This window comes from Prionailurus viverrinus, chromosome F2 (genome assembly GCF_022837055.1).
Source record: "Prionailurus viverrinus isolate Anna chromosome F2, UM_Priviv_1.0, whole genome shotgun sequence".
In the NCBI taxonomy this organism is placed as follows: Eukaryota; Metazoa; Chordata; class Mammalia; order Carnivora; family Felidae; genus Prionailurus; species Prionailurus viverrinus.
In genome coordinates, this window is record NC_062578.1 from 82,699,379 (window position 1) to 82,825,273 (window position 125,895).

Sequence of the window (125,895 nt, forward strand, 5' to 3'; positions counted from 1 at the left end):
ACAGTGGACTATGATTTAGCCTCGGAAAGGAATGTACTACTTCTCGATCCCCGTTGTGACAACGGTGGACCTCAGAATCGCTTTGCTAAGTAAAATAAACGGGTCACAAAAGGACGTATGTCGTATGACTCCGCTTCTGTGAAATATCTAGACTAGGCAAATTTCTAGAGACAGTAGATTAGAGGTTACCAAGGGCTGTGGGAAGGAGGAACGGAGAGTTAAAACGTTGTGGGTACAGGGTTCTGTTTGGAACGATGAAAAAGTTTTGGAAAGAAATGACTGCACAATACTGTGTACTTAATGCCACTGAATTGGACACTTAGAAATAGCTGTGTGACAGCTTGTATGTTGTAATTTTTTTTTTTTTTTTTTTTTTTTTTTTTTACCACATGAAATGGACAATGTGTTTGCCACAGGCCTGTGCAATAGCAAATGTTACAGGAAATTCTTCAGGCTGAAGGGAAATGATAGGATGTGGAAACATCTGTGTGAAGAAAGAGAACAGGAAATGGAAATTTTGTTAGTAAATTGTAATTCTCACTTCTTACTTGCTTTAAAAGAAGTAGTTAGAGGGGCGCCTGGGTGGCTCAGTCGGTTGAGCGTCCAGCTTCGGCTCAGGTCACGATCTCACAGTTGATGGGTTCGAGCCCCGCGTCTGGCTCTGTGCTGACAGCTCGGAGCCTGGAGCCTGCTTCGGATTCTGTGTCTCCCTCTTTCTCTGCCCCGCCCCTGCTCACGCTCCCTCGAAAATAAACCTTAAAAAAAAGTATGAAAACAAGCAGTTGCGATAAAAATATAAATAATGATGCTAATAACGTTCTAGGCGTGCTTGCTGCGGCAGCACGTAGCCTAAAATTGCAGTGATTCCGGAGAAGAGTGCCTTAACCCCGCACACGGATGGCAGGCAGCTCGTGGAGCTTTTCATTAAAACAACAGATGGTGGGTTTACAACGTGTATGGAAATAAAACGCATGCCAACGATCACGCAAGGGGTTCAAGTGCATCCGCTGGAGGTGAGAGCCATGCCCTGCCTCCCAGGTTAGCGGCTGAAGCGCCCCCGGGGGGTGGGTGCTACGCCACCTTGTGCACTGTGACGGACGCTGGGCTCCTTCTGTGGCGGCGGCATGCCTGGCCGAGGAGACCAGCCTGCGTTGGCTGCCTCTGCACTCAGGCTGCAGAACCCCGCTGGGAATCCCTCCCGACCCAGATGTCTTTGAGAAGTAGAGTCTACCTGGAACCATCTTTGCTTCCTGGGCCTTTTCTGGCCCCTTTCCAAGCGCCGCCCGGCCCTGTCCGTGCTCTGTCTTACCCTCCTCCGCTCCCACCGCCGCTGTCCTTGCCGAACTCTAACTGGAGCTCACCTCTCCCTCTCCCACGAGGCAGCCAGAGGCACCCCAGGGGAGGGGCCATGGAGACAGGCTCGGGGTGACTTATGAACTGGGACTGGTGTAAGATCCTGAGGCCTTGACAAAATGAGGGGAGGGGAGGGGAGTGCTTGAAGATTGAGATGGAATCCCCCTTCGGGAGCTTGCCCTGTGCTGCCACTCTCGGACTTGCCCTGTGTTGTTTCTCTTGAGGATCCTACAACTGTCACCTCGTGAATGAGTCAGGCCTGGCCTGATGCAGGATGGACAGCACAAAATGTCAAATCTGACCTGCCTGAGCCGCTCCCTCCTTCCACCGACCCAGCCAGCACCCCCACCCCTCTGGGGGTCTCCCTTCCCTGCCTCCTCCTTCCCTCCAGATCTGCAGGCAGGTGGGAGTCAGGTGACCCAACTCAGGTGGGAACAGGTGGTTGGCAGGCTGGGACTGCTGCCCCATGGATGCCCCCAAGCCTTTCGTCCCAGAGGGAAGAGAGCAGGAAGTTAGTGTGGAAGACAGCTGCCCTCGAGGACCCTGTGGACCCCTGCTGCACACCAGCATCACTAGCCCTCACTAAACGGCACGACCCGCATACTCTCTGGGCCAGATCCTTCTGGGAGGAGAGTGTTTGGTCTACTGTTCCCTAAATGGCAGCATTTCCACTAGGCTCTCCGGGACCAGGATGGATGAACCTCACCAGACAAACCTCCCAGTGCCGGGCACTGAGCAAACAGCCCATAATCCCCCCTCCTGCCCCAGCAATGCCCAGATTCCAGCTGTGCGGAAAGGCTAGTCCTGGCCAGGGCAGAGGGGAGTGAGGCTCAAAAAACAAAAAGCGAGAGCAAGGGGGCTGCTTCCTCCTGCAGAGGCCCAGTTGGGGTGGGAGACGGTTCTGTGCCCCCGCCGCCAGCAGGCAGAAAGCTCAGGGGGCCAGACAGGTCGCAGCAGGGGACTCCAAAAGGAAGCAGCCATTGTGCAGTGCCTTCCTGCCGCCCACGCCCCCGGAGCCGCCCTTGAACCCAGTCGCCCTGCTCTGGGGCTGCCCAGGCGGCCCGGGGACCCTCCGAGCGCTGCCTGAGCGCCTGCCGGGTGGGGCCTGCCGACCAGGCCACTGCGGGCACGCCCCAGCGTCCAGAGCTAGTGACCGGGTGGCCCAGGCGGCCAGCGGGAGGGATGCCCCGCGGGTCACCCAGTCCCTCCAAAGCTGGGACTGTCGGGACTTGCCGTCAGCGTTCGCGCTCTCTGGGCCGGGCGGGTCCCGAATGCTGACCACTGCCGCTCTTCCGGGCCAGGGCTCCCAGGGGCCCCGAGGACGAGACACAGACACGGCAAGGGGTGACGCCCGAGGAGGGGGAGCGGGGCCGCTGGGGGGCGGGGTGCCGCGGAGGGCGTGGGCGCCCGGAGTGTCCCCGGAGGGTCGGGTGGGACCGGCCTGAGCGGCTCCCGCTGGGGGCGCTGCACCGGCCCGCCGCCGCCCCCCTCCCCGGAACCTGGCACCCTCGAGCCACCCTGTGGGGCCTGCCGGCCACCCCCGTGCCAGGAATGCAGCTGCCTCCGGACTCCCCGTCCCTAAGCCCCGGCTCCCGCTCCCTCCACCTCCATCCAGCCCTCGGGGTTGTCTCTGGAACCTTAGCAACCTGCCTCGTCTTGGCCAGGGGCCGGACACCCCCAGGGCAGGGCACCCCCAGGGCAGGGTCTGCGCTGGATTGCCCACTGCCACCCCTGCACCGGCCCCTTCCCCTGGATGGGGTCAGGCAGAGTTCCGGGTGGCAGCGAGCGCCCTCCACCTTCCCGCACCTTAGCGGCCCCCCGCAGGCCCAGCCTCCCCGACCCGTCCAGGCACGAAGCGACCTCCGCAGGCTCCCAGTCTCTGGTCACCGCACGCTGTCAGGGACACAGTGTCTGCCCTAGCTGCGGACCCCAGGGCTCGCCCACCCCTAGGCCACGGCAGCTTTATCTCCCTCAGTGTGACCTGGGGGGGCTGGAGGAGGACAGAATGGCACCCCAGACTTCCTTGGCCCTCAGAATGTCCTGGGGGCCACCCCTTTCCTCTGGAATGGGACCCGGGGAGGGGATAGGCTGCAGGCCATCCCCTCCCACCCTTTCCACCTTTCTTCCCCGCAGGCTCAGCCCTGCCCTCTCAGGCTGACTTCTGTCCTCTATAGAGTCAGGAGCCCAGGTCATGGCACTAGGCTTGGCATCGGCCTCCTGTTTTGGTTATTGCTGAAGAGCTGAAAATGTGGACCCGCAATTGTGGTGACCTCACCCCACCTCGCCCCGCCCCGCCTCACCTCACCTCACCTCGCCCCACCTGAGGCGGTGGCCCCCAGAAGCCTCAGGGCAGCCAGGCTCACAGTGGGCCGCCCTTGGTGGTGGCCCTGGGCAGTGTGGCACTGCTCCTCTCGCCCGCCCGTGGATGGCCCCTGCCTGGGTCCTCTGCCCCAGACCCCGTGCCCTGGGGTGGGGGTGGGGGGCTGACTGCAGGAATAGGGAGAGACACAGGCAGGGCTGCAGGAGAGAGAGCCCCCACGTAGGATCCGTGGGCCTCGCAGCCCCCAACACACCAACGCACACAACACATGCAAACATGTACAGACACAAATACAAATGTACAAGTGATGAGGTTTGGGGGTGACGGTGGGGGGTCCGGAGCCCCCCACCAAGAAAGAATTCTCGAAGACGTCTTTGGTGCAAAAAGGTGATTTTATTAAAGCACGGGGCCGGGACCCGTGGGCAGGGAGAGCTGCCCTGGGGTCGTGAGGAGTGGCTCCTCATATGCTACGCAGTTGGGGGAGCAAGGTCAAATGCGAGGCGTCCAGAGGGCCTTTGATTTGCTAAAGAGGACTCCTAAGATACCTGAGGCCTGGCTCTTGTCAAGCTGAGGTGGTTTTCCACCTAGTAAGACATTAACTTTACGATAGAAGGGTTGTTCCTGGAGAAGCTGTACTCTGTACCTGCCTCGGCTTGCCTGTCGATGGGCTGCGGGTCACAAGGACATTTCGTTTTACCTCCTATTTCCTTCTGCCTTTGTTCCCCACGTCACTACGGAGGGGTGATGTTGGGGCTCCAGGAAACCGAGTCTGTGGGTTTCTGGAGATGAGGTTACTGAGAAGACTGCCTTTTTCTTGCAATTTGCTAAGACATTTGTAAACTGATGGAGACTCAGGTCCTGCAGGGCTGGATCTCTGTCAGTTGGCCACCTGTTCTCTGTCCTCTCCTTTGTCCTGGGGCAGCCGGGAGGGCCTGAGGAATGTCCCACGTGGGGGGGGCGGGGTGCTAGCTTGCGCCGGCCCCAGCCTGCCCCCTGCTCCCTCATCGCAAGCGCACACACGCGCACGCACAGGCACACGTGGTGGACGTGTGGACGTGTGAACACACGTGCGCACACTACGTGCACACGTGTGGAGACGCATACGCACACGCATGAACACACACGCGCACTCAGCCTTACCCAGGCTCCCGGAATCTCCTACTACTACCAGCAAGAACGCCCTGTCTATACCGGCAAATGGGCCCCAGGGGCTGGACTGGAGCTGGGAGCCCCACACCGAGCTGAAGATGTGCCCACGGCCCCAGGGGCCCTCAGCGAGCACAGTGCTCGGGCCTGCACTGCAGCAGACTCCTGGCCCGGGGACAGACCCAGACAGAGACCCTGCCCCTCCCCCCACGCCCCCGGACGGAAGGCTCGTGGGTCAGTGAAAGAACGTGGCAGAGCCTTCAGGGTGAGTCTCAGGCCGACGGAGGAGCCCTGGTGTGGGCTCCAGGGTGTCACACGGCAAGAGCCCAGAGGCAGGATGTGATGGTGGAGGAAGGGTGTGGGGCTCCCGGCTGCCTTGCGCGGGCTGTGATTCACATGTGACCCAGGACCGGAAGGGCACCGAGGAGTGCCCTTGTGACCGGTTGGATGTCCTTACTGGACTCCACATTTTCTCTGTAACGGCGTATTGAGACATAATTCACATACCACACAATTCACCCATTTAAAGTATAAAACTCCAGGGGCGTTAGCATATTCGGAGCTGTGAAACCATCACCACGATTGATTTTGGAACCTCCCATCACCTCCAAAGAAACCATGTGCCTATCAGCTGTCCCTCCCCCTTGTCCACCCCCAGCCCCGGGCAGCCGGTCACCTGCTTTCCGTGTATGGCCTGGCTCGTCGTGGGCGTGTCACGTCCGCACATCAGGGCATGTGTCTTCTCTGTCTCTTTCTGCGTGTCAGTACTTCCTTCCTTCTCACGGTCTGTGAGCACTCTGTCACCTGTCGTCCTTTGTGTGGGTTTCCCCACGCGTGTACTCGTGTATCAGTTGCTGGACAACTGGGTCGTCTCCACGTGCTGGTGCTTGCGCACGGTCCTGTGTGAACGTTCGCGTGCAGGGTTTTGTACGCACATGCGTTCTTATTCCCTCGGGGCGTCCACCTACGAGTGGAGTGGATGAGGGTTAGGCGAGTCCTCCGTGGAACCCGTCCAAGCCCCGCCAGACTGTTCCCCACGGGGGCTGCTCCAGCTCACAGCCCCCAGCAGCGTGTGAGGCTCCGATTTCAGAAGCTCCAGCCGTCCCCAGCTCGTGGATTCTGTCCCAGGGGTCCCGCTGGCCGTGAAGTGGCATCTCAGGTGTGTGTGGGAGGCCGGGCCCCGGCGCCAGGCTGAGACCGGGTCGAGCAATGGTTCCCTGTTGACTTAGCCAACCCGGTGGTTCCCGCTCCCATTCCCCCACTTTCAAGGGCATACGAAAGCCTTGTCAAGGCTGAGAAAGTTAATTCCTGAAGCCCGTGGTCTGCAGGTGTTGGCAGTAATGCTACCTCCCTTTTTCTGCCCCGAGTCAGATAGAAACAAACACGGGAACTGTGTTTTGCTAGCAATCTTATCAACACGGTCTTGTTGTGACCCGTCTAGAAAATGCACAAGAAACACAGAACTAAATGTTTTGGTTGGCAGCGATCATGCGAAACCTGTTTATTCTTAGAATGGCCTGACCCATAAGAGTCTGGGTATAAAAGATTGCGTACAGCAACAATAAAGCCGTCACTTGGGCCATCAGCCCAGGGGACCCTCCTGTTCCCAAACGTCCTTCTCTCTCTTTTTTTCTTGCATCCCCCTACCCTCAGGACCCTGACCTCGGTGTTTGTCGCGCCGGTCGCGACAAGTGGCGCCCGAACAGGGACCTGAGACAACAAGGAAGAAAGCGAAAGCGGACCGCGCGGCGTCTAATTCAGGTAGGGGAACTGTGCCAGCAGCACAGACGACGGGAGTAAGACTATGGGACAGAAACAGTCTGCGGAACAGGGATATTTTGTAACTGCCTTGCAGGCTCTTATGAAGGAGAAGGGAATTAAGGTTTCTCAGTCAGCCCTTAGGGAATTTTTTGACATGGTGCCTGATTATTGCCCATGGTTTCCAGACGGGGGTACAGTTGATTTAAAGGATTGGCAGCGAGTCGGTCAGGAACTTAAGAGGCAAATGAAGGTTCGCGGGGCTGCAGTTCCAGGGGCTTTGTGGTCTACTTGGACCTGTATTAAGGAGGTCCTTGATCCGCAGGATTCTATTGAAATAGCTTCTCTTAGCTCGGAAGCAGCCCAACCCTTAGTGACTTCAGATGCTCCTCTCCCTCCAGAAACTACTTTCAATGCCCTTTCGGGACAGTCACGGGTGCCTTCACCTTTACCTCCTCTCCCCCTCCTAGAACAGTTGTCTGTGCAAGATCCAGAAAATAATGATGACTCTCCTTTGGGGGATCGGGGGGATGATGGGCCGTATTTGGAAGACCAGAGGAAGCCTGCCTTCTTGGCCCCTCTGGTCCAGAAGGTACCTTTAAAACGACCTTCTTTTCAGGCACCAGATAGAGGCTTAGCTCGGCTGGCTCTGCCTATTACTCCGAATCAACAGTCCACTGAACCTTACCCCGTTATGGGAGCTACTCCTCTGCAGCGGACTCTGTATTAAGCAACACAGTATGGGGAAGACACCTCTGCTTTTCACGCCGACCCTGTTATTCAGCAGGGGGGGACCGAGAGTGTACTCCGCCCTAAGGTTTAAATTGCTGAAAGATTTGAAATCCTCTGCAGCCCAGTATGGTCCGACAGCTCCCTTTATCCTGTCTATGCTTGATGATTTGAGCAGGGAGGCGTTGTGCCCAGGAGATTGGAAGGGCATTGCTCAGGCTTCTTTGAGTGTGGGAGACAGCCTCTTGTGGAAAGCAGAATTTGCAGAGAATGCTGAAAACCAGGCTATGTATAATAAAAGAACTAACATACCAGTAGATTTCAACATGCTCACAGGTACAGGACAATATTATGATGTGGGCCTCCAGCTGAATTATCCTGAAACTGCGTATAATCAAATTAATACCTGTGCCATTGCAGCTTGGAAAAAACTCCCCTCCACAGGGGGCAGAACTGAGGAATTGTCTAAAATTAGGCAAGGGCCAGATGAGAAGTACCAGGATTTCGTTGGGCGCCTCTTGACTGCAGTCAGTCGTATCGTTACTGATGGGGAGGCAGGTACCATTATTGCAAAACAACCGGCTTATGAAAATGCTAATTCTGCATGTCAGGCAGCCGTTCGTCCTTGGAAAAATCAGGGTACCTTGGAGGATTACATCAGACTATGTGCTGAGATTGGACCCTCTTATATTCAGGGCATTACCTTGGCAGCCGCCTTAAAGGGAAGGGACCCCTTACAGGTGCATGCCCAGCTTCGGGGTAAGAACGTAAGAACTAATCCAAGGAAGTCGGGTGGAATGGTGTGTTTCAAATGTGGCCAAAAGGGCCATATGAAGGCCCAATGTCGTAGTAAAGAAATAATTCCAACCACCCCCGGTTTGCCAAGTGGCCCTCACATTAATAATAAGCCGGCAACGATTTGTCCCAGATGTAGACGGGGGTATCACTGGGTCAATGAAGGCCGCTCCAAAACCGACCGTAATGGCAAACCTCTTCAGGGAAACTGGAAGCGGGGCCAGCCGCAGGCCCCTCAAACAATTGCGGCAATGTCCCCACAGGCACCTTCCCACCCATTGTGTCCAACACTGGAGACCTCCCAGGTATTAGCCAACTACACCGCGGTACCCCCGCCAGTGCGGGACTAGATCTTACCCCAGCTCAGTCCGTTTACCTAGAAGGAGGTCAGCCCCCTAAAGCCATCCCCACAGGGATATGGGGGCCTCTACCCAGGAATACTTGGGGGTTACTATTGGGAAGATCCAGCTGGACTCTTAAGGGATTGGTGATCTATCCTGGAGTCATTGATGAAGATTACACTGGAGAAATAAAAATTTTGGCCAGCTTAACTATGGGAACTTTGGTGCTTGAGCCCAAGACTCCCATAGCACAATTGATCCTGATACCCCGGATATCCTCCAATAATAAGGCTGTTAAACCTTACCGGGGAAATCAAGGGTTCGGCTCCACGGATCTTTATTGGGCTAAAGTGATCTCTGTAGAAAAGCCCATGCTTACATTGCATATCCAAGGAGTCCCTTTTGAGGGACTAGTGGATACAGGTGCAGATGTCTCAGTTATCGCTCAAAAAAAATGGCCTGTCGCACGGCCTACTCAAGTGACTAATATTCCAATTAAAGGTGTTGGTTATGCCTCTGCTCCGTTGCAAAGCTCTGATTATTTACATTGGAGACTGCGTGATGGTATGACTGGAACTTTTCAGCCTTTTGTTTTGAATATAGATCTTAATCTCTGGGGCAGGGACATATTAACTGCATTGAATTTGACTCTGGAGACTAAGGCAGCCCCGATTCAAAAACAGACTAATCTTGCTATGCACCTTATGAAGGAAATGGGCTATTTTGAGGGGAAAGGCTTAGGGAAGGAGCTGCAGGGGAATCCTGAGCCATATGTCCCCGAGCCCAAAAGAGACCATTTCGGATTGGGTTTTTCCTAGGGCCATTGGAAACTCCCCACGCTATGCCTCTCCAGTGGATGACTTCCACTCCAGTGTGGGTTGACCAGTGGCCCTTACCTACTGTTAAGAGGGAGGCTGCTGCTCACCTCCTAGGGGAACAACTGCAATTAGGTCATTTAGTTCCCTCCGCCAGTCCCTGGAACACCCCAATCTTTGTGATTAGAAAAAAGTCAAATAAATGGAGGCTGCTTCAAGATTTGAGAGCAATTCATGCTGTCATGAAGCCCATGGGGGCTTTGCAACCCGGCCTCCCTTCCCCATCGGCCATTCCTTTACAATATCAATTACTAGTTTGGGACTGAAAAGATTGTTTTTTTACCATTCCGTTGGCCCCTGGCGACGGAGAACATTTTGCATTCTCCCTGCCTTCCACTAACTTACAGGAACCTGCTAAGCGGTATCAGTGGCAGGTCTTACCGCAAGGCATGGCCAACAGTCCGACTTTATGTCAAGAGTTTGTGGCCAGAGCAATTGCTCCTTTTAGACAGAGTTTTCCCCACGTATATTGTATCCATTATACGGATGACTTACTTTTGGCTGCTGAAACTGAGGAATTATCACAGGAGGCTTTTGTTTCTCTTCAAAGATGCCTTAAAGCATATAATTTGATTGTTGCCCCCGAGAAAGTGCAAAGGGAAGCACCTTTTGAATACCTAGGGTATCTCATCTCCAAATCAACTGTCCGACCTCAGAAAGTATCAGTTAGAACCGGACATTTGACTGCTCTAAATGATTTTCAGAAATTCTTAGGAGATATAAATTGGATTAGAAACACACCAGGGGTCACCACAGAACAATCACTGCCTTCGTTTAATATTCTAAAAGGAGATGGTTCTCCAGCATCCCCGCAAAGTCTCACTCAAGAAGCGAAAGAAGCTATAAGACTTATAGAACAGGCCATTCAGCAGGCCCAAGTCACTAGAGTTGACCCTTCTCAGCCTTTGTATCTAATCATATTGAAACCTCAGGTCATCCCCTTTGCAATTCTGTGGCAATCTCACGGCCCACTTGAACGGCTACATTTAGCCTTACACTCTCGGCATGTCATTAATCCTTTGCTATCTATGGTTTGTCTTCTCATCATTAGAGGAAGATCCCGAGCTGTTCAGCTCTTTGGACACGATCCAGAATTTATTGCCTGTGCCTTTCTGACACAGAAGCTGGTGGACGCTGCTTTTGCCCAGTCCATCGAATGGCAACTTGCCTTGGCTAATTTTACAGGTCCAACTAAATTTCATCTACCTTCTGATTCTTTAATACAAGGTGTCAGTCTTATAGATATTTTGCCCTATAATCCTATTGTCTGTCAGCCGATTGAAGATGCTGCTTCCATTTTTGTGGATGCTAGTAAAGAGGGTGAAATTGCAGTGTATTATGTCACTTCCCAACATAAAAATCTGATCACTTTAAATGATACGACTAAATCTGTCCAAAGGGCCGAGCTTTATGCCGTTCAGGTAGCCCTAAGAACTTACCCAGAATCTACAAATGTCTATTCCGACAGTCAATACCTTGTCAAAGCCGTGTTGCAGCTTCCCACTGCCTTTATACCGACAGCAGATGAGGAAGTTTATCATCTATTTCATGCTATACAAAAACTTCTTAATTCACGGCACAGTCCAATTTATATTTCCCACATTCGAGCTCACACCGATCTGCCCGGTCCCCTAGTTGCTGGGAATCGGATAGCCGATGCCGCAGCCCATTTATTGCAAGCTCTGCCCATTACCACTCCTTTGGAAACAGCCAAAAGGAGTCGTGATAATTTTCATCAGAATGCGGCAGCCCTTCGACGAGAATTCAAAATATCTCGTGAAGCGGCCGAACTGTCAGACAGTGTGGCATCTGTCCACAATTCTTCCCACAGCCGGTCTATGCCATTAATCCCCGAGGTCTTCGGCCCAATGACTCGTGGCAAATGGACGTCACCCAATATTTACCTTTTGGGAAATTGCAATGTATACATGTGTCTGTAGATACTTGCTCAGGCTATATACGTGCTTCAGCCCACTCAGGAGAAGCATTTGTTGATGTTCAAAATCACCTATTTTCTGCCTTTGCAGCAATGGGCAAACCTCGTAAAATAAAAACTGACGATGGTAATGATTATACTTCTAAATCTTTTACAGAATTTTGCCGCCGACTCCGAATTGAGCACACAACTGGCATTGCTTATAATTCCACAGGACAGGCTATTGTTGAGCGAGCTCATCTGACTCTAAAACAGTATCTGCAAAAACTTAAAGAGGGGGAGATATTAAAGGGAAAGATCAAGCATTCCCCACATGGACATCTCACTCTCGTGTTGTATGTTTTAGATTTTTTTAATGTCAATGAAGCAGGGAGGACTGCCGCAGGGCGTCGCTGGGGAAGGAGTCAAGAACCTCTCTTGATGGCAAGGTGGAAAGATATGCCGGGAGGCATTTGGCGAGGCCCAGACCCAGTCCTTCGAAAAGGGCGAGGGTATGCTTGTGTTTTTCCACAGGATGAGGAAGCGCCACGCTGGGTCCCGCTTCGGCTCCCCAGAGACATTACGGTTGCGCCGAAAAATGGCCAAATTGACAGCGACGGAGCCCCCCCAGAAGCGACAACGGCGGAGTCATGAGGCGGGTACACCCACCTGGGGACAGATAAAGAACCTGCTGACCCAGGCCACTGATGTAGTGATGGCCTCAGGTAGAGAGGTAGCGGCCACACATGTCTTCTTGGCATGCCTGTGCCTTCTCACTACAGCCGGGGAGTCTGCCCTCTGCTGGGCATACGTGGTAGGTCCTCCTACAGCACAACCTGTACCGTGGAGAGACCCCACACCCAAAGCATACACCAGTCTCACCTTTATGGGAGGGAAGAGGCAGGGTTTTTGCCCACTGTGTCGGCCTCTATAAATTGGACGGCACTCTCGGCAGGAACACCCATCTGCCTGCAAAGGGAGTCTACGCCGTACAAACTTGCTTATGGGTGTTTGGGTGCGAAACCAGCAGGGCGGTCTGTTACTTATACTATGTGGCAAAATGATAAGCGTCCTTCTGAACGGGCACCCCGCTCCGTTGCCGCTTATTGGCAAAAGAGAGAATTATTAGGAGAATGGATGTTTTTTGGGCCGCGTGATCCCCCTCGGAATCTTCCTATGTGTCCCTCAGCTGGTCAAGGCCTTACCGGGGACTCACGGTGGGGTAAATGTGCCCAATCCTCTTCATTGAGGATGACTCCTGAAGACATATACTATACCATTACAGATTATTCCCGAAAGGCCCGGCTAGCTCAGTCGGTAGAGCATGGGACTCTTGATCCCAGGGTCGTGGGTCCACCTCCTAGCGAGGTACAGGTACAGCACAAGATTATCCCACAAACCATTTTGCAATCCCCTGAAGGGAGAACTCATTCTGATCTTTGGAAGTTATATGCTACCTTTGATAAAATATACACTGACGACAGCTTTAGTTGTCCAGAATAGTATGTTTCTCCAGTTCTGCAATTGCGTGCCTGTGTTCCTCCACCCTACTATCTGATTGTTGCAGACGGGACCATTACTCCGGTGAAAGAAGATGGTCATCAGTTATACCGGCTGACGTGTCCTGCTTGTGTCTTGACCAATTGTCTGCCAGTAGATGGGCCCTCTAGAAGTGGAACGAAGGTTTATCTGGTCTTACCACCTCCCTATCGGGTGTTGCCAGTGGACGTTACAGGGCCTTGGTATCCTAATTATGGGACGCAATTGGCCTTAGAAATCAGCAAACGGCTGCGCAGGACCAGACGGTTTCTTGGACTCTTGATTGCTGGACTCATAGCGACAGTGACTGTAATGGCCTCTGCAACTGTATCCGTCATATCCTTACATGAAAGTGCCCAAACGGCATCCCACGTACATGAGTTCGCTCATAACGTATCCAAGGTGTTTGCCACTCGAGAACGAACAGACCGTAAATTGGAAGCCCAGTTAGGGGCACTACAAGAAGCATTAATGTATCTTGGTGACCAGTTTGCTGTTTTGCGTCCCAGACTTTCTTTAATTTGTCATGATGCCTATAAGCACATCTGTGTTACCCCTTTAGAGTATACCAATGTGACATGGGGACAAGTGCGTCGTCGTTTACGAGGGGTTTGGCATGATGCTAACACGAGCTTAGACCTCTTACAGCTACAAGAAGAGATAAATGCTGTTGCCAGTAGCTCACTCAGTTTCCCTGGCCCTGGAGATCTCGCTGAAACCACACTGCACCAACTTAATGGGTTTAATCCGTTTAATATTCTTCCGCATTCCTTTCGGATCTTTATTGGAATTGTTTCCGTAATATCTGTTATACTCGTCTTGCTGTGTTATTTCTGGAGATGGGGTCTTACTGCCTTTACCACAAACCAGGCCAGGATGCACATGTTGCAATTACAAACAATAGGGGGACGTGTGGGAGGCCGGGCCCCGGCGCCAGGCTGAGACCGGGTCGAGCAATGGTTCCCTGTTGACTTAGCCAACCCGGTGGTTCCCGCTCCCATTCCCCCACTTTCAAGGGCATACGAAAGCCTTGTCAAGGCTGAGAAAGTTAATTCCTGAAGCCCGTGGTCTGCAGGTGTTGGCAGTAATGCTACCTCCCTTTTTCTGCCCCGAGTCAGATAGAAACAAACACGGGAACTGTGTTTTGCTAGCAATCTTATCAACACGGTCTTGTTGTGACCCGTCTAGAAAATGCACAAGAAACAGAACTAAATGTTTTGGTTGGCAGCGATCATGCGAAACCTGTTTACTCTTAGAATGGCCTGACCCATAAGAGTCTGGATATAAAAGATTGTGTACAGCAACAATAAAGCCGTCACTTGGGCCATCAGCCCAGGGGACCCTCCTGTTCCCAAACTTTCTTCTCTCTCTTTTTTCTTGCATTCCCCTACCCTCAGGACCCTGACCTCGGTGTTTGTCGCGCCGGTCGCGACAGGTGTGGTCTGATGCGCGGGCCTCTGGTGGCCGATGGCGTGAGCAGCTTTTCAGTGGTTGCTGCCCGTTTGTACATTTTCCTTAGAGAAATGTCTAATGGAGCCTTTGCCATCGCCCGAGTCGTAAGAAAGAAACCACGAGAGGTGTTGCCGGCTGGAGGCGGAGGCCGTGGGCTGCCACATGGCCCCTGGCTTGCTCCACTCTGGGCGGGGAGAGGGGCCCCACGGGGTGTGTGCCGCCTGGGGCGTTTCCGGGAGCATCGGCCAGCCTCCCTAGGCCACAGTTTCACTTTTGGGTCTGTGCACTTGCTCAGAAGCTTCCCGGCACAGCCCTGGTCTGCAGGGAGGCCTTGCTTCACGTCGTGGGCCCGGAGCCTGGGGTGACGGTCACGGTGAGCTGCGCCCCACACCCAGTGCCGTTCCTTGCTGGCTGGGCGGGGGCGTGGGGGTGGCTCACACCAGGGGCGGAGGACGTCGGCCCTTTCGGGAGGCCACCTGGTCCCAGCACCCTCCAGGACTCCCCATGATCACAGACCAGTTTGGGGAAGCCCGAGGCCTCTGGGAAGGCAGCCCCCTCACCAGCCCATCTGGGTCTCCGGTCACCTTTGGTCCGCTCCCGATTCAGACGGGCACTGAGGCTCGGAGGTTCCTACCGACGGGAGGTCTGCTGTCTGGGACCCAGGGCTCCTGGGTGCCGGGTCAGGCCTGCTTTGGCCTCTGACCCCTGAAGCCTCAGCCTTAGACTCTGGGCACAGAAGAAGCCCTAGAGGTTTCACCTGGAAGCTGGGGACGCTCTGACCGGGCCTCGCTGTGGCCCCTGTGCCAAGTGCCCAGGAACCTGGTGGCTCCTGTTTCTTCCTCTGCCCCCTGAACACCTCAGCCAGGGAGACAGCTGCTGCAGCAGAGAGAGCACCGGCCTGGGGTTCACCCTGAGGCCCCTGCCCTGCCCTCCCCCGGTGGCTGCTTTTCAAGAGTGGCTCTAAGCGCTGTTGGGCTGACAACACGACGGAGGCCTCTGTGGGTAGCCAAGGGCGGCCCTGCCCCACCCTTCCCCAAGCACTGAGAGTCCCTGGGCTTTCTTGGGCGTCCTGCGGGCACTCTGGCCGTGGTACAGATGGCGTGAATGGCCTGAGTCCCACTGAGGGCTGCGAATGCCGTCCCAGCCTAGGGGCACTCACCCACCCCATGGAGAGATGGTTCGAGTGGATGCCAGGGTAGACAGTGCTGAGTAATGATCAGCGGCGGGAGCTTTCTGCCTGTTGGAGCATCCCAGGACTGGCCTGTGGAGGAAGAGAGCTCCCTGTCGTAGGAGGCATCCAAGTACCCACTTGGCCCCGGGCCCCCTCCCATTCTTCCAGCCCTGATCGCAGAAAGCCTGAGCCATCTGTACCCCCCGAGAGCATGACGTCCGCCTTCGAAAGGGTGGTCAAGAGCGTGGTCCGGGAGCTGGACCCCACACGAGACCTCATCCCCGTGGACAGCCTGCGGAGCTCCATCAGCTTCCGGCCCTACTGCCTGCTGGGCAGGAAGCTGTCCAGCTCATGGTTCTGGAAACCCCGCTACAAGTGTCTCAACCTGTCCATCCGGGACATTCTGGAGCCTGATGCCCCAGAACCAGGTATCCTGCTGGGCACTGAGTCGGGGCCTCGGGTGGGAGGGGAGCGAACAGGCCGGCCTGCTGCCTGCTCTGGGCGTCCGGGCTGTGTGCTTTCAAAAGACAAAGCACCACCTCTGCCCGGTGGGGGTGGGGAACGGGGGGCAGCTGGCAGGATGGAGCCTCAGCTCTGGTCTGGCTCTAGCTGTGGAGCACGTCGCCTCTTTCCACATCGAAGACCTCGTGGACGGGATGGTGGAGGGCAACGTGGAGGTGAAAGCGCTGGGACAGGGCAAGTTTGTGAGCGGGGCAGCGGTGTCGGCCACAGCCAGCACCTCCGTGAACGTGTGCATGCTGAAAGTGCCCCTCAACACCTGGGGGGCCATGAAAAAAGAAAGGTGAGCCGGTGGGGGGGGGGGCGGGGAGGCTCCAACCTTAAGCAACCGCTGGGTCACAGCCTTGGGGCATCAGGAGTCACAGGGTGTCGGTGCCAGGCCAAGGGGTCAGCACAGTCCGGGTGGGGGAGTCCCCAGGGGGCTGCCGAGCCTGCAGAGGTGGGGGGGGGGCGCCTCCTGAGGGCCAGGGTGGTCAGGCAGAGCCCAGGCCACTGGGGTGGAGCCGACAAGGGGGGGGGCACCTCCAGGCGTCTGTGGGTGTCCACTTATCACCCCTGGATCTGGCCCCGCCCCCAAACCCTGTTGGGAGCCCCCGGGGAAGGAGCGACGGGGGTCCTGTGCTCGGGCCCCGCAGAGCCCCCGCACTCCTGGGGCCGGGGCCGTGTCAGCCCCCCACCGGCACGAAGGCTGAGGTCCCTGGAGGGAGGCTCGACCCATGGCCCGGGGCCGGGGCCGGAGAGGGCAGGACGCGCCCCCGGAGCTTCCAGACCTGCCCCCCGCCGTAGGCGCCTGCGGCAGCCGGAGCACAAGATCCTGCAGCAGCTGCGGAGCTGCGGGAACGACGTGTTCGTGGTGACGGAGGTGCTGCAGACGCAGGAGGAGGTGGAGGTCACCCGGGCCCAGAAGCAGGAGGGCTGTGGCCAACTCGCCCTGCCCGGAGCCCTACGCCTGCAGGTGCGTGGCGTGGGCCGTGGGCGGGCAGGGGTCGGGGAGGCAGGAGGGAGCGGCCGAGCCTGGCCGGCTGGGATCTAAGAAGGGAACGTTGGCGGCCCGGTTGAGAAGCAGCAAAGCGGACCAGGAAGAGCCGGTCTCCTTTGAAACGTCCGCACCTTGCCCGAGGATCGTGTTCCCCGCTCTGTAAACGCTTAATCTGAGGTAGAAGAACCACCCCCTTCCTGTGACGTATACACTGCCCCCGTCACGTCGCCCCCCACCCCCCGCCGCCCGCACGTCACTACCCTGATCCGACCGATCCCCCGACAGTTAATGAGCGTGCCTTCTTCCTGCTTTCGAAAGCACACGTTCCTTGCCCCTGCACCCTTGAGTTGTACTGATAAGACTCTCAATAAAAACTGGAGAAGAGGGGCGCCTGGGTGGCTCAACCGGTTCAGCGTCCGACTTCCGCTCAGGTCACGATCTCGCAGTTTGTGAGTTCGAGCCCCGCGTCGGGCTCTGGGCTGACAGCTCGGAGCCTGGAGCCTGCTTCGGATGCTGTGTCTCCCTCACTCTCTGCCCCTCCCCCACTTGGGCCCTGTCTCTCTCTGCCTCTCAAAAATAAATAAATGTAAAACAAAACAAATTAAAAAAAAAAAAAACTGGAGAAGAGCTTTGGTTGGGGCCATCGCCGCCAGAGCCCTTGGCCCCCTGCCCTCTCCTTTCTCTGACTCAGGAGTCTGGAGTGATGTGTCCTCGGCCACCCCAGAGTTTGCTGGTCAAACCCAGCACCCTCAGGCAGACCCCCAGCACCCGCACCCAGCCCACCCAACCCCACAACCCAGAGCTCACTCCTGAGCCCGTGCCCATCCCTCAGGGCAAGGGCCAGGGCCACCTGAACCGGAAGAAGACAGTCACCATCCCCTCAGGCAGCGTCCTTGCATTCCAGATGGACCTGCTGGTTATTGGCCCTGACTGGGGTGAGTGGGGACTGGGGTGACTTGGGGGGCCTGGGCTCCGTGGCAGAGAGGCAGGGAGGCACAGGAAGAGCCGCCGGCTGGCTGGGGTCTGGCTGCACAGCTTCCTGGCTGCGGTGGCTGCGATTCCCATGCTCTGGCATGTGAGGGGTTGGGGCACACGGGGACAACTGTGCAGGGTGGCCCCGGTGGGTGATGGAGACGCTGGGGTCACTGGCTGACCTGCCCCCCCCTCGCTCCACTCCCACTGGCGGCCAGAGATCCACCACCTCCGGCACAAGGACGAGAGGACCTTCAGGCTGCCCCAGACAGGTGAGGACCGGGGATCCCCCACCCACGCGGGCAGACGACCAGCGGCTGAGGCCTTCCGCACAGCATGGCTCAGCCGGGGGCTCCCGAGGACTGGGCGCACGGGCACACACACGCGGGCACATGCACACGTACCCGCACACACACTCACGTGCACACACCCACACGCTCACACGTGCTTGTGCACACGCATATACACACGCGCATGTGCACATACGTACATACACTCACTCACGTGTACAACGCACATTCACACGCACTCACACACACACGTGCACACGGGCTGTCACACATGCACACGCACACACACATGTACACACAGTGCACTCACGCACACACGCACGGTTGCACACGTACAGATGCACCTATACACGTGTGCACGCACATGTGCACGTTCACACAATGCTCTCGCACGTGCACATGCACGCTCATATGTGCACTCACACACGTACACGTGCACACACACTCACGGGCCGTAAAGCAACACCACACCAGCCTCGGCCTGGCACACCCTCACTCCCTGCCCTGGGCGGCCAGTGCTGGGGCGGCGGTGAGGGACGACGGGGTCTGGGGAAGGCTTCAGCCCTGTCTGGCTCGGGGACCTGTACCCTGCACTGACCCACCCTGCCCCACCCAGGCCACAAGCCTACAAGCAGCACAGGTCTCCTGTCACAGATACCTCTCAGCTACTTCAAGATGAGGTTCCCATCTACACCCGTGGACATGGTGTCGGGTCAGTACCTTCTTGACGACCCTCAGAACCCTTGGTGGGCTCCCCTTTGCCCCCTGGGAGTCTGCCCTTCCTGACCAGGGCTCTCCAGGGTGCTGCGGGCACCCGGGCAATTCCAGCCCTCTCCACACAGATGGGGACATTGAGGACCAGATGCCAGTCACTGAAGACTTTCAGGGCCTGAAGGTAGAGGTTAGTGTCCACGCCGACGGCCTGAAGGGCTTGTCCGGGGAACTGTGCGGGCAGATCCTGGCAGGCCTGATGAAGGTGTTGCGGGAAGAGCCGGCCTTGGAGAGCCTCCAGGAGGAGGTGAGCAGCCTGCTGGAGTGGGCAGGGTGGGTGGGACCTGCGCCCGGCCCGTCGGGCTCACCCGCCCCACCATATGTCCCCAGCTGGAACAGGGCCTGTGCTGTGGGTGGGTGGCGTCCCCCGATGCCCCGGGGAGTGCCATCCTGGAGTGCCTGGTGCAGTCCTCTGGAAAGGTAGAGGAAGAACTTGCCCGCCCCATCCTCTACCTCGTACAAGCACTGACTGGTGAGAGGCTCCTGGGGGGGGGGGGGGCAGGTAGGGGGCAGGGAGATGGGCTTCTCCAGCTGGCTTTCTGGAACCCCCTCTTAGCTGAAGTCTCTCCCCAGAGCTGAACGAAACCCAGCGTGAACTGCTCGCGGAGGCGCTGGAGACAGGGGACCTGTCCGGGCAGTCCAGGCTGGTGAGAGGGCGTGGGTGGCCGGGGCAGGGCTGGGCCTGTCGGGGGGGGGGGGGGCACGTGCCGGATGCTGGGAGTGGAGTGGGCAGCGACGACCTCCCACGCCGTCCTGCAGGTGCAGAGCGTCCTGGAGCAGAGCTCCCCCTGGAAGGAGCACAGGGCCGTGTCCCTGCCGCAGGAGCTCCTGGGGAGCAGCTGGGACCCAAAGGCACCTGCCTGGGTCCTGCTGGAGGAGTGCGGCCTGGAGCTGCGGGTGGACGTCCCCCAGGTGCACTGGCAGCCGGACGCGCAGGGCCGCACGAGCGCCCTCTACGCCTGCCTGGTGCTGCTGCCGCATCTGAGCCAGGACAGCGCTTAGGGCCGAGCCGGGCTCTCCCTCCGGGGCGCCTGGGCAGCCCTCCGGGCGGGGCGGGGCTCCTGCCCAGCTGGCGGCCAGCCCCCGGAAGGCGAGAGCCCGACCGGCCACGTGGCCGGTTCAGCGTGGGGCCAGGAGTTGGGGAAAGTCAATAAATGTGATGTGTAAGGGAAAGATGGGATCACTGAGGTTTTGAGGGGCCCCAGATCTGGGTAGGGAGCAGCGGCGGGGACTGAGCACAGGCGTCCGCCCCGTGGTCTCGCTGCTGGTGCGCTAGGGGGCTGAGGGGAGCCCGCCCTGTGTTTGACCCTGGGAGCGAGCGCCGCATGGCTGGGCCCTGGCCCCTCCCCGCTGTGCTGGCCCAACGAAGAACAGGGCAGAGCGGTTTTACCAAGAGGGTCTGTATCTGCCTCAGGGACCTTGAGGACGCCGCTGCCAGGAGGTAGTGGGGGCCGCCGTGGGGGGTAGGTGTGGCTGGCAAGCAGTCGGCCTGGGCTGCAGGGAGGCCCCAGGAGAAGCAATGCCCCACGTGAGAAGCCAGAGAAACGGGCCTTCGGTCGGGCCTCCTCTGAACACGTCTGCTCCAAGGGAAGAGTCTCTCCCCAGAGAGGGGCCCGCAGCCCCCGAGCTGCTCATCCAGGGCCCTGGGCAGGCCTCCGGGCCCTCGCAGGCCCTGAGCTGCGCGTGGCAGATGCGGCCCCTCGTGCAGGGAGAGAGGGTACGTGACCCGGCCGGGAAGCTCTCCCCATCTCTGGGGAAATCTGCCTCTCCTCGGTGGGAACGCAGTCAACCGCCCTCGTGGTGGAAGGCAGAGGAAGGTACACGCCTTCTGACGCCCTCTGTCCCGGCCACCGTTGACAGGCGGCTTCATGAGAAGGGACAGGAGGTCCGGCTGGGGCTGGGGCATTAACTGCAGAGAGTATCTGGCATCCAAGCCCGGCGGTAAAATGAATATCACAACAGAAGGGACACTGCACGCCACACTTCCCAGATCCGGGCGGCAACCTGAGGCTGCCCTCCCACACAGCCCAGTAAGAGGCTTCCGTCCCCAGGCCCGATGGTCTTCTCCAGGGCTTTGCTCCTCTTTAGAGAACCCTCCCTGGGGGCGCTTGAAAGGCCACCTGCAGTGCGCCAGCGGAACTGGAGCCGCCCGGGTCTCAGGAACACCTGGGCAGGGGCCGAGGCGGGCCGTGGGTGTCCCACCAAGCCCCAGTTGCGGGGTCCGATTGATGGTCCAGGCTCCAGGAGCAGCAGCGCGCCGAGAGCGTCTGAGCACCGCCACCGAGGCAGGAGGGCCTCGCACGGAAGGGAAGCGGGTCCGAGCCTAGCAACGCTGGCAAGTCGCAGCAGACGGGCCCTCTGCGCACAGACCTGGGGGACCCGGCCACCCCGCACACCCCGGGGCCGGAAGCACTCAGCCGGCATCGGGCTGTGGTGCTGCCGCGGGGCAGCCCAGCAGAGCAGTCTCTGAGAAGGGTCACACTCCCGGGGGCGGCCACGGCCCGGCCTCCGGGCCACGCGGACTGGGCACGACCTCACACCTGGCGGGCAGGTAGTGGGAGGGGGGCTTGCCGGTAGGGGGCGCGGCGGACACGCGACCACGAGAGGCGGACGCGTCCTTGCTCCTTCCGGAGACAGCCTGTGCTCCTGCTCTTGGGGCGGGGGTGGGGCCCCCAGGTGGGAGACGCCCAGGCACAGCCGAGGTGGGGTGGCCCGGGACAGGGGGCTGCCTGCCTGAGCCTTCATCTGAGTCTGGGACCTCCTTTCCGGAGGGCATCGCTGTCCGGCCGCGCTGTGCTTGGCGAAGGGAACAGGCACCGGACACCTACCCCACGTTCCGCCCTCAGGGCGACCGGCGAGGGGGGCATGAGGCTCCGTGCGGCCCCGCCCGGGGCCTGGGTCCAGCCAGGGGGTCTGAGGCCGCTCCCCGCACACACCGGCTGCACGGAGGGGAAACCGAAGTGGGAGACCGGGCCCTGCCCCACACGCCATCCTGCGAGCTGCGGTCCTTCCCCGCGGGTGGCCAGCTTGGGAGCTCCGAGGCCAGCACAGCCCGGCGGGATGCTCCCACCGACAAACTTTTCCTTCTCTCCTACCGTTCACGGTGGTGGGAGGGCCTCCTGACATGTCCAGAGCATGCGCCATACATTTCTTGTTTTGTCAAACCTTGGTTTGCGTGCAGATTTCGTTCCGGAAACACGCTTGTAAAGCAAAGCACTTGTGTATCAAAGCGAATTTCCCCCTAAGAAATCATGGAAACTCAGATGATTGGTTCCACCCAAAAATATTCCTATAAACATGATTATAATACTGTAATATAATACAAAATAATGAAGAAAATACGGAATATAAAGAAAAATAAACAAATTAACCTACCTTTCTTTTGAAAACCCTCGTGGCTGGTGTGAGGGAGACAAGACAGAGGAGTGTTATTGTGTAGGACGACTTTCACCATCGCCAACGGAATCACTGCCGTCTATTGGCTCAATGGAATCCTTTGCTCTTCATTCAACTTTATCCAATGACACCTGCTTTTGCCTCCTTTTGAGGATTTGGCGGAAATGTGACATTGAATTGTCGTTAAACAGATTCATCGCTCGGACTGCTGCAGCCTTGTTCGCGTGGTGCTTCTCTACAGAATGTTTCACTGTTTACCACATTTTACACATCTCCCTAATCTCACTTGAAGCGAGGATTCCTAGGGCTTTTTCTCCTCCTCTGCAGACGAGATCTCCCCCATAACCTCTAGCTCTTGCTCGTGATGCAGACCCATCAGTTCGTCGGTGGTCGCCTCCTGGCCATGCTCCTCCACCAGCTCCTGAATGTCGTCCTTGTTCACCTCCAGTCCCCTGGTCTTTCCCAAGGACACAGTTTCATCGACAACTGGTGGCTGCTGTTCATGAACAAGCCCCTCTAAGTCACTTCCAAGAACGCAATCGGACCACAGTTTTCTCCAAGCAGAATTGAAGGTTCTCTTGGTGACCCCATCCCAGGCTTTATCGATGATCTTGGGGCAGTTCATGGTGTGGAGATGATTTTTCCAAAACTTGGAGGGTGAGGTTCATCCTTCGGTCACCTCGAAGCATCGCTGAAGTCGGGCTTTGGTGTAAAGCCTTTTAAAGTTCTAAATGACCTCCTGTTCCACGGGCTGGAGGACTGGAGTGGTGTTGGGAGGAAGGAACCTGCCCTTAATGAACTCCAATTCCTCCAGTAAGTCGTCCTCCAAGCCTGGAGGCTCAGCAGCAACCCTAACCAGCAAGGCTTTGAGCGGCAAATTCTTCTCTAAAAGGTATTTCTTCACTGCAGGACCGGAGGCCTCGTTGAGCCACTCAACGAACAAGATACGAGTGACCCAAGCCTTGCTGATGGACCTCCACGTAACGTTTAACTGGCTCCTCTACGTCGTGCATTTCCTGAAGGCTCGTAGATTCTCAGAACGACACATGAGCAGGGGCTTGACTTTGAAACCCCTGCTTGCGTTAGCGCAAAACAAGAGGGTGCGACGGTCTTTCACGGGCCTGTGACGGGCACTGCGTTCTCTTCTTCTGTAACGTCTAACCCTAACCCTAACCCCTTCCAAAAAAAACCTCATCTCATAGCAGTTGAAAATTTGCTAAGGCAGAGAAGGGCCAAGAGGGCGGAACAGCATGGAAGTTCTCTGCTTCTCTCGTCCCTGAAACGCAGCTGGGTCAGCACCAAACCATTTTGCACACCTAGGAAACTGATCTGAGGATTAACACAACACTGTATAACTTGAGCCACAGAACTCAGCAGGGACACGGCACAGAGAGGTGAACTGGGGGACAGAGAAGCCCTGGAGGGTAGGGAGCTGTATTTGTGGAGAGAGGGCAGAAAAACGGGGGAGAGTACAGGAAAAGCACTCCCCCCAAAAGTAGCTGGAGAGGAAGAGAAAGAGTGGCAACACCCACAAGTGCCTGAAGAAGAAAGGGAGAAACGTGAGGGTTTCAATACCATTAGGACTCCATAAACAGGAGAGAGCAGAGTCAGAAATTCTGCAGCTCAATACCCGAGGGTGCTCTGGTGGGAAGGGCGAATCCCCAGCAAGGTCCTTGAGGTCCTTGGGGTCCTTGGGCCACACAGGGAGAAGAGGTTCCCCCTGCTGAGCGGGCACTTGGTAGAGGCCATACGGCCTCCCCACAGGCAAAGGTCCCAGTGGACCGGAGAACAGCCACCTTTACTGGTACTGGAACAAAGACACCAGGGTTCGGTGAAACCTGGTGCCTGCCGTGTGTTGTGGTTTACCATCACCTCTGAACCTCTGCACGAACGTTTCTGGGGCAAGCTGGCACCCGGCCACTGCTCAACGAGAGGGTTGGACCGGGTCCAAGCTGCAGGGTTCTCAGAAGTGAGGGATTGGGAAACACAGCCCCATCTGAGATAAAATTCAGGAGGGAGGTGCCGCCTAGCAGGACAATGGCTTGGATGCGGACAGCGTAGAAGCGGGGAGTGGACGGAAGCCGGAGACAAAGGAGGGGTACCTGATGGCCGGTAGGGTAGAGCACAGAGCTCTGTTGCTAGAGACTGGGAACCTTGGAGAAGCCATTTTCACCTCTCCCGCACACGTGCACACACACGCACGTGCCACACCGATCCACCCCAGTAAGCTAAGCAGTGCCACCTAGTGGAGAACCGAGTTGTTACACGAAGCCCATCCAACTGTGCCAACCAAGCTCAGGCCCCAGAGGACCAGAACAAGCCTCTTCCCCTGCTTAGTGTACAGACTATAAAGTGCTTCATAGTTTGACTTCTAGGGGAAACTGGCTGTAATTTCATTCGGATTTCATTCTATTTCTTGGTTCATCTATTTGGGGGGTATTTTTTTGTTTGTTTTTTTCTTTTCTTTCCTTAATCTTGGATACAGAAAGAGAAAAAAAATTATTTTTATTTTCCATTTTTGTAAAATTTTTAAAAACTTTTTTACTGTTTTTTTTGTAAATTTTTATTCTATTTTACCTTCTTCATTTCATTTAATTCTATTTTATTGTATACATTTTTAAAAGTTTTAAACGTTTTCTTTTTTTTTCTTTTCTTTTCTTTCCTTTTTTTCTCTATTCTATCAAGCTTCTTTCAACAAGCAGACCAAAACACACCTAGGATCTAGCTTCCTTTATTTGATTTTTTGTGTTGCTTTTAATTAATTTATTTTGTTAATTCTTTTTCTTCCTCCAAAACGACAAAAAAAATTCATCCCAAAAGAAAGAAGAGGAAGAAATTACAGTCAGGGACTTAATCAACACAGATATAAGCAAGATGTCTGAACGGGAATTTGGAATCATGATATTAAGAATATTAAATGGGGTTGAAAAAAGCATAGAATCCCTTTTTGTGGAGGCAAGAGAAGTAAAATCTAGTCAGGACAAAATTAAAAATGCTATAACTGAGATACAATCTTGAATGGCTGCCACAGCAGCAAGGATGGATAAAGCAGAGCAACAAATCAGTGATATAGAAGATAAAATTATGGAGAATAATGAAGCAGAAAAAAAGAGGGAAACTAAGGCAAACGGGCACAATATAAGAATTAGAGAACTCTGACTCGTTAAAAAGGAATAACATCCAAATCATAGGAGTCCCAGAAGATGAAGGGAGAGAAAAAGAGGCAGAAGGTTTATGTGAGCAAACTATAGCACAAAATGTCCCTAACCTGAGGAAAGACACAGACTAAAATCCAGGAAGCACAGAGAATTCCCTTTAGATTCAACAAAAACTGACCATCAACAAGGTACATCAGAGTCAAATTCACAAAATAAACAGACAAGGAAAGAATTATGAACACAGCAAGGGGAAAAAAAAGTCCCTAACCTTAATGGAAGACGGATCAGGTTCACAGCAGACCTATCCATAGGAACTTGGCATGCCAGAAAGAGGTGGCAGGATATATTCAACGTGCTGAATTGGAAAAATATTCAGCCAAGAATTCTTTACCTAGCAAGGCCATAATTTGAAATAGAAAGAGAGATAAAGAGTTTTCCAGACAGGGATGCCTGGGTGGTTCAGTCGCTTAAGCATCCATCTTCGACTCGGGTCATGATCTTGAGGTTCGTGAGTTTGAGCCCCACATCGGGCTCTGTGCTGTCAGCTCAGAGCCTGGAACCTGCTTCAGATTCTGTGTCTCCCTCTCTCTCTGCCCCTCCCCTGCTTGTGCGTGCTCTCTTTCTCAAAAATATACAAACATTAAAAAATTTAAAAAAAAAATAATTTCTCAAACAAAAACTAAAGGAGTTCATGACCACTAAACTAGCCCTGCAAGAAATTTTAAGGGGGACTCTCTGAGGGGAGAAAAAAAGCAAAACAAAACAAAAAGACCAAAAGTAACAAAGACCAGAAAGTACAAGAGAAAATCACCAGAAACTCCCACTCTATAGGCAACACGATAGCAATAGATTCATATCTTTCAGTTCGCACTCTAAATGTCAATGGACTAAACACTCTAATCAAAAGACATAGGGTAACAGAATGGATAAGAAAACAAGAGCCATCTATATGCTGTTTACAAGAGACCCACTTTAGACCTAAAGACACCTTCAGATTGAAAGTAAGGGGATAGAGAACCATCTATCATGCTAATGGTCTACAAAAGAAAGCCAGAGTAGCCATACTTATATCAGACAATCTAGACTTTAAAATAAAGACTGTAACAAGAGATGAAGAAGAACATTATATCATAATTAAGGGGTCTATCCACCAAGAAAAAAAATCTAAAAATTGTGAACATTTATGCCTCCAACAAGAAGCACCCAAACATATAAATCAATTAATCACAAACATAAAGCAACTCATTGATAATAATACCATAATAGTAGGGGACTTGAACACCCCACTTACAACAATGGACAGATCACCTAAACAGAAAATCAACAAGGAAACAATGGCTTTGAATGACACCCTGAACTGGATGGGCTTAACAGATATATTCAGAACATTTCATCCTAAAACAGAGGAATATACATTCTTCTTGAGTGCACATGGAGCATTCTCCAGAATAGACCACATACCGGGACACAAATTAGCCCTCAACAATTACAAAAAGACTGAGATCATACCATGCGTATTTTCAGACCACAACGCTATGAAACTCGAAATCAACCACAAGGAAAAATTTGGAAAGACAACAAATACTTGGAGATTAAAGAACATCCTACTAGCCAGGAAGTTAAAGAGGAAATTTAAAAGTACATGGAAGCCAATGAACATGATAACACCACAGCCCAAAACCTCTGGGATCCAGCAAAGGCGTTCATAAGAGGAAAGTACATAGCAGTCTAGGCCTTCCTAAAGAAGAAAGAAAGGTCTCAGATACACAAGCTAACCTTACATCTTAAAGAGCTGGAAAAAGAACAGCAAATAAAACCAAAAACCAGCAGAAGACAGGAAATAATAAAGATTAGAGCAGAAATCAATGCTATCGAAAACAAACACAGAGTAGAACAGATCAATGAAAACCAGGAGCTGGTTCTTTGAAAGAATTAACAAAATTGATAACCCCCCTAGCCAGTTTGATCAAAAAGAAAAAGGACCCAAAGAAATAAAATCAAGAATGGAAGAGGAGAGATCACAACCAACACAGCAGAAATAAAAACAATAATAAGAGAATATTATGAGCAATTATATGCCAATAAAATGGGCAATCTGGAAGAAATGGACAAATTCCTAGAAACATATACACTACCAAAACTGAAACAGGAAGAAATAGAGAATTTGAACAGACCCATAACCAGTAAAGAAGTTGAGTCAGTAATCAAAAATCTCCCAACAAACAAGAGTCCAGGGCCAGATGGCTTTCCAGGGGAATTCTACCAAACATTTAAGAAGAGTTAGCACCTATTCCCTTGAAGCTGTTCCAAAAAATAGAAGTGGAAGGACTACTTCCAAACTCTTTCTATGAGGCCGGCATTACCTCGATTCCAAAACCAGACAAAGACCCCACCAGAAAGGAGAAGGACAGGCCAATTACAATACATTAAAAGAATTATCCACCACGATCAAGTAGGATTTATACCTGGGATGCAGGGCTGGTTCAATATCCGCAAATCAATGTGATTCATCACATCAATAAAAGAAAGGACAAGAACCACGTGGTCCTCTCAACAGATGCAGACAAAGGATTTGACAAAATAAAGCATCCTTTCTTGACAAAAACCCTCAAGAAAGTATGGATAGAAGGATCATACCTCAAGATGGCAAAAGCCATATGTGAAAGACCCACCGCTAATACCACCCCAAACTTGGAGCTTTCCCCCTAAGGTCAGGAACAAGACAGGGATGCCCACTCTCGCCACTGTTATTCAACATAGTATTGGAAGTCTTAGCCTCAGCAATCAGACAACACAAAGGAATAAAAGGCATCCAAATCGGCCAGGAGAAAGTCAAACTTTCACTTTCCGCCCACGACATGATACCCTATATGGAAAACCCAAAAGACTCCACCAAAAAACTGCTGTAACTGATCCATAAATTCAGTACAGTTGCAGGATATAAAATTAATGCACAGAAATCGGTTGAATTTCTATACACCAATAATGAAGCAGCAGAAAGAGAAATCAAGGAATTGATCCCATTTACAATTGCACCAGAAAGCATAAAATACTTAGGAATAAACCTAACCAAAGAGGTGAAAAATCTATACACTGAAAACTATAGAAAGCTTGTGAGAGAAATTGCAAAAGACATAAAAAATGGAAAAACATTCCATGCTCATAGATTGGAAGAAGAAATATTATTAAAATGTCGACACTACCCAAAGCAATCTACATATTCATGCAATCCCTATCAAAATAACAGCAGCATTCTTCACGGAGCTAGAACAAACAATCCTAAGATTTGTATGGAACCACAAAAGACCCCGAATAACCAAAGCAATCTTGAAAAAGAAAACCAAAGCTGGAGGCATCACAATCCCGGACTTCAAGCTGTACTACAAAGCTGTCATCATCAAGACAGTATGGTACCGGCACAAGAACAGACACTCAGATCAATGGAACAGAATAGAGAACCCCGAGATGGACCCACAAACGTACGGCCAACTAATCTTTGACAAAGCAGGAAAGAATATCGGATGGAATAAAGACAGTCTCTTCGGCAAGTGGTGCTGGGGAAACTGGACAGCGACATGCGGAAGAATGAACCTGGACCACTTTCTTACACCAGACACAAAAATAACCTCAAAATGGATGAAAGGCCTAAACGTAAGACAGGAAGCCGTCAAAATCCTCGAGGAGAAAGGAGGCAAAAACCTCTTTGACCTCGGCCGCAGCAACTTCTTACTCAACAGCAGCAGAGGAAAGGGTCTCTATCTAAGGCAGCCTGACCTAGAATGAGGCAGAGCATTCCTAAGCTCACTCTTGTCTGGAAAAGCAAAGGACTGCGCACAGGTGCTTTGAAGTGACGAAAAATACACTAGTTCCAGTGACGGGCACCTTCCGGCATTCTGAAAAATCACTGATTTCTGTCAAACACTGCACCCTGAGACCGAGCATCCAAGCATGGGCCACAATTGCACAGAGAAGGAGAGAGAGAGAGAGAGAGAGAGAGAGAGAGAGAGAGAACCATTGGCTCAGTTATGATCATGTGACATTCAGCGTCACATACTACTTGTATTGCAAGACATTGTTCGTTTGTCAAGTTCAAATTTATTAGAGATGTTTGCTTGTCTTGCGGAACACTTGCAGAACAAGTTCCTTGCAACCCAAGGTTTTACGTACTTTAACCTTGTTCTGGCATCTGCTTTGGAGGCTCTGAACAAATACACCAAACCACACACGGCCTTGGCCTGACCCTGCCTGGCCCTAGAAATGCTCTAAAGAGAGACCCCACCTCCTTCCTGCCTGAGCTCCCAAACTCGCTTTTTTTTCCTTTTAATTTTTTTACTTTAATGTTTATTCATTTTGAGAAAGAGACAGAGCGTAAGACAGGGAGGGGCAGAGAGAGAGGGAGACGTAGAATCCGAAGCAGGCTCCAGGCTCTGAGCTGTCAGCACAGAGCCCGATGTGGGGCTCGAACCCACAAACAGCGAGACCATGACCTGAGCCGAAGTCAGATGCTCAACCAACTGAGCCACCCAGGCACCCCTCAAACTTGCTCTTTGACTCAAGGTAAGCCCTGAGTCACAAGCCTGGACCCTGAACCTGGCTGACCCTCATTCCTGGCTACACGCTGCCTTATCTATAACCCCAGCCTGAGCGCAATGTTGGACCAGGCCACGGTCATCAGAACTTCATCCTTGGCTCAGACCCAGCCTCCAGAAAGACGCCAGGCTCTTTAAATCCACCTGTATTTATTTTAAACACTTTCCGTAGTGGGTGGACAGGACCCCAAGGGGTCTCCAGTCTGGGAGGACTGCTCCCAGCCCCTCCAAAAGGCTGTGCGAGCCAAGGCCTCTCTGAAGTGGCTAGGTGGAGGGCCTTGAACGGCCCAGAGAGGCTCAGTCACAACAGAAGGGCTGTTTCTCTGCATGTTCGGTCACGCTCTCCTCATTCGAGCCCACACAGGGCACGGGGGAGCGTCTTGAGGGCTCAGTCTAGTGGGGTGCAGATGTCGGCACCCCACACCTGAGCCCACAGGTATCATCCCAAGCCTGTGGTGTCCCTGGGGCGGTCAGGAGAACCTCCTGGAGAAGGTTCAGGTGAGGTCTGGCAGGCTAGCAGGGGTGAGGGTGTGAGGATGTGGGGACAGGCCGGTGATGAGTGGACACATGATGGAGGATGATGGGCTGCCGGGCAGGGGTGCCAAGGAAGGCAGGGGAGCCCGAGCCAGGCTGTGCGCAGACACAGAGACCCAGAGAGCAGGCAGCCTGCCAGGGCACCAGCTCCCCGGGCTGGGCTAGTTTCACAGTGTCCCCAACCAGACCCCAGCTCGGGAGCCCAGGCTGAGGTTGGCAGAGGTGGGGGCACACTCCTGGGCGCTTGGAGAGCAACAGGTCTGGCCTGAGTGGGGACGGATTCACCCAAGCTGAAACAGTACTCAGGACAGGAGGCGTCTCCATCCCAGCTCACGTGGCCGTCGTGGCCCTGGGCCTGGAGGATTTGCGTGCAGGAGAGGGGGAGGGGGCTTGCTCACAGCATCTGGTACCGGGCCCAGGGGCCCCTGGAGCGGAGCCTCTTCCCCGGATCGCTCCCCCCACCCCCCACCCAGGATGAACCACAGAGCAGTGCGGTGCCTGCCTCAGACCCAGGTACCCTGCGGGCTGGCTTGGGGTCAGGCACAGCCGGATCCCAAGCAGCCCCAGCGGCCCACGACGCTCCGGGGCTGGAATGGACTGCTCGCGTAGACTGGTGGGGGTCGGTGGGGACCCGCGCGGCGCCAGAGGCCCAGGCGGAGGAGACGCGGGAGGCGCGGCCCCGGCTGTGCGCGGGCCAGCAGCGCCACCTGTTGGGCGGACACTTGAGCCGCGGCGACGACGGCTGGCTCTGGATCATTCTGCAGCTGCCCCAGGTCTGCAGGGACAGGGCGGCTCGGGCAGGGTTGCAAGACTCTCAGAACCGCTAAGTACCCCAGACTCCTGGCCCTCCACCCATCCATTCCCACCCACTCCGTCCTAGCACCCACAGCCTCTCTAGGACCCCAACCCTGGCCAGCGAGCTGGCTCCTTACCCTGGAACAGGGAGTCCAGCAGGTCCTGGTTGACCCGGCTGGGGCTTGTGTGATGGACGAGGAAGCCTGGACCAAGGCAAACCAGTGAGTGCCGGCCCCAGGCCCCACCAGGGAGGGGCCGGTCCAGCTCCCAGAACTCGGAGTTCAAGAGACTGTGTGACTCCAGTCCTGCCTCACCTAGGAGCACAGCAGCTGCCCAGCGCAAGGGGTCCTGCGGGCTCCGCAGGTAGCCCTGGGTCTGGCTCAGGAAGCTGGGGATGTGACTCGGGTACTGCTGAACCTGGGGACAGACAGGCTTATGGCTGTATGGAAGGGCCAATCCCATATGGAGAGAAGGTGGCAAAGGTGAGCCCAGGAGACGGGGCCCCCTGGCGAACCCCCAAGGCACGGCATCAGGGCCTGAGGTCTTAGACCTGCCACCACCTTGGCTGGGAGAGTGGCCCTGGGGTACACGGGACCGAGTGGGTGCTCCCCCTACTGACCAGGCAGTGGCAGATGCGGCTTAGGGCCTCAGGGCTGTCGTAGTGGGCCACGGTGACCATCTCCTCCAGCAGGCCCCAACGGAGGGCGTGATCACAGCGGGCCAGGGTCCACTCTGAACTCTAGGACGGGCGAAGGGAGCAGGGGTAGGGGTCAGGGAGAGGCAAGAGGTGGCTGGGGTGTAGCCAGGACGAGGGGTGGAGGAGCCCAGGGCAGGTGGTCCAGGAAAGACCAGGAAGCTAGGAGCCCTTGACACCTGCACCTGACGTCCTTGTAGAACTCTTTGGAGTTGCGCAGGGTGGGGATGCAGAAGGCTGGATGGGGACAGCAGCGGGACAGTCTTGGGTTGGGGGGCAGCTGACCTCAGCGGCGTCCCTGCTGGGATCTTGCAGGCGCAAGAGCAGCGGCACGAGGCTCTGCAGCACCAGCTTCCGCAGGGGGCCGCGGAGCCCCAGCTGGAGCCCGCCCCGGCCCCGCCGCACCAGCGTCCCGAGAAGTCCAACAGCCGAGGCGCGGACCGAGTCCCGGGCCTGCGTGGGAGGAAGGGGTCAGGGCACACCGGGAACCCAGGTCCAGGGAGAAGGGCGGTCTGGCGGGGGGTCTGGAGAGGCCTGAGGCCGGGCGGGCTGGAGGGGCGGGGAGGCAGCCTGGCGGGGCGGGGCTTACGTCGTCCAGCAGCGGCGGGAGGCGCGGCCCCAGCTCGGCGCTCAGCAGCCGCACCGGCGCCCGAGGCCGCAGCAGGAGCCGCCGCAGCGCGCCCAGCGCGGCGTCCACGAGCCGCGCGTCGCCCTCGCCCAGCGCGCCCAGTAGCGCGGGCAGCAGCTTGCTCACGTGCCGCACCTGCGGGGGAGGGGGGGGGGTTCGTGGGCGGCCCCTCGCAGGCCCCGCCCAGGCCCCGCCCAGGCCCCGCCCAGGGCCCCGGCCTTCACCTTCCCGCGGCTCAGCGCCAGGTGGCCTAGGCCGAGCAGGCCCAGCCAGCGCACGGTGGGCTCGGGGTCGCCCTGCCAGGCGCGGAGCCGCTCCAGGATGACCTCTTCCCGCAGAAGCCCTGCCGTGGGCCGACTCTGCAGCAGCTGAGCGGGGACGCGGAGTCAGTATGCTCGAGGTCCCCAGGCACCGCCCGGAGGCCGGGTCTACGGTCACCCCTCACCGCCCGTGTGGACGCAGGCTCACCCCGGTGAAGAAGGCCATAGCCGTGAGGCGCCGCGTGTCGTCGGCGCTGCGCAGCCGGGGCAACAAGTTCCCGAACAGGCCTCGCAGGTGGTGGTCCGCGTGGGCCACCATGGCACTGGGAATGGGGCGGAAACGGGCGTTCTCCCTCCTCTGGGCGCCTCACCCCGGGAGACGTCTCCGCCCGACCCCCCTCCTGCCCCTGCCTCTTCCCCCCCCCCCACCCCCTCCCCAGCACCTGGCCAGCAGCAGGACGCCTTCGAGGTGGGTGTGGGCCCCCACCAGCCTCCTCCAGCCTCCAGCCTGTTCCATGCACGTGACCACCATGCGGCCGCCGTCCCCGGTGAGCAAGGCCTTCAGGGCCTCCACAGCGCAGCTGGAGGTGGGGGCAAGCAGCGAGGGGGGCGGGGGGTGAGGGCCGGGAGGGCACCCGGCCCAGGCCTCACTCCGCTCTGGTGTGTGCCCTCACCTGGCGTGGCTGTGTGGCGGCCCTCGGTGCGATGGGGTCCAAGCTTTGGGGGTGTCGGGGGAGGACGCGCGCCGCGCCAGCTGGTGCAGCTGTGTGACCAGCACGAGCAGGAGGTGTGGGTAGAAGCCCCGAGTGGCGCCTACGCAGCCGGACACAGCCAGCATCTCCCCAAGGGCACGAGTGGCCTGTGCAACAAGCAGCCCATCTCAGGCTCTGGTGCAGGGAGCAGGGACCAGGCCAAGCGGCTGATGCTTGAGGCACATCATGCATGCGCTGGGCGCCCCCCGGGGCCCCAAGGGAGTCACCTACCGCCAGTGCCTCCGGCTCGGGCCCGGCTCCGCCCTTCAGTGCCCACAGCAGCTGTACCAGCACCTGCCCATTCACGCGCTGGTTTCGGCTCAGGCTGCGCCACAGCTCAGCAGCCACCCTGCGGGTGCGGAGCGCCCGAGACTCGGTCTGATGTGGGGGGTCCCCGGGGCCGGGCGGGAGGTGGCCACTGGGACTCCCGCGTGGGAGAGTAGGTAAACCCCCGCCCCCCCGACACTCCACCCCCAAATCCCAGAGAAGCAAGATAACCAGCATCAGTGCAGAAATAACCTGCAACCTTAACTGCCTGGCAGGGACCGTTCAGAACCTGGTCGGGCCAGCAACCCCGAAACAGACCCGATAGTGGAGACGATCACTGTGGAGAGTAAAACCAGAGAGAACTTCTCCTGGGGCAGGGTAACCACACAGCCAGGGGCTCCAGGCTTGCTGACCCCACCTTGGAGCTTACACCCAGGCTGGGCTCCCAGTGTGACCTGGAGGGAGAAGGCAGGCCCCCGAGGTTTGGCGGGGGGGGGGGGGGGGGGGGGGGCGCAGGTGGAGGGTGGGAGTCACACAGAGGGAATTGAGGCCCTCTCCACAGCCTGCCCCTCCAGGACGAGACTGCTGCCAATTTGGAAGAGGGAAGGAAGCTGCGTGGTGCCTCGGGACGCGGGGCTGGCCTGGGCCAGGCGGCTTACCGGTCCGGGGGCAGCGAGCTGGGCAACAGCGCACACACCACCTCCTGAGCATGCTCCAGGGCCAGCGCACTCAGTACCCGGAGGGCCGCCTGCCGGGGCCTCCCCTCGGCCAGGCTGGGCACCTGTGCCAGCAGCCCGCGCACCAGGGCATACACCTGGCGTGAGGGAGCCCGCGTCAGTGGGAGACTTTCTGGACCCCCCTGGGCAGGTGCCACCCGAAGGGAGCGAGCTTGGCAGGCTGCTCACTGGGATCCCCCAACCTGGGGACTCCACGGCAGGAGCTGGGGGCAGGGAGGGGGTGCTGGCTCACCTGCTCCTCCAGACGCTCCCCCCGGGCCTCCAGGGCTGAGGACAGTGTGAGGGCTGTTGCCTGGGTCCCCGCAAAGCCAGCCTCTTCCAAGCAGGCAGCCGCATACAATGCCAGGTCAGCCAGGGCCCCCTCCTCCCAGGAATTTGGGGGGTCCTAGGGCAGGGTGGGTGGGATGTACGAAGTCCCCTTGCCTCTCCCAATTCTCTTCCCCAGCACCTCCCCAGCCTCCTCCCTGTGGTCCCCTCGGCCCCCCTTCCCTTACCACTCACCTGATAGAGCCCCTTGGGGGCTGGCTCTTGCACCCTGGGCAGAGAGCAGGGCACAGGGCGGGCTGTGGGGATGGCAGTGACACCCGTAGGCTCCGCCTCAGGTTCAAGCTCAGATTCAGGCTGAGGGTCAATGGCAGAGGGTCCTGGGGGCTGCCCCTGGTTGGCCCGGATCTCTTCAGCCAGAGCTGTCAGGGTTAGGGCCCCCACAGGGCCCCCCCGAGCCCTGCCCCATACCCCCCAAGCCATGGCTGCCGCACACCCCAAGCTACTCAGCTGGACCCAGCCTACGGCACCTGCCACTGGTTCTCCCCGGAAGTCATGCGCGGGCCTGACCTAGAAGCTGGCCCTGGGCGGACAGGACCCGGGACAGGCGTGGTGGCGCATGCGTGTGAGCTCATGCTCTGTGCGTGTGGGGGGTTGGGGAGCCGCGCCGAGGCGTCCCCGGGTGTGGCACACAGCAGGGGCTTGTGAAGGGCCCTCCTGCCCTTGCTGCTGGCAGCGAGTAGCCAGCCTGATACCTGAGCGTCTGGGATCTGGCTCAGCCCACCAGGGCCTTGGGGAAAGGATAAAGAGCCCTGGCATGTGGATCTACAAGGAGAGGGGGAGAAGGGCCCTTTACCCCTGACCTCCAGCCCCTCTGGGCGGGGAGACCTCGTGGAAGTGTGCCCAGCCCTGAAGAAGCCCCAGCAGGGACCAGAAGTCTGGGCCCAATCCTAAGTTAAAGCCTTGCCTGATTCAGCCCTAAAGAAGCAGATGTGTCCAGGCAGGGCCTGGGGTCAGGGACTGGGCTGTCCCCATTGCATTCCCACGGAGCCAGACATCTGGGGGATGAGGATGGTTGGGAGAGCCGTCACCACCTCCCAGCTCAGGCAACCTCGGGGTGGAGCAGAGGCCGCCTCCCAGGTGCCCTTGCTGGTGACTGCCATGGTTGAGGTGGGTCCCCCGGGTCCTGGCGCCTGGGAAGTGCACATCTGAGAAGTGTTGACCTGTGGGAACCTGGGGCGGGTGTGTTCTGCCATGTGGGTGTTCGTGAGTCTGTCTCTCTCGAAGCCTCATGCTCCCCAGGGCCTCTGCCCTAAATTCTGTCATCCTCACCCAGTGACATGGGCACTGCCCTAAGCTTAGGGATCCAGAAAAGCCAGTCTGGTCAGATACCTGGAGAGGCGGAAGTGTTCTAGGAAGCACCCCCGGGAAGCCTGCTCCCCTCCACACGCCCTCACCTGCCTTTGCCACCTTGTGCCGGACCAATCAGAGGCGCCCGGCGCCCCTGCCCTACTTCCCCCAGAGCCTAGAACGTCTCTCGTGAGTGGTTTCTCCGGAACGCAAGTTGCCAAAGCTTCCAGAAGCCTGACCAGCTTTGTGTGCGTGAGGCAAGGCCAGCCCAGCGCCCTGAATCTCTTCACGGGCTCTCACGTGCACCCCTGAGCCTTTCTCTCTGCAAGGCTGCTGCATCAGCAGCCGGCTCCCCTGGGGCCCAGGCCCTGCTGACCCTGTGACAGATGCCAGGGCCTGGAGAGAGCCGGCTGGGTGCAGCCCATGAGCCCAGCGTCCCCAGTGGCAGAGTCCTGCAGGCCTGGCCACAGCGGTGGCCTGGGACACCTGCACTTCTTTGGCTTTGGAAGCTGGGGTGCCCTGCTGACCTCTCCGGGGCGGGGACCTTGGTTGGCAGGGGAGTCTGGGGCCGTGCCTGGATACAAGACCCTCTTTCTGGCACCCGTCCCTGCCCTGTGGCTCCCCCTCCCTAGTTGCCTGCAGCAACTCCAACAACTCTTGGGTGGGCACCAAAGCCTCCCTTTCCCCATAGCCTTGTTCCCCGCCCCCTCCCCCCCCCCCCCCCCCCCAGTCCAGCTTCCCAAGCCCTGGACACTCCCCAGCCTTGGCCTAACTCCTTGCGACCTTCAGACCTCAGCACAGGACAGCCTCCCCACCCTGGCAGAGCCTGGGCCTCCCCTGGGAGCATGACCCCATGCTCTGACCCCAGACTCCAACCCACCCTTGGAGGCCCTGGGGGTCAAGTGAGTGGCAGGCTGAGTGAAGAAATGACACGGGACAAGTTGTGCAGGACAGTGAGTGACTCATGTTGATTCCAGGCAGTCTCCACCACAGTTCTCATGAGGACCCTCCTGTACTCAGTCGGTCCACCAGGGCCTGTAGCTCATCAGACAGCGCCACCTACAGGGAAAAGAGAGAATGGACGGGTGGCTGTAGGGACAGAGGGCACACAAGGCAAAGTGACAATGATGTGGGGGGGCGGGCATCTATCTACCTGGTATGGTGCGGGCTGTTCCAGCCGCTTGTGCTCAGGGTTCAGGCGACCCAGGGACAGCTGGGCAAAGGCTCTAGATTCAGCCAGAGATGGGAGAGGCCCACACAGCTGCGGGGAGAGGGAAGGGGAGAGGTGAGAGAGGCCCATGAAGCTGGGGCAGCGGGAAGGGAGAGGCTGGGGCAGGGGGCAGGAGCAGGTGCCAGGGCTCAGTTCAGGCTCATCGTGCAGACTGAGGGAGCAGGTAGAGGCAGTTACCTGTCCCTGCTGAATGCAGAGTCTCAGCAGGGGCTCCACGTGGGCAGGCCTCACAACACAGGCTTCCCGGGCCCCTCGAGGCCAGACCCTCAGCTCCCGGCCAGGCTGGGGTGGTGGTTCCTCTGCCAGCTGCAGCACATCCATCAGCAGAGACCCTGTGTGTGCAGCAGGAATAAAGTGGGGGGCCTGGGGACTCGAGGAGGAGGGCCGTGGGGAGTGGGAGGGGCCTCACCATCGGAGCCCAGGAGCCGGAAAGCGGCCTTGCTCCCAGGCAGTGTCTGTTTCTCGTGGTCCTCAGTCAGCTTCATTCGGGGCTGACCTCCCACAGACACCAGCTGCAGAGACAAGTGCATGGGACCATGGGAGTCTCCCCCCAAACCCATGACCCCTCTGGCCCACTCCACTGGACCCCAGACCCTGTCTTGACCTTATAGACGCAGCCCAGGGAAGGCTGGCGGGGGCAGGTGACCACGGTCGTGCCGATGCCAATGACGTTCACCTCACTGCCCTGGAGGAGGAGGGACAAGGTGGCACTGAGCTTGGTTGACATCTGCAGGCCCAGAGCCCTCCTATCCACCCCTGCCCCTGCTCCCCACTGCCCGCCACCTCCTGGGCCAGCCGGGCCAGCTCTTCCTCGTCAATGTTGTTGCTGACGGCGATGGGGACTGATTCCAACCAAGGCATCTGGAACCTGTGACAGGTGGACAGCCCTCAGGTCTCCTGCCTCACCTGGTCATTCTCTATTCTCAGTTACGCACCTCCCCCCACCCTCCCCACCTGAGAATTTGGCCTCAGCCACATGGGCTCTGTCTTCTGCTTACAAGCCCCTGGGTGAACCACTCCCCCGACCTCTCCCCCCAGAGCCCCGATGTCTCCACTGTGGTAGCCACCAGATCAGAGCTCCTCAATTTGGGAGGAGCAAATCCCTCCCTCCCTCTGCCCCATCCCAACACTCCTGCCCCCAACAGGGTCTCTCAGCAGGCACAACCCCTCTCAGGGGACTCACTGGGCCGCAACGGTCCTGAAGACCCTACGAATCTCCTGGGCCTGCTGCAGAAGGTCACCGCTGTCCAATCTTATGCCCACGGCTTGGTAGCCCAGCTCCCCCAAGGCTAAGGCTACTGCCAGAAAGTTAGGAAGACCACTCCTGCCAGCAAGATGAGAAGGGTTGGTGGAGGGGCCATAGGTGTTCAGGCAGAGCCCACCCAGGGGGGTGCCTGGGCCTCACCTCTGCACACTGTAGGTGTCCAGCAGGCCCTGGAAGGCCCGGGGGAAAGCCAGGGCATAGGCCACAAAGGCTGCCCGCTCCCCCCGGTGGGGCTCCTGCACCCCTAGCCCCAGATGGGCACACACGCGTTCCAGCCATGCCTCCACACATGCAGACAGGTCTACCCTGGGGCCCTGACTGGCAGCTGGAGCCAACATCTATGGAAACGGGTGAGTGAAGGATGGACAACCCTTAGTGGATGAGCAGGGTGAGGACTGGCTCCCCCAGGCTGAGGTCTAAGCAGGGGTAATGCCTGCCACCATCTGCCCGCTTCTGAGCGCAGGACTGCAGCTACCTGCTAGGGTGGCTCAGATGGGCGGGGCATGGCAGTCCCTCCTTCCCCTGGGCAAGGACTGGCTTCCGGGACTGCCCTCTGGAGGGCAGCGGAGGAGAGAGGGAAGCTAACCGGGTCAGGGGGCACCTCAGCGCCCGAAAACGAAGTGACGAAAGAGTGAGCCAAGGTTCCAGCCAGGGGCACGCCCCGCAGCTGTCCCGCGAGCACGTTGCTGCTGCCATCGAAGCCTGCATCAGGGGCCAGGAGGGCGGGGGCGTCAGTCGGGCGTCAGACTTGGCTAGAGGGCTTCTGGCAGGCCTCCTCCTTCCCTGACCCCTGTCTCCCTCCTTGGGCTCTTACCGCCCAGGTAACTGTAGGTGGAGGCCGTAAGACCTCCATCGGGGCCCTGAGCTCGCCGCAGCCCCATCTCCAACAACCGCTTCGTCGGACCCGCGATCAGGCGAAGCCGCGCAGCGTTGGTGGCAATGAGGCTGTGGGGGGCAAAGGAGCAGAGGACCTGCGGTGAGGGTCCGGAAATCACCGCGGCGCCGCCGGCCCTCTTTGAGGCCCTCTACAGTGGGAGCCGGAAGCCGCTCTCCAGGGCCCTGCGCTCCACCCACAGAGCCTAGGGGCCCCACCCCACCCACGGAGCCACGCCCCTCCCAAAGGCCCGCCCCCCCGGAAGTCGCCGCTCTTTCTCCCGGGGCCCTGCCTTCCCCGGGCTCCTCCAGCCGGCGGGCCCCCCCCCCCCCCCACCTGGCGTAGCTGACGAGGCAGAGAAGCGGCGTCTCCAGCAGTTGCACCACCAGGAGTGGCCCTGACACCTGTAGCAACGGCACCTGCGGGGAGGGTGGTCAGCTGGGCGCCGCCCGGCCCGCTCGGTCCCGCGCCCCTCTGCCCCCGCTCACCCTGCACTCACGCTGGGGAAGGCGAGGGAGCCCTCGGGCAGGGCCCGCACCGTCACACCGGAGCAGTCGAGGGTACGAAGGTGCTCGAAGAATGCGGGATCCGTGTCGGAGGGCAGCACCGAGGCCAGAAACTGCACGTCTGGGGGTGACAGAGGCCCTCGTGGGCTGGAGCCAGCGCAGGCCGTTGGGGACTCGTCGGGGCTGGGACCGCGGTAAAGAAAGGGGCCTGTAGGGGGCCTCGGGGGGCCTTTGTTGGGCCATGGAAGACTCTCGTCAGGCGAGAGTCTTGTCCGGGACTCATCAGGCCTGGGGCGGGGCGGGGCGGGGGGGGGGGGGGGAGCTGGCTTAGGTGGCAGGTGGCCTGGAGGGGTCGGGGACTCGCCAGGTCGGGAGTTGGGGGTGGGGTGGGAAACTGTCCTGGCGGGGGCAGTCTATCTAGGTGGCAGGTGTCCTGGGGGTCGTGGGGGCTCGCCTGGCCGGGGTGGGGTGTCCTGGCAAGGGCGGGTCATCTAGGTAGCAGGTGGCCCTGCGGGTCGTGGGGGGCTCGCTGGGGCCCGAGGAGGTGGGTTGTCCCGGCGGGGACAGCTCATCTAGTGGGGGTCGTCCTGGCGGGGTCGTGGGGGGCCGGCCGGGAACGGCGGGGCTGCTACCTGCGTCCCGCAGGCGGAAGGTTCGCAGGAAGCGCACGCAGTCGCGCAGCCCCGCGGCCAGGGCGAAGGCGCCGCCGAAGGGGCAGCGGCGGAAGTAGAGCTCGAACTCGGCCTGGTCCCGCGCCCGGCCCGCGCGCCAGTAGCCCAGCGCCATGGTGGCTTGGTAGAGGTCGGTGAGCAGCGGCCGGGCCGCCGCGCTCGCCTCGGGGTCCCGCTCCGCCGCCATTCCGCCCCCGCGCCCGGACTCTGGCCGCGCCCCGCCTGGCCCACGTGACGCCGCTCCCCACGCCCGGAGCCTCCCCTCCCCCCAAGGAAACGGGTGGAGCGGGTCAGCGGAGGGGCCCCTCCTCCCCTTGGGGCCTGGTCTGATCTGGGGTTCCCCCCACCCCACCCCACCAGCCGGCAGAGGGGTAAGTGGCCGTGTTAACTGCACACCAGCCCAGGCCCAGAGCAGGGCAGCAGGTAGAGGGGATTCTAGAACTTGCTCCAATTGGGCACGTACGTGGTGCCACACCATACGGCTTAGGGAACCAGTTGGGTGCTGACAAAGAGCAAGGGGGTGAACGGGCAGCCTGCCGGGTCCCCACCATCAAGGGGGCCAGTCCATTCCCCTTGTGGCTCGGCACCCTGGAGGACAGCAGCTGTGACATGCCACAGCCCACACCATTCATTTCTCCCCAACTGTGAGGACGGTGGTCTCACCAGCCACACTGGCCAGCAGTCTTGGAGAGAAGCCACTAGTGGCCCAAATACTGCCCGCGCAGTGGCACGGTGGGCACGAATTAACCATGGGCCTGTCCAGGGTCCAGGTCTCCAGTGAGGGAGGGACCGGCCGCATCTAAGGAAAGCAGCCCAGCTTGTCCCTGGATGTGGTGACAGGTTTCACACAGGTCAGACCTGGGGGGCCCATGTAGTCACAGCAGCAGGGCCTGGTCAGCCACTGGGACCTTTGTTCCTGGACAGTTTCAGGCGGACACTTTAGCCCCCATGGAGACAGCTTGGCTGGGAATGGAACCCAGAGAAGGCAGAGTAGAGATGCCTCGGGGGCCTTGGAGGGCCAGCAACCCATACAAGGAAGGAGCCACGCATGCTGTTTCTGCCTCAATAGCTTGAACCGTTCGCGGCACTTGTAAGCGAGGGGAGAGGGCAGGCGGGGTTCAGTCACACACCAAAATGCGGCACAGACGGGGCACCTGGGTGACTCAGTTGGTCAAGTGTCCAACTTTTGATGTCAGCTCAGGTCATGATCTATCAGGTTCTTGGGTTTGGACTCCATGCTGACAGCACGGAACCTAATTGGGATTCTCTGCCTCCCTCTGTCCCTCCCCTACTCAGCCCCACTCACTCAAAATAAATACACTTGAAAAAAAAAAAAAGAATGCCGTGTGGAGAAACCGAGGAGGGGGGGAGGACGGCACTGGCGCCGGGGGTTCCTGGGTGTAAGGGCCCGGGTGGGACACGACCGAGGTGCGGGCCACGTCTGAGGCCTGGGGTGTAGCAGTGCTGCTCCCTGAATGTGCCCACCCACCGGGCCCAGACCAGGACAGGAGCCAGAGTGGAATCTCCGTCTTTAATGGCTGAGGGCCCCACACCCCACGGCCGGAGGCTGGGGCTCAGATCTTGTTGAAAGCAGCAATGTCCACACTCTGCACCTGAGGAGGAGGAGGAGGAGGGAGGCCCGTGGTCAAGTGGGGCCTTGGTTCCCGAAGACCCACCCACCCACTCCAGCACCCTGCCAGGCCAGGGGTTCCCTTGGGGGCCTGCCACTCACGTGCTCCTCGAACTTGGTGATCTCCTCCTCCAGCAGGTCCGTCCCCACCTTGTCGTCCTCTACCACACACTGAATCTGCAGCTTGCGGATGCCATAGCCCACGGGCACCAGCTTGGAGCCCCCCCAGGTCAGCCCGTCTAACTGGATGGAGCGCACGCAGGCCTCCAGCTGGGCCATGTCTGTCTCGTCATCCCACTGGGAGATCAAGGGGTGGAGAGGCTGGGTCAGGAGCCTGCAGACCCCAGGGAGTGCCCCTCCCTCACCGGCCCCTCCCCTCGCCCCCCAGGGCACAGAGGGCACGCAGCTCTCCTCTTGGCTGAACCCGGCCAGCTCGCTGAGCCCACCGGGAGCCCGGGGCAGGGCCAGGGGCAGAGGCCGGGGGCAGGGTCACTCACAGGCTTGACGTCCAAGAGGATGGAAGATTTGGCCACCAGCGCGGGCCGCCCCGCCTTCTTCTCCGCGTACTGCCGCAGCCTCTCCTCCCGCAGCCGGGCTGCCTCCTTGTCCTCCTCGTCATCGCTGCCAAACAGGTCGATGGCATCGTCCTCGTCATCCTCTGCGGCGGTGGCCGCCTTGCCGGCAGGGGGCTCCACTTGGCGCATAGGGGACACGTGCTGCCATGGGAGAGGGAGGCTGAGGGCCCCGCCCCCGGGGCCCCAGCTCTGCACCCTGGTTAAGAGGCTGTGGCGGGGAGGGGGACAGGAACACCCCCCACCCCCCACCCCCTCCCCAAAGGGCCTGAGAAGGGCGCGCACCTGGGTCTGTGGGGCTGCAGCCCGGTGGGTGGGTGAGCTCTTCTCCAGTGCGCTCAGCCGGGCCTCCAGCTTGGAGACAGCCTGCTGCAGACCTTGCACCACTGCAGGAGCAAAGGGGCCGCTGGTCAGACGGCGGGGACTGGGTGTGGTGCCCCACCCATTAGGCCCAGGGCCTCACCGCCTCGCAGGCTCTGATTCTCCACTTCCAGGCTGGCGATCCGGATGGCGAGCTCACTGTGATCTCCGCCCGGCCCGCTGGAGGCCCCAGGGCCTGAGCTCTGCAAGGCAGGGGGAGAGTGAGACTCTGCACCCCTGCCTGCTTCCAGGGTTCCCCCCAGTCACAGCCACTGAGAATCAGGGCCCCAAGAAAGGTGGGAAAACTGCTGGACACTAGGAAGCAGCTCCTGTCAGCCCACTGGGTCCACCTGTGACACTGCACCCGAGGGTGGGAGGAGGCCCTGTAAGCAGGAGAGCAGTGAGCGACGTCCTTGGCCAAGCGGAAGGCACGGGGCCCAGGGCAGCCCCAGCACGGAGCTACTGCGGGGCCCACAGCCACAGTCGGGCGGGAGGAAGCTCCAGGGGCGGCCTGGGCCACACAGCAGGGCCCGGCAGCGCAGCTGGGAACTGGAAGCAGGCTGGGAGGGCAGCTGAGGAGCCAGTGGGAGTCAGGAGAGTTTGCTGCAGGGGGCGCCCACTCCGTACGTAGTACCCTGCCTCCCCCAGGCCACGCACCTGCCACTTGGCTCACCAAGCCTGCCCTTGAAAGGCTTGAGTGACCCGGGGCCCCATCCTGCCTGCCAGCCTCCCTCTGGTTCCTCCCTGACTGGGAATCCCTATCACCCGACTCCAGCGGTGCCACCCAGGGAGCCCCTCAGCACAGCGCCGCAGTCCACACCTGAGTTACACACCCTGATAGAATGGTCTAGGAGGACGAAGTGTACCTGGCCCTTCCCTGAGGGCCGCTGTCCCTACCCTCCCTCCCTGTGTCCAATTATGAAGACCTTGGACCCGGAGCCCACCTGCCAGGCAGCCACAGGACGAGCCCCGTGGCTTCCTCCTCTGTTCTGTGTACCCCCGGAGCCCAGACAAGCTAAAAGCCCCCAGGAAGTACAGGCAGACAGGTGCCTGGCTTCCTTGCCCCAGGGATCGGGGAGCAGTGCTACCCGTTGTGACCCAGCAGCTCCCTTGTCAGCTGGGGTCAGAGCACTGGAACCAGGAGCGGCTGGCACCACTCCCCTCCTTTCAGCTCAACGTGAGTGTCCGCACCCAACCCCCGCCCCCCACCTCCCTGCCAAAGGAGCCCCGTGCGGGACTCGCCCGACCCTTGGCTGCGGCCACATGGCCTCCTCTCCACCTGTTTCCCCAGCACCCCAGCTTGCAATGCCGTTCTCACTAGGATTTTCCAAAAGTTTCCATCAGATAGGGATGAAATCCAGACCTTCCTGTTCCCTCGAGGCCCTGACCATCCTCCTCCTGTTCACCAGGGAGTCTAGCCCCCCCCCCCAACCCCAACCCCAACCTCAATAAGGCAAACCAAGGCTACCCTAATCCTAGCCTGTGACGGTGGGTCACAAGGAGCCAGCCACATAGTAGCCTCAGAGGACAGTGCTACATGCCAGGGTGTGGAATCCAGACCTTTCCAACCCCATCTCCGACCCTGTCCCTGGCAGCATGCATGGTTCCCAGGAACCCCTTGGTTCTAAAGGCCCAGTGTCTGCTGAGCCCTATCGAGCCCAAACCCAAGTGTTGGGGCTGAGTCAGCAAGGTCCTTCCCGGTCCATTAGCAGTTGAACGATACTCCTCTGAATTTACTCCTCTGAATTTCGTGCCGCTCTCAGAACAGGGGCTTTTGTTTGGAAACTGGGTCTTTATGGTGCTAATCCGGTTACAACAAAGTCGGGAGAGTGGCCCGAATTCTGACTGGTGTTCTTATAAAACGAAGTTTGGATACAGACACACAAAAAACAATGTAAAGGCAAAGGAAAACCAGGAGAGGCCTCAGAACCTACCCACACCTTGACTTTGGACTTCTAGCCTGCAGACTGAGAAAGGAATCCATTTAAGCTCTTGGTCTCTGATGCTTTGGCCTCCAGCGGTGCCACCCCCAGCACACAGGGGCTCCCCCAAGCCCTCCCAGCGGGCCCACATGGTTTCCCCAAGACCCGGAGCCAGAGGTCGACCCCAACACATCCAGGGCCCCCTGAGGGCCAGAGGGGGGGCTCCTGTGGCCCAGAAACCTCAGCGCCACTGGGCACCCTGGCCTTCTGGGGGTTGGCACCCCACGCACCTGGCGCCAGCTCCTCCCCACGGCTGCCTGGCCCAAGCAGGGACCCTCCCCCCCACAGCTGTCCAGCCTATGGCCCGAGAGCCAGTATAGCCAAAGCAGCTGGGCAGGCGGGGGTGCCCACGTAGTCGTCCCCGAGCCTGTAAAAAGGTGACCTAAATGGCAAAAAAGACTTTGCACGTGATGAAGCGGAGGCTCTGGAGATGGGGAAATCCTCCTGGATTATGTGGGTGGGCTCAGCGTCGTCACCAGGCTCCGTGTACCCAAGAGGCAGAGGAGAAGGAAACGTAACAGAAACAGCCATCAATCAGGATTCTCTGATGGCTAGAAGCCACAGGCCAAGGAATGTGGGCGGCTTCTCAAAATTGGAAAAGCCAAGGAAAGGATTCTCTCCTGAAGTCTCTAGGAGCAGAACTCTGCTTGATCCTCGACCCTCAAGGACAGGACACCATGTGTCCTAGAGAGAGGACAAGGTCTCGACTTCGTTAAGAAGGCAGAGCAGCGGGTCTGTCTCCTCCTGGGGACATCTGCCCAACCAGGCTGGGGACAAAGCTAAACATGGACCTGCTTTCCTCTCTTGTGACCCAATCTGGGACCCGGGGGCCAAACGCAGCTGGACGGCCCCTCTCTGGGCCTCAAATTTTATCATTTGGACTCCCATCCTGTGAACCCATCTCTCCAGGGAGGCAAGACGTAGGAAGCAAGAGAAAAAGGCCTCTCCCACTCCTTCCCACACAGAGTGCAGAGCAGGGAGGAGGCCCCCAGGCCCAGCCTGGGGATGGCGCCACAGCAACAGGCAGGGTGAGGGCAGGTGGGAGTCCTGGGTGACCACCGGGCAGCAGCACGGATGCCATCGGCTCCTGTGGCAGTCTCAGTCACCGAAGCCCGCTGGGGCGGGAACACCGTGCTGGATGCCCCGCCCCCACTGTGCTCCTAAGGCCCAAATGATCGCAGCGGTACCGGGGTACTGGGGCGGCGGGGAGGCGTGCAGCCAGGCCGGAGGGCAGCAGTGCCGATGCGGGCCTGCAGGTACTCACCCCAGCCAGGGATTTCTGGATGTTCTCTCTGGCTCTGGCAATGTCACGGAGGATCACACTGGCACCGTTCTCCTATAGACAGTGCAGAAAGAACCGCTTTTTCCTTTTCGTTAGAACAATTTTAGCGGAAAGAAAGGAACGAACCCTTACAGACAGCAAGAGCTGCACAGAACCGAAGGCTCAGTGGGATGGCAAGGAGCTATGACAACGGCCCCGAGGCCCACACCCCGTCCTGATGGGCACCGGTGTGCCTGCTGGTCTGACACGGCAGAGGTGCCCCGTCCCATCTCGAGCAGATCCAGGGACGCACCCGCAAAGACCCCACCACCAGCGCCTGGAGCAGAGCCGCTGGGGCCGAACGTGCCTCTGCCCGCCCCCACCCCGTGCTGGCACAGTCCCCCGGTGCCCCGAGGGCACCCCCCCACCTGGCGCGAGGAGCCAGCCACGGGCCCGTTCATCCGCTCATAGAACTGCCTCTCTGCATCATCGTATTTGAACTTGTCGAACCAGATCTTCTCGTGCGCTAGGAAGTTTGTAGCCATTTTCCTGTTGGGAAGGGAAGGCGAGACTGAGACAGCCTGGCTGGGAGGAGAGGGTACGTGCCCTAAGGCCCCAGGCCTGGCCTGCATGAGTGCCCCACAACGGCCCAGACACCAAGGGTGCAAGGTGACGAGGGGTCCAGGTCGGAGCACAGGTGCCTTGGCACTGCCCGAACCAAGTCTGTAATCCGCCCCCCCCACAACTCCCGGCTCCCGCCACTTTGGTTCTCAAAGTGTGGTGAGGAGCCCCTGGGGGTCCCCGGGGTCCTCCCTGTCCAACTACACGTTTGTGCAAGGCACAATTACGTCCATCAGACAATACACACCAACAGACTGAATGCAGAAGAAAGTGTGACAAACCGGGTGCCTCCTGGTTAAACAAGCCACTAAGATTTGCAAAAATGTCGAATAAGGCCGCTCTGCTCACTGAATTTTTTTGTCTTGGGAACACTGCTGCTCGTAGGAATAAGTCATTATGTTAACGCGTGATCGACTTCTTATTCAACGATTGAAGAACTACCCGCGTTTCTATTTTAATTGCTAACGTGACAAAAACCAACAGCACAAAAACCGTGTGAGGTCCAGAGACCGGGAAGTTTGAGAACTGCTGCTCTAGAGTGGGAGCCGCACGGCTGTGCCCACCGCCCTCCACCTGGCATGGCCCCTCCTGTTCCTGAGCAACGGTGACAGAAACGGACCCGATCTCACCAATCCTCTGTGCCAAGGGCCCCAGGCTATCACTGGACCACACCGAGTGCGCCCCTGGTGTCAGGAAAGGAGCCGGGCCCCGTGACTCTCCTCCACCCACCCCTACACAGCCATCAGGTGCAGCCAGGCCACCGTGAACAGTTTTGGCTCCACACTCACCCTAGGCTGCTGATGGGGATGCTCCTGCACACGGGTTCCCACACCCCGCCGCTCACACCGAGCTAACAGGCTGCTGAAGGGCATGTGGGGCCCAGGGTGGCACCGCTCCCTGGGGCCCGGCCTTCCGCACGGCCACCCACGCCCCGGACCCTCCCGCTGCCGCGCTTGCCATTTGCCCAGCCGCCTGCCTCTCCCCCTGCCCTTCTCCAGATCCTGGCGTCCAGACACCACTGCCGGTGTTGCATGGAACCATCCTGGGGCCGAAGGCGAGTGAGCCTCATGCAGTAGGTGTCCCTCAGACATAGGCCACTCGACTGACAACATGCTGGTGTGCCTGAGACACTCGCCTCACCCTGGAGGTGATTATGAAACGGGAGGTAGGGGAGGACAGACAGAAGGGGCAGGAGGGACGTGCCAGCTCCCATGTCTTCCCCAGCAGGGCTCGGGCCAGAAGCCTTTAACACTGGCCCTGCCCTGCAGTGCGACAGCCAGGGGCACTGGGAGTTGCCCAGCAGAAAGGGAAACCCTACCCAAGCAGAGTCTGCCCTGTGCTAACCCCTTTCCTCCCTCGACAGCCCCAAACCTTGTGATCCCCAAGAGGTGGCCTGGAGGCTGCACTGCCCCAGGAACAGAAAGCTACCTCTGCCCAACCCACTCCTGCATCCAACTTAGCCGGGTCCAGGAGTGCTGGGGAGAGCCGTGCCAGGGCGAGGGGGGGTGGGGAGAAGAGCAGCCAGGGCCCCAGCCCAGGGAAGCCCAGGCCGGGAACCCACGCGGCAGGTTTCTCCTACTTGGGTCTCAGGCTGGACATGGTCGGGCCAGACCGGGCACCAGGTCGGTGAGCCAGGGATGCAGCTTCGAGGCACCAGGCCACTCGCAGGGCCTCTGCGGCATGATGGCGGCACTCTGCGCTGTCATAGGTGGGCTTGCTGAGCCAGGGGGCCTCAGCATCTTTGTGCAGGAGATACCAGTAGGGCAGGGCAGAGGCGGCCTCCCCATCAACCCGCCGAGGCCCGACCCGCTTGCTTCCCACGGCGTTTCGGCCTCGCCGGTCTCTGCGGCCCCGCCTGGCCCCCTCAGCCTGGCCAGCTCGCTCCTGCAGGCGCACCTTCCCAGGAGGGTGGCCGTCGAACATGGCCTCGTAGAAACCCCTCTCTGCCGCATCGTACTGGGGCTTCTCCAGCCACACCTCCTGCACCAGCGCCTGCAGACTGCCCAGCGGGGGTTGGCCGTCGGTCAGCGGGCCGGGCTGGCGGGCGAGAGCCAGATCGGGGGCAGCTGCCTGCTGGCCCGTGTCAGAAGCCCCCTGCCTGCCACTCCCCTCTGCGGCCAACAGCGAGGCCTGCGACCGCTCCACGAACGCCCGCTCGGCCTGGTCGAAGGACGACTTATTGACCCAGATGCCCCAGGTCACATGGTGGCAGGCCACCTGGCTTCCGTGGGTGCAGGGGCCTCGGGGGACCAGGGCAACCCGCTGGGCCGCCTGGGCAGCCGCATCCGCCAGCCTCTGGCGATAGGCGCTCTCTGCCTGGTCGAACATCGGCTTGTCCAGCCACACGTGGTCGGCCGAGAGGCCCACGAGGGCCAGGTCTGCCTGGCCGAACCAGCTCTTTGGGGAGCGCTTCCTTTTCTTCTGCAGAGGCTTCTTTCCGTCGTGGCTCCTCCCGGGGTCGCTCCTGCTGCCGCTGTCAGGGGCGTCTGCCTCCTCGGCGTCCTCCCTCCCAGGCCCGTTCACGGCTGGCGCTTCAGCCAGGAGCTGCTGGGTGGCGGCGGCTCGTGTGGCCTCGTGCTCGTAGAAACGCCGCTCGGCTTCCCCATACTTCTGCTTGTCCTCCCAGACGGTCTCCAGGGCACAGGCGGCTCTCCCACTCCTCATCTTCCGCACAGCGTTAAAAAGCAAGCACAAGAAGGCAGTTGCAACACCGCGGGCCATGGGGATGGCGCCCCGCCCCCCTCCTCAGCCTGACTTTCAGGGCTGGTCGGGCCTGGGAGTGCTCCCTGGTGGGGGTGCCAGGAAGACACAAGCAAGGACCCGAAGTCAAGTCCACGGGAAGCTCAGTAAAGCGATAAGCAATGACGTGCATGCATGTGCGTACGTATGCGTTCTTTTAGCTGTAAAGCCAATCTTTCCTAATGCGCCCAGGCTCTCCAGAGGGGTCTAGAGAATGGTTTCCAAACTTCTTCAACCACAGAAGCCTTCTCCCCTAGAGCCTCCACAGGGGGTTGCCAAATGAAATACACACCACACCCAGGTAACTTGACTGATATATAAACAACAAATAACTCTTAGAATAAACACGTCCCACGAAATATTTAAGACGTTTATGCTGAAGGGTTATTCGTCGTTCATCTAGGATTTTAACAGGACATCCTTTGACTTTGCTAAATCTGGCCACCTTGCCTGAGGCACTGGTGCTTCCGCTTTCTAGAAGTATACGCGGCAGTCTCCCAGGCCAGCCCCATCACGGCCAGGCCACCACGGTGGACCTTGCCCCGTGGCGGCATACCCCTGCCGCAGCCACACCACCGCCTGCAGCAGCGCATGCTCCAAGGGGAGCTGGCAAGGGTCTCAGACAAGGGTTAGTGTCTCGGGGAGCAGCTGGGAGCACAGGGTGGAGGGCCCGGCCCTGCAGGGGCCACACTGGGGGAGACACAGGGAGGATGCTAGTGACCATCCGGAAGAGAGGGAGCCTGGTGGCTCAGGCAGCAAGTGAGAAGCAGGCTCCGGGTCAGCCACAGCCACCTCTGGGCGCACCCGCAATACAGGAGGGACCACGTGGGAAACTCTGGGCCCCAAGGTCATTAGGGCACCCGCCTCTAGTCACAGAACCATTTGATGTGAGGGGCCCCATCCCTAGAACAGAGGGAGGCAGGTGGGGAACTGTGTGTCCCATCTGCCACTGTGGACAAACCCTTGCCGAGAACCTCAGCCTCTTCAATAGAGGTGGTGTCCCCTCCAGTCTGGAGACCACAGTCATCTGAATAGAGGAGTCTGGGCCACCACTGCCACCACCTCTGCAGCCTCTGGCCAGAAACGGCTCAAGCCCAGAAAGCCCCAGTAGCCAGTCTGCTCTTAAGACGTGCCCAGTGGTCTGAGCTCACGCTCCACAGGCCTGTTCTAGAGGAATGGCTGTAGCTGGCAGAGATCCAGTCCAGACACAGGCTGGACTCTGGCCCCTGCTCCCCAAAGCAGAAGCGCCCACGCCAGATGACCAACACCCAGGACCATCCCAGCTTCTGCGGGGTCAGTCAGTAGCCTACGTGGGGGGACGCACCTGCTGGGCCCTGTCTCCAGGAGACCAGGTCTCCAGAGGTAAGGCGGCAAACCTTTCCCGTCACCTGCAGCAGCATCGACATCCCTTTCCTGACACCCCGAAACAAAACTGAAACCTGATTCTAACGACCCCGTGGGACATGCCGGCTGTGTAAGCCCCGCGTCCACTCAAGACGTGGGGGAAGATCCTCGCTTGAACTGTGAAGGGACGTGTTGGGGGCCTCTAATGGCACAAGCCACAGGACGGAAGCCCCAGGCCTGGAGAGACCCCTGGGACGCCCCCCTGTGCCTTCCTCCCCAGGCCGGCAGCAGTCCTTACCAAGGCCAGGCTGACAACAGAGGCAGTGGTGAGAGGCGGGGAGCGTGTGCTCAAGAGGCAAGGCATTGTGACATCACCACCGTCCCTGAGGGGACTGCAGGCCAATCAGGCAGGGCTTGTCCGCCCTTCAAACTTTCTGGCAACGAGCCCCCAGCAGACCCTCAGCAGAGGGGCCCAGAGCTCAGTTGGTTCAGCCCCTTGAGCTCCACTAGGCTGACGCCCCACTGGTGAAGTCCTGCTGGAACCTACTGGCCTAGAGGCTGTCCTTGTCTCCTGACATCAGATCAGGGCCTGCTCAGAGCTCTGGGGGCCACACCTGGGGGGAGGCGGGGAGAGACTGCTTCTGAAGATTTCTCAAGAACAAGGGGTGTGGCCTGTGGCAGGGGGTGTCCCCGGTGTCCTCTGCCCAGAGGGGAGGGCCAGCACGCCGGCCCCGGCCTGCTCGGGGAGTGCCCCCCACCACAGGCACAACCTGGCTCAACCCAGGGATGCACTGAGACACCCACGCGCTGCCCTGCCTGGCAGGATCAAAGCCCAACGACAGCAAAGCCAACTCCTTTGTGTTGCAGACAAGGAAAGTAAGGCCTGGCAGCCTGGCCAAGCCGGGCCCTGCACAGGCGCTGGAATGCCTCGTACGCTGTGGGCCAGGGGCTCCCTGGCTGAGGTGAAGGGAACACCGGGCACGGGACAGGTGGGTACTTACTTTCCCTCTGGTCTCCTAGGATGGCATGAAGAGAAAGCAGCAAGGTTAGAGGCAGTCAGGGCAGCACAGCGGCTGGAAGGTCTTTGCAGAAGGTGCTTGGAAAGGTGGCGCGAGCTTTGGCCGAGCAAACTGAAGATGAGCACCAAAGACCCACCACCCAAATCCCCGGAGGCGACCAAGTCCACCCACTCGGGACAGCACCCCCACCCCCACCCCCCGCACCACAAAATGAGCAGTTCCTATGGTTCGCATTAGCTGGACTGGGCAAGCCCATCTGAGCACCGCTCCCACCCGCTCCGCACTCCAGCACAAGCCCTCTGGGGGGAGAGGAGCCAGCACTCAGTGCCCCCACTGCCACGTGCAGCTGTCGAGGGGATCCCTACCTGGCCCCGCTGTCGTGCTGCCCTAAGTCCAGGGCTGCTGGACAAGGCACGAGACAACCAGGACCATCCATGGGGCCCAGCAGCCCCGGAGCCCACGCTGGGGCAGGGAGCCGCCACCACTCCACGCTTGAACAAAGACATAAAGTCCCCACGGTGTGCACAAAAGGACAGGGCTTTTAGTCCCTTCGCAGATGGGAAAACGGGCCAGAAACACTAAGTGCCCCGCCCCAAATCCGACAGAGGTAGCAGTCCAGGAGCCGAGGAAGCCACACGCAGACGAAGCCATCTCTGAGAAAGCCTGCAGGGCACGGCGGACAGCCCTGCCCGCCCTGCACCGGGAGCGCCCCCAGCTGCTCACTCACCGGAACCCAGAGATCTGCCAGCCAGGCCCCTTGGCCCCCGCGTCTGCCCCACACCGCAGCAAGGAGAGCAGCAGCACCAAGTCACTGACAGGGTCGTCCAAGGTGCCCGCGGGTGCGGCAGACACAAGGACACCGGCATGAGGACAGGGAGCTGCCCCCCAGGAGCATACGGCAGGCCCTGGGCAGTCGACCTGCACACATGGCAGTCGACCTGCTGGCAGTGAAGCCGGTGTGGTGACAGGCCAACAGCAGCACTCCGGGGACACTTGCTGCAGGACCAGGCAGCCGGGTTCTCCTGCCCCCGGCCTCTCCATCTCCCAGGACAGCCGGCAGAGTGCCCCCCACCTTTACTGCCTCAATCTCCCCGCTCTCTGAGTGCTCCACGTCCCACGAGGACCTGCTGAACTGAAAACCCCTCTCTCTGGTAGAAAAGCAAATCTGAGTTTAAATGATCCCCGTTGAGAACACGAACATCCGAGCCTCCAGCCAGAGTGGGGACCCTCCTCTCTCTCCCGTGCTCTCTCCACACACACAGCATTGGCTCCATTACAGTGAAGCATGAGGAACAAGGCCCCAGAACAGCAGAGCGAAGACCCAGGAGGAGGGGGCCCCAGGTGTCCCTGCCCACTGCCATCGTCTACTTGCTTGCTCACTGCAGGGCCCAGCTGGGCTGCCCGTGACCAAGACTTAGCCCCCGAGCCTCAGGCAGGCTGAGACCTCGCCCACGGAAGGGGGTACTCAGGGGCCATGCCCCACCTAGCCACCAGGGACCGGGGTGAGGTGAGCCATGTAGGAGAGCTGGTCCTGGCCACAGACGACCCCTCCCCTGCAACCGTCCCAGCACCCCCGTGGAGACATGCTCCAAAGCACGTGAGCTGGGAAGGCAGTTCTTACAGCGGCCCTGGCAGCGGCCCCCACAGCACACCCCTGGCTGGACGGCCTGGACGGAAGGCGAGGATGTGGCCCCCGGCACTGCGCCCACAAGGTGCCAGGGCCTGTAAGTCTCTTGGGGCCTAGCGGAATGGGGTAGGTTTCTGGGAGGAACTGGCCCCTCACCAGACTCTGCCCTCCAACAATACCTTCCCCTGGACACCACCCCATCACAGCCACACCCCCGGACCAGCCCCCCAGTTGTCCACCCAGAGGGCAAAGGGCAAAGGTCTGCGGCCCCTCCAGGGGAAGGGGGATCCCACAGAGGTGAATGGGGGGCGGGGTCTGCACGCCAGCTCCGTCTTCCTCACGACAAAGCCTGCCATACCTGCGATGTCTGAGAGCGCTGTGACACCTGGAACCGTGAGTCACGGGGGGAAGGCACACAGAGGGGTAAATTTACCCAACGGTGCGTCTCTACGTGCACGGGGGTGATGCCACTTGACTCTTGCAGGGGGCACTCCACAGCCCCACATGCTTCCCAACCTGACTCCTGATGTCAGCCCCGCTTAGAAGTACCGGCTTGTCCTGGCAGCAGAAAGGGGGCCCCCAAGCCCTCAGATTCCAGGCTCACACCACAGCTACCTTGGTCACCCCGGGGCAGGTTCAACAATGTCCGCGCCTCAGATGCCACAGCCTACCAGACCTGTCTAACCTAACCAGCCGGGCCTATGCCCCCTTCCCTCAGGGTGACCCCAAGGACTGCACGTGCTTCCTCAACCCTTCTGTGCACACGGGCCTCACACGGCTGGAGGACTGAGCGGAGAAGGGAGGCCCCCGAGTCAGGGAGGTGAAGAGCCCGGGATCCGTGTCTCCCTGCATCGCCTGCACGGAGCTTCAGTGCCATGCTACCACCTGCTTTGACCACATACATGTCACCTTAAAATACTGGTGCAGGGCGGAGGCTCAACAAATACGCTTGCCAGCATTTCCTGCCTGTGGAACCCCAAAATACGACACCAACGCACAACTTGCTGGAGGTATTTTTCTGGTCAATCTTCAAACGCGCGCACACACGTCCCTGCAAGGACACTTCTTTCACAGAAACGCTGCTCAAGCACATTTGCCCACTTGTGCTGAACCCTGGCAGTCTCACCCTGCTCCGCAGGGGCAAAGCTGAGGGGGAGGGGGTGCCCCTGCACCAGGATCCTCCAGAGGGCAGTTGTCTCTGGCCGGTAAAAGGCTCTTCCCAGGACTGGCATGAAGCCCAGAACACTGACTGCCCCCATAGAGGTGACAGAAAAAGCCTGCTCCTCAGCTCGGGTGCCAGTCACTCTGCAAGATGACACTTTCTTGGGACTCCCTGTTCACAGGGCAGGGCACAGGAACGCTCGAATCCCATGTGAGCCAGCTCACTGGCGGCTCAGCCAGGCTCAGGGTACCCAGAGAAGGCTGGGGTGTCAGAGCTGCCCATGCAGAAGCGTCCTGAGAGTGACCCGCCCCGCCCCCGGGCCAAGCCTGAGCCCTCGGAGAAGATACACGCCAGAGTCAATTTGAAGAGGTGTTCCCCTTCAGGCAGGGATCGCCCCAAAGCTTAGCCGGACAAGTATTTGTCTTGTTGAAGGGTGGCCCTTCATTCACGCAAGCCTCCACCCCACTCCACTCCTTTGGCCCCCTTCTTCTTCCAATCACGGTGCCCATTTCTCGGGAAGGCGTCACCCACCCCTACAGAGACCGGCTTCAACGTCGCCTCCTGCCGGGACCCTTATCCAAGTCAGGACTCCCGACCACTCCGAGAACCCTAAGAATTTCTTCTGAGTCACTCAACAGTCACTCAGCAGTCACTCCCTTATTCTTTCCCGCGCTCACGAACCCTCAAGGCTCCGCGAGGGCTGGGCCCGAGCCTGTCCCGCTGGCCCAGAACCGGCGTGCAGCAGGTGCTTAACGGACGCGTGCCCGACAAAAGAAGGGCTACAGGACCGGGACCAACCGAGACCGAGGGGCCCACGCGGCCCCCGGCCTCCCGGCCGCCACCTTGCCGCCGGGACCGCAGTCGGGGTCCCGCCGGCCACGTGGCCCGCGCGCCCCGCCCCCCTGCGCCCGCCCCTAGCGCCGCGCTCGTCCCACCGTCCCTACGCCGGCACCCCGGCCGCACTAACGCCACGGCCCGGGCGCCCGCCCCGGCCCCTCCGCGGCGCGTGCCGCTCCTGCGGGCGCGGGCTGCGGTACTCACGCCAGCCAAGGACGCGGCGACCAAGGAGGAGGGCTCGTGGCGTGCGACGGTGGAGGAAAGGGAGAGTCGCCCCGGCCGCGCACGGGAAATGAAGCAGAGGGATGCACCACGCGCCGCGGCAGGGGAAGCGGCTCCCGCGCACGTCCCGCCTGGCCGTCACAGCCCTCCGCGCGACGCGACGCTCCCCGCGGCTGCAAAGACAGAAGCCAGTGGGAGTCACCACGGGGCTCGCAGTTTCCCAGAGAAGCTGGAGCTAGCAGCCGCGAACAGGACGGCAGCTCGTCCGCACCCCTGCGCTACCGGTGCAGTGGGCTCGCCGGGATGGGGCGGGGCTGCTGAGCCGGCACGCGCCGGACGGCGCGCGGCGCGGCGCGGGGCGGGGCTGGGCGACGCACGGGGCGGGGCTGGGTGGCCGGGCCAGCGCGCCTGCGCCCCCGGAGCTGGCGAGACAAAGGGGAGGGCCCGGCCGGCCCCGCCCCCAGCGCCCCGCCCCGCGCGGCCGGCCGGGCCGGCGTGTGGCCCCCGCGCCCCCGCCTCCGCTGCCGCCGCAGCCGCCATGTACCCCGCGGGCCCCCCGACCGGCCCAGCCCCGCGCCGCGGCCGCCATCCCCTGCCCGGGCGCCCCGCGCAGCCGCCGCGGCTCCCCGCACCCACCCCGGCTCCCGCCGTGAGGCCGCCGCCCCCCGCGCCCGGGCCGCGGCCCCGCGTGGCCGTGAAGATGGCCTTCCGCAAGGCCTACTCCATCAAGGACAAGCTCCAGGCCATCGAGCGCGTCAAGGGCGGCGAGCGGCAGGCCAGCGTGTGCCGAGACTTCGGCGTGCCGGGCGGCACGCTGCGCGGCTGGCTCAAGGACGAGCCCAAGCTGCGCTGGTTCCTGGAGCAGCTGGGCGGAGAGGTGGGCACGCAGCGCAAGAAGATGCGGCTGGCCAACGAGGAGGAGATCGACCGCGCCGTCTACTCGTGGTTCCTGGCGCTGCGCCAGCACGGCGTGCCGCTGTCAGGGCCGCTCATCCAGGCTCAGGCCGAGGCCTTCGCGCGCCAGATCTACGGGCCCGAGTGCACCTTCAAGGCCAGCCACGGCTGGTTCTGGCGCTGGCAGAAGCGCCACGGCATCTCCAGCCAGCGCATCTATGGCGAGGCCGAGCCTCTGGCCGCGGGCCCCGCGCCCGGCCCGCCCGTCAAGCAGGAGCCCGCACAGCCCCCCGGCTCCAGCTCCGGCCCCCTGCCCGAGCGGGCTCCGGCCCCGCCGCCCCCCGCCGAGGGCGGCTACGGAGACGAACAGATCTACAACGCGAACGTCACTGGCCTCTACTGGAAGCTGCTTCCGGAGCAGGCCGCGCCCCTGGGCGCGGGAGACCCCGGCGCGGGGGGCTGCGGCCGCCGCTGGCGGGGCGACCGGGTGACAGTGCTGCTGGCCGCCAACCTGACCGGCAGCCACAAGCTGAAGCCGCTGGTCATCGGGCAGCTGCCAGACCCGCCCAGCCTGCGCCACCACAACCAGGACAAGTTCCCAGCCTCCTACCGCTACAGCCCGGATGCCTGGCTCAGTCGCCCACTGCTGCGGGGCTGGTTCTTCGAGGAGTTCGTCCCTGGCGTGAGGCGCTACCTGCGCCGCAGCTGCCTGCAGCAGAGGGCTGTGCTGCTGGTGGCCCACCCGCCCTGCCCTAGCCCGGCTGCCAGGACGCCCGCCCTGGAGGAGAATGAGGAGGCCCTCAGGCGGTGTCGGCCTGAGCCCCTCAGCTCCCCAGAAGAGCTGCAGACCCCGGATGGTGCCGTGCGGGTGCTGTTCCTGTCCAAGGGCAGCAGCCGGGCACACATCCCTGCTCCCCTGGAGCAGGGAGTGGTGGCCGCCTTCAAGCAGCTGTACAAGCGGGAGCTGTTGAGGCTAGCTGTGTCTTGTGCGGGGGGCTCCCCGTTGGACTTTATGCGCAGCTTCATGCTCAAGGACATGCTGTACCTGGCCGGCCTCTCCTGGGACCTGGTGCAGGCTGGCAGCATTGAGCGGTGCTGGCTTCTCGGCTTGCGGGCGGCCTTCGAGCCTCGGCCCAGCGAGGAGTGTGTTGGGCAGCCAGCGGGCCAGGCCGAGGAGGCCGCGGAGCACAGCCGGGTGCTCAGCGACCTCACGCACCTGGCGGCCCTGGCCTACAAGCGCCTGGCGCCCGAGGAAGTGGCCAAGTGGCTGCATCTGGACGATGACGGGGGGCTGCCGGACAGCTGCAGAGAGGAGGCAGGCCCCGGCCGGCCCCCGGTGCTGGCCCCTGCCGCCCCTCCACCCCCCGCCAGCCTACCCTCTGTCATGGGGGGTGGAGAGGAGGAGGAGGAGGCCGCGGTGCCCACTGCTGGGGAGGCGGTGCGGGGACTAGAGACAGCTCTTCGGTGGCTGGAGAACCAGGACCCCCGGGAGGTGGGGCCACCGAAGCTGGTGCAGCTGCGCTCACTGATCAGCATGGCCCGGAGGCTGGGGGGCATCGGTCCTTCTCCCGCAGTCCCCGAGGACGGGGTGTGACCAAGCCAGCCCAAGTGGCCCCCCAGTGGCTGTTCTCCTGCTGCACTTGGAGGGAGGGGACACACAGTCTTTCCATCTCCTCTCCTCCCCTCCCCAGAGGTGGCCCACCCTATGGCTCAGGGGGTTCCAGGGACCCCAGCACGGGCTGGCTTGGAGGGGCTCTGTTGGTGAAGGGTCGTTCTGCTCACTGGTCCCCCATCTCCTGAGGGAGGAGCTAGAAGGGAGGCCTCGGGCTCACACACCTCCCTGGGCAAGCACACTCGTGGGGTCTGTGGTTCTCGCCAGGGTCCTTGCCGCACACACGACACCACGCACCTGACAGGGCAGCTGTCGGCGTTCCCGCCCCGGCCTTTGAGAGCTGAGATCTTCAGCCCTGTGCCTGTCCGTCCTCTGGCCCTCCTCCCCAGGGGCCCGTCACGCGCCCTGGACGAGGGTGCAGCACTCCTGTCAGTCTGGAGCCCTGGTGCTTTGTGGCTCCTGTGCTGCAGCCATGTGATCATCTCCATGGGGAAGCACCCCAGTCAGTTTTGGTGTTTAGCACATTAAGTCCACTTTTACAGATACCCCTCATGGGAGCCAGGGTGGCGTCTCAGCCCCACCCCCAGCCTGGGGCCAGTCTTGGAGGCTGGCTCTGTCGGCTGGGAAGGGAGGATGGTGCCCGGCACTCGGGGGGCCGGACGTTCCGGGTGCAGCAGGGAGTGTAGATTTCTGTCCCACTGGGATTGTTAGTTTTCCTTGGGAAGATTCCATTCCAAAATCACACCTATTCTGTGGGGTTGGCAGCCTTCTAGCCTTTCCGGGCCCTGGTGATTTGACCAATGGCTGAATGAGCTCCCCAGACCAGCCACAGCCCGCTCGGTCCAGCCCCAGGGCCCAGAGCCACGCCGCCTCCTCGGCACTGGCCTGCGGCACTGACAGCCACACCAGGACAATCCCACAGTGCCTTAGTGGCCTCCCAGGGTTTTCCATCCCTCCGGCACTGCCAGGGGCGTGACGAAGGAGCGGCTTCCCACAGCCCCAGGAATTGGGCTTCCGAGTGGCCCAGCCGGAGAGAGGGAGGCAAGTGTTGGTGTGTCACTGCCCCGCTCTGGGCTCAGTCCTGTGGGTGGTCTGGGACCCGGAGGCGCCCGGGGCCTTCGGGGACTGTCTGGGGAGCTGCTGCCCAGAGCTCTCGTGGAGGGCGGGGGCTGGGTCTGCGGTCCACACCCCCACCGCCCGCGTGCTCGCCGGACACTGCAGAGGCTGTAGGCCGGCAGTGTGCTGGTGGGAGGGAGGGGCGATGCACTGGTGAGGGAGCCCCCGGAGCAGCTCCCCGAGTCTGAGAACATAAACCGCTCCTTGGAGCTGTCCTCAGTCGAGGTGTGTGCGTGTTACATACGTGGGTCTCAAATCCGAGAGCTGAGGGGAGAAGTGGAGAATTTGGAAGCTTGACCAGGCAGGGGCCCAGCTGGCACCTCTGCTTGCTCATCTCAAGCCTGCACCCCTAGAGGAGCCGGTGGCCGGCTGTGGCTGGCCCTGGGACTCTAACCCAAGCAGCTGGCACAGGGCTTCAGGAAGCCTTCCTTCCGCCACCTGATGGCAGCTCAGGGACGTAGGGCTGGGAGCCCGTGGGCGCTAGGCAGGGGTGCACCTGGGGCTCCAAGAGTGTCTTCAGGAGAACGGCTGAATACTCAAAGCAGCAAAGGTTGTTACTCTTAGGAAGAGGCTGTTGGGCCTGCTTGGGGTGTCCGGAGGGCATGGCAGCGGGCTGCAGAAGGGGGCACTGGGAAGTGGGTGTGTGGGCTCCTATTAAAACCACGCTTGTGTTTTGGGGAGAGTTGCCCATCCGAGATGCACGGCCTTGCCCAAGGGGGCTACGTGCTTGGGAAGCGACCCCCAGACATGGAGTGGACTGCAGGTGCAACATCACCACGTGGGGAGGGGAACGGAGCGCCCGCGAGCTGAGGGGACCAGGGACCCCCAGCCCACGCCTCCACCCAGTGTAGGTCAGGATTGCTATGCGGAGCCCTAGGATGGGCGCTGGGCACTGCTTGTCCCCAGATAGGGGTGTCCCCTGGTGAGGCTCATCTCCAGAGGCGTGTCCTCGAGGGGACCGTGGGCTTATGGGGTGCACACAGTCGAGCCTTTTCACGCCCATCCTTGCCGGAGGTGTTCACCCAGTCAGCCCAATGCGCTTTGTAATAAAAGTTCGTGTCAACTTCATATGCATCCCTGTTCTAAAGTCTTTTAATATATTTTTTTGAATTTGGGGTATATTTTATTTTTTTAAGTAACCTCTACATGAAACACGGGGGCTGAACTCCTAACCCCAAGAAACAAGAGTTTCATTCTGCAGGACTGAGCCAGCCAGGTACCTGTAAAGTCTTATTTTTATAATTTTCGATCCAATACTTAGATCTAGAATCACCTCATGATTCAAAAAAGTGAGGAAGACAAAAAAAACTGATGAAAGGAGAGACTAGACCCACCAGTCTCTTGAAAACCTAACCTGAGCCGTGTGGCATCAGCGGGCTTGTGGCCAGCCGATGATCGGGCTGCCGACCCGGCCCCCAAAGCCACTCTCGTTCCCGTCCTGTCCAGGGCCGTCGCCATCTGGGGCGAGGCTGCCCCGCCAGCCAGGCTGGGGGCTCAGGGAGACGCCTCTCGTTCAGCGAGTGGCCTGCTCATGGCAGGGCTGGTCACAGGTTCGCCCCCTGCCCCACAAGCCAACCCGCCCGGGTTCTCGGGGACCGCGTGGGGAGATGCGCTGCTGGAGCCCGCCGACACCGGAGGGTGAGGCTGGGGGTCAGGAAGCCAGCGACTCCACCTGACCAGAGCTCTCCGGTGATGGTGACGTACAGCCAGGGTGGGTCGCCCCTGCACCCACGCCACCTGCACTCGACCAGCTCCCAGGAGCCCCGTGCCCCAAGCCTCAGCTCTGATGTACCTCTAAGCCCTTGGAATCTGGCTCTGTCAGCCCAAGTATGGTCACTCAGTGCTACAGGACAGCAGCGTCTTTATTCCCATCTCAGAGAAGTCAGGTGTGGAAATGTCCTCAGGCTGACCCTCCTAACAGGCAGGAGGGCCAGTGTGCCAAGATGGAATGGGGCGGTGGGGGGGGGGGGGGGGTGGAGGGCAGGAGCGAGAGCAGGGTGGGCACTGCTACAGTGGCGGGGGGGGGGGGGGTGCCACCAGGCCACCTACAGACAGGACTGATTTGCTCGTCTCGGCCTGCAGGTGGCACAATCAGCTAGCTCCACCCCGTGACTGGCACAGTGTCGGGAGGCCACTGGGGGAGGGGAGGGGGGCTCCAGCACTCCAGGGCCTTGCCGGGGGAGGGGGGTGGGCAGTGCGGGCAGCCCACCCTCCACCACAGGCCCCACAGCCTCAGTTCGGGACCTGAGTTCCCTGCCCTCCGGGCTGGTTGCTCCATTCAGGGACATGCCGAAGAGCCACGTCCTGCAGTTGAGGCCAGGCCACGAGACCCTCCAGGACAACCCATGCAAGGGTCATCAGGGCAGATCACCCAGATCCTGCTCCGCAGGGGCAGGGGGCCCACGGCCAGCTGAGGCCAAGTCTCTGTCCCGCAGCTGGCCGGGCCACCCTCCCAGACCGCCCGTGGCCTGCTGCCAGCTGGAGCACTGCGGCCATCCTGCGGGGGCTCTGCTCGAGTGTCCCCAAGGGAAGGACCTGGGTGCAGCTCCTCCTCAGCCAGGGCAAGGACACCCAGCCCCGTTCTCTTCTTGGGGCCTGGCAGGGTCAAGGCCCAGCTCCCTGTGGGTAGCCCCACCTGATGGCAGGTCAGCCTGGGGACGAGACGGATGTGGCTGGCTTCGTTGCACAGAGCAAGTCTCTTGTGCAGTCTCTGCGTCACCCCCCAGCTGGCGGTGGTTACGCAGCTGTCGGAAGGGCCCGCCCAGCTTCTCTGCTCCTGCCTCACGCAGCCAGCCCACCACGTCCCAACGCTCAGGCCCCCAGAACCCAGGCCACCCACGAAGGGGGGCCACCGCCACGGTGCTCTCTGCCCCATGGTGGGGGGGGGTTCCTACAGGTGAGGGGATCCCCTGCCTGCGAACCCCTCCAGTCCTGTCCTCATTTCCTCACGCGGGGATGGGGCAGCCCTGGGGATTCCTGCCTGGAGGGAGAGCTGCAGTGCCGGGAAGGGGCAGGGAAGGAGGGCCTGGGGGCGGCCACGGCCAGTGCCCGCTCCCTACTTCCCGCTCAGCTCCCTGGCCCGGCAGGTGGCAGCCTCCACGGCGCTCATGGTGGCCGCCCGCAGCCCGCCCCGCTCCAGCGCGTGGAGCCCATAGATGGTGGTGCCGCCCGGCGTGCACACGTCTGTCCGCAGCTGAGCCGGGTGCTGCCCCTTCTGCAGCAACAACTTGGCCGTGCCCTGGGGAGAGGGGCACCGGCGGTGACTCGAGGGAGGCTCAGTCCCACTGTGTAGCCTGCTCTGCCTGCCATCCCAGATCCTAACTCAGGTTTCCCGGGCCTGCTGTCTCCCTTCCCTATGCTCTGCAGACACCCCAGCCTATCCCTCTTCACACAGTCCCTGGGGGCTGCCCTCACTCACCAGCAGAGTCTGGGCAGCAATGCGGTGGGCCAGGCCACTGGGCATGCCCATCTTGATGGCACCTTCGGCCAAGGCCTCGGAGAAGGCACACACCTGCAGCAGTGAGGGGTGGGGACTGACAAAGCTGACGCTCTCCCTGGATGAAGCACCCAGTCTGGAGAAAGCGCAGAACCTTCAGAAACAAGGCCCAGAGCACGCCCAGTGCTGGTGTGAGGCTTGAGCCCAGGGCTCTGACTGGATGAGTCCTGAGCCTCAAAGGTGGGGGAGAGCAGAGATACAGGCAGCTCGGGGATCAAGCCATCTGATCCCAAAGGCAGGGGTCACTGCAGGGACCTGAAAAGGCTCCGCTCGGTCAAGGGCCGGCCTGGGGGGCGGGGGATGAGACAACACTCACGAAGGCCACGCCGCTGCCACTGAGGCCGGTGTGGATGTCCACGTGGGCCTCAGGCACCTCCTCGCACTCCCCGCAGGCCTCCAGCAGGGTCTGCAGGAGCTCGGCGTCGCTGTTTCCAGTGTGGCGGCCACGGGCCATCACCATAGCGCCCTCTTGAACCACGCAGGGCAGGTTGGGGGAGATCCGCAGCACCCGTGTGGCCGGTGGCAGCAGCTGGCCAGAGAGAGGCAGGGGTCAGGGAACGGGTGGGGTCGGCGCTGCCAGGCAGGCCCTCGCCTCTGCCAGCCGTGGGCTCCCCTCCCTGGGTCCTGGGCGCGGTGCCAGGAGGAGCCTGAACCTCAGGCCCCTTGGCCTGAGGCCCCTGGCCCCCTGTTCGGGCTGTCTGGAAGGCCAAGTGTCACATGTCTCACCCATTCCGCCTCCCTAAAGGGCTAGAATCAGGCTGGCACCAGTCTCGGATGGCAAGGGGTGGGAAGCAGAGCCTGGCCAATAGAACTGACTCTGGGGGCAAAGCCTCACCTCCCACATAACCCCCACTCACCTCCTCCAGGGTACTCAGAGAGATCCCAGCGGCCACAGACACCAAGATGTGCTCAGTGGTTACCACGGGGGCCACCTCTGCCAGGACAGCTGGCAGGACATGGGGCTTGGTGGCAAAGAAGACTAACCAGCAGTTCTGCACAACCTCCTGGTTGGAGTGGGTGGTCTGGCAGCCCAGAGCCTGCAGTGGGGACAGCGGGATCATGGCTGGGGTGAAGTGTGGCAGCCTCCCAGACCATGGCCCTTCCTGCTAGAGGCCACCCTGCATCCCCAGGGGTCCCCAGGGATCTCTCCTCCCATTGCAAACGCCTGCACCAGCCCCCTCACAATGCCCAAGACTCACCCAGACCACGGGTTCTTGCTCAGGACCCAACCTGCACCTCACGGGCCTTGCTGATGTCAGTACCTCCTCACGCCCTCTGACCCCAGTGAGTGCCCACAACCATCTCTGCCCACCCCAACACACAGATACACGTGCACACACACACGCCCCGTTACTCCGCCCTTGCTCTCCACAACCTTGACTTTCCTTCTAGTCTTTGACCTCCTCTTTCCCCAACCCAGACAGTCTCAAAAGTTTAGCTAACTAAGCAGCATTCCCTTGTCCCCAGGAAGTGTCTCAGAGGAACAGGGGCCAAGAGCCACCATGAGCCCCCTCTCCCCCCCACCAGGATAGCCTCGACTCAGAAGGGCCGGGGACCAGCTCACCCGGAAGTGGCAGAGGTTCCTGTCACTTGGTGCGCTGGCTAGTATGTGTTGAGCTTCGACTTTTCCTGGAGAGAAAGGCAAAGAGCAGAAGGGTCAATGAGGAGGTGGGGTGGAAGGAAGGAACAGGGGCCGGCCTGGCCTGCCCCTCACCGAAGGGTCTCTTACACTCAGCCATGCCTGGGCCATCCTGGCCGCTGGCTGCCTGAGACTCTGTAAGAACCGAAGTGCGTGGCAGGCGTGTTCCATTTGGCCGGGACCAGGCAATCACGTCCATCCTGTGGTACTTGTCAGTCTCCACCACCCATCTGTGGCCGTGGCCGCAGGCCCCGCTAGACACAGGGGCCAGGAGCTTGCCTAGTCTCATGAGGACATGGATCTCAGGGGCCTATACCTCGAGGGACAGGAAGGCAGGGGAGGAGGGGGCCATGGTGGATAGGGAGGCCAAACAGGGGCAAGCTTCCGGGGGAGCTGGGGGTATATCTGTGCTGGGATGTCCGCGCTGGGGCTAAACGCCCATTTGGTAGAAATCATCTGCACCTGTCGGGTACAGGGCCGAGGAGATTAAGTTTCTGTAAGGTCTAACAGGAAGACAGAAGTGCACCCCACAACCCAAACACAAGGTCAGTTAGTCAGGACAATGGCAAGTACCATGCATTTCTACCGCTACTGTGTTCAACACTGAATCTGCACCACCCTGGAAGGAAGGAGATACTGGCGGTTTTACAGGCAAAACACTTGAGAGTTTTGCAGTAAAGTATTTTCTGATGATTTTGACCCCACTGAACCTTGACTGTGGCTGAAGGGAGAAAGCCAGCCTATAATCTACACGTAAAGGTTTCTAAATCCCGTGGAGTAAGTTTAGGGACAGCATTATCATGCCTTGCTGCAAACCAGTGGTTCACCACCAGGGAAGTCTCTGCCCCTTTCCAACCCCAGGGGACTTGTGGCAACTGCTGGAGACAGTTTTGCCTCTCACAACAGGGGATGCTACTGACATCTAGTGGGAAGAGGCCAAGGACGCGGCTAAACACCCTACAATGTGAAGAATGGAGAATTATCCCACCCCAAGTGTCCACAGTGCTGCGGAGGTTGTGAAAACCTGCAGCGCGCCGCCAGAGTAGAGACGGCAAACAAACAGGAAACAGGAGGCTCAAAGGTCAAGCAACTGGACCCAGGCAGACCAGGTAGTTAGTAGGAGATCCCGGGCTCTAAGCTAGCGCTGTCCAAGAAAAATATCACTGAAGCCACGTAGAGAACTTCACGCTTTCTAGTAGTCACATTAAACAAGTAAGGAAAATAGGTGAAATCAATCCTAACATATTTGACTTAACACGATATAAAGAAAATGCTATTCTTCCAAAACTTCGTTTCAGTCAGCATTAAAAGTTACCAAAATATGTTACTTTCTCTTTTCTTGTGTGCTAAATCTTCCAAACCCGACGTAGATTTTATGCCGTAAACTCACGCCACATCTCAACGCGAACCATCCACATTTCCATGGTGGGCGGTCTATGGCCCCATGTGGCTCCTGGCCAGTGCGGGGACAACCAACTCTAAGCCTCCTACGCACAGCCGTCCCCGCTGTGCTCACAGGGACGCAGGGTCCCCAGGAGCAGAGTCCGCCTTCCGCCCGGGCCCACGCCCGCCGGGCCGGACCCGCCCCGCTCCGCTTCCACGGTGCCCTCGCTCCTCGCCCAGGAGCTCTGCGGGATGCATCCCTCCACGCAGAGAAACCCTTCCCTCGCACAACCGGCCGGTGTCGGACGCCCGCTGGTCCCCAGGCCCAGGGACCCACGCGCCCCCACGCCCGAGGCGCCCCACCTGCTCGAATGAAGCCCTGCGCGAGGGCCTCTGCCATACGCCCGGCGCCAACAAAGCCCACGCGTAACTGGTCCAGACCGGGTGCCGCCACCACCGCCATCTCGCCACCGCCCCGCCAGGCCTTGCTCCGCCCCACGCCCTCGGCCCCGCCAATGGGCTACGCCGGCCCGTCCTGTCCTTGTCTATTGGCTGCCTGGACTTCACGCCCCGCCCACTCCCTTCCGGGCTCTGCGCCCTACCGCTCGACTAGCAGTACCGCTCCAGTCCCTCCCCGCGCTGCTCATTGGTCCGGGAGAGCGGGGCGCTGCGGCCCCCCGGTGGGCGGGGCGCCGCGCCCCTTCTTCCACCGCGCGTTGGAGTCTGGCAGAAGCGCCGCGTCTGGCGAGGTGGATGAAGCTTCCGTGGCAGGATTCTGGGGGCCTGGTGTCGATCAGATCCTGATCGGAGCTTGAGAGACTCCGTTCAGTGGCCAAGGGTTGGAAAAGGTGCGGGTTCCTCCGAGTCCTTCCGGAGGTCTGTGCCCTGGAGCGTGCCTGGTTGGGTGTCCCTCGCGCGAACGCCGCAGAGTCCGGGAAACCACTGGCGCTGGACAGTTTAGCCTCCAGGTGAAAGCATCGTCCTGATTCCGATGAAGGGCCCGGGCGGGCGAGGTCCTGACCCTGGCCAGTCATTACGACATGTCAGGAGCTAGGGAGTGGAGCCCTACCAGCCTTAGGCCGCTTTCTCTGGGTGGCAGCCACGTTCTCAGGGGCACCCAGGTTCTCTCTTTGGAACCTGGGAGTGGACTCGGGTGGGGAGGCCAGGGCTTGTTGTCAGCCCCTGTCCAAGCTTCAGCAGGTCCAGGTGACAGCATAACATTAGCACTGCCAGTGAAATGTGTGAACGGGGCATGTATTGACTGCATTAATGAAGTTCCTCCAGCCAGCCTGGATCTTGGTTTTCATGGGCCTCACAGGTTGCTGCGATAAGGCAGGAGAGGTCTTCCTGAGGCCTGGCTCCCCAGCGGAGACCTGGCCCATCTTGTTGTTGGTCCTGGGGGAGATGGGAGTGCTTGGCCGCCGCCAGGGCCCATGTTTGAAACTGATGGGAGGGTAGGGGTAGTAGTACTTGTTTTTCTTTTTTCAGTTTATTTGAGAGAGAGAGCGAGTGAGCCTGGGGGAGGGGCAGAGAAGAGAGAATCTCAAGCAGGCTCCATGCTGTCAGCACAAAGCCCAACGCGGGACTCGATCCCATGATCCTGGATCATAACCTGAGCTGAGATCAAGAGCAGGGTTTGTTTGTTTTTTTTTTTTAATGTTTATTTTTGAGAGAGAGAACGCAAAAGGGGGAGGGGGAGAGAGAGGGAGACAAGAGAATCTGAAGCAGGCTGCAGGCTCTGAGCTGTCAGCACAGAGCCTGACACGTGAGTCAAGCTCATGAACCATGAGATTGTGACCTGAGCCAAAGTCAGACGCTCAACCGACTGAGCCATCCAGGCACCCCTCAAGAGCCGGCCTCTTAACCAACTGAGCCCCTCGGGTGTCCCAAATGTTTGTAATCTTTAATTGGCACGGGAAAAATAAAGCTTGGAGAGTGAAGATTGTAGTTTTTCTGTTTAAGATTACATTTTAAAAACGTTTTAGGGCGCCTCGCAGTTGGGCATCCAACTCTCGATTTCAGCTTGACTCTTGGTTTTGTCCGGGGTGGTGATCCAAGGCCACGGGATCAGACTCCACACCTAGCGTGGAACCTGCTTGAGATTCTCGCTCTTTCCCTCTGCCCCTCCCCGCACGTATGCTCTCTCTCTCTAAAATAAGTAAAATTTTTAAAAATGTTTGGTTACTCTAAACTCTACTTGGACACATTCTAAACTCTTCAACGATGAAATCCCCTCATTCACTCAGCACTGCCCCTGCAGGGTGTGAGCCCTGCTCCAAGGAAAGCCATGGAGCAGCAGACTGGGCCGCGGGACCCCTACCTTGAGGACTTGCATTCTGGCTGGGGACGCAGCCCCTCTGTGACGCGATGCACACACACGCACGCACGCACACACAGAACAGTACGGAGGATGGCTCAGGACACACAGCCACTCTTTGTGTCCTGCCACGTGTGTGCAGGTCTCTGCTCTGCAGGGGCCTCCCTCTGTATGTGCTCACGTGGCTGGCTCAAGCTCCATCTCAGGCACCACCCCCTCCCTGAACTCCTGAGCAGAGCCTTCTTTGTTCACAAGAGCTGGAGCCCAGGGAATACAGGGCTGACCCACGTCCTAGAGCTCAAGTCCTGGGGGGGAGGAGCAGGCTCCCAGGTGCTCCCAGACGAGCACACAGGAGTCCCACAGCAGAGTGGGCACTCAGAGAAAGGAACACCTCAACCGAGGCCTAAAAGGTGGACAGGCACTGACATGAGGGTCCTGGGCCAGCCCCAACAGAGCCCTGCGGGAGAAACACACAGCCTGCTGGAGAAGGGGTGGGGACAAATGCCATGAAAGACCAGCTAGGTACAGGGACAGAGGTGGGAATTTGTGTGCCTGGCACTGAGAAGACAGCCAATACTGCCTGAACAGAGGGAGGAATTAACATGGCAGGCACATCTGGGGTCAGAAGGAAGCTGGGGGCCACCTGCATAAGGATGGCCAAGGGTGACCCAGGAGAGAGGAGACCTGAGAGGAGGCGGGCCCACAGCCAGGGAAGGTGTCTGGGTCCTGGGCTAGGCAGTACTGAGGGTTTTCAAGTTGGATACTCCTGGGTCCACACCCCAGCACTGACTGGCTGGCTGGGGGACTCTGCTGTATTTCTGCTGAGAATGGGGAGGCCTGAGCTGCTCTCCCCTACCCACCTTTGTGACAGGCCCTCCTTTGTGACACCTTTGCTACTGTCCAGGGAGAAGGTCGGGCCAAGCCCCATCACAAGCTGCGACCTGATGGCTAGGGAGATGAGGGGCCAGGCCTGGCTCAGCTCTCTCTTGGGGTCCCAATCACCACACTCCCCTTGGGTCCATCCAGATGCCTACTCAGCCTGTCCAACTCCAGAGCAACCTCATGGCCCAGGGTCCTGGGGCAAACAGGCAGGCCCCGGGAGTTCAGGCCACCCAGGCCTGCATATGACCTCATGTGGAAAGGCTAAGCGGTGGCCACAGCACCAGCTGGGACCACTAACAGGTGCTCTGCCCTGCACCCCCACCACTTGACTGTCCACTGCCTCCGCCCTGCAGCCTACCCAGGTACAGCTGGCCACCCTGGCCCAGCAGCTTTCTGAGGAACCAGCAGGTGAATGGTGGGTCCTGGGGCCAGCCAGGCGCGGGGAGGCAGTGCCCATGGTGGGAGGGACACAGGTGGCACAGAGCTGCTGGGGGTAGGCCTGGGAAAATAGACTTTATTGGCTCCCAGGGAATGGGAGAGCAGGATCAGAAGTGGACACACTTAGGACCCAGAGACCGGCATCAGGGAGCAAGGTGCCGGGCCTGGCCAGGCCTTGGTTTCCCTGAGGACAGACACGAATGGTGGCCTCACTGCACAGCTGCTCAGAGCCGCCCTGGCAGAGGGGTGAGAATGTGGGCCCCCGGTGCTGGCAGTGCCCTTGGCTCCCGGCACGGTCTGAGGGTGTCATCTCTGGGGCTTCAGGGGCAGCCGGCATCTGCTCCCACACCGTGCTTCACTTCCGGGCCTGTTCATAGTTGTGGGTGAACCAGGCACAGGTCTCCTTCACAGCTGCAGAGGTGGGCGGGTGACAGGTGGTGGCAGGTGAGGGCCGAGGCTGCGCTGACCTCCACTGGAGGAGATGCGGAGGGTGGAGACCCCAGGACACAGGCAGTCACCCCTTCTGGGTCCTGCCTCCCCGACAAGGGTTTGGACACCAAATCTACAGGGTGTCTTCAGCTCCAAGCAAGGAAGCCACTGCTTAAGGAGAGGCAGGAGTGACCCAAAGCCAAGAAGGAGGGGCTGGGAGGTCCCGAGGGATGGGGTGGGAGAGCCACGGGAGGGCCGGGGGCTCACCCTGCTTGAAGGGTGTGAACCGGAAGTCGGGCAGGTAGGTCCGAAGCTTGCCGTTACTGGCCGTCTTCTTGAACTGCCCATCTGACTTGCTTGTATCAAACTAGGTGCCCAGTCAAGGCCACAGCACAAGGGGCACCCGCCCCACCAGCCTGCCCTTGAACCTGCCTTTCCCAGGGGAGCTTTGGGGACAGAAGAGCGCCCCTCCTCTCCAGCTGCCAGGCGAGAGCCATTCTGCATCCATCAGCCCCACAGCGTCCTGCCCCAGAGCCAAAGGATACAGTGACCTCCCCGCGGAAGTCCATGGCCTCCACCACAGCTTCGGCTGCCTCCTGGATAGAGACCTCATCCTCCTCGCCCACTGTGGGGAGCGGGGGGGGGGACCAACAGCCAGGTGAGGCCTCCTCCACCCGGCCTTGCAGCTACCCAGCCCCCCGCCACACTCCCATTCCCAGCCCCAGCTGCCCTCGGCAGAGACGTGGGTTCTGCCCCGGGGCAGGGGCAGTGGGGCCACAGGGTGCCCACCTGACAGGATGATGGGTTCCACCTCATCGTACTCCCGCAGGACCCAGATGAAGAGCCGAGCCAGGTCCTGGAAGTCAGACAGGGTCAGAGGACACAAGTCACGCCCACCTGGAGCCACAGGCCACCTCTCTTGGGTGGCCCTGTTCGGTGAGGGCACAGCCTGGGCTCCCCGGGGGGGAGGTCTCTCCCTTTGGGCAGCTTAGCCACCCCAGCCTACCTGACAGAGAGTCTTATCTTTCACTGAGCTCAGAGCTGCACCCAGCGACTCCCATGGGGCCAGGCACCTATAGGGACCCAGCGAGGACCAGTGGCTGCTGCTCCAGAGGCTCAGCCTGGACCCTCGCTCCTTTCTGGGGCTCCCTCACACTATGGCCTTCCCACAGCCAGCATGGCAGGCCAGGGAACGTTCTAGTAGAGAGCTAGGCCCAGTCCTGCACAAACCAGTGAGTAGATGAACTGCCTCCGTGGCTTGCCAGTGCCCCACACCGTCAGGGCCGAGCCGCTGCCTGCAGATTCAGGGAGGGGGCAGGTGTCAGAGGGGGCTCCACCAGCCACCCCCCCTCCCTCCCTTCCCCCCCCCCCCCCCCCCCCCGGACCTCACCAAGCAGGCACTCACTCTTAGCCAGGTGCACCTTGTGGATGAGGCCGGGCAGCACGTGGCCGTCCTCGATGTTGAAGTTGTCGTGGGGCCCGAAGACGTTTGTCGGGATGACGGCGGTAAAAGTGCAGCCGTGCTGCTGGAAGTAGGCCCTGCAGGATCACAGCGTCTCTTGCGGCGCTCGCCTGGGACCGCTGGCCCCACCACACCAGCCCTGGCCTCTGAGGGGGGCAAAACCCGAGGCCCGCAAAGAGAGGGCACGACGCTCGGGAGCTGTGCCAAGGCACCCACTGGGCCCTCCTCCCTTTTCCTGTCCGGCCTCAGCCGGGCCAGCGGGCGGACGACCTGTTCTGCACGTCGATCATCCTCTTGGCGTAGGAGTAGCCAAAATTGCTGTTGTGCGGCGGCCCATTGTGGATCTAGGGGAGCAGAGGCAGCCTTTGCTTTCCTGGCCCCGCCCCCACTGGCCCCGCCCCCCGTTGGCCCCGCCCCTCACCATAGTCTCGTCAATAGGGTAGGTGGTCTTGTCCGGGAAGATGCAGGTAGACAGGCAGGAGACCACCTTGCGCACGCCCACCTCGAAGGCCGAGTGCAGGACGTTGTCGTTGATGTGAATGTTTTTCCTCTGGCGTGGGAGTGAGGGGGGTGGGCAGGGCAGAGTCAAGCCCCTCTGAATCTGCTGGCAGGACCCCCGCCCTTACCTGCTCCTCCAGGGACAGAAGCAGGACACACCCTGGCCCCTCCCACGAGGGCAGCACCTGAGCCAGTTTATCCTAACTGCTCCTGGGGACAAGGCTAGACCTCCCAGCATAGACCTCCCAGCAACCATGCCCCCTCTGGGCCTGATACATCCTAGGCAGGCAGTCCTTTGACCCCCCCCCCCCCCCCAACCCTTGGGGCCATGGGGCGGGGCCGGCTGGAGGAGAGGACCACATTCCCTAGCTCAGGGCTGGGCCTCACCCTCACAGGCTGCTGAGGGCAGGCCCGATCTAGCCCCCAACAAGGGTGGAGAGAAGGGGCCCCTCCACTCCCCTAGCCCAAGGAGACTACCCAACTTTACCAGCCGGTAGCAGTGAAGCTTTGGGCAGCCCCACCCCTCCCCAGACCCCACTTTCCCCAGACCCTGGGATGAGACTGGGCATGAGATGGCCCAGACATTTGGAGGTGGAGAGGCTTTGACTAGGCGGCCTTCTTGGATGACTGGCCTGAGACAAGGAAAGCCCTGGGGTGGGGCGCCCCGGGGCAGAATCTGATCTGAGCCTCTGCCATCCCTGCGCCATAAAGACCAGATGCCCAGCAATGGTGGGTCCAAGCCTCAGGGGCGCCGCCTGGCAGGAGCAGGGCTATCGGCGGAACCTTGCTCCCCTCCTGCCCCTTCCACCACATCCCGGGCCCCCAGGTCAGACACCTCAGACCCAGAGCCCAGCTCACACCTCTGTGCCCCAGAATGCATGGTAGGCCTGGTTCAGCGCAGCTGGACCAGAGATCCTGGGAGCAGAAGGGTCTAGAGACCTGGGGGGGCTCAGCGGGTAGAAACCAACCCTATCGAAGTCAAACAGCTAGGGCTGGCTATTCTCAGTTCCTCCAACCCACAGTCAACTCCATGGCTTTTCCTGTGGGGCCAAATGCCCCCACCCACCTGTACGCCCATCTGCCTACAAAGCGAGTGTGGGTCACCGGGGACCCCATGGGGACTGCCCCCACCAGGCTGTGCCAAGCCCTGACCCTCAGGGACTTCCTGGGGCCGACAAATGAGCATGAAAAGCCAACAAGAAGTTCCCAGTGCTCCACGGGGCCCTCTCACTTACCCAGAAGTCCAAATTGTATTTGATATTCCGGAACAGGCCCCCCACCATTGCAGCAAGGTGGATGACATGTGTGGGCCGGACCTTTTCAAACAGGGCTCGGGTCTGTGCAGCATCCCTGGGAGGAGCCGGGGAAGGAACTAGCACCCTGGGGGTGGGGTAACGGGGGCAGGAGTAGACAGGGCTGATGGCAGGAAAGGCTGCCACAAAGGACAGTGGCCCGTGCAGGCGCTGGCTGGTATGAGGGTGTGGACCTCCAGAAGAGACAGGAGGATGTTTGCCTAGGAACAGAGCTGCACACACCCAAGCCAGGCCAGACACCTGGCAGGGAGGACCCAGACCGGAGGCTACCAGGCTCGGGGACAGGCCTGGCCTGGAGCTCTGGGTCTAGAGAGGGTGTGGGTGAGTGTGCTCCAGGGATGGGTCCACTTACGTGAGGTCAGCATCCTTGGAGGAGACGAACACCCAGTCCTCTCCAGGCAGCCCAGCTCCATCTGCTACCACCTCTTGGATGGCTCTGCCCACCAGCCCAGAGCCACCTGTCACTAGGATTCGCACTGACCCCCCAGGCTCACTCATGTCGGCTGCACCTGTGGGGGCAAATGGTGGGAGGCATACGGAGCCCCACTCCCTGTAGATGTCCCTGCGTGGGTCACTGCCCTTGGTTAGCACTGGGCCCCAGGGCAACTGTCCAAAGGCTAGACCGAGGTTTCCTGGGGCAACTGGGACAGGATGAGACCCGCAGGGGAGGAGAGAGAGCCTGCTGGGGACCACCCGAGTCTCCCTCTCCCCGCCCCATTCCCTAGGAAGCCTTCTGCCTAGAAGCTCACAGGCCATAGACAAGGAAGAGGAGAGCCCGTGTTTGCAGTCCGGTGCCCGGTGGCAGCCAGCTGCTCCAGGAGAGCCTCTGCCAGCCTAGTTCCTCCTAGGCAGGTGGCACTTCCGGCTCAGAACTGGACAAGCCTCGGGGCGCCACCACCCTCGAGAACCCTAGCCTAGGGGCTGGAAATCTGCTCGGGCCCCTACAGGACGGCTCTGACCCAGCTGCAGGGCCTGATGGCCAGCATCAACCGGAGGGGATACTGCCGCGACATCGGCTGCTCCCGACCGCGCCTACAGTCCAGCAGCAGGTCGGTGGGGAAACACCACCGCGGCCGGGACTCCTCCCACGCCCCGTTCCTCTCCCAGATCCCCGGGACACCTCCACGCCCTCGGAGTCCCCACACCCCTCAGGGTTCTGCGGCTGTCACGGAACATCGAGGGCCGGAGCCGCAGCTCGCCACGCCGGGTCCCCGCCGGGATCCTCGGCGCCGCCGCGCGGCGTCTCACCTGTGCACTGCCCCACCTGCCCGTCGCCCGAAGAGCGGCTTCCGGCAGCGGATTGAGCGTCCAGACGCGTGCAGGGGCCAGGTGGAGGGGGCGGGACCGGGAAGGACCCGGCGGGCACTCCCGCGGCACTCTGGGAAATGCAGTCCCGGGGGCGCCCCGGGCGCTGCCGGGAAGTGGAGTCCGGGAACGCGCAGCCGCCTGGGAAATGTAGTTCTCGGTGCTCCGCCTCCCCGAGGCCTCAGGGTACCGGACAGAGAGACCCCGTTTGCTCCGCCGGGGCGGGTGGGTGGTGGGAGGGCCGCGGAGGCCGCGTGTACGCGGAAACTCCGCAGCATCAGAAAGGGGGAGCGGCAGGCGCCCGGCCGCGGCTGCAGGACAGCGACCGGCCGCGGGCCGGCCTCGGGGGCTGAGGCGCGAGCTGCGGGGTCCGAAGGGCAGACCGCGGCCGGCGCGCTGGCCGGCGCGGTCCTTCGAGCGCCGCGGGGACGGGCGGGTCTCGGACCTCTGGGTATCGGGGTGAAAGGTCGCGTGGAGGCCCACGGGCCTTCTCTCTAAATGCAGATATTTAACAGCAACCGACCTTGCTAACACTGGCAAACAGAATGTGCTGTGCCCTCCGACCTTGACAACATATTATTATGAAAATATATTCCATTTAAAAAACATCCATAAATTGGGGGGCGCTTGGGTGGCTCACTGGGTTAGGCTGGCTCAGGTCATGATCTTATGGTTCCCCGGTTGGAGGCCCACCTCCGGCTCTGCGCTGACAGCGGGGAACCTGCTCAGGATACTCGCGCGCGCTCTCTCTCTCTCTCTCTCTCTCTCTCTGCCCCTCCCCTGCTCCTCTCTCTCTGTCTCTCCCCTGCACGTGCTTTTTTTTCTGTCTCTCTCTCAAAATAAATAAACTTTAACAATAAATTTTATATACCAGAAGTCAAGAAACTATCAGAGACGGACGAATAATTAGCACTGCTGATGGGGCGCCTGGGTGGCCCAGTCCCTTGAGCTTGGACCGCAGCTCAGGTCACCATCTCGAGGATCGCTCTGCTGTCAGCCTGTCAGTGCAGAGCCGGGAGCCCGTTTCAGATCCTCTGTCCCTCTCTCTCTCTGTCCCTCCCCCACTTGCGCTCTCCCCCCAAAAAAAATAAATAAAAAAATTAAAAAAAAACAACATACCGCACTTCCCACACTGCTGCATAGTCATCATATATAATTTAGTTTTCTTGTCTGCGTTTCACCAGTTACTAAGCCGGATGTTACAATCAAAATTTGTCACATAATTTGTATTCTTTTGACCATAATGCCACATCAGACGGTCTTTCCTAAGTCTTTGTAGTTTTCCGGTTTTGTTTTTTAGTTTGCTTCGATTTGGAGAAACTGCTTGGCTGAGGCCGTAGCAGCTGGAATTGACAAGAAAAATCCATAAAGCAGTACTTAGATTCAGAAATGGACCGTGGATTTTTACAGATCACATTCCCATACTCTAAGAGGGTTGCATATGGTAATGTATTGGTATTGCAGAAAATGCTAGCAAATGCTTTAATTCAGATTTAAAATCGTCCCCCGCTACGGAGTGTCATTTACTATCACAGCAGTGCAGTATTTCGTAAGCTCTTTCACATTTTCTAATGCTGGAATATTATAAAGAAGACAAAAAATAGCAAACCACATCCAATTTACAATTCTTTAAAAAAAATTAATGTTTATTCATCGTTGAGACACAGACAGAGACAGAGTGTGAGCGGCGGGGGGGGGGGGGGGGGGGGGGGGGAGCAGAGAGAGAAGGAAACGGAATCCGAAGCAGGCTCCAGGCTCTGAGCTGTCAGCACAGAGCCGATGCAGGGGCTTGAACTCCTGAACCGTGAGATCGTGACCTGAGCTGAAATTGGACGCTCAACTGACTGAGCCTCCCAGGGCACCCCTATTTACAACTCTTCTTGGTAGGTATAGTTTCATCTGTAACAATCAGAAAATCATTTCTACTAAAATTACACTTGGGCTTATTTTTGTGAGAATGTTCTCCTTCGTGGTCATGCAAACATTTTTGTTTCTCCTTGTTTCCATCTCACATATTTATCGGAATGTAACTCTTGTGTGTTTCATGTTCTGTTTCTGTCAGTTTAGAAAAACACTTTCTCTAAAAGTAAACAATCCATTTTAAAATTCCGTTTGAAAGTGGTATTATCAACCTTAGCTCTCTTTAGGGTTCGGTCAGCTTTACAAATATCAGAAACAACCAGTAACAGTTCATATCAAATCGCTGAGGCAGCACAAATTCAAAACTGATCTTCTTTTCTAGGAAAGACAGTCGGTTCTTGTGAGCACCTTTTGTGTGCCTTCTCTCTTAGAGCTTCCACATCTGTTCAACGCCAAACCTAATTCCTTTAGTGTTTAGCCCCAGATCCGGGGATGTGTCTTAGGCAGGGAGAGATTCAAGGTCAAAATCGATCCATATTTCATCAAGGTGTTCTATCTCTGGGCCAAATCAAAAAACACCCTGATTTTGAGTTATTTTAAGGAGCATTAACAGCACGACTGAGGCCACACCTCAAGCACAGATAAAACGATGCTCCACAGATGACACAGTAATACACCTAGTTTTCCAGCCTAAGTTCTGGCTGGTTCACCTTTTTCTCTACTAACCATTTTAGTTCCATTTTCTTAGGTTTGCCTTCAACAATCTTTTAAATCCGTGCATATGATTCAAGGTTTTTTATTTTTATTTTTAATTTTTTTAACATTTATTTTTGAGAAACAGAGAGAGAGCATGAGTGGGGGAAGAACAGAGAGAAAGGGAGATAGAGAATCTGAAGCAGGCTCCAGGCTCTGAGCTGTCAGCACAGAGTCCAACGTGGGACTTGAACCCGTGAACCCTGAGATCAGGACCTGAGCCGAAGTCAGATGTTTGACTGAGCCCCAGGTGCCCCCAAATTCAAGGTTTAAAAAAAAAAAAAAGCTTTTCACTTAAGTCAAAACCTGAGCCACTTCAAAATGAGTAAAATCAATGAAATACTTAGCAAGTTTTCATTTTCATTTTTGGAAGTTCATCATTATAGATAATACACATTGGTTGTTGGGGTGTCTGGGTGGCTCAGTTGGTTAAGTGTCAGACTCTTGATTTCAGCTCAGGTCATGATCTTACAGTTTGTGAGTTCGAGTCCCGAGTTGGGCTCTCTGCTGACAGCATGGAGACTGCTTGGATTCTCTCTCTCCCTCTCTCTCTGCCCCTCCCCTGCTTGCTGTCTCTCTCTCTCTCTCTCAAAAATAAAAAAATAAAAATTTGAAGAGCAGGATATCTGTGGGTTGTACAGGGGAAGTTGAATGGTGGAGGCACTTAGGTAAGAAAAAATGTAAACTAGGGAGTCAGATCTTTCTTGCTTTCCTTCCTGTTCCAATCTGGGATTTTAAGAGTACCCAGAAATTAATGCAGGATTTGCAATAGTGGCTGAGGAATATTTTGCAACATCAATTCATATTTGTCTTAAATCTACATATATGTACGCATAGATGAAACACGCATTTGACTTAAGGAAAGGACTGGGAACAAGCAAAATACAGTTTTAGGGATTGATTTAAAAAATTATTGAGGGCAAGTAGATACCACTGGCACCGATATGGTTGGAGAAAATAAAAGTGAACAAGCCAGAAATTTTGGCCAAAAAAGCAGGAGAATTTTTTTGTGCGACATGTCATGTCACGGGGAGACCTGACTTTAACTGTACTGATCATGATGACATTCTCTAGATCAAACACAGTATTTTCTGGATCTGCCCAAAGCTGAAACGTCTTGGAAAACCACATCACATTTGACCTTGTCATCAGCCTCGGACATGTGATAGGAGTGCTGACTATGGGCTTCACATATATTTAATTTAGATACTGGAAGGCTGAAGACCTAAGCAAGACAGCGGATGGTTCCCAAAGAGCAAACCATGGTCCCAAGTGGCAAATAGAGTTACTTTTTTTTTTTACTTTTTTTTTTATGTTTATTTCTGAGACAGAGCATGAGCGGGGGAGGGGCAGAGACAGAGGGAGACACAGAATCAGAAGCAGGCTCCAGGCTCTGAGCTGTCAGCACAGAGCCCAACACGGGGCTTGAACTCGGGAACGGTGAGATCATGGCCGAGGCCGAAGTCAGACGCCCGACCAACTGAGCCACCCAGGCACCCCAATCTTGTCCATGTTTTAAGAGAGGCAGTCCTGTCTCCACTCAGGCATCTGTAAGAGGCCTTGTCCTCCAGGAAGCTTTCCTTGCCTTGCTGAGGGGGCCCAGGGGCACAGCCTCTTTTCGAACTTCTGATGGTTACAATTCCCTGTGAATCCTCCCCTCCCTGCATCTCACCCCTTGTGAATATCGTCCTTCCTCAACTTCCTTCAGATTTTCGTTTGCTTCCAAAACCTTGCTCTGGCTGGGCTATTATGATAGTCATCACAACCCAGACGTCGTGGGCTTAGGGTCCACCTTGCAATGCAGGGAGGGGGCAGCTGCCAGCCGCCAAGCAGAGGGTGGGTCTCTGAGGCAGCGTGACTGGTCCCCTTCCATGGCGTTTCTCATCTGCCACTAAGTTCTCATGGCAACAAGGGCTCTGCAGCCAGACTCCATCACCCCGGGGGGGGGGGGTGGAGGGGGGGGCAACAGGAATTAACTCCCGCAGGAGCCTGGTGAGCAGAGGCGGGTGGCCCTCCCACAGTGCTAACCCCCCAGGCATCCTCACAGTGCCCTTCCTGGGAGCCGGGCCTGTAAAAGAAGCCATGCAACCCCAGCAAGGTTTTGGATGGAATTGAGATTAAGCATATGCTGTTTCTTGGGCGCCTGTGCTGGGTGAAGGTGGCATTTCTGGAGGCCTCAGCCAGGACAGCCCTCACTGCCCCTGCAGACCCAGGAAAGGCTCTACTCCCAGCCAGCCTCCCTCTCTTCTGCGAGGAGCCCAGGGTCCCACTGACCGGCCCTGCTTCACGGGTCCCCCAGGCCTGTGCTGAAGGCTGGGAGAGGTCTGGCTCTGCTCTGACCCCTTAGCTTCAACATCATCCTATTTCTAAGTCTCTTTGAATTCTTTTGAAGTCATCTCTACCCCCAACGTGGAGCTAGAGCTCATGACCCTGAGATCGAGAGCCACGTGCTCTATTAGAGCAAGCCGGCCAGCCAGGCGCTCCCTAAATCTTTTTTGTTTGTTTGTTTTTAAGTTTATTTATTTTGAGAGGGAGGGAGAGAGTTTCAAGCAGGCTCCTTGCTGTCAGCACAGCGCCCAGTGTAGGGGTTGAACCCACGAACTGTGAGATCATGCATGACCTGAGCCGAAATGAGGAGTCAGATGCTGAACTGACTGAGCCACACAGGTGCCCCCCCCCCCCCCGCCAAGTCTCAAATAGGGATGGGGGGGGGAGGTTCTGTGCAGTCCTCCTTTGCTGGTCAGCTGACAACCTGCATCGCGTGATTACATTGTGTGTAACCTCCTATGTATCACGAGGCCATCACTTCAAAGTTTACTCACACACCTCCACTCACTGTGGCTGCAACACTCATTTCTTTTCTTTTCTTTTCTTTTCTTCTTTTCTTTTTTTTTTTTTTTTGAGAGAGAGAGAGAGAGAGAGTGTGTGGGGGGAGGGCAAAGGGAGAGAGAGAATTCCATGCGAGCTCCGTGCTTGGCGCAGACCAGGATGTGGGGCTTGATCTCATGACCACAAGGTCGTCACCTGAGCTGAAATCAAGAGTCGGAAGCCCAACCGACTGAGCCCCCCCAGGCGCCCGTCGTGTCTTTTCAATACAATTACTCTCAAGACACTTTTCTCCGACAGGACACTGTGTACGAGGGCGGGGTGTTTAACTCACTTTATGGGGAAACTGGCTCACCATATGGAAAAGAATCAGATTCCAACATCTCATCATATTCAGAAATAAATTCCAGATGGCTGAAGACCTAAGCATGGAAAGTAAAAGCGTTAAACCTCCCTGAGAAAAGGGGCACCCAGCCAGCTCAGTCAGTGGAGCCAGCGACTCTTGACCTTGGGTTGTAAGTTCGAGCCCCACGTGTGTGTAGAGAGTACTTAAAAATCTTAAAAAACAAAAACCCTCTCTGAGAGGAACGGACAGTGAACATCACAAAGGAAAAGAGACCCCAGGGCACCAGGGTTAGTGAAGGGCACACAGAACTGTGGAGAAATAAAGGCAATATGTTTGCAGTACACGCAGCAGGCAAATGATTTGTATCCACCCTAAAAAGCTCCTAGTCGCAAGGAAAGAGACAAGCTCAGTGGAAAAGCGGGCCAAGGTCATTTTAGTCCGTTAACAAGAGGCTCAATTGGCTAATAAGCACGAAGGATGGGCCTGACTAGCAAATCAGTCGGTTCACTGAAGCAGCTTGGAGGGGTGAGACCTGGGGGGAGGAGTGCAGGGGAGCATTGGGAGGATGGAGATGTTCTGTCTGGATCGTGGAGGTCACGTAGGAGGATACATTTGGCAGAGCTATTTATCACATGTATTCATTAAAAACAAATGCATCTGCTGCTAAGTTAGGTCTCACTGAATTTGAGAACAAAAACCAGGATGCTGCTTTTCACCCCTTAGATCGGCCAATTTCAGGCCAGATAAGGGTTGGTGAAGCTGCAGGGAACGGAGTCTCCCACTGCGATAGACGGAGCGAAAGTTAGGACAGCCACTGAAAAGCCAATGTGGCAACACGCTAACACTAAAATCTGCACATTTGGATCCCGTTTCTAGACCTATCCCCTAGAGAAATCCTTGCTCACACACGGAAATACCGTACGCGGATGTGCTCTCTTCCATCACTCGCAACAGAGAAGAGTAGAAAACACACGGAACGTTCATCAATAAGGAGGGGTGGGGAGCGGTGTAGACACACGGCGGAATGCAGTGGGAGTGGGTGGACCAGACCCACTGTGTGTGTTAACATGGGGTGATTTTAAAACAATGCCGAGTAAAAGCAGCCAACTGCACAATGACTGGCACGCCTGTTCCGTGAGTGCTCAAGACGCACGCACATAGCGATACCAACAACTGTGCTCCTGCCGCGCCTGCCCACACTTTCCAGCGGCTCCCGGGACTGGCAGGAGATATGCTCCTCGCTCCTGCGCGCTCCTAACGCTGTGCTCCATTCGTACCAGGGGTCCTCTGCACCCCCTGCAGGCGGGGCAGGAGCGCCCGCGGCACCGCCGTGGCTTGGGTAGTTCCCGACCGGCCCGCCGCCGCCACGTGGCCCGGCCCGGCCGTTCGACACCGGCTCTTCCGGGGGGGGGGGGGGGAGTTGCGGGGGCCGATCCCGCGGGACCGTGTCCGGAGGCTACCTGTGCCCCCGCAGCACGAGCCACACAGCCAGGTAAGAGCGCGGCCCCGGCTGCTGCGGCTTCCGTCTCCACCGGTAAGGGCCTTGCGGCGCCGCGGCCGTCGGCTCTCGCCACCACCGGCTGCCCCGGAGCGGCGGCGAAGAGAGGCCCCGGGCTCCGCCCGCTGGAGGCGGGACCCGCGCTCCACCCGGCGCCGACGCCAGCGTTTTCAGCTCGCCGGCAACGAAATCCCTCGCGCGCATCTACGCTCGGGAACGGGCGGCACTAGGGGTGCGGGAGCGCGGGGACCGGACACCGGCCCCGTCTCGGCGGCGACGCGCGCGCACACGCGCCCGGGCGGAAGTGCGCACCAGCGAGAGTCCGTCAGCCCCGCTGCACCTAGAGCGGCCCCGGAAGTTCTCGGGGCTGGGCCTCGGCCAACTTCCGGCCGCGGCGTGAGGGCGGCGCTGCGGGCTTTGTCGGCGGGCCGTGCTTTTACCGCTGGTCGCCGGGTGAGTGGGTCGTGTCCGGCGGGGGGCGGGCGCGGGGGCGGTGGGGTCCGCCAGGCCGGCAGGTGTCGTGGGCGCCGCCCTCGGCTCTGGGCGCGGCCCGCCCCGCGCGGGAGTCCCGGAGCCGGGGCTTCGGTGAGCCCGCCTCCGAGCAGCCGTCGCGGCCTCCCCCGCGCGGCTGCCGGGGCCGCACCTTCTCTCCCTGGGGGCCGTCATGGGAGCAGATATTCGGGTCCCAGGCCGTGGAGCCTCCAGCTTAAGCGCCTTGCGCCGCAGTGCTCAAGTCGGCTAGCTCCTCCGGGGTGACCTGGGGGAGGAGGTGAGGGCTGCAGGTAGCGCTGCTGTTGCGCTCTCAGCCTGTCCCCTCTCTCTGGGGCCTCTGTGCTGGTGGGGGTGCAGAGCCAGCACCCCGTGCCCTGGCGGGGGTAGGGTGCAGAGGGAATTGGGCCTGAAGAATTCTCTGGCGTGGAGAAGTGGTTGGCTGCGCTATTCTAGCTCTTTCCTAAGGGTTCCCATCCCTCTAGAAGTCTTTATCAATCCCAGTGGCTGACTGCTGATGTCAGGAACGGTTTACCCTCGCCCCCTCCGTCCCTCCCTCAGAGACTGGTTACTTCATGGTGTCGAGATCCTCGGCCGGGAGCACGCCTGAGGTTTCCCAGGAATGTTAGCGGGAGGCAGGCTTGGAACTCAGCAAGTTTGGGTGTAGAGGTTGTGCTCATAATCGCTCTTTGGCATGTCTTTTTTCCCCGTGAGCCAGTCCCAGTGAATGATAGAGATAAGTGTCTCTTGCCCGCATGGGATCCGAGATACTCATCTAACCTAGTCTTCAGGTGATAGCTTGCTCCCTGTCCACAGATATGGAACCTTTGACCTTGTTAGAGATGTAGTATTGTAACTGTGTTCACGACGCCAAGAACCACAGAATCTCTCTTAAGGGAGACGTGGAGAAAAATTAGGGGGAGGGATTGCTCTGTTTTTTTTCACAAGCCTGCACACGCAGCCCCGGCCTCTCCTGAAGTGCTGGGGATGGATGGATGGCTGACTCCTGGAAAGGTCTTGGGGGTGATGTGGAGACAGGACGGAGCTGAAAAGGCCCAGACAACAATCGTGAGCCACAGATGGAAGGGGCGGTGGGGGAAGCAGCTGACCCAGAGCGGGGCAGTGCCATCGAAGCGGTTCAGGGAGCCGTCAGGCATGTCCACTGCCGCCTCAGGTCGTGGAAGGTGACCGGCGTAAGGTCACTGGACTTGTCAGGAGAGGAGAAGGCCGTCAGTATCCTCGGGCAGAGCCCGGGGAGCAGGAACCAGAGGACTGTGGGGTGGGGAGGAGGGGACAGCAGCTAGTCTGGCCTGAAGCCAGTCACCTGCCTGGACGTCCTGGGTAGTTGTGAGGCGAACACGAGGAAACTAGAAACAAGACACCTTGCGGAGTGACCGGCACGTACCAGCTTCTCCGTTTCCTTCCTAATTACAGAGGTGCAGGCTCTCCAGGAGTTGTGCTTCGTGTCTCAGTCACAAAGTCTTGCTCCCGTTATTACCAGTGGTGAAGCTCGGACAGCGTAGTGCTTCCTTTCTTTAGCCTGTAAGCCGCAGACAGCGACTCTGGGAGCCTGTGAGCCCAGGGCCACGGTACCCTTGACCAGTGCCTGCCTCAGTGCCCCTCTCTTCCCACCCCAGGGCCGTTTGGGATTGCTCACAGGTTCCTGCTCCAGGTGAAGATCCCACTTCTTTTCCAACTCCAAGGATTTTCCCTTCTCTGTCAACGTCAAGTGTGTATTCACACGTGTTACATTTTACCCAGCAGATTCTATGTGTTCTAACAGAAGGGTGGGCCATGTTAGCTCAGTGTGTTGTGGGGTCAAAAGCATGCTGTATTTTTACTTCCTTTTGTTCATTTCACTCAGGTTTCTTTAAGTGAAAGTGTATCAGTGTAATTTTGGTTGAATTCACAGAGGAAAACAGCTAAGCAGAAACCGAAAGAAGGCTGATTTTCAGATAAATGTTTATTCAAAGCAAGGTTTAGCTCTCTGATGTTAAGAAAAAAATATGAGGGGCACCTGGGTGGCTCAGGTCATGATCTCACGGTTTGTGAGTTTGAGCCCTTGTCAGGCTCTATGCTGACAGCTCAGAGCCTGCTTGGGATTATCTCTTTCCCTCCCTCTCTCTCTGCCCTCCCCCCTGGCATGCACACGCGTGCTCGCACTCTCTTAAAAATAAACGTTAAAAAAATTCTGAAGACCATTAAAAATCACTTTTTTTTTAATGTTTATTTCTGAGACAGAGACAGAGCATGAGTGGGGAAGGGGCAGAGAGAGAGGGAGACACAGAATCCCAAGCAGGCTCCAGGCTCGGAGCTGTCAGCACACAGCCTGATGCAGGGCTCGAACTCACAAACTGTGAGATAACCTGAGCCAAAGTTGGACGCTTAACCAACTGAGCCACCCAGGTGCCCCCCCCCCCGTTTTTTTTTTTTTTAATAAAAAAAATTTTTTTTGGAAACGTTTTTATTTTTGAGAGAGAGAGAGCTTGAGCGTGGGAGGGGCACAGAGAGAGGGAGGGACAGATCCGAAGTGGTTCCAGGCTCTCAGCTGTCATCACAGGGTCCCAGGCAAGGCAAAAAACACATTTTTAAAGCTATTTTCTTGTACACAGATGAAAGCGTGTTTGCAGGGAGTTCAACAGTCCTTTTAAGCATAAAAATCAGAGGACGTTACTTTCAAGACAAACAAAACCCCAACATTTTACTGCCACCTTTGTTAATTAGGATAAGTAAGACTTAATCTCTAAGCTTACTTCTGTAACACTCATCCCACGTGATCCAAGCAAAGCATCCCGTGCCGGCGACAGATAACACTTGGGAAAAAAAACTTTTGCGTTAGGGACATGGGCGCTGGAGGAAGACAGATCGAGATTTGAACCTCAATGCTGCCTCTTACTAGTTTAGTGACCTTGGGCAACGGACTTTTCTCCCTTAGCCTCTGTTTCCTCATCTGTAAACTAGAGTAAATACCCAGGGAACACCTGCCTCATAAGGCTTAGAGGAGCGCGTGAGACAGTGGGAGTCAGGTGCTCGGCACTGTGCCTGGTGGGGCTCGAGGGGCCCTAATAAATAGTGCCCCTCCTCCCCTTCTGAGCTCTGAACCAATGAGGCATTTGAGCCCACTGCCGCCTTCCCACTGGCAGGGGCTGGGCCAGAGCAACAGTCAGACTGTGGCGCCCTCTGCGGGGAAGCCCTGGCGGCTCAGAGGGGAGGGGCCTGCCGGGTAGAGCGAGCCGCCTGCTCTTCCCCAGCCCTGGGATCCTGCTGACTCCCTCCATCTCTGGGGGGCAGACAGCCCCAGGCAGGTGGGCAGGACACCTCAGGGAACGTGCTTCCTCGGGACACCAGGGGTGCAGCTTGGCACCCCGGGGCCACGGGGACGGATGTGCCTTTCGTGTCTGATCCGAATAGGGATTCAGTCACTACCCACGGTGGTGAAACCCTTCAGAGAACGAGGTGACATCTGTGCGGATGGACTGGAGCGTCGCAGGATATGTTGTTGTAAATGGGACGGTTGCAGATGGTGAATGTGGTGTGATTCCGTTCTTATTTTTGAAAATCGTGTGTGCCTGAGTAAGTGGGTGTGTTTTTGCACAAGTGCACGGCCTTTGTGCAAGCAAAGTGTGAGCGAATGCGTATAACCAGAACAGCTAACGGGGGCAATCTGTTGAATTGGTGGGGGTTTTTACTGTGTCTATGTCGTCTGCGCTTTATTATTTGAAATACTCTTACAGTGTGTATCTTATGTTTGCAGTGGCTAAGAATTAAAAGGACGCAAAAGTAGAACAGGATATAAAACTGAGCCGTATGGTCCTGATGTCATAAAAATACTAGTGCAGAAAAAACAGCAGAGAGAAAATGCTAACTGGTAATCTCAGGTTTAAAGGTCGTTTTATTTTTCTGTTTTCAGTCTTTGCATTGTGTCCGTTTTCTCAGTTGGCATAATTTATCTCATACCTTTAAAAACTAACTAGTTGAAAGTAATTTTTATAAGCAGGAGCAGGATATTTTTAAATCATGTTAGTGAGTTGGCCCAGGAGAACACGGTCAGTGAGCGCCAGCAGGCCGGCCTCGCGTGGCCCAGGTCCGCGCTGTGCCGAGCGGCGCTGCTCCGGGGAACCGTGTTGGCAGACCTCACGCAGACATAGTGCCTGCCACAGACTTGTGCTCAGCTCCTTGTCCTCGGCGCCGGTTACTGGTATGTGGGCTCAGTTTCTTTTTCATCATTGGGAGCACCGCGTCTGAGTTCGGGTTGTTTATTAGTGTTACTTAGGCATTATTCAAGGTGCCATAACAGAGATTCAAAAAACTTGACTTCTCGTTCCGTTTCACCTACCTAGGCGGCTCTGGCCCTCAAGGCCTCTGGGAGCCTGGCTGCTTTGCCACATCCACATGTCACCATGGGTGGAGGTAGGGACCCCGCACACATCCGTTCCCTTCCCGTGTCATTGGCCGGAACCTGACCTCGGGGCTCTACCGAGTGCAGTCGTTGGCTGGGCGGCCACGTGCCCGCTCAGATGTTAGGTGGGAAGCAGGGATGCTGGGCAGTCTTCGGTCGGCCATAGCTTACCCTCTCCCCCACTGCTCTTTGTCCCACACACCAGTCACTTCCTCTGGCCCAGATGGGCGGGCGTGGCTTTCTTCACCAGGGGCCAGTGCGGTCGTTTGTACTCAAAACTCACGCGAGTCCTGGCCTCCCTGAATGCTACGCCTGCACGGGTTCCCAATGGAATCTGCAAACGTGTCCTGAACAGGCGGCCACCGACGCGGTTCTAGGACCCGTGAGCCAGCAGTCCCACTCCTGGGTGTATACCCGGCAGAAGCGACCTGCATCTACGGGAGTGTTTACCGCAGCTTTAATCGTCGTCCAGACCACAGACACTTGAGGCGTTCGTGAGAAGTGGAGAAGTGAATGGTGACCTGTTTGTGCAGCGGTATGCTGCGTGTCACTGGAGAGCGTGAGCTGTCGTTGCCTGCCGTGGTGATGACTTTCGCGGGCGTGGTACTGAGCCAAAGCAGATACGTTTCTGGGGGAGCGATGGAAATGTTCTGGAAGTAGACAGTGGTGGTGGTTTTGCAATCTGAGGAATATTCTAAAAAACACTTGCTTGTGCACTTCAGGATGGTGAGTTTATGGGTGCATAGGTGGCCCAGTCAGTTAAGTGTCCAACTCTGGATTTCCCCTCAGTCGTGATTTCATGGTTCGTGGGATCGAACCCTGCATCAGGCCCTGCGCTGACAGCAAAGAGCCCGCTTGGGCTTCTCTCGCCTCCCCAACTTGTGCGCATGCGCACTCTTGTGCTGTTTCTCAAAATAACACATGTTTAAGATTGTGAGTTATAACTCAAAAAAATGGGTGTGTGTCGAATAAAAAGCAGACGCAAACACGTATGATTCCATTTAAGTGAAATGTCGTGTTTGTATTTTTTCATTTTTAAGTAAACTCTGTGCCCAGCATCAGGCTTGAACTCACGTGCCCAAGGTCAAGAGTTGCAGGCTCTGCTGACTGAGCCATTAAATGGGCAGAGTTCTCCTTTACTTACAGAAGTGGTTGCCCTTGGAGGGGGAGCCTTTGGGAAGACAGAAATGTTCTGTGTTGGCCTGGTGTTGTTAAACAGGTGTCACAGGGAGTTCGTCGAGATGTGTGCGCTTTGTACAAGTTGCGGTTCACATCAAAGAGAAAATCGTGTTGAAAGGACGCCCTTCCTGGGCCAGAGAACACGTGTTGCCTGGTCGCTCACTCTCCTTCTGCTCCTGTTCCACCCTGCCCGCAGCTCCGCCCTCAGAGGCAGGTCCTTGTCCTCGATGGCCACGTTGAAAATGGGTCTGGAGGGCATCCCTTCACAGGTTTGCGCAGCAAGGTCTGCTTCCCACTGGTGCAGATTTGGGACAAGAAGTGATTGTTTGGGGCCACCTTGGATGGAGCTCCCTGGAAGTGGACTTACTCTGTAGAGTTCTCAGGTGATACATCTGTGAGAAGGGCTGGATCAGGCACTGGGGTTGAAACTGAGGCTGCGGCCATTCCCAGTGGAGCTGTGGGGTTGGGACCACACTTCAGGTGCCCCAGATGGAGACGAGGACACACACTCTGGGTTCCTGTGGTTGGCCAAGCATTGGCTGTGGTGTGATAGGCATCTGAGACGGCCGTCCGAGATCCCTGGCCCCTAAGGTACATATACCTCTTCCCAGCTGCCCTGGAGGGATTTTGCGGTTGTCTTTAAGGTCCTGAGTCAGCTGGTGTAAGGTGGGGAGGCTCTCAAGGTGGACTGACCTAGTCATGCGTGCCCTTGGAAAGTAGTTTTCTACAGCTGGTGGTAGAAAAGAAGTCAGGGGTTCTATGCACTGTTCCTGCCTGAAAGATTCAGGTGTCCCTGGGGGCTGACAGCAGCTTCCAGCTGACAGTTGGCAAGGACTCAGGGAAAGTCCTGTGGTTGTAAGGAACTGATTTCTACTGGCATCTGAATGAGTTTGGAAACAGGTTTCCCAGCACTTCGAGATGTGACCTCAGCCTGGCTGACACCTTGTGTGGCCCTGAACCGGGGTCTCAGTCACTCTGGGCTGCGCTCTGACCTTCAGAGGTGTGAGATGTCAGATGTGCCGTCTTGTGCTGTGTTTGTGGTGCAAGTGATGGACAACTAAGAGTGGGCCTTCAAAGGGAGGGTCGTGACCTTGTGGGGAGGCAGAGTCCTGCCTACAGTTGGTTCCCAGTGTGAGAATTTCAAAGCTGGGGATGGGAGTGGGCATGGCACCCTGGCACCCCTGACTGCACAAGCTTTCCCACAGCAACAGACCAGCGGGACGCAGAGCTCCATGTAGGCCATCAGCACCCTGTGCCCCTGCATCCCCTTCCAGTTCTTACCTTCTCCCTAAAGGTCATCAGGGTCTTAGTTCTCCCACACGGATCACTTTTGTCTGTTGTTTTTCTTTAACTTGATGTAGACAGAACCCTACAGTACGAACTCTCTTGTGACGAGCTCCTTCTGCTGAACATTGCGTCTTGAGATTCATCTTTGCTTTTGTATTTAGCAGGTTTCTTTCATTGCTGCGTATTATTCCCTTGTGGGAGTACTCCTCAGTCTATCCATCTCTCTGTTGGTTATTTTGGAGGTTATGAATGGTGCTGCTGTGAACATTCCAGCTCTAGACTTGTGCAGGGGAGGCTTGGTGTCATTGAGTGGATGAGAGGGGTGGGTTTTAGTGCCCAGGTAGTGCCCAGGATCAAGGGCAGTGTGACCATATAAGAAGGGAGGGCCTGATGTGGGTATAGACAGGTAGGCTGGTAGATGCAGTAGGAGAAAGTTGACATTCTCATCTCATTGCTTCTGTCTTACTGAAATAAGCAAGGGCATCAGCTGAGCGGGAGGAGGGGGAGTATTGGACATTTGAGAAGAGAGGACAAAAGGGGTGGTCTTGTAGGAGAATGAGGAAAGTAGAGATTGCTGGTGGCTCTCAGGGCCCTGGTAGGCAAGGGGTTGTAAATGTACAGAGAGCTCAGTTGGTGTAGATGCAGACGCAGAACAGGAAGCAAGTGGAATTTAACCCACGTCGGGATTTTCCCACGAAAGTGTGGTAGAGGAGGGGCAGGGAGAGTTAGGACTAATATGCAAGAAGATGGTTATAAAATATGACCAAAGAGAAACACGGCACCATAGACCATGTGATCTAAGCTGGGTACAGAGGAAAGGGAGGACAGTGAAGGGGTGGCAAGGTCGATACATTTGTTTCTTTGGAAATGTGTCTTAATTTTTTAATGGATCCAAGCCACATCCCTCCCCGTTAGTCTGTCCCCAGAGTTGGGTGTTGGAGGTGGAACCCCAGAGAAGCCTTCTCAAGTGGGTGAGGCAGGTGGCTGAGATGCATGCTGGGATGTCCGCATGTTGGGTGGGGAGTGTGAGCAGGGGAAACATTCCTCCCTCCCACTCTTTGGATGTGTGTTATCGTCCACTGCTCCAGCAGATTCCTGTCTGTTGATAAAGGGAAAAGATGATCTTTTCTCCTTTATTTCAGATTCTGACCTAGGAACTTGTGACAAAGAAGGTGACTCTGGAGCCCGAATTTCTGAGGATGGAAATCTGCCTAAGACAATGTCAGAAACACTCACAGTGATGGAGCCCCCTGCCACTGAGTCTCAGGCACTCCCCGAACCCGGATTAGGGGAGCTGTTAGGAAACCCAGAAGGGCAGAACCTGCGGAGCTGTCCCCCTCAGGAGGGAGGTTTCAGGCAGGTGACAGTTACCCACTGGAAGATCCAAGCAGGAGAGACAGCTCGGGTGGGCAGTAAATCAGGAGAAAGCCCAGTTCTGAGCTCAAACCTCCTCCTCCTCCAGAGAGAGCTTGTGGAACGGGAAGCCCACCAGTGTGAGACTTGCGGCCAGACCTTCCCATTTAACTCAGACCTTGTAGGACATCAGATTGCTCATTCTGGGGAGAAATCTTGCAGGTGTGAGGAGTGTGGGAAAAGCTTCAGCCAGAGCTCCCACCTTGCTGAGCATCAGAGAGCTCACACTGGAGAAAGACTCTATGTGTGCAACATGTGTGGGAAGGACTTCGTTCACTACGCAGAACTCGCTGAGCACCAGAGGGCACATGTGGGAGGAAAGCCGTTCCGATGCGTGCAGTGTGGGAGAGCCTTCCATCACAGCTCAGACCTGGTTCGGCACCAGCGAGTTCACACCCGGGAGAGGCCTTTCGAATGTAAGGAGTGTGGGAAAGGCTTCAGTCAGAGCTCCTTGCTTATTCGCCATCAGAGAATTCACACAGGAGAAAGACCCTATGAATGTAACGAATGTGGAAAGTCCTTCATTAGGAGCTCAAGCCTTATTCGACATTATCAGATCCACACAGAGGTGAAACAGTATGAATGTAAGGAGTGTGGGAAGGCTTTCCGTCACCGCTCAGACCTCATTGAACATCAGAGAATTCACACTGGAGAGAGGCCCTTTGAATGTAACGAGTGTGGGAAAGCCTTCATTCGAAGCTCAAAGCTTATTCAGCATCAGCGAATCCATACTGGGGAAAGGCCTTATGTATGCAATGAGTGTGGGAAGCGTTTCAGCCAGACGTCAAACTTTACTCAGCATCAGAGAATTCACACTGGAGAGAAACTCTATGAATGTAATGAATGTGGGAAGGCTTTCTTTCTGAGTTCGTACCTTATTCGACACCAGAAAATCCACACTGGAGAGAGAGTGTATGAATGTAAGGAATGTGGGAAAGCCTTTCTCCAGAAAGCCCATCTCACTGAGCATCAGAAAATCCACACTGGGGATAGGCCCTTTGAATGTAAGGACTGTGGGAAAGCTTTCATTCAGAGCTCCAAACTGCTTCTTCATCAGATTATTCATACTGGAGAGAAGCCCTATGTATGTAGTTATTGTGGGAAAGGCTTTATTCAGAGGTCAAACTTCCTTCAACACCAGAAAATTCATACTGAAGAGAAACTCTATGAATGTAGTCAGTATGGGAAAGATTTCAGCTCGACCCCAAACTTTAAAAATAATCAAAGTGTTCACCAGGAGGGACTTCCCTTGAATAAGACCACCATACATTTGGGTGAGAAGTCTGCAGGTCACGGGGAATGTACAGCTGACTTATAAAATAGCCATCCTCCAACTCAAGTGGGTGATGTTTAGAAGGGAGCGGCACGAGTTCACATGATTCCGTTCATGTGATTTGGGATGTGTCAGCATTGTCCAAAGTCTTAGGCAGGGCTGCTTTCAGAGTGGGCTGTCCCCTACTGCCGTGCAGCGGTGCTGGGCTGCTGTCCTCAGCTAGGAATGTGTGACCTCAGGAGAGCCACGAGACCGCACAAGTGACTCTGGGCTGGAACAGTGCTGGGGGAGGAGCTAGGTCTCAGAGAAGGTTCTGTATTTTATTGCACAATTACAGGTCACCCCCGAGTTAAAGCCTTTTTGAGGCAGAATTCTGAATCTAATCTCAACACTTAAGAGAATATTACACAGTAAATTTTGATCTATTAAAAAGGCAAGTTGAGAAAGATCTTTCTTCTTTACAACCACAAATTGGCTCCCTGTTGTCCTTAGGATACTTCCCAAGCTCCCACTCCTGCTTTCTAAGACCTTTTTGCTTCCTGAAGTTGCATCCACTGCGTAACCACCTGCCACGTGATTGGTGTTGTGGCAACGCTAACTGGTCGACGCTCCCACTTAGCCAAGCTGCTCCTCGTCTTTGTCCTTGTTTGAATGCTCCCTGCCCCACACCTGACTGACTCCTCAGGTATCGTCAGGCTCAGCCAGCTACTCTCCCTCTGTGCTTGTGTTGCTGGGAGCACTTCTGTTACTGCTCTTTGTTCTATCAAAGTTACGTTGTTTACTATCTCTTTCCTCCTTACTCTATTGGTTCCTTAAGGACGTGACCATAGCTGACTGACTTATGTGTCCCTGTATCTGGTGCAGGACAATAAAGAGCACACCCCACATCTGTGTGTGATTGGCACCTCTCTTGCTTTGCCCTTTCTATACTGCTGTGTTTGAAATTTTTGGTTCTTGTTTCGTAACAGCATCGTTTACTGGTCTACAGGAAGTATCTTGTCTCTCAGCCCTGTTGATATCTTCTGCTTGTACTTAGAAGTTGTAAGCAACAGCTAGTGTAAGACTAGCACACCTCATATTTATTGCCTTTAGAGCTCACCCTTGACTTGTCCACTTGGTTTTGGGGAGTGCTGTCTTCGCTTGGTTGCCTGTGTATCTTTCTGATCCACTCTGATCCACTCTGATCCAGCGCACTGCACGAGGTTTTGTCTCGGTTCCATGATTGACCTCATCGCTTCTGGTCTCTCCACCTGCTTTCTGGCTCCCTTTGTCATTTATTTGAAAATGTAGTGATTTAGAAGGACCAGTGCCGAACCCTAGGAAAACAGAGGAAGCTGTTCAGTCTGCTGGGGAAGACAGATCACACACAGCGTTAAGTGTTGAAGTAGAAGTCCCCGGTTGTGTAGGACACAGGTAAGGAGGGGACTAGTTGGGCACGGAGGGTCTGGGACAGCTTCACAGAAGAGGTGATGCCGGGACTGAAAGAACCGTGGCAGCTCGAGAAAGAGAGTGGCCTGGAGAGGACCCTGCAGGACAGGGAGGTGGTGGACTCCTCTTTTGGCAGCTTTCATGGCACGGTAGTTAACAGCGCAGAACTTGACGGTTGTTTGCCTCTGAATTTCTTTTCTCTGACATGAACCAAAACGACCGGTTTTGAAATGACATAAACCAATTTTGTTTTGCCTGTGAGGGCAGATTTTGAGTTCTTAAATTCCAGCAACCCTAGAAGCCTCCAGGGGTAAGTGATCGAGAGGGGCATACAGCGCTGCATCTTCTGGAAAACTCCTCATCACTAGAGATGTTTCACGTGGTACAGAAGAGAGAGTACCGGACCACTCGAGTAACCTTTGGTGAGGTCCAGTTTGCATACAGTAAAACGCCTATTTAAAGTGTACAGAGTTTTGAGAAACCGTATACCTGTGTAACCACCGCTAGAATAAAGAAAAATAACATTTTTATCACACGGCATTGTTCCCTCTGGCCCTTTCCCAGTTAATCCTACCCTAGTCCCAAGTAACCGCTTTCCGTCCGCGTGGATTAGTTTTGCTTGTTGTAGGGCTTCACATTAAAAGGACCCGAACAGTATATAACACCGCGTGTCTTCACTTCTTTTGCTTTAGCATGTTTTAAGGACTCAACCGAGTAGTTATGTGTTTCGGTATCTCTCTGCTGAGTAGTGTTCCGTTGTATGGACAAACCATTTGTTCTCATCCACATGTTGATAGAAATTTGGGTTTCCAGATTTCTTACGAATAAAACTGCTATGAGCATTTGTGTAAAAGTATTTATTTGGAAATGCCTCTTTATTTCTCTTCAGTGAATGCCTAGGAATTTACTTTCTGAGTTATAAGTGTATTTTTAACTTTATTTATTTTTACTTATTTATTTTAAATTTTTTTTTCAACGTTTTTTATTTATTTTGGGGGACAGAGAGAGACAGAGCATGAACGGGGGAGGGGCAGAGAGAGAGGGAGACACAGAGTCGGAAACAGGCTCCAGGCTCCGAGCCATCAGCCCAGAGCCCGACGCGGGGCTCGAACTCACGGACCGCGAGATCGTGACCTGGCTGAAGTCGGACGCTTAACCGACTGCGCCACCCAGGCGCCCCTTTTATTTATTTTTTTAATGTGTATTTTTGAGAGAGAGAGAGAGAGACAGAGCGTGAGTGGGGGAGGGGCAGAGAGAAGGAGACACAGCTCCAAGTGGGCTCCAGGCCCTGAGCTGTCAGCACAGAGCCCGACGCGGGGCTCAAACTCATGAACCGTGAGATCATGACCTGAGCCGAAGTCGGACACTTAACTGACTGAGCCACCCAGAAGCTCCAGTGTGTTTTTAACTTTATGAGAAATTGCCAAAAAGTTCTCAATAGTGGTTGTACCATTTCCTACTCCTGCCACACTCCTCTGAAAAGTAATCCACCTTGTGCGTGATGGTGTATTTGCGTTTCTAATTTGTATTTGTCCGCCCAGTGATAGCATTGAGCATCTTTTCGTGTACGTGTTGCCATTACCTGTCATCTTTTGTGATGTGTCTACACACCTTTTGTCCATTTTTAAAAACTTCTTTTAATGTTTTATATATTTTTGAGGGGGGGAGGGAGGGGCAGAGAGAGAGGAAGACACAGCGTCCAAAGTGGGCTTCAGGCTCTGAACTGTCAGCACAGAGCTGGACACGGGACTCAAGCTCACCACGCGATCGTGACCTGAAGTCACGTGCTCGACTGAGCCACCCAGGTGCCCCACCTTTTGCCCATTTTTTAAATTGGGTAGTTTGTCTTATTACTGACTTGTAAGAGTCTTTTCTATATTGTAGACAAGAGTCTTTTTCCCAAATGTATATTCATTACAAATACTTTTAATCTTTGGCTTGCCTTTTCATTTTCTTAATGGTATCTTTTTTTCTTTTCCTTCAAATTTGTATTTAAATTCTAGTTAGTTAACATGTAGTGTAACAATTGGTTTCGGGAGTAGAATTTAGTGATTCATTACTTACATATAACAAACACCCAGTGCTCAAAACAGGTGCCCTCCTTAATAGCCATCACCCATTTAGCCCAAATGGTATCTTTTAAAGATCAGATTTATGGGGCGCCTGGGTGGCGCAGTTGGTTAAGCGTCCGACTTCAGCCAGGTCACGATCTCGCGGTCCGCGAGTTCGAGCCCCGTGTCAGGCTCTGGGCTGATGGCTCGGAGCCTGGAGCCTGTTTCCAACTCTGTGTCTCCCTCTCTCTCTGCCCCTCCCCCGTTCATGCTCTGTCTCTCTCTGTTCCAAAAATAAATAAACGTTGAAAAAAAAATTAAAAAAAAATAAAGATCAGATTTAAAAACCATTTTATTAAGTCCACAGTTTACCAAACTTTTCTAGTTTGTGCTTTTTTTTTTGAGGAGGAGGAGGGGCTTGCTTTATTGGGGGGAGCACCGCACGTGGCCAACACGTGAAGGCAGCCCAGTAGGCACCCTACACATCAGCTCAGAAAGGGACACGGGAAGTTCTGCTAAGAAAGATCAACTGGAACGTGGGTTCCTCCAGGCGGCTTCCTAGCCTCATCCCTCTGAGGAGTCAGGACGCTCCCGACCGTTTCCTTGAAGGCAAATGTGGTCACTACAGGTAGAGCCCCTCGGGGGCCTTTTTTTTTTTCCCTGATTCTCTTTTTTAAATTTTTTTTAAGGTTTATTTTTGAGAGAGAGAGAGAGAGAGAGAGAGAGAGAGAGCGCGAGCATGGGAGGGGCAGAGAGAGAGGCAGACACAGAATCTGAAACAGGCTCCAGGCTCTGAGCTGTCAGCCCAGAGCCCGACGCGCGGGGCTTGAACTCACAAACCATGAGATCATGACCTGAGCTGAAGTTGGACACTTAACCGACTGAGCCACCTGGGCGCCCCGGCCTTCTTGTTTTTTATAACGAGCCTTTTCTTTAGACTTTTTGAAGTCTTCATTTGTTACTTCCATTCTGCGTTCTCTCTAGGCCATCAGGCCACCCTCTGTACAGATTGCCTTGATGTCAACCCCGGAGAGGTCATCTTTAGCCATGATCAAGTCGTCCAGGGTCACATGATCGGCCGGCGTCCTCCTGCTCGTGTGGATCTGAAAGATGCACTTCATAGTCTTTTCATGAGGCGAGGGGAACTCCGTTTTCCTGTCAGTGCGGCCTGGTGTGATAAGTGCTGGATCCAAAGTTTCTATTTGCTCTGTGGCCATGATCACTTTCATGTGACCCCTTGAATCAAATGCGCCCAGTTGGTTCAACAGTTCCAACATTGTTCATTGAATTTCTCTTTCACCACCGGAATTTGAGTCCTGTCTTTTTGTTCCAGTGGCGTCAATTTCATCAGTAAACACGATGGATGATGCGTGTTGTTCTGCGACTCAAAACAATTCCCCAACGAGTTTGGGCCCATCACCCAGGTACTTCTGAATAAGTTCAGAGCCAACCACTCTGAGGAAAGTAGCTGAGGTTTGGTTTGCTACTGCTTTGGCCGATAAGGTTTTACCTGTGCTGGGTGGTCCATAGAGAATGACCCCCTTTGGGGGCTTTATACCCATCTCTCCATAATATTCAGGATGAGTGAGAGGAAGCTCCACAGATTCCTTAATTTCCTGAGTTTGGTTGTCCAACCCCCCAGTGTCAGCACAGGTTTCCTGGGGGGCCTTTGCTACCTTCATCACTGTGACCAAGGGATCTGTGTCATCGATGACCTGTACCTTGTGGTTGAGCAGGACTGAGCAGCCTGGTTCCAGGAGGTCCTCGTCTACAAAGGAAAGAATACTGACGCAGTGTTCTGAGCCCACAGATGTGGACACGATGGCACGATTGCCCTTGATGATCTCTTGCAGTGTTCCTACCGACATTGGGGTCCCCCTCAGGTCGTCCACCTTTGATCTTTTCTCCTCTTGCTTTTCTTCTAAAGGCTTCGTTTGTTCCTGATCTCTAATGAACTCATTCTCCTTGAGAAGAGAGTCTTTCATTCTCTCTCTAACCTCAGTAGTTTTAAGCGGCACTGAGTGTGATGTGTCACCGGTGGCAGCTTGCTGGCAGCATCTGGTCCCTTCTTTTTCCCCACTCCAGTTGGCACAGGAGGTCTGTATTTCTTTTTCTTATCCCTGTCATCCTTCTTGCCACCTCCAGGGCCATGACCACCACTCTGACTGACCTATCTTGCTTTGGCCACTAGAACTGCCACCATGGAAAATGCATCTCTTGTTTATGTTTCTTGAGTTCTGTCTAGGTTTTGAAAAAGCTGTTTTCCAATTGTTCTTGTTAGTGTGTGGCAATACATTTGATTTTGCTATGCTGACCTTGCATCCTGGAACCCAGGTGGATTCACGTACTGGTTCCATTAATGATTTTCTAGATTCTCTGGCATTTCTTATGCAGATAATCAAAGAATTTTCCTTCCTCCTTTATAATTTTTATGGACCTTATCCCCCCTGCTTTATTTCGCTGACTACAGTGTCTTGTGCAATTTGCATTAGAAGTGATGAGAAGACACCCTTGTTTTGTCTTGTCCTGATATCAGGAGGAGGTTGCTTTCCAAGAGTGGTGAAGCATCCTACCCACATCTATTTTCTGAAGTCGTTTGCATAGTAATTTTTTTTTCCTTAAATGTGTGATAGGTTTCACCAGTGAAACCCTGGGGATTTCTTTCTGAGAAAATTAGAAATTCAATTTTTTTTTTTTTTTTTGAGAGAGAGTGCATGAGCAGGGGAGAGGGGCAGAGGGAGAGAGAATTAGTTACATTTTAAATGATTTCCCTTCTTCCTGGTATTGGCGATTGGTATCTTCTACTTTTTGACCAATGTGGCTAGATATTTACCAACGTTATTGCTGCTTTCAAAGAAACAGCTTTTGTTTTCCTTGATTTTTCTCTATCGTTTGTCCGTTTTCTGTGTCATCGAAATAGAATCGTTATTTGTTTCCTTCCCCTTTGAACTAATTTCCCCTTTTCTAGCTTATGGAAGTGGAAGCTCACATCGTTCCTTTTAGATCGCCCTTCTTTCTCACGTAAACACCGAGAGCAGTTTTCCTCTAAATACCGTGCCGGCTGCACTCTGTAAATTTTGATATGTTGTTTTCATCGTCATTCCCAGTTTCCTATTTCTCTTGGGAGTTTTTCTTTGACTATGACTTACGTAGAAGGCTGTTTAATTTCCAAATACTTGGGGCATTTTCCAGTTATTTTTATTACTGATTTCTAGTTTAATTCCATTGTCTAATCAGACAACATGTCCATGTAGTAACTCTTTTCGATTTAATACTTGTCTTATAGCCCAGATGGTGGCTTATCTTGCTGAGTGCCCCACGTGCCCCTGTGACACACTTGCATCCTGCTGGTGTCAGGTGTTAGGATTCTGTGCACGTCAGGGCTGTCTGATAGGCTTGTTCATGTGTTCTGTATCTTTCCTGATTTTCTTTCTACTTTCCTGTCACTGAGAGAGGTATGTTGGACCCACCAGTTATAATTGCGGATTTGTCTTTCTCCTTTGATGTTGTCAAATTTTATGTATTTTGCACCTCAGGTTTCAGTTACATAAACATTTAGATTTGCCGAGTTTTTAAAAATTTTTTAAATCTTGGGGCGCCTGGGTGGCGCAGTCGGTTAAGCGTCCGACTTCAGCCAGGCCACGATCTCGCGGTCCGTGAGTTCGAGCCCCGCGTCAGGCTCTGGGCTGATGGCTCGGAGCCTGGAGCCTGTTTCCAATTCTGTCTCCCTCTCTCTCTCTGCCCCTCCCCCGTTCATGCTCTGTCTCTCTCTGTCCCAAAAATAAATAAACGTTGAAAAAAAATTTTTTTTAAATAAAATAAAATAAAAAAATTTAAAAAAAATTTTTTTAAATCTTTATTTTTGAGAGAGAGAAAGAGACAGTGTGAACGGGGGAGGGGCAAGGGGAGAGGGAGACACGGAATCCGAAGCAGGCTCCAGGCTCTGAGCTGTCAGCACAAAGCCGGATGTAGGGCTCAAATTGAAGAACCGTGAGATCATGACCTGAGCCGAAGTCGGCCGCTTAACCAACGGAGCCACCCACGCGCTCTGATTTGCTGGTTTTTTGATGACCCTTTTGTCATTTAAAAGTATCCATCTTTGGGGCACTGGGTGGCTCCGTCGGTTGAGCGGCCGACTTCGGCTCAGGTCACGATCTCGCGGTCGGTGAGGTCGAGCCCCGCGTCGGGCTCTGTGCTGACAGCTCAGGGCCTGGAGCCTGTTTCGGATTCTGTGTCTCCCTCTCTCTCTCTGACCCTCCCCCATTCATGCTCTGTCTCTCTCTGTCTCAAAAATAAATAAACGTTAAAAAAAAATTGTTTTTTAAATAAGAAATAAAAATAAAAGTATCCATCTTTGGTGTTTTTTAAAAACCCAAAATTTGATGCTAATGCTGCTGTTTTAGGCTTATGATTAGTGTTTCTAGGATATAGTTGTACTTTTTTCTTTTAATCTATGTATGTCAGTATATTTAAAGTGTATTTCTTGGAGGGACGCCTGAGTGGCTCAGTTGGTTAAGTGTCCAATGCTTGGTTTTGGCTCAGGTTATGATCTCATGGTTTGTGACTTTGATCCCTGCATTGGGTTCTGCACTGACAGTACAGAGCCTGCTTGGGTTTCTCTCTCTCTCTCTGCCCCTCCCACATGTGCGCGCTCTCTCTCTCTCTCTCTCTTTCAATAAAGTAATAAACATTTTTTTAAAAATAAAGTGTATTAAAATTTTTTTTAATGTTTATTTATTTTTGAGACAGAGACAGAGCATGAGTGAGGGAGGGGAAGAGAGAGAGGGAGACACAGAATCCGAAGCAGGCTCCAGGCTCCTAGCTGTCAGCACAGAGCCCGACACGGGTCTCGAACTCACAGACCATGAGGTCATGCCCTGAGCCGAAGTCAGACACTCTACCAGCTGAGCCCCCAGGCGCCCCGGGCTTGCGTTATTTCTGATGAAAATGTTGCAGTCGTTCTGCCTTTGTTCTTTTCATAATGTCTTTTTTGCCTCTAAGTGCTTTTAAGTTTTTATCAACGAGGGGCGGCTGGGTGGTTCGGGTGGTTAACTGTCTGACTTTGGCTCAGGTCATGATCTCATGGTTCGTGGGTTCAAGCCCTGGGTCGGGCTCTGCACTGACTGCCTTGCCTGCTTGGAATTCCCTCTCTCTCCCTCTCACTCTGCCCCTCCCCAGGTTTTGCTTCTTTCTCAAAATAAATAAACTTAGAAAAAAAAAGGTTTCATCAGTGGCTTTCAGCCATTTGGTTATGATGTGCCTTGCTGTGTTTTTGTTACTATCCGGATTGGAGTTTATTGGTTTCGAATTTGTTGGCTTTGGATTTATTATTGTCAAATTTGGAATGTTTTCCGTTACAGGCTCCGTGTGGTGGTGGGTGGGGTTGGGTGGTACAGCAACTAAGTCTTTCCTGCACTGGGGGGGGGGGGGGTGGCGGGCACGTGCTATGGACCAAGTTGTTGGGAAGTGGCAGAAGGGGGGAGCTGAGCGCATGTAGTCCTAGGTGGGGAAAGAGGGGGTTGGGGCTAGAGTCTCCGGACCCCAGGGTATACAGGGACTTTGATCAGGACTTGGGCTAAGAGGTCTCCCACTGCGCTGGACCGCTGGAATCCAGTCATTCCTTATGCCACTGTCCCCGCACCAAGGGAAGGAGCCAAAGGCATGTGCCTGAGCGTGTGCCCTCCTGGGTGGGGTCTCCCGTCTGTGAACCGGGTCCGCTGTGCTTTCTGTGTGGGGTCTGTACCCTCTCCCAGCTCTTCCTGGGATGGCTCTAGCCCTCTAGGTCAGCCCTCTGGGGGTCCCCCACTCCCACTCGGTGGGCTAGGTCTCCCCAGCTGCCTGACGTTTGGCAAGTACCGGGATAACGGCAGCTGTGTCCCGTGCAGAGGGAACGAGGTAGAGACCTCAGGAGAAATAAGATTGGCCCTGGCTATGGTTCAGCATCACCTGGGGGGTTTTAACAGCCCCTGGGGTGGCCCTACTGGAGCCCAGGCTGATGTAATTAGCTCAGGCATCCTCCACAGTCACGTTTTTAATCTTCTACTTTTTGCGATAACGATAGATTCATGCCCGTGTGTAAGACGTAATACAGAGTTTCCGTGTTCTGTTTACCCCAATGGCAATGGCAGCATTTGAAGACCACGGTGCAACAGTACAGCCAGGAGATTGACATGGACATCTTCAAGATACAGAAGAGTTGCTTTCCAGGAAGAACTCTCACTATTTTATATCCGTACTCACTTCCTTTCTGCCTTCAACCCCTCCTTCTCAGCTAGCAACCATTAAGGTTTTCTGTGTCTATGATTTTGTCATTGCAACAATGTCATATAAATGGAACCATACAGTATTATGGACTTGACCTGTTGGGGCCAGGTTTCCTCCAGCTTCCATGGGTATAGAATCTGGTGTAGGTAGCAGCATAAACAGACATTTATCGGAGTAGAGCAAAGCCCAGAAATGAACTCTTCCATATATAGTCAGATGATGTTTACGGAATGCCAAGAGCATTCCGTGGGGGAAGGACAGTCTTTTCAACAAATGGTGCTGGGAGTACTGGACCTGCACATGCCAAAGAAGGGACATTGGGCCCTTACCTAACACTATGTAAAAATTAACTGCGGGTGGGGGCAAAGCAACGGCTGGCTCGTAGCGGTAGCCTCGCAGTGGCCGTCGAGGGGTCCTCCCGCCAGCGTTGCCCCGTCCCAGTCTCCAGCGTGGGAAGTGTCTTCGCAAACCTCTTCAAGGGCCTTTTTGGCAAAAAGAGAGACGTGCATTCTCATGGTGGGCTTGGACGCTGCGGGGAGGACCACCATCCTGTACAAACTGAAGCTGGGTGAGATGGGGACCACCATTCCCACCACAGGCTTCCACGTGGAGACCGTGCAGTGCGAGAACATCAGCTTCACCGTGCGCGACGTGGGCGGCCAGGACAAGACCGGCCCCTGTGGCGCCGCTACTTCCGGAACACACAAGGCCTCATCCTCCTGGTGGACAGCAAGGTCAGAGAGGGCGTGAAGGAGGCCCGTGAGGAGCTCGTGACGATGCTGGCGGGGGACGAGCTCAGGGATGCCGTCCGGCTGGTGTTCGCCAGCAAGCAGGTGTGTGCGCCCGTGCGCCCCGGCCCCGCGGGGTGGGAGGCGGGGAGGGGTGGTCCCCGTGGACCGCTGACCGGAGGTCGCCGGGCCTCGCCCACCAGGACCTCCCTGAGCCCATGAAGGCGGCCGAGTCTGCGGACAAGCTGGGCCTGCACTCGCTGCGCCACAGGAACCGGTACATTCGGGCCACTGTGCCACCAGCGGGGACAGGCTCTATGAGGGACTGGGCTGGCTATCCAATCAGCTCCAGAACCAGAAGGCAGCCCCCCGCCCCCCACCTCCGTCCACATGTGCTTTCACTCCCTCAGCCTGCAAGGGTCAGGTTTGCCAACGAAACGACGACCTCTACTTTTCTCTCTCTTATTTTGATAAACACTGAAGAAGCTGGAGCCGTTCAACTTTATCTTGGGGAAATCCTCAGAACTGGTTTATTTGGTGTCGTGGAACCTCTTACTGCTTTCCATACACGATTGGTAATCAACTGTTTTGTATACTTATTTCCAGTTTTCATTTCGACAAACAAGCAACTGTAATTATAGCTACTAAAGTCTCTTAACTAGATAAATAAATAGTAAAAATAAACATCAAAATTAATTGCAAATGAATCAAGACCTAAACTTAAGAGCTAAAGCCATAAAACTCCTGGAAGACATAGGGGAGAAGCTTGACGACACTGAATCTGGTGATGATTTCTTGGATACGCCACCAAAAAGCACAGGCAACAAAACCAAAAATAGATATATGGTACTTCATCCAAAATAAAAACTTGTGCATCAAAGGGCACTATCAACAAATAAAAAGGCAACCGAACGGGAGAAAAATATTTGCACATCACATATCTAAGAAAAGATTAATACCCGGAATATATAAGGAACTCCTAAAAACAGCAACAACAAAACTGAATTTGAAAATGGGCAAAGGACTTCAATAAACATCTCTCCAAAGAAGGTATTTGTGGGGCTTTTTTTTAAAGTTTATTTACTTATTTTGAGAAAGCGTGAGTGCCAGCAGAGGAGGGGCAGAGAGAGGGAGAGAAGAAAATCCCTAGCGGGCTCTGCGCCGTCAGCACCAGAAGCCAATATGGGGCTCGAACTCAAGAAGCCGTGAGATCTTACCGCTTCTCGACCTTTTGGCCAAGATCAAGTGAAGAAGCCGTGAGATCTTGACCTGAGCTGAAATCAAGAGTTGGACACTTACGCAAATGAGCCACCCAAGAGCCCCTCAAAGAAGATACTTGAACGGCCAATAATCACACGAGAAGACATTTGATATCCTTAATCACTATGTGAATGAACATCAAAATCACAATGAGATGCTACCTCACAGCCACTGGGATGGCTAGTGTGAAAAATAAGTAACAAGTGCTGGCGAAAACGTGGAGAAATCGAAACCCTCGTGCACTGCTGGGGGGAATATAAAGGTGCGGCCCCTTTGGAAAACAGTATGGCTGGTCCTCAAAAATGTTTAAATAGAATTACCATTCGACCCAGCAGTTCCACCTCTGCGTACATAAGGAAGCGAAAGGAGGGACGTGCAGAGATACTTGCACACCCAGGTCCACAGCACCGTTATTCACAACAGCCGAACAGCCGAACGATGGAAGCCATCCAGCTGTCCTCAAGGGACGAGTGGATAAACAAAAGGTGGCTTATCCATACAATGGAATACTACTCCATCTTAACAAAATTCCGGGCACAGGCTGCAACATGAGAGGGGAGGACTTCTGCCAGGTGAAATAAGCCAGTCACGAAGAGCCCAATATTGTACGATTCCACTGAATGTGAGGCGTTTAACCATTAAGATCAGAGGGCGAATAATGGTTGCCAGGGACTGAGTGCGGCGTAGTAGCTGTTTTATGGATACAGAGTTCCTCTTTTGCGAGATCCGGAGTTTGGAGCTTAAATGCAAAACACTGTGACGTACCTAATACTAGTGCACTGTGCAGTCAAAACTAGTTAAGACGGTCAATTCTAAGTTACGTGTGTTTCAGTTAAAAATAAGAAGGCATAACTGGCCGGGCGGGTTGGGAGCGCGCACCGGAGGGCGCGGTGGGCGGCGGAGCGGGCGTCCGGGTGGCCCCAAGGGAGGCGGCCACCTGCCCACCACGAGGGTCCCGGAGGGACTGCGGGCTCTGGAGACGGGCCCCGGGATCCAGTGGGTGACTGATGGACACCGCAGGACCCAGGGGGAAGGTCGCGGCCTGAGCGGCTGGACATGGGCGGGGGGGGGGGGGGCGCCCGGTACTGAAAGCTTCGAGAAGCGGCGCCATGGCTTGTATTAGTCGCGGGTCCACGCAGCGCCACGCACACCTGGCGAAGGGGCCGGAGACGCCGGAGCGCCAGCCACTGTAGAGACGCGGCGGACGGCTGCGGCGGGGAACGAGGCTGGAAGGTGGAGGGGCTCCGCCGGGGGGTGGGGACAGCTGGGGGACGGGGAGGGGGCCCGGGGGAAGGTCACTGCGGCCGACTGAGCGGCCACCTCGCCCGCCCGGCAGCTCGCGCGCACCACCGAGACGCGCTTCCGAGCAGGGCGGGAGCGCCGCTTCCGGCGGCGGGAGGAGCACTTCCGCTGGGGAAGTGGGCGGTGGCCTCGGCGGGGCGGGGCGCGGACAGAGGGCGTGCCCGAACGGCTCCGCCGGGACCGCGACTGTCGCGCCGCGGGCGCAGTGTCCCAAGTACCCGGCTCTCCGCGCCCAACTCTCTGCTCCTCCCCGGCGGCCCCACCGGGAAGGTGGCTGTCCCCAGGTGGGAGCCCTTTCCTCCCGCCCGCGCTCCGCCACCGCAGACGCCTAGTGTCCTCGCGGCTGGCGCGCCCCGTTCCCGCCCTCGGGATCGGCGGCCGGCGCCTCACCGTCTTCCCCACCCGACCCGCTGCCCTCCGAGTTGTCCACCCCGAGGGACCTTTCCAAAATGGAACTTCTCTCGGTGCTCTCCGGGGCTCCTCCCTCTCCGCGCTCCTCGCCACGCCGCGGCCTGGACCGCTGCGGTGCGGGGGGCCTTGGCTGCGGTTCCGGCCGTCGTTCGTGCGGTGCATCCCCTTCCCCTCTGTTTTCAGCTCACGGGGTCTCACCGGTGGTGGCGCGCCCTGGGCGCCCTGTTGGTGGGGCTGCGCTCAGTACTTCGCGGGGATGGTCATTAAGCCCCGGGGGGAGCTCAGTGTCTCCTCTAAGCTCTTGGGGACGCGGGCTTGATGCTCTGTGTCGGGCGTTTAGAGACCGTCGTGGGTCTTTTAGTGAAACCTTCAAACATTTTGCTCATTTTAAGCTTTCTTTTTATTTCTGTTACTCATTTGTAGGATTTCTAGTTCTGGATAGGAGCCTTTTCTTTTTTTTCTTTTTTTTTTTTTTTAATTTTTTTTTCCAGCGTTTTTATTTATTTTTGGGACAGAGAGAGACAGAGCATGAACGGGGGAGGGGCAGAGAGAGAGGGAGACACAGAATTGGAAACAGGCTCCAGGCTCCGAGCCATCAGCCCAGAGCCCGACGCGGGGCTCGAACTCACGGACTGCGAGATCGTGACCTGGCTGACGTCGGACGCTTAACCGACTGGGCCACCCAGGCACCCCGATAGGAGCCTTTTCTAAGATACACGTATTGAGACTATTTTCTCCCAGGCTGCGACTTGCTTTTTCATTGAACTGACTTTTGATAGGCAGAAAATTAAAAAATTTCTTTGTTTATTTATTTTTGGGAGAGACAGAGTGCGAACAGGGGGCGGGCAGAGAGAGGGAGACACAGAATCCGAAGCAGGCTCCAGGCTCTGAGCTGTCAGCACAGAGTCGGACGTGGGGCTTGGACTCACAGACCACAAGATCATGGCCTGAGCTGAAGTTGGAGGCTTAATCGATTGAGCCGCCCAGGCGCCCCAAATGTTGTGTTTTTAAGGGAACTTGTTGGCATACTTTTACTCCTCGTGGCTCTTTATGATACTGTTAATGTCTGTACGATCTATAGTGAGACCTCTTCCTTTCATCCCTGATGGGTAACTAGGCATTTTCCTCCAGGTGGTTTGTCTTTTCTCAGGGCATCTTTGGGACTGGCCTCTCCTGCATCTTGGGGCTCTGTCCTTGACTTGGCAAAGACACAGCAGGAAACTCGGTGACTCCGAGGAGGATGGCTCTCAACAGAGCTGGGGGCAGAGGCTGGCACTGAGCAGACCCTGGCTGCACAGTTTAGGGGAGGCTGTGGCTGAGTCCCAAATCCAGTGAGCAACAGGCAAGTTCTAGAGGAGGAATAGTGAAGAGTGACAGGCTGCCCCACCCCTGCTTTGGGAGAAGGCAGTGACGGGTCCCTGTCTGTGGGAAGGTGCGTGAGAACATTCACATGTGCAGGGCGCAGGTTCGGGCTGTCCTGGTCCTGTCTCCGCGTGAGGACAGGGCGTCCCATCTGGTGCCCACGCCGGCCACGCGTCCCCATCGGTGTCTCAGAACCCCGTGCTGACGGTGCCATTGTGCCACGCAACCCCCCCAACTGAATTCACTCATGGGCACCGCGTCGTGCCTTCACTCGTCTCTAGTCACACTGTGTGCGCTTTGGGCACGTTTGTTCCCAGTGTTATGTGGCCAGACGCTGGCAGGTGGTCAGAGAGGCCTGTGTGGGCAGGCGCCTGGGTGGCTCCGGCGGGTAAACCTCCAAGTCTTGATCTCAGGTCGTGAGTTCAAACCCCCACATTGGGCTCCATGCTGGGTGTGGAGTCTACCTAAAAAAAAAAAAAAAAAATCCGTATTAGGGACGCATTTGCATGTTGACCTATTTGTGGGTGAAATGACAAGGTGTCGGGGATTTGCTTTAAAATTCTAATAAAAAGAAGACAGACAAAACCATATTGGCAGAATGAGCTGTTGAAGCTAGTTGTGTCTGAAAAGTTTCTTCTTTTTTTCTTATTTTACCGGATGTTTATATTTTCAGTTCATTAGTATGTACTGAAGATGATTGAAAACAGCCGTTAAGGCCTTAAGTGACAGTGACAGTGCTTGGCCATTCGGCTCAGTCAGCGGCCCAAACACAGCACCACAGACCAGGTGCTGTAAGCCACACGTTTGTTTCTCGCGGCTCTGGAGGCTGGGAGTCTGAGAGCGGGGCGTCGCCCGGTCGGGTGCGGGGGAGGCCCCCTTCCTGGCGTGCAGACAGTCGCCTCCCCGCTGTGGGCTCAGGGGGTGGGGGGAGCTCTGGTGTCTGATCTTATGAGGGCACTTAGCCTGTTGGGGGGGCCCCACCCTCATGACCTCATCTAATCTAATCACCCCCAAAGCCCCACCTCCAAGTACCATCCCATTGGGGTTAGGGCTTCAGTGTAGGAATTTGGCGGGGGGGGGGGGGGGGGGGCAACTCATTCCATAGCAGAATCTTCCCTGGGTCAGTCCTGGCCCGCAGACCAGCTGGGGAAGGCCTTGCTCCTGCAGGACAGGTGCAGCATGGCTACTGAAGCATAGCGCCTGGGTCCTGAGGCCCCCAGAATGAATGGAAATCCGCCCAGCGGAGTGCGTGGGTGTCTCTTATTCATAGAATCCAAACGTTTGTAGCAGCGTTTGTATTTCTTTTCCAGTTCAGCGCAGTCGGGCAGGGGAGCGCCTGGTTTCTTGCCCCCGACCTGTGGAGCTGTAAAGGCCTTCGCGGGACATCCAAGTGCAGGTTCTACCGGCCCGTTCCCCATCTTTGGGCACTAAGCGCTAAGGCAGGCGTGCTACAGACTTGAGCCGTATCCTGCAGAAACCGGCTGGCTGTGTGTCGGGGTCACCAGTTTCCGGTTTTTGGTCTTTCACTTCATGATGCGATGGTGTGGAATTAAATATGAGCAATTCAGAATTAGGCGATTAGCTACATTCCCTCTGATGACAGCTATGGACCGATCCCAGTGGGCCACCTTGGCGCTTCGTGGCAGTGGGACGGTGGGAGCGTCAGGCTCCCAGTGGCCCCTCGTTCACCTGTGCCGGCTGCCGAGGCCGCAGCTGTGGGGCGAGTCCCAGTCTGTCGTCTGTGCTCCGCTTTGGGGCTGTGGCTGGAGAGGCCCTTGAGGGAGCAGTAACGGGCACGTCGGGGGCTCAGGAGGCTGGTGCTCCTGTGCACATCCGTGCGTGACTTCCTGAGCAAACCACCCTTCAGCACAGCTTGGGGAGGGAACCGCGGCGGTGAAGCAATGGAAAAGCACCGTGAGGTCTGCATGTCAACATCCTGTCACCGGCACCGCTAACGGTAAAGGGGCGCAAGTCCAGATGGACACAGGAGTGCTTAAACTGAACAAATTTGGGGGGCACCTGGGGGGCTCAGTCAGTTGAGCGTCCGGCTCTGTATTTCAGCTCGGGTCATGATCTCGCAGTTTGTGGGATCGCGCCCCTCCTGGGGCTGTGCGCTGACAGTGCGGAGCCTGCTTTGGATTCTCTCTCTCCCTCTCTGCCTCTCTGTCTCAAAATAAACATTTATAGTAAAGTGAACAAATGTTTCTCTTCTTTTTCCTGAAGCCTCCCCCGCTCTTCACTTGTTTTCCCGTGGAACCCTATGTTCCAGGAACTTGGCATTGATACTTGGTAGGGAGACCCCACCATGGACCCAGCACCGGTCATGACCACCTTGAAGACAGGACGGAGGCAGCTGGCGGGGCCTACCAGAGGCCCGTGGAAACGTGTAAGACCCCTCAGCCACCTACGCCGGGCAGGTGTGTGGGTTCGAAGGCATCGGCCTGTTGCAGCAAAGTCACAAAACTGTCATTCCTCTTTGTCCCCAAAGTCTGTTGTTCGGGTTGTATTTCGGCTCCGGAGCACAGAGGTCGGTTTTCGATGACCACCGTCCAGAGTGACGGGGTTCTGGAGGCAGGTGGCCCGTAAGGTGAGCCTGGCCAGCAACATGCCCCTCCCCCACCACACCTCCCCTTCTGCCTGTGCTCATCTAGGGCAGAGGACACGAGTCCACTCGGGCAGGATAGGTGTGCCACTGGGGGCTGGCGGGTGAGCCATGGCCTTCCCTCTCCGTGGGGGCCACTATTCAGAGCCGCGTGTAGGTTGTCCATGTGGAGCACAGGCTTCCCTCTGCACGTGATTCTGTCCTTGGCCCCCTTGGGCAGCGGGCCCGCCGAGCCTAGCACCCCAGACCCCCCATTTGGGTCCCAGAAGGCCCAGGCTGGTGTGTTGTGTCTCCTTCATCCCTGTCCTTTGTGACACTTGGAAATGCCTTCAGCCGGAGGCCCCTGGGATCTGACTGTCCGATGTGAAGGTGCAGACGTTCACCCGTCGGGGAGGGTGGAGTGAGCTTCTGGGTCCCTCGACCAATAAATCAGGCAACTTTTGTCTAGAAAAGAGAGCCAAGTGCATGTTGCTTTAGTGACGTTTATTCCAAGTTACAGTTCAACATCAGCCTCACCCAATAAAGTATCTCTGTGGGAACCGGACGAAAAGCCAGAGCCCCCCCCACCACCCGGCCCTGGCCCGACAGGCTATTTGGTTAGCGGTTCAGCCTGACCCTAGCGCTCGTCCCGTGCCAGGTAAGTAACACATGATCTTGGTTTGTTTTCCTCGCGGTGGTGGACTTGTGCGGCCCATGTCCTTCTCCATGGTTTTGTCCCCATTCTTTGAACAGCCCTCCTTGTCCCCATTCTTTGAACAGCTTCATGGGGTTCCAGGACACGCGTCCTGCTGGAGGACATCTCCTGGGAGCCTCCTGTATGCACGTGGGTCGTGTCAGTTTCCTGGGGCGGCTGAAACAACAGAATGTGTCGTCTCCGTTCTGCAGTCACAAGCCCGAAGTTGAGGCATCGGCAGGGCCACGCTGCCTCAGAAACCTCGAGGGGAGGGTCCTCCCTGCCTCTTCCTGCCTCTGGTGTTCCTTGGCTCATGGACGCACGGCTCCGGTCTCTGCCTCCGTTGTCATGGGTGTTTCCCTGCGTGTCTGTGTCTTCACGTGGCCATCTTCTTATAAGGACACCAATGCTGTTGGGTTAGGGCCACCTTATCCAGGGGACTGCATCTGCCAGAGCCCTATTTCCAAATCAGCTCACATCCCGAAGCTAGGACTTTGGGGGACACAGTTCAGTCCACACCCTCCATGCAGAATAGGGTCCCAGAATACTGCCGGCTCAGAGTAGGCCTGCTTTAATCTAGTAGATCCAAAGTTTAGATCCACCGCAATCTCTGGCCCGGCGGCCATGGCCGCCCTCCCCATCCGGGATGAGGACTTTTGTCCTTTGGGCTTCAATGTCACCTGCTCCCTGACACCTGGCCGGTGCTGCGGTGTTCCTTCCTTATTCTGGTGAGTGGTCGGCCCTTTTCTTTCAGCTCTTCGTAAAGGTATCCTTTTTCCACTTTGCTTGTTGTAAACATTGCTGTCTCCTAATCCATGGTGTGTCTTAGCATAACGTCTTTCACGTTAATGTTTCATATCTTTGCGTGGCGATACTTTATGCCTGGAGGTTTTCTTTCTTGTCGAAAAGTGCTTCCTGATCTTCAAGATTATGGAATGCTTGCACTACTTTGTTTTTGCTTTTTGAAAAGAGTCAATGGATTTCCTATTTTTAGAGCATTTTCAGGTTTGCTGAAAAAACTGATCAAAAAGTAGTTCCCATATCCCCCCACCCCCAGTTCCTCCTGCTACTAACATCTTGCATTAGTGTGGTTTACTTGTTATAACTGATGAGCCAACACTGATACGTTCCATAGTTAACCTCAGGGCTCACTCTAGGCCCGCACATTCTGCGGGTTTGGACAGACGTGTGATCCGTGTGCCCGATACTGAGAGTGTCACACGGAGTAGTTTCACTGCCCTGAACCCTCTGTGCTGACTGTGCCTCCCGTCCCCCCGACCCCTGGCCCCGACTCGTCTTTTACCGTCTCCACGGTTTTGCCTTTTCCAGAATGTCACAGACTTGGAATTGTACCGTGCGTAGCCTTTTCGGACTGGCTTCTTTTACCTCGTAATATGCATTTAGGGTCCCTCCAGGTCTTTTCACGGCTCGACAGCCCGTTCCTGCTTAGTGCCGACCCACATCCCGTTGTCTGGATGGACCACAGGTTGTCCGTTCACCTGCTGACGGACACCTCGGCTGTTCCAGGGTTTGGGGGCTCTGAATGAAGCCGCTGTGAACACCCGTGTGCAGGTTGTCGTGTGGACACAAGTTTTCAACTCTTTAGGTAAATACCAAGGAACGTGATTCCAGGATCAGGTGGTAAGAGTGTTTAGTTTGTAAGAAACTGCCAAACTGGTCTTCCAAAGTGGCTGCCACATTTTGTGTCCCCTCCAGCCACGAGTGAGTGTTGCTGCTGCTTTATACTCTCACCTGCATGTGGTGGTGTTAGTGTTTTGGATTTTAGCCATTCTAACAAATGTGTGTTTACTTTTTTTATAATGTTTGGATCTTTAGTCACAAAGAACGACTTTCCAGACTAGCTGAAGCAGCCACATCAATAACAGACAGGCTGTAGGCAGAGGCAAGGAAGAACACAGCAAGGAAGGCAGGCTGATAAAAGTTTCCATTTACAGGGAAGAGCTAGTGATCTAAACTTGTACGCAATTAATAATTGCTTCAAAAATACATAAAATAAAAATGACAGAACTGCAAAGAGAAATGGACAAATGCCTACTCTGATGTGGCTCATTATTTCATGGAAATCAGTGGGCTAGAGGGTCTTGAGGACAGGGTGTCTGGGCAGAAGAGACATTGGAATGTCAGTTGCCAGAAGGAATGCCCAGGACGAGGAAGTGTGGGGCATGCCACTGCTTGTTAGCTTCATAATTGCCAAGAAACTCTATCTTGATGTAATACTTCAAACTAGAATAGGGGTTTGAACAAGGTCTATATGTTGCATTTAGTGGAAATGTGTCTTAAGTCTGCTAATCCATATCAATGTCCCCTTCCTCTTTAAAAAAAGAATTACTTCCCACTTATTTCTTGGGAAAAAGCAGTCATTTGCCCTATGGGGGTTTGGATGACTACATCCCTACTCTCTCTTTTAATATGTTCCTCTTTCCCCTGTATTTTGTATGCATTAGTAGTCACATCCAGAAACTTGATCAGATCAGTTTGTTTCTCATCAAGAGTGCTCTGTGTTGCATTGTGCAGGATTCAATGGCTTCACACCAGGAGGCACTTGATATCTCTTAGCAAAGTTTGGGTCACTCATGGGTTCAGAGGGTCAGCTGAACCCTCCATTATTTTCATCAGTCTTCTACCAATTGGCTTTCACTACCATTATGATATTGCCGATTATTTCTTCTGCATTTATTAGATGGAATTCGATACATAACTTCCCTCCACCAATTTATCCTGAAATACAGTTCATAGGGGAAAGGCAGAATGGATGTATTTTTAGAATAATGGGTTATTGTACTAGCAGCCTTCAAGATGACTCATGGAATGGGTGTTAATACTGTTTTAAGCTCATGCATTTTATTATATTTGATATGTTTCTATTCAGTGCAGCCATTATTCTTTTTGATGTTGAAATCGTTGACTTGTTGGCCATTCAGAGCCTTTCACTTTTGTCACCCTGCCCCTCTGGCAGGTGTCTCTCTGGGAGCAGCCTTGCTTTGCGGCACAGGAAATCCTAAACTCATTTTGTATTACCTCCTTCCCCAAATCTCAAAGGAGCCCTAGTTCCTTTTAAACAGAAATGGCGTACTCTTCCAAGAGTGTGTTTACTGCTGGGAGGGGCCCAAGAGCACTGCCCACCCAGGCCCAGAACATTTAAAGTTTCATGGCGGGGGTGGGGGGTGGGGGGTGGGAGAGCTGGCCAAAGCGTACAGCTGGGCGAGGACGGGGTTTCCGCCCGCTTCCTCCAAGTGGTTCACCCTCATCGTGCGCTGCCCGCGACGACTGAGAACTCCGTTTTAAAACCTGTGATCTGGGGGCGCCTGGGTGGCGCAGTCGGTTAAGCGTCCGACTTCAGCCAGGTCACGATCTCGCTGTCCGTGAGTTCGAGCCCCGCGTCCGGCTCTGGGCTGATGGCTCAGAGCCTGGAGCCTGTTTCCGATTCTGTGTCTCCCTCTCTCTCTGCCCTTCCCCCGTTCATGCTCTGTCTCTCTCTGTCCCACAAATAAATAAACGTTGAAAAAAAAAATTAAAAAAAAAAAAAAAAACCTGTGATCTGAACTCCTGCCTCCACCGGGCCCAGGTCCAGCCTGCTTCTACCCGCCCTCTCCATCCCTAGGGCCCCTCCCATGCGGGCTGTGAAAATTCACAAAGGGAAACCTCGTTTCGAACGGAGCCGAATGGAGCCGGGAGGCCAGCAGGGGGAGCTCCCGCTGCCCCACCATCTTGTCAATTGCAGACCCAAGTGGGACCTGGCCGGTCACTACTTCCCAGCCCGCCAGGGGCCGCCCTGCCGGGGGCTCAGCCAAAGCGCAGCCACTACGCTTTCAGCTCCGTTTACTCCAAAGGACTTTTTGTTTACGACAGCACCGCCCAGCTCCCCCTTTCCTCTATAAAAGAGTGTTCAGCTCCTTTGTTCTGAGGCCGCACCTGTGGTCTAGCCCTCCCCTGCTTGTGTTGGATTGCAATTCTCTCCTATTCCCGAACAAACCTATTTCTGCTGGTAAAATACCTGGCCTTTTAATTTTTAAGGTTAACAAGGCAATCAGGGGCTGCTGTTTGGACCCGTGGTCCGTGGGCCACCGTGGGGGGACTGCTCTGCAGTGCCCCAAAGGCCCCACCGTGTCTGCACCCTCCTGCCAGAAGTGCACCAGCCACCCTAGCCACGGCCACCTCCTGTTTGGGCCTCTCCAACACTGGGCACCAATGTGCAACCAAAGACCCAGAAATTTCAAGAACCTTCCCTCGGTGCTCAGGATGAAGCCCCTAGCCCTTGGGCCAGTACTGAGGGTGTGCAGGGCTTGGGCTCTCCCAAGAGCTGCTGGACAACCCCCCCCCCCCCCAAACATGGCTGTGGATGAATACAAACCACAACTGTGGGACGTCTTAATAACCAGCCCCTGCACGTTGAGACTGACAACTAAATGCGGTGTGTGGCCCTGGCAGAGGGGGTGGCTGCAAAGGACACCGTGGGGACAACTGACACCATTTCAGTGGGGTCTGTGGCTCAGCTAATACTGTTTTCTCTGTACTAAGTTTCCGGGTTTGGATCATTGTTCCGGGGTAGCAGAACACCTTGTGCTCAGGAACACGAAAGGACTTAAAAGTGAAGGGACACGGCATCTTGGGCCTGATGTCAAGTGGTTTAGGGGAAAATGCAAACTCAGCTGCAGGGACTGGAAGCAGACTGCTGGTGAGTAATGGTGACCCGGGAGTTCTCTGCTCTGCAGCTTTTCTCCAAGTTGGAAATCACGTTCAAATTAAAAATTACCCCCAAACCTCCAACAGGTTCAACATAAACCCCCTATGGTCCCGGTGGCACTGGAGACACCCCTCCCCCTCGCAGGCGGGCCCTCCTGACCACAGCGCACCCCACGCTGGCCCTCCTGGCTGGTGCGACTCCTTTCCTGCTCTTACACCTTTTGTCCGCACCGGCGACCTCCGTCTCCGTCAGCCCTGGTGGGAGGGTACTGGTGCGGCCGACTTCTCTGTCCTTGCGGAGCAGCTGCGGTCAGCTGCGGACTAGAGGGATGCCGAATCCCCGCTGACATACAGGGCGAGGGGCGCATCAGGCTACTCTGGGGCTTGGAAGCCGGAACGAGCGGCCCCTGTGCCGCCGGAAACGCTGCAGCGGGAAAGCAGGCCGTGCCAGAGCCCGGTGAGCGGGTCACACCTTTATTAACATTGCATTCACCAAACACCTGAGCACCGCGCGCCCTCCACGGCCCCCAGCAGATTCCGGCTCCCCCTGGGGCGGCTTCCCCTGCAGCGTCAGTGTCCACGGTCTCCTGCGTCTGGGGGACGGGAAGAGCCTGGCCCCGGGACAGACTTGGCAGAGGGGGCGGTATTCTCTGAGGCCCCGTATAACGAGGCCCGCGAAGAGACCCGGGAGCCTGGGCGCGACGGGACCGAGGATGGGACCCGGGAGCCCGGGCGGGATGGGGTCGAGGACGCGACCCGAGAGCCGGGGTGGGACGGGGTCGAGGCCAGGAAGTGGGAGCCCGCGCGCAACGGGGCCTGGAATGAAGCCCCTGAACCCTCCCTCGAAGGGGCCTGTGATGGGGCCCTGGAGCCCACCCGCGGGAGCCATGTCGGGGTCTGGGAGGCCCCGCGCGATGGGGCTGTGGAGGCGGCCAAGGACCCCTGATGCGAGGCGGGCCGCGCTGGCGGCGGCGGCGGCGGCGGCGGCCGCCAGAGCGGCGGGCCCCCTGGGCCCCGGCGCAGCCAGCCATGCACACGCGCCAGGTCCCAAGTGTCCTCGTGCTCGCGCCGCAGCTGTTCACGCTGCTCCAGCAGCTGGCGCCGCGTGTCATGCAGCAGCTGGGCCCAGCGAAGCAGCCGCAGCAGCTCCTGCCGCAGGCGCGCGTTGTCAGCCTTGATGGCCTGCGTGTGCGCGACGAGCGCGCGCGCCGCCTCTCGCTCCGCGCGCCGCCCCAAGGACTGCACGCGCTGGCGCGCCTCGCGCTCGAAGGCCGCCTTGTCCTCCAGGAAGCGCCTTTTCACACGGTGAAGCAGCTGCGTGTGATCCACGCGCATGTGCAGCAGCTCGCGCTCCAGCGCCCGGATCCGGGCCAACTGCTCCAGCTGCAGCTCCTGCGGCGGGGGCGCGGGTCAGCGCCCGGGCGCCGCGCGCCCCCACCCCTCCCGCCGGGCACGTCCGCGGGCGCGCGCGCACTGGCCTTGTAGGGCTGCAGCTCCTGCACCTGCCGCGCCATCCGCGCCGCGCGCGCCTCCATCTCCAGCAGCTGCGCGCGCACTCCGTTCTCGCGCCCGCGGTAGAGCGCCTCCAGCTCGGCCCGCTGCCCGTGGATCTGGGTCAGGTCCACGCGGTTCTGCTCTTCCAGCCGGACGACGGCGTGGGCGCAGCGCTGCGCGCGCGCGCTCATGTAGCTGGCGTAGAGCCGATTCTCCTCGCGCAAGCGCAGCGCCTCGCGGTCCAGGAAGGCGTTCTCCTGCAGCACCTGGTCCACGCGCGCTTCGCAGGCGTCCAGCTGCTCCGAGAGCAGCGTGTACTCGCGCTGCAGGTACTGCGCGCGCTCCGACAACGGCGGCTCGGCCCCGTCTCCCGCCGCGCCCGGCCGGCGCCCCGCGCTGGTCCCGAGCTTCTTCTTGGGAGCCATGGGCTGGGGCCTGGGGCACGGGCACGGGCACGCGTGAGAGCACGGCCCCCAGGCCGCTGCTCCAGCTTAGCCCTTCCCTCCCACCCCCTCTCCGCCCGCCCGAAAATTCTAGCGGGGAGGGACGCGTCTCAGGGACATGAGATCGGGGGAGACAGAGTCAGGGGCATGGGGGTCCGGGCATCGTCTCCAACCTTTACTCTTGGGCCTTTTCCCGGCCGTGGCCGTCGGTCCGTCGGGGTGTGCCCACCTTCGGTAACTTTGGCGTTCATCCTGCACGGTCTCCGTGGAGACAGAACTTAGTCGCCCTCCCCCACTCCCACCCCGTCGCTTGGGCAACGGCCCGGCTTCCCCTTCCGGCTTCTCCCCACCCCCACTGCCCGCCACTCCCTCGCCCGAAGTCGGTGCGTGACAAGCCCGTGTGCGCGCCCTGCAGAGGTCCGGTCTCAGATGGGCAGGATTTCGGGTTCCGGAGGAGGACGCAGGACTTGCTTCCGAATCCGACCTAGCAGCAGCTCAAGTAGTCCCCACTGTTGGCGTGCCGGGAGACTTGGGCCCTTCGCCCAGGGGACCCTCACCGCCGGCGCCCCCATATGGGGAAATGGCGCCACAAGTTTCCGACCTCCAGGCCTGGGCAAGCCCCCCACCCCCCACCCCGTGTGAAATTTCCACAGCTTATCATTTCTCTGGAGATCCTAGTTTTCTTCGAAGCACTTCGTGATTCTTTTCCCTCTTCCTGGGGGCCTCGGTGGGAGTTAGGGTTACCGGGAAGATCGTGTCCATTCGGGTGTCATCCGTTGTCCACTGTATTTCTTCCTGGGATTTCCTCTGTGGGGTTCCTAAGCCCACACGTGTGCACCTGTTCAACTCATCCCACTCACTCTTTTTAATTTATTTATTTTAATGTTTACTTACTTTTGAGAGAGAGAGAGAGCGTGAGCACGGGAGGGGCAGAGAGAGAAGGAGACACAGACTCCAAGGCAGGCTCCAGGCTCTGAGCTGTCAGCACAGAGCCTGACACGGGGCTTGAACTCATGAACTGGGAGCTCGTGACCTGAGCCGAAGTCTGACGCTTAACAGCAGGCGCCGCTCCCACCCACCTGCTCTTGCTCCGCTTCCCTGCCTAGCTGGCCGGGATGGCTGTTGCTTTTTTTGCTGTTGGCTGTGTAAACAACACGGTAAACCCGTCGTGAATTCAGTCTTGGCTGGGTGTGTGAACGGTGCCAACAGCGCCTGCAACCGCAGGCCCAGCCTCGCTCTGTTAGACGTCTGGGGAAGAGGTGCGTGCCTCCCGCCTTTGACCTGCACCTTAAATCTACACCTGTTTTGGTCCTGGCATCATATCGTTGTTTCCGTCCAGGTCGGTCCACATTTGCTGCAATATGGACAGACTGGAGAACAGTTGACTTGCGAGCCCGTGAGGAGCACGGTTTAAGGAAACCCACATTTCTAGGAGGGCGTGTGTGAAGAACCATCTTAGGTGGTAACTCACTCACCTCTGGACTTGCTCTAGTTAGCTACACCTGCGTGGAACATGTGGCACAGCCCCTGAAAGTTAGGGGCACAAAGAGGCATTTTCTTCCTAGTTAAAAAAAAACGTTTTATAAATAAAAATAAGATGACGTACACTCAAGACAATGCAGAATCTCCATTTAACGTTAACATTTGGTAGAAATGTTGATTCATAACCTCCTCACACAGCATCTGAAGGTCAGCCTTAAATGACACGGTGTTTTTTTAAAAGATTTTTTTAATGTTTATTTATTTTTGAGACAGAGAGCGACAGAGCATGAATGGGGGAGGGTCAGAGAGAGAGGAAGACACAGAATCTGAAACAGGCTCCAGGCTCTGAGCTGTCAGCACAGAGCCCAACGTGGGGCTCGAACTCACTGACCGCGAGATCATGACCTGGGGCAAAGTCGGACACCCAACCAACTGAGCCACCCAAGCGCCCCAGATACGGTGTTTTTAATAGGAAATTGGTACCTAACTTTACAGGAACATAAGAAAAGACCAAGGAGAATCAGGGGGAAAAGCACCCGGGACCCTGCAGTGGGGGCTCCACGGAGCCAGTGAGGATGTCTGTTCTATCTCCAGGACCTGGCGCTTCCAACCAGGGCCTCTGCTCCCGGGGCAGACGCCTGCGCTCCTCTCCCTGGCCACCCTCGAGGCCGCGCCGGGGCCACCGCGCCCATTTGCCAGATTGCTACACAGGCCGCGAGGAGCGGAGGCATGCTCCCCGCCCCAGCCCCTCCCGGGCGTGTGTGTGTGTGTGTGTGTGTGTGTGTGTGTGGTTGGCCTCGGTCTTTTAATTTCTGGTGCGAGGCGAGGGACTCCATAAGCAGAGGATTTTAAGTCGTCCCAGCCCCCGGACTTCCCGCGGATTTGTCCCCGCTTTACGGCTGACAAATGCCTCCTCCCAGGACAGGTCCGCCGAGCGTTTTGTTCTCTTCTGCCTCCGCGTTCCTCGAGACTCGCTTCTTCCCAATTCTGCAATGTCCACGGAATAGTCTGGAGAGCCGCGGGGGTGGCCGCCCCCGCCCGCGTGCAGCCGGATCACCCCCATTCTGGGCGCAGCCCGGGCCTCGCCCGCAGCCCGCGTCCCGCTCTCCCCGCCCTCAAGCCACGCCCAACCCCGGATCGGCTCCGGCCCCGCCCCTCCCCCGCGCCGGCCCCTCCCCCGCGGCTCCCCCACTTCCGTCCCCGCGGGAGTCTCGGCCGCCGGGCGCTGGGCTTCGGCGCCCACCCGCGCCGATTAGCGGAAAGCGAGGACCCCGTTTCCTCTGCTGCCTCGCGCTTGCTCCGCGCCGCAGGCCTCGGGGCGCATGGATGGTTCCAGGCACAGTGCCTGGCCTGGAGGCAGGCCGAGATGCACCCCCAACCAGGGGCCTTTCCCGTGTTGGCGCAGGGGTGCCTCTGGCGTCCACCGGGTCCCAGCGCCGCGCACAGAGACAGCTAACCTCCGAGGGCTCAGAGTCAAAGTCAGGCTTTACCCATGATATTTCTCCCCGCTCCTTGGGGTTCTTCCCCCCCTCCCTCCGTGAATAGGGTGGTGGGGCCAAGACTGTGTCTCCCTCAGACTCAGGCTGAGGAGGGTGTGGGGCGAGGGGTCACTCACCTCTTGGGAGAACACCGAGCTGGAAAGACACTGGGAGAGAGGGGGGTGAGCTAGCTGTCTGCTCAGCTTCCGCCCAGGCTACCCCTGCCCCAGCTCTCTGCTGGGGGCTTGCCGCGGACCCCCAAGGCAGTTTCTTGGGTTGAAGCTCACACGACTCGGCAGGGTACTCAGTACCCACCGCACACGCGGCCACACCCCCCACCCGCAGGCGAGCTTCTCAAGGGCCCACTCTCCTGCCCCCGTCTTGCTGTGGCTTCTGCCTTGGACGCCCTCCCTACTCAGCTTCTGAGACTTGGGGTGAGCCCCCTTCCTCAGGAGTAGCCGGTGGGGTTGGGCTGTGCTTGACCCCCGGGGGTGAGCGCTGCCAGCAGCCTCCGCCCCTGTTTCACAGATGGAGAAACTGAGGCACGAGGTGATTTTTTTTGTCCCAGGACCCCTGGAGTCACAAGGGCTGTGACTTAGGCATTGGTGGCCTCTTCCCGCCGTATTACCGCCTCTTGCCAAGGCTTCCCCCCACCCCTGCCCTGTGTCCTGGTGCAAGGGGCAGAGCCAGCCACGTCACTGGACCCACCCCACAGCAGCCTGAGGCCGGCACGTGCCTGGTGCCCACGACTCTTCTACCTGCCAATGCCAGCTGGACCTGTAGAATGGGTGGTTTCAGGCGACACCAAAACCGGTTCTGGAAGCTCAGCTGTGGGTGGGAGGCTGACACTCAGGACAGCCAGATACTGAACAGTGGTCAGAGGAGGGGACGCTGGGGAGCCCGGTGGTAGGGATGCTCCAGCCCCACCCCAGCAGCGCCTCCTCTCTTGACCAGAAGCACGGGGCGGGGTGGGGGGTGGGGGGGGGACGCTGATGGCGATCACCACGACAAAGGGGATGGTGGGCAGGAGCAAAGTCCAGCAGGAGAGCCTATCTACCCAGTGTGTCCTCTGGCTGGGGTCAAGCCCTGGGGAGCCCAGGCCTGGCTGTTCTCTGGGCCCTGGGGGGGACCAAATCTGTCCCCTCGCCTGTGTCCTAATTTGGGTACCACCTGCGGGCCTGCCCCTCCACCCCCAGCCCCGGGAATTGGCTTTAGGCTTTAGGCTGGGCTTTAGGCTAGGCAGAGACCCTTCTTCCTCAAGTGGCCTCCCCTTCACCCCAGGTACCTTGGAACCGGTGCCAGACCCACACCAGCCTCACAGTCAGCCCCAGGTGGAAAGCCCAGATCCGGGCCACGAGGTGCATCGGCTCCCACAGCCACGGCTGCCCCTGGAGGAAGCGCTCTGCCCTCCCCGACGCACGGTGCAGGTGCCGTGAGGGCCCTGGCCGGCCTGCCACAGCTTCACAGGAGCCAAGACAGGTCCGGGCCCGCAGGAGTCGCTGGTGGGTGCAGGGAGCACAGGAAGGCCGGGTGGGGCTTGTGGTGCTGCTGCTGTGGTGAGCCTTGGGTCTGGCCTGCTCAAGGTCAGCGGGGTCACAGCTTCGGGGCAGGCTAATGAGCTTTGAAAGGCCTCTCTGGGACCCAGGGAGGGCCTGTGGGCTTGGCCCCCTCCCCCCCACACACACTGAGGGGGTCAAGCCAGGTAGGCTGGGGCTTGGGGTGTGGCCTAGGTCAGCTGGCATGTCCCCCCTCCCCAGGAATGCCCATTACCTCTGTTTGTGGGGAAAAGGATGACAGACAGAAGGATGCCCGGTCTCCAGAGCCCCCCCGCCGCAGGCCCCAGTGGCGATGCCCACACCCACGTCTGCAGGCTGGCTCAGAGATGCCCCTGAGAGACAGCTCTGAGGAGGAGCCCAGCCAAAGGCACACCTCCTCCGGGACCCTCATTCCCGAGTCGGACTCGTGATCTCAGAGACAACCACATCTACACCCTCAACGTGGCTTCCTGGAGTGACCTGGAGTACCTGAGTCCATAGCCCGTGCCAGGACCAGGAGAGAGGACAGGATGGCTTTGGAGACCCAGGTGCTGGAGGACTGTACCAGGCCCATTCCAGCAGCGTGGGAGAGGCTGTGCATGGGACAGTGGCTACAGCTATGACGCAGGTGTGGACACAGCTGTGCTATGTCTCAGACTTTGACCCTGAGGGGTGGGGGTGGGGCGCACGCACACGGACTATGAGAGGACGCGGCCTGGGAGGTGGGGACCGAGTGAGTTTGGTCTCCTGAGCTACAAGGAGGCCGGCAATGGATGAAGCAGGAAGTTCCTGCCACATCCTTTCACCCTGGGGACTTTGACCTGCCACACGCCCGCTCCCTGCTGGCTCTGGGCCTTCTGGACAAGGCCTCCCCAAGCTGCCGTGATTCTCCCACGTGTCAGCTAAAAACGAACTACACAGTCCACTTTTTAGCTAATTCCTAATAAACACTCCAGTTGATGATGCACTCCAAACGAAGCCGAGGGTTACGACCGCGTGCAACAAAATTGGTTGTCGGCTAACAATCGATGAGAAAGTAAACTCTTTTGCCCAAATTTACATCCGCAGGGGTAATGTTTGGACAAGGCACCGTGGGGCTTTGCAGACATGCGGCCCCCTGAGAATACACCTAACAGCAGCTTTAAAAGATACCAACTAATGGATGAATCAAATGCCCATTGAAAAACTGTCTTAATAATTACATGTAATGAAGTTCACTCAGCAGAATTCTTTATGCTGAAGCTCCCTGATGTCGGCCTGATTTTGCTTAGTGACTACACTCTCAGTGGCCAAATGGCAGGGGGGTCAGGAACGCCTCTAGCTTGGGGTTCGTGGGGGAAGGCGAGGAAAAGAGCGACCGGCCTGTCAGTTGTCACATATCTTTGGTGCTCTGATGCCAGCCGCCCTCAGCAGGTGCACAGGACTGGGAAGAGGCTCCCGCTAACCCAGCTCATGAAGGATCCTGCTGCCCTCTCCGGGCCTTGGGCTCTTCATCAGTGGGACCGGGTCTAATTTCCTGCAGGCTGGGCAACTAGCTGTCAGCCCTCCCTCCGTGCCCATCCCTGTGCCTTCTCCTCTCCCCTCAGTCCTGGTGGGCTTATAGCTTTTCCATCTGTATTTATGTTTGTTCTTGAGTATATCTGGGGAATGCTCCCACTTGTTCAGTAGATTTGCCATTTCAGCTAAGTTATCAAATCAACTGATGTGAGGTTGTTCCTAATAAACTCTTGTTATCTTCCTAACGTTTGAAGAATTTGTAGGAATGTACTGTCTTTCATTCCTGACATTGGTAATTTCTTTCTTAGCTCTAATGAGTCTCCTTAGGTTGTATTCAATTTACCTAAAGAATCAGCTTTTAATTGTATTGGTTTTTTTCTCATGCTTATACACTGCATTTCAATGATTCTTACTCTTATCATTACTTCATTCTTTCTACCTATTTGGGGTTTAATTTTGTTGTCTTTTTCTAGCCTTTTAAGGTGGAAACTAAAATTTTTGTCTTTTCTAACATGAGCATTTACAACTATTAATTCCCCTCTAAGTGCAGCTTTAGCTGCACCCAGCACATTCTCACTTCACGTTCTCATTATCTTCCAGCTCAAAATAGTTTCTAACTTCCCTTGTGATTTCTTCTTTGATCCACTGTTTGTTTGTTTGTTTTATTTATTTATTTATTTATTTATTTAAACATTTATTTTATTTATTTATTTATTTATTATTTATTTTATTTATTTATTTTAACATTTATTTATTTTTGAGACAGAGAGAGAGCATGAACGGGGGAGGGGCAGAGAGAGAGGGAGACACAGAATCGGAAACAGGCTCCAGGCTCTGAGCCATCAGCCCAGAGCCCGACGCGGGGCTCGAACTCACAGACCACGAGATCGTGACCTGAGCTGAAGTCGGACACTCAACCGACTGAGCCACCCAGGCGCCCCGACCCACTGTTTCTTTAGATGTGTTGTTTAACCTGCAAATTTTTGGGTGGATTGTCCAAATATATTTCTGTTATCTATTTCTAATTCTGTGGGATCAGAGAACATCTTTGTGTTATTTCAATTCTTTTAAATTTGTTGACCTTTGTTTTATGGTACTTAGAATATGGTGTATCTTGGTGACTATTTCATACACAATGGAAAACAGTGTGTATTCTGTTGTTGTTGGTAGATTGTTCTATAAATGCCAACTAGATCAAGTTGGACAGTAATATTGTTCAGGTCTACTATATCTTTATTTTCTGCTTGCTTGCTCTACTAATTATTGAAAAAGGAGTGTACAATCTCCCAACTGACTTGATTATTTCTTCTTTCAGTTCTGTCAGGTTTTACTTTAATGTATTTGAGAATGTATTATTAGGTTCATACATTCTCAAGATTATATTATCTGTTTGACAGGTTGACACTTGTATCATGATGAAGTGTCCCTCTTTCTCCTGGTAATATTCCACGTTCTGAAGTCTACTTGGTCCGATATTAATATAGCCACTAAAGCTTTCTTATGATAACTATTTGTATGATCTATCTTTTTCCATCTGTCTTAGTCTATTCAGGCTGCTCTAACAAAATACCACAGACTGGGTGGCTTATAAACAACAGAAATTTATTTTTCATGGCTCTGGAGGCTGGAAAGTCCAAGATTGGGGCACCAGCCTGGCTGGCTCAGTCAGTGGAACATGTGACTCTTGATCTTGGGGTCATGGGTTTGAGCTACACATTGGAGAGTAGAGCTTACTTAAAAAAAAAAAAATCTGTGTCTCCCTCTCTCTCTGCGCCTCCCTCGTTCATGCTCTGTCTCTCTCTGTCCCCAAAATAAATAAATGTTGAAAAAAAAAAAGTCCAAGATCAAGGGGCCAGAATGGTTGCAATCTAGTGAGGGCCCTCTTCATGGTTCATGGCCAGTGCCTCTCTGTGTTCCCACATAGTGGAAGGGGTTAGGGATTTCTCTGGTGCCTGTTTTATAGGAGCACAAATTCCAGCATGAGGCTTTATTATCATGACCTGAGCACCTCCTAAAAGCACCACTTCCTGATATTACCACAATGTCTCAACATATGAGTCCTGGGGTGAGGGGCACCAATACTCAGACCACAGCATCATTCATTTAACTTCTCTATGTCTGTATACTTAAGGTGCCTTTCTTGTAGATTGCATATTCTTGGATTCTGATTTAAAAAAAAAATAAGGTTGTGGGGTGCCTGGGTAGCTCAGTCGCTTGAGCATCTAACTTTGGCTCAGGTCATGATTGCGGTGGTCTGTGGGTTGGAGCCCCTTATCGGACTCTGTGCTGACAGCTCGGAGCCTGGAGCCTGCTTCGGATTCTGTCTCCCTCTCTCTCTGCCCCTCCCCCACTCATGCTCTGTCTCTCAAAAAAGAATAAACGTCAAGAAAAAAATTTAAACAAAAATAAGGTTATGCAACTGCTGCCTTAAAATTTTATCTATTTACTTAAGTAATCTCTAAACCCAATGTGGGGCTTAAACTCATGACCCCAGATCGAGAGTCGTGCATTCTTCCTACTGAGCCAACCAGGTGGCCCCAATTGCTGCCTTTTTGTTGGAGCATTGAGACCATTTACATTTAATGTAATCATTTATATGGTTGGGTTTAAGTATACCTTCTCAGTATTTGTTTTCTATTTGTCTTATCTGTTTCTTCTTACTCCTTTTTCTACCTTCTTTCTGATTGAGTAATTTTTAATATTTCATTTTATCTAGACTATGGGCTTATTAGCTATGTCTCTTTAGGTATGTTTTTATTTTATTTATTTTTAATTTACTTTAATTTATTTTATCTATCTTTAA

The 125,895-nt window shown here is 56.9% G+C and overlaps 11 protein-coding genes and 1 pseudogene across 19 annotated transcripts; 4 read left to right on the forward strand and 8 right to left on the reverse strand.

The window, feature by feature from the left end:
- The first annotated feature begins 14,273 nt into the window (after positions 1-14,273).
- Positions 14,274-20,098, forward strand: GSDMD (gasdermin D). Of its 2 annotated transcripts, none has more exons than XM_047841930.1 (11): positions 14,274-14,596; positions 15,563-15,822; positions 16,004-16,196; positions 16,700-16,868; positions 17,725-17,827; positions 18,083-18,136; positions 18,771-18,866; positions 18,955-19,172; positions 19,256-19,397; positions 19,499-19,572; positions 19,685-20,098. In XM_047841930.1, exons 2-11 carry the CDS (start codon positions 15,606-15,608, stop codon positions 19,925-19,927), a joined length of 1,509 nt encoding a protein of 502 aa, XP_047697886.1. In that variant the 5' UTR covers positions 14,274-14,596; positions 15,563-15,605; the 3' UTR covers positions 19,928-20,098. The 2 variants fall into 2 exon arrangements, with proteins under 2 accessions (XP_047697886.1, XP_047697887.1); XM_047841931.1 differs by having other exon boundaries at positions 18,997-19,172.
- LOC125156159 (proline-rich protein 2-like) lies at positions 19,908-23,739 on the reverse strand. The gene is made up of 2 exons (XM_047841932.1): positions 22,301-23,739; positions 19,908-22,166 (listed from the first exon to the last, which is right to left on the reverse strand). Exon 2 carries the CDS (start codon positions 22,067-22,069, stop codon positions 20,879-20,881), a length of 1,191 nt encoding a protein of 396 aa, XP_047697888.1. The 5' UTR covers positions 22,070-22,166; positions 22,301-23,739; the 3' UTR covers positions 19,908-20,878.
- A 7,249-nt stretch (positions 23,740-30,988) lies between these two features.
- MROH6 (maestro heat like repeat family member 6) lies at positions 30,989-35,523 on the reverse strand. Of its 2 annotated transcripts, XM_047842885.1 has the most exons (14): positions 35,237-35,523; positions 34,968-35,120; positions 34,658-34,812; positions 33,963-34,080; positions 33,654-33,838; positions 33,423-33,560; positions 33,188-33,302; positions 32,944-33,087; positions 32,681-32,854; positions 32,377-32,544; positions 32,017-32,136; positions 31,712-31,814; positions 31,535-31,600; positions 30,989-31,377 (listed from the first exon to the last, which is right to left on the reverse strand). In XM_047842885.1, the coding sequence occupies exons 1-14, from the start codon at positions 35,480-35,482 to the stop codon at positions 31,139-31,141; spliced, it is 2,124 nt and encodes a 707-aa protein (XP_047698841.1). In that variant the 5' UTR covers positions 35,483-35,523; the 3' UTR covers positions 30,989-31,138. The 2 variants fall into 2 exon arrangements, with proteins under 2 accessions (XP_047698841.1, XP_047698842.1); XM_047842886.1 differs by lacking the exons at positions 34,968-35,120; positions 35,237-35,523 and having other exon boundaries at positions 33,963-34,335; positions 34,658-34,691.
- A 1,770-nt stretch (positions 35,524-37,293) lies between these two features.
- Positions 37,294-41,082, reverse strand: NAPRT (nicotinate phosphoribosyltransferase). Of its 2 annotated transcripts, XM_047842891.1 has the most exons (13): positions 40,857-41,082; positions 40,218-40,345; positions 40,055-40,137; positions 39,659-39,789; positions 39,431-39,546; positions 38,986-39,182; positions 38,764-38,904; positions 38,364-38,448; positions 38,185-38,265; positions 37,990-38,092; positions 37,758-37,912; positions 37,503-37,610; positions 37,294-37,408 (listed from the first exon to the last, which is right to left on the reverse strand). In XM_047842891.1, the coding sequence occupies exons 1-13, from the start codon at positions 41,080-41,082 to the stop codon at positions 37,346-37,348; spliced, it is 1,617 nt and encodes a 538-aa protein (XP_047698847.1). In that variant the 3' UTR covers positions 37,294-37,345. The 2 variants fall into 2 exon arrangements, with proteins under 2 accessions (XP_047698847.1, XP_047698848.1); XM_047842892.1 differs by lacking the exons at positions 39,431-39,546; positions 40,218-40,345; positions 40,857-41,082.
- A 1,330-nt stretch (positions 41,083-42,412) lies between these two features.
- EEF1D (eukaryotic translation elongation factor 1 delta) lies at positions 42,413-56,385 on the reverse strand. Of its 2 annotated transcripts, none has more exons than XM_047842888.1 (8): positions 56,254-56,385; positions 47,129-47,249; positions 46,704-46,775; positions 43,561-43,660; positions 43,383-43,483; positions 43,023-43,241; positions 42,628-42,822; positions 42,413-42,508 (listed from the first exon to the last, which is right to left on the reverse strand). In XM_047842888.1, exons 2-8 carry the CDS (start codon positions 47,243-47,245, stop codon positions 42,470-42,472), a joined length of 843 nt encoding a protein of 280 aa, XP_047698844.1. In that variant the 5' UTR covers positions 47,246-47,249; positions 56,254-56,385; the 3' UTR covers positions 42,413-42,469. The 2 variants fall into 2 exon arrangements, with proteins under 2 accessions (XP_047698844.1, XP_047698843.1); XM_047842887.1 differs by lacking the exon at positions 56,254-56,385 and adding an exon at positions 48,901-52,539.
- Positions 56,386-56,809: 424 nt separating this feature from the next.
- TIGD5 (tigger transposable element derived 5) lies at positions 56,810-60,961 on the forward strand. Its single transcript, XM_047842890.1, has one exon. It carries the CDS (start codon positions 56,810-56,812, stop codon positions 58,757-58,759), a length of 1,950 nt encoding a protein of 649 aa, XP_047698846.1. The 3' UTR covers positions 58,760-60,961.
- A 776-nt stretch (positions 60,962-61,737) lies between these two features.
- PYCR3 (pyrroline-5-carboxylate reductase 3) lies at positions 61,738-66,898 on the reverse strand. Of its 2 annotated transcripts, none has more exons than XM_047842894.1 (6): positions 66,775-66,898; positions 64,954-65,018; positions 64,247-64,426; positions 63,706-63,918; positions 63,312-63,404; positions 61,738-62,544 (listed from the first exon to the last, which is right to left on the reverse strand). In XM_047842894.1, exons 1-6 carry the CDS (start codon positions 66,872-66,874, stop codon positions 62,446-62,448), a joined length of 750 nt encoding a protein of 249 aa, XP_047698850.1. In that variant the 5' UTR covers positions 66,875-66,898; the 3' UTR covers positions 61,738-62,445. The 2 variants fall into 2 exon arrangements, with proteins under 2 accessions (XP_047698850.1, XP_047698849.1); XM_047842893.1 differs by having other exon boundaries at positions 61,738-63,131.
- A 3,206-nt stretch (positions 66,899-70,104) lies between these two features.
- Positions 70,105-74,644, reverse strand: GFUS (GDP-L-fucose synthase). The gene is made up of 10 exons (XM_047842846.1): positions 74,103-74,644; positions 73,673-73,787; positions 72,361-72,489; positions 72,210-72,283; positions 71,883-72,016; positions 71,708-71,772; positions 71,267-71,333; positions 71,023-71,102; positions 70,745-70,844; positions 70,105-70,459 (listed from the first exon to the last, which is right to left on the reverse strand). Exons 1-10 carry the CDS (start codon positions 74,504-74,506, stop codon positions 70,404-70,406), a joined length of 1,224 nt encoding a protein of 407 aa, XP_047698802.1. The 5' UTR covers positions 74,507-74,644; the 3' UTR covers positions 70,105-70,403.
- Positions 74,645-82,051: 7,407 nt separating this feature from the next.
- Positions 82,052-92,703, forward strand: ZNF623 (zinc finger protein 623). 2 transcript variants are annotated; one of them, XM_047842337.1, is made up of 2 exons: positions 82,052-82,332; positions 90,835-92,703. In XM_047842337.1, the coding sequence occupies exon 2, from the start codon at positions 90,912-90,914 to the stop codon at positions 92,421-92,423; it is 1,512 nt and encodes a 503-aa protein (XP_047698293.1). In that variant the 5' UTR covers positions 82,052-82,332; positions 90,835-90,911; the 3' UTR covers positions 92,424-92,703. The 2 variants fall into 2 exon arrangements, with proteins under 2 accessions (XP_047698293.1, XP_047698292.1); XM_047842336.1 differs by lacking the exon at positions 82,052-82,332 and adding an exon at positions 82,665-82,791.
- Positions 92,704-93,750: 1,047 nt separating this feature from the next.
- On the reverse strand, positions 93,751-98,214 carry LOC125156228 (26S proteasome regulatory subunit 4-like; annotated as a pseudogene).
- Positions 98,215-115,614: 17,400 nt separating this feature from the next.
- On the reverse strand, positions 115,615-117,377 carry CCDC166 (coiled-coil domain containing 166). 2 transcript variants are annotated; one of them, XM_047842338.1, is made up of 3 exons: positions 117,274-117,377; positions 116,642-117,092; positions 115,615-116,555 (listed from the first exon to the last, which is right to left on the reverse strand). In XM_047842338.1, the coding sequence occupies exons 2-3, from the start codon at positions 117,080-117,082 to the stop codon at positions 115,734-115,736; spliced, it is 1,263 nt and encodes a 420-aa protein (XP_047698294.1). In that variant the 5' UTR covers positions 117,083-117,092; positions 117,274-117,377; the 3' UTR covers positions 115,615-115,733. The 2 variants fall into 2 exon arrangements, with proteins under 2 accessions (XP_047698294.1, XP_047698295.1); XM_047842339.1 differs by lacking the exon at positions 117,274-117,377 and having other exon boundaries at positions 116,642-117,135.
- On the forward strand, positions 116,900-123,361 carry LOC125156366 (translation initiation factor IF-2-like). 2 transcript variants are annotated; one of them, XR_007148558.1, is made up of 3 exons: positions 116,900-116,986; positions 121,342-121,562; positions 121,818-123,361. XR_007148558.1 is itself a non-coding variant. In XM_047842340.1 (3 exons), the coding sequence occupies exons 1-3, from the start codon at positions 119,909-119,911 to the stop codon at positions 122,024-122,026; spliced, it is 582 nt and encodes a 193-aa protein (XP_047698296.1). In that variant the 5' UTR covers positions 119,629-119,908; the 3' UTR covers positions 122,027-123,361. The 2 variants fall into 2 exon arrangements, 1 of the variants encoding a protein (XP_047698296.1); XM_047842340.1 differs by lacking the exon at positions 116,900-116,986 and adding an exon at positions 119,629-120,060.
- Positions 123,362-125,895: the final 2,534 nt, after the last annotated feature.

Coding starts and splice junctions, on each gene's coding strand:
- EEF1D (XM_047842887.1), bottom strand. CDS start 50,042: ATGGCCCGCGGTGTTGCAACTGCCTTCTTGTGCTTGCTTTTTAACGCT. Junction 46,776..47,128: donor TGGCTGGCTCCTCGCGCCAG/GTGGGGGGGTGC, acceptor CACTGTCTATAG/GAGAACGGTGCCAGTGTGAT. Junction 43,661..46,703: donor TCCAGAAATCCCTGGCTGGG/GTGAGTACCTGC, acceptor CCTGCCTTGCAG/AGCTCAGGCCCTGGGGCCTC.
- LOC125156159 (XM_047841932.1), bottom strand. CDS start 22,069: ATGGCGCATGCTCTGGACATGTCAGGAGGCCCTCCCACCACCGTGAAC.
- GSDMD (XM_047841930.1), top strand. CDS start 15,606: ATGACGTCCGCCTTCGAAAGGGTGGTCAAGAGCGTGGTCCGGGAGCTG. Junction 16,197..16,699: donor GGGGCCATGAAAAAAGAAAG/GTGAGCCGGTGG, acceptor CCCCCGCCGTAG/GCGCCTGCGGCAGCCGGAGC. Junction 18,867..18,954: donor ACCCGTGGACATGGTGTCGG/GTCAGTACCTTC, acceptor AGGGCTCTCCAG/GGTGCTGCGGGCACCCGGGC.
- LOC125156366 (XM_047842340.1), top strand. CDS start 119,909: ATGGTTCCAGGCACAGTGCCTGGCCTGGAGGCAGGCCGAGATGCACCC. Junction 120,061..121,341: donor TCCGAGGGCTCAGAGTCAAA/GTCAGGCTTTAC, acceptor CCTTCACCCCAG/GTACCTTGGAACCGGTGCCA. Junction 121,563..121,817: donor CGGGCCCGCAGGAGTCGCTG/GTGGGTGCAGGG, acceptor CCCCCTCCCCAG/GAATGCCCATTACCTCTGTT.
- PYCR3 (XM_047842893.1), bottom strand. CDS start 66,874: ATGGCGGTGGTGGCGGCACCCGGTCTGGACCAGTTACGCGTGGGCTTT. Junction 64,427..64,953: donor GGAACCTCTGCCACTTCCGG/GTGAGCTGGTCC, acceptor TCCCCACTGCAG/GCTCTGGGCTGCCAGACCAC. Junction 63,132..63,311: donor TTGCTGCCCAGACTCTGCTG/GTGAGTGAGGGC, acceptor CCCTCTCCCCAG/GGCACGGCCAAGTTGTTGCT.
- ZNF623 (XM_047842337.1), top strand. CDS start 90,912: ATGTCAGAAACACTCACAGTGATGGAGCCCCCTGCCACTGAGTCTCAG.
- MROH6 (XM_047842885.1), bottom strand. CDS start 35,482: ATGGCTTGGGGGGTATGGGGCAGGGCTCGGGGGGGCCCTGTGGGGGCC. Junction 33,561..33,653: donor CCGCCACACAGCCACGCCAG/GTGAGGGCACAC, acceptor CCCCACCTCCAG/CTGCGCTGTGGAGGCCCTGA. Junction 33,303..33,422: donor GGCGTCCTGCTGCTGGCCAG/GTGCTGGGGAGG, acceptor CCCCATTCCCAG/TGCCATGGTGGCCCACGCGG.
- NAPRT (XM_047842891.1), bottom strand. CDS start 41,082: ATGGCGGCGGAGCGGGACCCCGAGGCGAGCGCGGCGGCCCGGCCGCTG. Junction 38,266..38,363: donor TGGCCCGGCTGGCCCAGGAG/GTGGCGGGCAGT, acceptor CTCCTCCTCCAG/GGCAGTGAGGTGAACGTCAT. Junction 37,913..37,989: donor CCGGCTCCTGGGCTCCGATG/GTGAGGCCCCTC, acceptor CTGCACACACAG/GGTCTCTGCTGATGGATGTG.
- CCDC166 (XM_047842338.1), bottom strand. CDS start 117,082: ATGGCTCCCAAGAAGAAGCTCGGGACCAGCGCGGGGCGCCGGCCGGGC. Junction 116,556..116,641: donor AGGAGCTGCAGCCCTACAAG/GCCAGTGCGCGC, acceptor CCCCCGCCGCAG/GAGCTGCAGCTGGAGCAGTT.
- GFUS (XM_047842846.1), bottom strand. CDS start 74,506: ATGGCCTGTGAGCTTCTAGGCAGAAGGCTTCCTAGGGAATGGGGCGGG. Junction 72,284..72,360: donor ACCCTATTGACGAGACTATG/GTGAGGGGCGGG, acceptor CTGCTCCCCTAG/ATCCACAATGGGCCGCCGCA. Junction 70,460..70,744: donor GTTCACACCCTTCAAGCAGG/GTGAGCCCCCGG, acceptor CCACCTCTGCAG/CTGTGAAGGAGACCTGTGCC.
- TIGD5 (XM_047842890.1), top strand. CDS start 56,810: ATGTACCCCGCGGGCCCCCCGACCGGCCCAGCCCCGCGCCGCGGCCGC.